The 138,111-nt window shown below is 42.4% G+C and overlaps 1 protein-coding gene and 1 long non-coding RNA gene across 26 annotated transcripts; one reads left to right on the top strand and one right to left on the bottom strand.

Moving 5' to 3' along the window:
• Nucleotides 1-1,809: 1,809 nt before the first annotated feature.
• ACSL6 (acyl-CoA synthetase long chain family member 6) lies at nucleotides 1,810-80,326 on the bottom strand. Of its 21 annotated transcripts, none has more exons than XM_083600118.1 (23): nucleotides 76,696-76,798; nucleotides 74,575-74,724; nucleotides 44,516-44,668; nucleotides 39,275-39,495; nucleotides 36,701-36,815; nucleotides 35,687-35,751; nucleotides 33,705-33,806; nucleotides 33,509-33,608; nucleotides 31,778-31,956; nucleotides 31,178-31,210; nucleotides 29,127-29,178; nucleotides 24,220-24,293; nucleotides 21,227-21,304; nucleotides 19,018-19,152; nucleotides 16,802-16,936; nucleotides 14,566-14,661; nucleotides 12,210-12,282; nucleotides 10,996-11,084; nucleotides 9,197-9,313; nucleotides 8,051-8,194; nucleotides 7,185-7,286; nucleotides 4,769-4,840; nucleotides 1,810-2,650 (listed from the first exon to the last, which is right to left on the bottom strand). In XM_083600118.1, exons 3-23 carry the CDS (start codon nucleotides 44,568-44,570, stop codon nucleotides 2,510-2,512), a joined length of 2,178 nt encoding a protein of 725 aa, XP_083456244.1. In that variant the 5' UTR covers nucleotides 44,571-44,668; nucleotides 74,575-74,724; nucleotides 76,696-76,798; the 3' UTR covers nucleotides 1,810-2,509. The 21 variants fall into 21 exon arrangements, with proteins under 21 accessions (XP_083456244.1, XP_083456236.1, XP_083456231.1 ...); XM_083600110.1 differs by having other exon boundaries at nucleotides 21,086-21,304; XM_083600105.1 differs by lacking the exon at nucleotides 44,516-44,668.
• Nucleotides 58,893-64,192, top strand: LOC310756348. 5 transcript variants are annotated; one of them, XR_014544817.1, is made up of 4 exons: nucleotides 58,893-58,946; nucleotides 60,267-60,368; nucleotides 60,932-61,190; nucleotides 63,565-64,192. It is a non-coding gene; the product is annotated as an uncharacterized lncRNA (long non-coding RNA). The 5 variants fall into 5 exon arrangements; XR_014544818.1 differs by having other exon boundaries at nucleotides 60,932-61,126; XR_014544819.1 differs by having other exon boundaries at nucleotides 61,076-61,190.
• Nucleotides 80,327-138,111: the final 57,785 nt, after the last annotated feature.

Consider the following 138,111-nt stretch of genomic DNA (forward strand, 5'->3'; position numbering starts at 1 on the left):
ATTTGGTTCTATGGCTGTGTTCATATAGCTATGGCATTTGAACTCAGACATTCACCTAACCCTGCCACTGCAACCACTGAGGAATAGTTGTGCAGGAAGGGCCAACCAAAACAATACACTCCCTTATAAGGAAAGATCCCAGTATTTAGGACTTTCTAGTTTGGGGAAAAGGCAAACATGCATCCATAACAGAGGTGTATGAAATTATGCATGATGTGCAGAAAGTATATATAGAAAAGCTTTTCTTCGATGAAATTGAATGTTGGAAGTTTCAGGAAATACTACTTTTGTGCATAGTTAAATTGTGGAATTCACTACCGCAAGATATTGATGGCCACCAGCTTGGATGGCTTTAAAAGAGAGACAAATTCATGGAGGGTAAAGCTATCAATGGCTACTAGTATTGATAGCTACGATCTACCACCAGTGTTAGGAATACAAGTAGGAATGGTGCTGCTACACTCATGTTGCAGGATTCCCATGAACACCTGGCAAGCCACTGTAGAAACAGAATGGTGGAGTAGACTGGGTTTAGGTTTGATCCAGCAGAGATCTTCTTGTGTCCTCCTGTATGCAGGTACTAGTACTAACTATGCCAGGGTAGAGAACCTGTTGCCCTCCAGATGGCGTTGAACTCCTGAGTCCCATCAGCCTCACCCAGCATGGTCAACTGTCTGGTGTGAATGGAGTTCTAGCCCAGCTGCAGGTTCCCCAACCCTTGAATCAAATGACTACTTCAGAGCAGAAAACTATATTTAAGGTAGTCAGATGCAGAAGGGGACATGGCCCCTGCACCTTTAGTAGTTGCATAAGAGAGAGGGAACTTCAGCAGGTCCTATCAGCTCTGACTACTGGATGTGCTGGCAGATGGGGCATTGGGTGTCCAGCACCACCTGTCTTGCCAACAGATTTCCCATCCCTGATCTACTTGCAATTCCTGGGCATCATAAGAAGCTTGTGCAGGTTCTCCAGAGCAAGCGTTAGTTTCTCCACTGAAACATGGAATATTTATTTAGGCAAATTTCTAAGGTGTTGGCCTAAAAAAATATGGGAACAGGCTCTTTTTCTACATTTATTTTTATTATTCAGTCAAGTGAATCCCTCTCAAGGCCATTGTCAAGGGAGTGAAGCCTTTACTGCTATTTGCTCAGAAGTGCCTGCTGTCGGAATGCATGAGAATAAGAGGTGGGGACTTGGAGTAGATGCAAGCCTGGTGGAAGAAGAAGCTGGGAGAAGCTGCTTTAAAGTCAGATGATGTGGCCAAACAGCTGTTTGTTAAGACTCTGCATCCTTAAAGCCAGCTCAGTTCTCCTGAAGTGCACCGTTATAAAGTGCTGCAAAGGGAAAGCTCTGACTCAAAATCCTATTCTATTTGGAATCCACTGGGGTGGTGGGGAGTGGAAGCTGCAAAATTATGCAGCATGTTTATACCAACTATCCTTCTGTTTTGCAAGTTGCTGTCAGGTAGCTGCCACAACACAAGGCAGTCAGTTCTTTAAAAGGAGCAGCCCACAGAGATCCCTTGCTAATTTCAGAAACATCCAAGACACAAGAAATACAAAGAATTCCAGGGCCTGTAACATTTCTGACATTTCTGGCAATTACAGGTTAGCATTCACCCAGCATGTGCCACTACACTGTATTAAGTAGGCATGAAATCCAAAGCTCTTCCTACTTCCATACATATGAAATCCAAACTCTTCCTCCCTTCTGTTCTTTTCGTGAATGGCTCGCACAAGGTGAATTCAATTTATGTCTTGCAGGGAAAGCATAAGTGCTACCACTTAAAGAACGATTAAACAATTCCAGTTTTAAGTTCTACATCAGGGTAACAGATTTATTTCTGGCTTTGAGCATCCAAGAACATTGAGGTAGACCACTAGTCTTTGTCAGATATCTCGCTGAGTGGGACCCTAGTACTTTTAAGAGCTCAGTTGCAGTGAGGAGTTCTTGGCCACATATGCACGCAGTAGCAGCCAAGGGTGAAGCTACACCACACGAAGGAAGGTGCCGTACCATGCTAAGGAAGGTGTGTGCATGATGTGCAACCTGGGAACTGCTTGCTTCTAAAGAGTTCTTAATGGTACCCATACAGAGAGACATCTGGAAACCCTATCACATTATCGAATCATCCAGGAGCTTAGCGGAGTGTCATACAAAATGGGCAGGTCCAGTCTGCTTTTCTTTCCTGTTTGCTAAGGGATCTTTGTTTATGTTTTTGCAGGTATTAATAACAAAGGTGTCTGTAAAATGCTTTCAGAAGGAGTGGGATTGAAAGTAGCTTAACGGTTGTCCAGTATGTTTTTAAGCAATCTTCAAGAGCATCCATTACAACAAGAGGAACTAGAACTAGATGGTAAAAGAATTACTCAGTGATGATGTCTTCCGACAACAGAAGGCTCGCGTGGAAGGTCAGATGCTTATTCGTTTCAACTGCGCCCTTTTCACGTTTCAGTATTATCCTAATGTTGCTACAGAGTCCATTATTCTGAAGAACTTTCCCCTGGTGTCAGATGGAGATGCTTGAATAAAGCTCTTCTATCTGTTTCTTGAAAAATTCTCTCAGCTCTGGTCTCTTAGCTTTTAACGTAGGTGTCAACAAACCATTTTGTACAGAGAACATTTCGGGGTAGATGTAAACAGCTTTAACCTATGAGGGGGGGAAACAAGTCAACATGTTTATAAAAATATACTGTAACGTTGAATAAAAGGAAACGGCTGATTTGATAGCTGTGTTCCAGACATATCACACTGGTCACTCTGCCAAGTATTATTCTGCACACCCACTCCTATGTAGGATGTAATAGCCCAGTGCTAACACCTGCCTACTTTTAAATTCAGTCTTTTAGTTGCAGGAATTCATCAATAATGTCCCTAGCTTTGCCCAATACACTGGCTTTTTGAACAAAAGGTTCCCCCCTCCCAATAGGGCAAAGCATCTGACTCCTTAATACAACCCAGACTATTTAGATATTTGGAAGTTTTGTCGCTTTTTATTTGCTTGGCTTGTTATTGAAAGGTGAACAAATTTAGTGTGCAATCCTGTGCATGCTTATTTGAGAATGAGGTAGCTTGCTGCATGGATGAGGTTCTGTGCCTATTGCTTTGGTATATATCTCCCAGAGACCTTGGAACAGAAATTCTAAATTTGGCTGTTGTTAACACTTGGCATTTAATGGCAGACACAAGGTATATTTTATCAACAGACTTTAAAAAATACATTTCTGCATCAAAAACAATCTTAAAAGGCTCGATTCTAGGATTGAGACACAATGAGGACATGCTGAGTTCTCTCCACCTTCTGCAGAAATAACTGGCACTAGGGGAAATTAAATTTTAACTATTAAAACACTTGACTACCTTTAGCACTGAAAATGAACTGCAGAGCACACTTCAAAGTTTCATGTTGGCAAAATCTTTGCTGCTGCTGTGAAAAATGTGTTGGTGCTAAGCATTAATTCTGGAAGCAACTTAAGGATCATTTATGTTTTATTTGCATTTTTACAATTAAAGAGTAACACATTAGCCATCTATCTTCTATGTTGCTGAAAGCAGTGTTAAATCATGTATTAATCCTGAATATAGACCTCATAGGAAACTATGATGTTTAAATGCGCATTTGTTCATTTAAGTGTCAGGAGCTCATTATAAGAGGTACTGGGTACAATGCACCTTGCATATTTTTGATTCTTTGTTGCCTCCCTGAGCTAAGAACACCCAAAATCATTACCCAAGCAACTGGCAGTGACTATAGAGGAAAAGGCTTTGCCCTTAATATCTTCTTTGTACCCATGTTTCCTGCTTGTGATTTTAAGAATTCATTTAGGAGGGCTCCCCCCGCCCACCTCACTACACAGTACTGAAATGCTGCAGAGAACAGAGGCATATGTGCCCCCATACCCCCAAGGATTATATTAGATGAATTGATAGATTAGTATATTTCATCACAGGGAGGTTTACAGCATGGGAGAAAAAGCAATTTTAAGAGACAGTCAGTTCTCAACATTTTTTTTATAGACCAGTTTTTGAAAAAGCAGGAAAGCTTTATGTGGAATTAGTTTCTACAGTCTCTATTCTTGTTTAATGCATGCATTATGACACTGCAAGTCCATTTATTATTCTGTTGCCAAATCTAGTGCACAAATGCAGGCACGCTTAGGAATTTATGTCATTATACGAATGTTACAGCTGTTACATTTGTGTTTTTAAAAATAATAGAATCACAACATGACCTTATTTTAGATCACTCTTCTTAAATGATGTGTGTGTGTGTGTGTGTGTGTGTGAGAGAGAGAGAGAGAGAGAGAGAGGGGGGGGGGCCGCGGAGGGGGGAGTACATTATGTCCATTTTTGAACTTCCCTTATTGGAGGTTTGTAGGTCTGCCGCAAAAATACCTACGTCAGGAGGAGATTAGTCCATGGATGGGGGACAAACAGAACAGCTGTATTTTCCAGGTCAGCTACAAGAATGGTAATTAAGCTGACTTTCCAGTACTGCTCTCAGCTTGAATGGAATGGTATTTCAAATATTTTATCATGTTATCTATCATAGAGAGACCTTCTTTAACATTACCTTTCATGCATTCATAAACAGACATGGATAGTTTTATTTCATAGAAAAATACACATTTGAGTACTGAACCACAAAGCATAAGCGAGGCATTGGGGCTTTTATATAATGCATGCTAAAATCCCTGCTATTCAATCACAAAGAAGAAGCTCATCTGCATCTAGTAATCAAAAGCTATCATCAGTATTTAGTATTTACCTGTTCAAATGAATGAAGTCCACTCTCTTTCCCTAACTGCACCATATCTTCCATTATTGCTTTTTTGAGCTCCTAAGTAAGAACATATGAGAACATTTACAGCCAGGAAGTCCTGTTCAAATACATGTTCCAATATTTAAATGATTATTTATTTGGCTCTCTGTTGACAATTAACTTTTCAAAGAAGCAGAGGGTGAAATGTGATTATACTGTGTAGGACAAGGATGGGAAATATCAGGCAGAGGGATGAATTGTGCCCCCCCCCCCGGCTTCTTTGTCTGGCCCTTGGAACTCTCCTCAGGTCACACCCTTCACATGCCAAGCTTTGCACTCCAAATACGCCCACCTGGAACGTGTCTTTGAACTCTGATATGGGGAGGATAGAGGCAGGGTGCTTGAGTGTTCGTACAAAATAGCCTATTGTACAAAAGGTAAAATTTACACTTGTTGCTCCACCCTTTTTGGCCACTACTAGCAAGTGGCCCTTGCAAGATTGTTCAGAAGGTTATGTGGCCCTCAGCTTGAAAAACACTGCCCATCCCTAAGGAATTCTGGTCCTGTAGTCTTCATGCAGAAGTGTCTGAAATACCTCCTTGATTTAAATTTCCCAAGCGTGAACACATTTTGCAGGACAAAGACTTAAATTCTTATTCTAGCATGTTGTCTTGGAACTTGTTCTTAGAGCTCTGAGCTCTCACTTTCCTCTTTGCATTTAAAATTAAAGTACAAAGGAGTTCAGTGACTGAAACTGTATCTTATAACGCCAGTTCCAAAATAGTAGATTCCATTCCATTCCACGGAAAACATTCCCTACACCTTACACTGATGCCCTTTTCAATGTTATTTATCTAATGCTGTCAATATGAATTGCATTTTGCACAGAGGCCAGGTCCCAGCCCTGATCAGCTGGCAATCTAAAGAGAAAGTGCTTACAGCCTACTTCCTTAGTGTTCTAATAACCAAGTCCCTGGATTATAGCGTAGGCATCTACTCAGAAGCAAATCCTACTGAGTTCAATGGAACTTACTGCCAGGTAAACAGGAATAGGATTACAGCCTTATTTCTTGAACATCCCAAGAATGTTGCCAGGCATTACTTTTGCTACTGCTGACTCCTAGCTGCTCTACATATTTCCATCCCCTTACTCAAGTGGTAGTAGCCCACCTGGCTTTGTCACACAGGAGTGGGGAATTAATTAATTATTCAAATACATAGGAGCGTAGGAACTGCTTTATAATGAGTTGGGCTATTTGTCTATCTAGTTCAGGATAGCCTACACCGACTCATAGCAGTTCTGCAGGGTTTCAGACATGGGCTCTTTCAATCCCTGGAACATCCAGGGAGTGTTGAGAATCTTGACCCCTTTTTGCAGGTAGTACATATGTCCACCACTGAACTATGGTCCTTTGCTTATGGCTTCCACCAAAGGTAAATGTGCTGGAACACCCATAGAAGAAATAAAACCTGCTCTTTAGTAGCTTTGCTGTCTTCTTTCTGGAACATTACTGCAATCTTTATCTAGTCTAGGCAACAGCAGAGAAATCACATGATTTGGCGCTGGCTCAGACATGCCAAGCCTCCAAAAAACAAAATGAAACAAAAGCATATCTCACTGTGCAAAAAAATAGATGTCATCTTGTAGCAATGGAACAGTACTGATAAAGAAAGTGGAAAAAACCCAAGATGTTATACTAGCTCCTGTTATAGGACAGAGCTTTGCTTATCTAATGGAATCTTTCTAACAGATGTCCCAATCTCTTAACACAGTAATCACCTAGCTACTTAGAGCCAGAATTACACATTATGTTAAAAGCAGTTTTAACTACTGTGCTTTGGACTTGGCTGTGCCTTTCTTTATGAAAAGAAGCTGTGGGGGATCCTGACCAGGATTAAAACCCCTTTTGCCTTTTTGCCTGAAAACTATCCAAAGCAGTAAATATGTCCTTTGGGGGCATTATTATTAGCAGGAAAACAGGGCATAGTTAAGCTCCCTCCTTCTGTGCTGTGGATCTGATCCAGTTCAGAGCCCCCTATAGCTGCTTTTTTCCTAAAGAAAAGGTCACAGTCAGATCCAAACACATTAGCTGAACTGTTTTAATTCAGCCATTCCCATCTTGGTGCTCTCCTGATATTCTGGATTACAGTTCCCATCATCCCTGACCATTGGCCATGCTGGCTAGAGCTTCTGGGAGTCCAAAACATCTTGGGGGCAACAGGATATGGAAGGCTGCTTTTAATGTAACATTGAAGTTGGCCTTTCAGCTTATCATATTTGCATCATTCGCCATAAGGCTCTTTCAGTGCACTGGCAAATTCTGATCTACCAATTAGAATTATAATCTATGTTTGTCTGTTCACACACACACAGCCCAAATTGGCACTGAACTGCACAGGAACATGTACATAAGCAATTTACCGCATTTTTACAGAGCTCTGCAAAAGTTCCATCAAAGCCTCTTTTCTTGGCCCAGGCTGGCATGATTTCAGCATCAGGTGCAACAATCCCCACCAGGAAGGCCTGCAACGATACAGATAAAATTGGGGACTGTATTTGTGATACAGCAAACCCATCTTGATCCCTTGAATTTTGCTGTGCTCTCTTATCTGCTTCCTAAATAAGAGTGCTTGTCAAGTTCTTTGCCCTTTGCCCCCATTCCTCAAACAATGATACAGCAGCTTCTGCTTATCACAAGAGTCAGGGGTGTGTGTGTGTGTGTGTGTGTGTGTGTGTTTTCTCAGCAGTGGAGGTTCAGAGCAGAGCTCTGTTCTCTTAACTTTTGATAATGGCTTCCATATACAGTAAATAGTTCTGCAGTAAGGTTAGTCCCGCTTCTCCTCCACAGTCCTTCAGCTCTTCCAGTTCCATCAGGAGGCTGGCCCCAAATGTTACAAAATCTGCATGTGGGTGTGTTGCTTGACTCTGCTTATGCACTTGTTTCCCTACTGATCTATACAGACTTTATAGAGTATGCAGGTCAATCAATGACCACTGCGCCAGAAAGTCTGCTACATGTCCCAGAATGCCTTGTGCCTGGGACATCAGTGAGTGAATGCTGTGCTCCTCTCATTTAAACTACTGTATGTATCTAGCTGCTGAACTTACCTGCTCAGCAGGTAACAGACATCAACATCTTGTATCCATTTTGAACATTATTAAATGGAATAAATATGACACCTTGCCTGCTCCTAAATGCAACCCCCCCCCAAGCCAAGAAACAATACAAAATGGTATAAAAGGCATGACCAAATTTCAAGGAATGTTTAGAAAATGGATAGCGTTACCTGTAAACTATCTCCATGCACATATATCTGGGCGACAGGCTCGCTGCGAATGTAGATATTCTCAATTTTCTCTGGTGCAATGTATTCTCCCTGAGCCAGTTTAAATATATGCTTTTTTCGATCAATTATTTTAAGTGTACCATTCTGTGAGTAAAAAATAACATAAGAATGTAAGAAGAGTCTGTCTGCTGGTTCAGGCCTAAGGCCAATTTAGTCCAGCATCCTATCTCCCATAGGGGCCAATCAGATGCCCAAGGGAAGCCTGCAAGTGGGGACTCGCTTATGCAGCAGCAAGTAATCATGTAGAGCTAGGGAAAAGTGAGATCGCCTTGCCTGCAACTCAGCTCCCGTTTACTGGGTCCCTTCTGAGCAGCAGAATTCAAACGGATTTCAAATTTCTCAGACTGGCCAAAGAAACTAAGGTCAAATATCTATGAAACCTAACAGAAAGTGGCAGGCCCAGGCATAGTAGAGCCATGGGCGGGGAGGGGGTTAGGTATAACATTAATCACAACAACACAAAGAACAGCAGTGTTGGGATTTTAACAGGCTACAACTATTGGTGTCAGCAGGTTTTGGGGTAGGCATTGGATAGGTATCCTGAACTCAGCCAGCCCAACTGCTGGTGGATGATTGGCAGGGTTGATCAAGGTTATGGGTCACCCCACAGGGACAGATACATATCACAATATGTATCATATCTGGGCAAACCCCAAAATCACCATTTGGGGTGCTATAGCCCATTAGCTCCCAAGCTAGGCATCAGAACAAGAAGTACCTCCCCCAGGCTCCCATTAAGGGGATACCCTGTGACCATGGAGCAGGGGAGGGGCTTCCAGCCCCACCCACATATACTGAGGATCCAACCCAATGCCTTATCCACCAGTAAATTGTGACAATTGCTGTGAGGTAGCCCATAAACCCATAAAATAAGGCCGGGGGAGGGTTGGAATCTGAAGGAAACCGATGTTGGAGCTGAACCCTGATGTAGGTCTGGCATATACTCGCATCACACAGTAGTAATTTTTATCCACACTATACTCATGATCTGACGTACACATCAATGTCTAATTCACTTATTCCTTTGGTCAGAGGGGCTTGTAAACCTGCAATCTTAGTGTGCAAAGTTAACATTTCAGTACATACGTGCAACCACTTCCCGACATCCCCAGTATGAAGCCATCCGTCCTTGTCTAAAGCTTCCGTGGTTTTCTCTCTATCTTTCAGGTAGCCCTTGAAAACGTTTGGACCTTTCACACAAATCTGCAAGAGATAGATCTGCTGGTACACTGCAAGGTAGACATCTTTTTTTAAAAAGAGAGACTTAGGCCAATTGTTATAACTTCACACAAATGATGAATATATAGGCAAAAAGTCTTCAAGAACCTCAGCCTATGGGTTAGACTGAGCCACACAAGGAACTCTTATTTTATAATCACATGCCACTGAATACTGGCATAACCCTTTTCTGGGGAGGGGAGGGACAACCACACAAATACACAGTTGGCACCAGTGATACAGGGTGGGAGACTTTCAGGAAGCTGGACCTGTGAGTTCTAGAAGCACAGCTGTTTGCCTATGAGGACTCTGTGCCAACAATGAGTAGATTGGAACATGTGTAATGCTTCCTAAGTGAAGGTTTTCTGTTCCATCTGAGCAAAGACCAGCCTGAGCCAACACAACATACTGTTAGATGCACAACAGGCAGGATAGAAGTGTCATTTGCTGTAGGATGTTTTGTAATATTTGGGTTTATTTACAAATTTATCCAACTACCTGGGCTGTATTTTGGAGAGGCTATATCAGATAGTTGTTTTAATTATTATTTTTTAATTCTTATCCCCTCCCAATTATATCCTGTAACAATGATACATGAGAAATCTGCAACTTTTTGCTTTGTTGTTGTTGTTTATTGTACTGCAGTTTGCAAAACAAAATTATGTATTAAATAAATATATGCAAGTCAAGCATAGGTGGAGGCAGACAGCTTAACATTCAACAAAGCCAGTCCATTGTTCCCACACCAGATTGCCAGAGAAAGACACCTTTCTTCCTCCTCAGCTGTTGTTAGCTTACAGCTCCAAGCTTTCTCTATCTCTAAAACTCCAGTTGCTCTTCTGTTTCTTTCTCAAATGCACATATTTTGCTTACACCATCCTCAGCTGGGTGTGAAATGTGTGTTGCCATATCAGACTGTTGCAGCAGAAAGAGTCTTGTAGAAGACTTAAGAAACGCCTCATGGCATAAGCTTTCATAGTCCACAATAACTTATGCCCTAAAACTATGAAAGTTTATGCTATAACTTATTTGTTGGACTTTCAGGTGCCACTCTTCTTTGTCCCCCCCCCCATTCAAATTATTCCATTGAGAACCAAGAAACCATATTTTAATGATGAACCGTTTTTTGTTCAAAACCAAACTGTGCTCCTGCATTCCTTCAAGGCAAATCCACAATAATAGTCCTATTCACAGTAATCAGAAAGCAGCCTCACCACAATATAATCCTGGCCAGCAGGACAAGATGAATGCCTAACTCCACTGCCACCTTCTTACTCCAAGGATGCTGTGTATATTTCATTGTGCCTGTTTTCCTTTAGTTGTTCATCCTAAACTAGGCTTCTAAGGAGTTATGTCATGAACCTTGTCCCTTCCCAGTTCCTGTCAGTTCCAGGAATTCTTGCCATTACCCTGCATGAAGTTTGGATCATCAGTACTGAAATGAAAGAATGAGAGCCAATGCCCAACTTGCTCGCTTGCCTTCCTGAGCACCAGAGCAAACTCCTCCTGCACCTGAGCTTGTTGGTCATGTTCTTGAGAAATATATGTATCTCTGCACCCTTCTATCTCCTGTAAAGGAGTGACAGATCTTGTCTCTGGAAAATGGTTCATTGGCTTTTTTAAACTACAAGTGAGACAGCAAAGAGTTCAGGAAGAGTGCATGTTACCTCTCCTTCTCCTTTAGAAGAAAAGTAATTTAGTTCTTCAACATCCACCAGCTTGATTAAATTACAGGGCAAAGGTGCTCCAACATGACCTGCAAATCACAGAGAGATGATAGTTTTTAAGTTGCAAGGTACCATAAAGGTCATCTAGGCCAACAACCTGCCCAGTGCTGGATCTAATCCCTCGACATAGATTTATGAAAGTGACAGTGCAGTTCACAGTGCTCCCTGGCGAAGGAGACTGCTCTGCAATCAAGTCACTGGCTTCTTGCCAAGGAGACATGTGTCTTTTTAAAAAAATTAAAGAAAAACAAAAGTAAAACGACTACAGCAGATTATTATCATAAAAATATCTGAACATTGCTGAAGATGCAGTTTTATTGCTAGTCTAGTGAAAAATAATAATTGTAATTAGGAGTGAGGGGAAAGAGCACATATAACCCAGAGCTCATCTCTTTCTAAAGACAATCCAAAGGAGGAAACAAAATCCAAACAGGGCCACAGATTATCGTAAGTCACAGAAGCTGGGATCTAAAGAAATGATACATGCATACTGGTAAGTAGCATTTGTTTAGGCTGAGCACAGCTGTTGTTTCAGTGAGAAAAGGGACAAACCACTGATTGGTTTTTAAAGCTGCTTGCCTTTTTGGCAGTGAAAAATGCTGAGCCCAAAGCTGCAAAGAATATCACGATTACACGTCATTCTCCTGCACGCACATACATGGCATCTTAGGATTCTGACCTAATTGTTTTCAAGCTTAAATAAGCTAATTAAACTTGCATTCTAAAACAGAATTTCTTGAGGGACTGCCTTATTCCTCATAAACCAAGTAGGCCACTGCATTCTACAGGAGTTTATCCTTAAAATCTCTGAAATATCAGAAGCCACAGTATTTCAAAGCAGAGTTTTCAGTGCGGCTGCTCCTATTTTGTGGAACATTTATCTCTGTTGGGATATGAAAGGTGCCCACTATCTGTAGTTTCTGGTGGGGAAATGGTAGACATATTTGTTTCGACAAGCTTTTCCAGCTTCCAGGATGAAAAGGTCCCTGTCTTTGATGTTCATTTTGTACTGTTTTCACACCTAACTTTATTTGGTTTTTGTATTGTTTTTACAATTATTCTTAGCTGTTTTTATTATTTATCTGTGAATTATTTCATGATGCATAAAAAGGCAATTGATTAATTATGATTCAGTACCCTGCCTAGTTTATTACCTGATGTCCAGTCCCCTGGAGTAGTGAAGGTACAGCCAGCTGTGCATTCTGTCTGACCATAGCCTTCATAGACCTGTCAAAAGTATGTAAGAAAATAAGAACAACTTTACTGGGTCAGACCAAAGGTCCATCTAGATAAATCAGATGCCTATTGGAAGCCTTCAAGCAGGACAAGTGGACAGTCAAATTCTCCCACTTGCGATCCTCAGTGACTGGTATTCTGAGGCAGAACAGGTATTCAGAGGCCTGCATCATTTAAACAAGATGATGCTAATTTCACCATTTTATTTGAAGGCCAAAAATAAATAAATGAGCAATAAATACTTTTCTCTCCAGTGTTGGGACTCAGGAAGAACACAATCTAAATTACAATTGTGTACAATAATAGCTTCTGATTGCTGAATTTAGAGATGGAGAAAGACAGTAAAGATGGAGGAGAAATCTCTCCTTTGTAGGAACTCTGGGAGCAGCTGAAGAGGATGCACTTTGGAACTTGTACTGCAAGCTAGGAAAGCCACTAGTACCTGGCTGAGAATGGCATGAGCCAATTATTGATCAAGTTTAGTGCTACAGGCCTCTGCCCACACCTGAAAAGGCCCGTCGGTGGTTGCTGCTAAAGAAAAAGGAAAGACACTGCAAGCTGGGTTTGTCTTACTCAGCATCCCTGCCACCTTGAACACCCATTTAAGAAGGGTGGGTGCATCCAACTTGTTTCTTAAAACGGGAGACCGTCAATGGTATCTAGGAAACACAGGGGCATCCAAGGAGGGGGATTCCCCTTAGACAGAACTGGAAGGCAGACAAATCTGGCCCCAATCCGTCTATAGTACCTCCCCCGCCTGATCTAAATTAAAATCTAGACACAAGTTCTGATCAGATCTTTACCATTAGCTTATTACTTTTGCAAGGGACTTGCTGTACGTAAACATGGCTCTTTATATGGTCCTAATACTTAACTCTCCCTATTTCCATTGTGGATGTGTTTAGTTCCCACAGTGTTATTAGTTAATACCACAGCTCATTTTTAACAATCTACCGTATTTTTCCCTCTATAACACGCAGATTTTTTTCTCCTAAAAAGGAAGGGGAAATGTCTGTGCGTGTTATTGAGCGAATGTGTGGTCCCTGGAGCCAAATGGCAAAAAAAATCAGGCAAAAATCAAATCGCGCGTCTCGGAGAAGGGAAACCTGAAAAGAGGAAGTGGCTGCTTTCCTGCATTCTGCCTCAGGGTCTTACTGCCCACCCTCCTCTGTTTCCTTGCTGTGTTTGTTCAAACGGAACAAAGAGCAGGGAAAGCCCCTCCCCTCCAGGCAAGCAGAGGGGAAAGCAGAGTGTCGTCTCTGTGCTCCGGTGCTGCTGAAAACATGCAGGAGGGAGGGAGGGAGGGAGGGAGGGAGGGAGAGAGAGAGAGAGAGAGAGAGAGAGAGAGAGAGAGAGAGAGAGAGAGAGAGAGCTGGCTGGCTTGGGTGGGTAGGTGAGGGAAAACTTTTGCCTTCCTTTCCTCCCTCCCGTTATACCCCTCTCCTGCATTCTTAGCCAGCTGCTTCTCTGCACACCCCTCTCGTGCTCCTTGTCCATTCTGTATTTTTCCTTCCTTCCCCACTTAAAATGTGGTTAAAAAGCATGGATCCACATGGATCCTCAGGATCTTTGCATTGGGTCACCCCAAATTCACCATCAGATCACATAGCATGTCCATGGCTACAGCCTGCCCCCCAAAAATCACACACGCACTGTTGCCTGGGGCTGCAATGGTGCAAAAATGTGGTTAAAAAGCATGGATCCACATGGATCCTCAGGATCTTTGCATTGGGTCACCCCAAATTCACCATCAGATCACATAGCATGTCCATGGCTACAGCCTGCCCCCCCCCAAATCACGCACCCACTGTTGCCTGGGGCTGCAATGGTGCAAAAACGTGGTTACAAAACATGGATCCTCAGGATCTTTGCATTGGGTCACCCCAAATTCACCATCAGAGCACATAGCATGTCCATGGCTACAGCCTGCCCCCCCCAAAATCACACACCCACTGTTGCCTGGGGCTGCAATGGTGCAAAAACGTGGTTACAAAGCATGGATCCACAGGGATTCTCAGGATTTTTGCATTGGGTCACCCCAAATTCACCATCAGATCACATGTCTGTGGCCACAGCATGAAGCACAAAAATGATACATCCACTGTTTCATTCAGAATGTTTTTTCCCTTGTTTTCCTCCTCTAAAAACGATGTGCGTGTTATGGTCAGGTGCGTGTTATCGAGCGAAAAATACGGTAGCTTTCCCCTAATGGTAGCAGAACTTCTAGCTAGGAAATAAAAAGTGCAACAGGATAAATGTACAGGTGCAACATACCTGACATCCCAGGGCTGCTCGAAGGAAGCCCAGAACAGTGGGAGAAGCAGGAGCGGCTCCTGTTACAATCATCCTAACACAGCCACCCAGGCTTGCCTGTTGAGCAAAGAGAACTTTGAAAAAACAGCATGTAGCATAAAGAAGTTATTGTACATATTTGCACAGTATACTTTGGGCTTTCAGGGACAACAAAGATCAGCCTACCCGTTAGATCTAGTTGAATAGTTTATGCCTATATTTCCAAACCTCTTTCCTCTCCCACATTTATGAAGATCACACTGCATGCTGGAAGTCCACTCCCCTTCCCGGGGGGGGGGGCAGGGGGGAGACAGTGTTGCAGGAGTGCATCCAGGACCTCCCAGTAACCCAGCTGTGGGTGGAGGGATGCCGCCCAAGTCATAGGGACTCCCAGCCGCATCACACCCCCCGGCTGGCCAATCAGGTTGGCCGGGGGCATGGCCACTAGCCATTTAAGTTGGCGGCGAGCCTTTAGGGCTTGAGTGGTGGTTAGGCATTGGGTAAGCCTTGTTTATGGGAGGGGAGGTTGTTGCCTCTGCCTGCCCCTCCACGTTAAGGGTATCCTGTTAAAGGGACCCGGGCGTGTGGATCCTGTCCAAAGCCATGCCATGACCCCATCAGGGACCCTGGGGGTGCTCTTAATCGATGTATATCATAGGGCTCCCCTACCAGTGGTTTACCCTTATGAGACTCCCTGCAGATGTGCAGGAGTCAGGATATAGTCCGGTTTCACCCAATGCCTAAGCCAAGCTGCTCACATCTGTAACCAATAAAGTTGTGGCCTGTTTTATCCCATTAACCTAAACATTTGTGTCTGTGTGTTTATTATCTAATGGAACTGCGGGGCCCAGGGCCTCGCCACGCAAACAGCTACATTCCTGACCTCGCCACACATAACACACACACCTCAACCTAGGTGAATGATGTTATATGTTAAATGGGGTGGGGAGGGAGCGTAGTTCTGAATGCATAATATGGGCTGTAGAGTATTCTGTTTTCATGTCAAATAAAACTGGATTGTCTGTATCCAGTGATGGTTTTGCACTAGCAGAAAGTGTATCCTCATGCAAGCCATGACATCCAATTTTCATGGATTCCTTCCCTACCCACTGCGGTCCCTACAAAGCTGTTCCAAATAGCATGGGATAAGGTACAGAAGTGCAGCAGGGAGGAACAATGAGTGAAAATTGGATGCCCCGCCATACACAATCATAAGCATTTTCTACTACTGCAAAACCATAGCTAGCTACAACCTTGTATTTTAGTGTCTTGCTTTTAATTTTTTATCATTACCAATTTTTTTGGAGGAGCACACAATTGGTTGAAGCAAGTACTGTTGAGTAAAACTCTAATGTATTTGAGACCTTCTGATAGACTCTGAATATGATCTTGCTTCTTACTGGTCCAAGCTTTCCTTTTGTGTTTCTAGTAATGGCTTCATTTCTTGCCTCATACCCTGCTCCCAGATGTGCTCTGGGGGGTTGAAAGTAACCCCAGAACAGCACACAGGGGAGCAGGAATGAGATTGCTCTATCAGGTAAGCATAAATCTTTGCACTGATGAACAATCTCCTTAAAGCTACATTAAATTTCACTTTTGGTCTGCGAATTTTCACAGTAAGAGGATCGGGATTCTATAAGAAGAATGGCGCCTATTTGGGGTCTCTTTGTTTACTCCAGCAATCCTGAATTAGTCACTTTGATAGCAACATTTCCTGTGATTTTCACAGTTTAGGTACTTGTGAACTTGCATAAAACTCTTATAGGCTAAACAGCCTATAAGAGAGTGAAAGATTAGTTGACTCTTAAACAAGTTGCTTCTGTCTGTTGCAAAGGCAGGGCAGTGCTGTGGCTCATGCCTGAAAATTAAGTCAGGGAGCATCCAGATTCTCCAGTTTTGATTAAAATCCAGACTGAAAGAGACTTCCTGGTTTACTGCTCCTTTGAAGGACAGTAAAACTGTTGCTAGGGTGCAAACACCCATTCAGTGACTGGGACCCACTCAGGCCAAGGTTTGTCTCCATTCATTTGAATAACAATGCCATTCAAAGGCCTCACCCAGAAAAATTGCTGCTGGGGCCAAAACCCAATCCTTTACAGGGCAAGAAGGCTCCCTGGGAAAGGTTGCCCCCCCCATTAGTAATTTTTCTAGTTTCATGTACAATTTCATTTTCGTAAAGTGTTCCTTGCACAAGTGCCCATTTTTTCCAGATCCTTACCTGTATTTTATTAAAGAATAGTCTATCCCACAGGCTGTCATTTCTGATTATTCCACTTTGAACTTCTGCCTTTTTACGCTTGGCAGCAAATTCCAGAAGCCAGCGTTTCAGTGGGGTGTCTGCTTGACTGAAGATCTAAGAGAATGCAGAATGGCAGGGCGTGGGGAGAGAGAAAAGATTGCACAGCTTAAAAGGGAAGCGGGACCAAATTTATCACTGGCATAAGCAGACAGGGCTCCACAGATGCCAGCAGTATAATTAATTGTTTGAATTAATCATAACTATACCACTGCTAAAAGTTAACAATAAAGCTCTTCCGCTGCAATTCACTCTGAATTATGCTTTCTGTTCTCTTCTAAGGGAAAACAAAATCACTGAAAAGTATGTATAGAGATTAAGGTATCCCAAGGGCTTCCATTGTGTAATTAGCTTGGCACAGCTATATAGAATTATTGGGGATATTGTAACAACAGAATAGAAACATCTGGCTGCTGCAGAGCAGTTCCCAGTCTGTTAATGAGCTAATTGTGGCTGGCTGTTATTTTTATTAATGTTTTATGAAGTGGCAATTATGGCAAATCTCCATGTCAAACCAACCTAAGATTCATCAGAAATCATTTTATAAACAGCCCCACATGCAAAAATGTTAGGGAGTGGAAGTCAGACTTCTTTCACGTTGCCGTTACAACTTCAAGTATGTTGATTCACAAGCTCCTTTTCCTGCTTGCAAATCCATTCTCAGGTATACAATGCTGGTAACACAGCAAAGATGTGAAAAAGCAAAGAAATGTACAGGCTTCGGCAGCCCACGGGACACAGTCCTTGCTGAGGGCCACATTCCAGGATTGGGTGGGGCCACAGGTGGAAGTGGGCAGAGCAATAAACATAAATGTTATCATTGGCTGGTTTCTACACATACACACCCTTCTCTATTGTCTATCCAGATAGACGAGATTTCACCAGAAGTCAGCCCCACCACCACAACCCCGAAATTTTTTACTGGCAAATCTTGCAATATGATGTACACATGCTTGCCTTCCATATCAGATTTCATTAAAGAAAAAGAAAGAACGTTGAATCAACTTCCAAACAAAACATATATAAATTGTATCTAGAAGTCTGTTTTGTATCTAGGGGGGTGGATACAGAAAACTTAGACAAGAACTGGGTACCAATAATAAACGTGTATCACATTCATAGTATCCGGATATGACGGGTAAATCAAGCATAGTGCAGTCATAACATCATTAGAAAAAAGAAAGTAGGTCAATTCTTAACAGACACTCTTGAAGCATCTCTGGAAAATTTGCTGTTGTGTATCTTTCACAGCTTAGCAGCACCCCATGCATGTAAAGCACCAATCAGTCCATGGTGACAGCTGGGAACGTATTGATGACATCACCTTGCCCTAGTACACATTCCCTGCCTACAAACAAGGCACAATCAGAGTGCTGGAAAGAGTCTACAGTGGCTCCCTGTCAGAAACTTCCCATGGCCCAGTAGTGAGGAGGCTTGCATTTAGAAACTTCAGGCTGCTCAGGAGAAAGGTTTTTAAGTATGACTGGGATGCTAATTCCCCACTCACAAACAGCCCTAATAACATTGCACATGACACCTTAACACTTGCTTTTTGCAAGTAGGTGGAAAGGGAGCTTCTCTGATAAAGCAGACTGGCTGCTGTATCGTTTGTATGAATATTTTTATAATGTAATTTTGTGCTTTGCTTTTCTTGAAATCACTTTAAGACTCCTTTCCATTGTGTGAACCCATACATTAATTTAGTAAGCAAAACAGCTTTGATTAACAGACCATGCCTTCACAAGTCAAAGCTCACCTTCTGGGCATCCTGCTAGCATAGAAAAGCATAGGTGGTGGAACTAGAGGCACAAGTTTCTTCTGTTCAGTATCCTATCTGCTAAGCTACAACATCAGACAGAAGGGAGACTCATACTGTGGATGTGCAAGTTATGCTGTCTACATGTAATAAACAGTAATGCACAAAACTAGGTATAACTTGGGAGTTCATTTCACTTTTCAAATGTGATAACTCTGAGTAAGTTTGTTACTGCTGGTTTACGGCAACGTGGAAAACAAAGCAGCCAAAGAATTCAAGATGCAAAAAAGTAGTATTCAGTAGGTCCACTTAACTTCATTGGGTAACAAGACTGTAGACCATCACTGATTGTTTTAATCCCTAAAACATATGTTAGGCTTACCTTGTCATACATCCTGTTCAGCAGTCTTGGCACAACAGGAAATATGGTGGGACGCAGTGCTTTCATATCATCAGACAGTAGGCGAATGTCCCCTTGGAAGAACCCAATTCGCCCGCCATGGCAATACACTACGGACTGTGATGGGAAAGGCAGGAAAAAATAAATTTTAGTTTAATCACATACATAGTGACTATTCTTCTTGCTCATTTAAAGAATGCTTTCTTAAGCATTATTTGGGTGTTTATGAATAGCGCTCCTTGATCTGGGTCATATAGTATGGGTCATTTGGTCATAATGTTAAGATCTCAGCTGTGTGATTGGGATCGGGTTTGGATTGGCAAGCCCCAACATCGGAGGAGGAAACTGAAAGGAGACCTGAATGGTGAGATCAGGCGTTGCTAGACAGGGAATCTGGAGCCTAGGGTGCAGTATTGTTGCCTAGAAGCAGCTGCCACCTTCGTAGAAGGGAGCAGACCCACCCACCCTGAAGGAGCACATGGCTGCAATTCTGACATTCCTACAAAGTGAGTGACTCTTGTGAGTGAGCATGACATGTCTTTAAAAGGTTAGTGGGTGGGGTACGAAACCTATTGGGACATCTTTGTTGCTTCCATCCAGTTCTGAAAGTATTCCCTGATTCCTGAACTCCTGAACTCTTTCTCTTCTGCTGACCTTGTACCATTACTTGCCTGAATAAACATCTCTTCTTACTCACACGTTAGGGTTTCTGTGTGTTGGGTGGGAGCCAGGACACCTTCATGCAAAGGGTCTTATACTTTTCCCAGTATATGTTAGCATAGACAATGTAATATGTGAACCAGATGATTTATGAACTGGCAGCAGCTACTGTCATTATGGTGCTTGTGAAAACTGCCTCTCCGGTTGTTAATTTCTGCAGGGGAGTACTCAATGCTGCCTGTCCATTGACAGAAGGAATATCTCAGCAGAACGGGATAGGGAGGCATTTTTTTCCTCCCCACCCCTAAATCTTTTATCAAGAGTTGTGCAATTTCTAGCCTCTCTCAGAAAATAGTATGTTGTTATTATTTAACCTCTGGGCCTTTCCATTCTTTTGCATCATAACTAGATTAATCTCAAATTTATATAAAAGTTTCTTTAAAAGAGACATTTGTTGATATTTGTTTCCTTGCTAAAAGGAAACCACACGATGCTGTGATTCAGGCTCTGTTGGGAACAGTTTTCTTCAGACCCAGCTTTAAGTCAGTGGAATAAAAGAATGCTCATTCAGTCATGTATAAGTCCACTAGAAATTTCAGCACTAGTTTTGGAGCAGTCAGAATCCCGTTATGCTGCAGCAGACAGGCTCTGCAGCAGCTTGAAGTTGGGAGACATAGTCTGGGGTGGGGAGGTGCCAAAGAACTGGGGCTTGAAAATTCCCCCTGTCAAATAGCCCATGGCATTTCTGGAGTGTGTTTTTACTTTTACAGTAGACAGGCTGTAGTTGCAAACCACATTGCAGCCACTGAATCCTCAGTAAAACCAAAACCATGGCTAAACCATGGATGTGCACAGGCAGCATTAAGCCTCAGGCCAGGCATAGGCAAATTCAGCCCTCCAGGTGTTTTGGGACTACAACTCCCATCATCCCTGACCATTGGTCCTTTTAGCTAGGGATGATGGGAGTTGAAGTCCCAAAACATCTGGAGGGCCAAGTTTGCCTATGCCTGCCTCAGGCTCTTCCCTCTCCTTCCCTCTCTTACTTCCATGCAGCCATGAGGAGGAGTTCAAAAGCCTTCACTTTTGGTTAAGCACTGTTTCCCATGTTGCCTAAACCTAGAGCTGTTCTTAATGTTAACTATGGTTAGTTTAAACAATACAGCTTCAAGAAACTATGCTTTGAACTGGGCTTGTGGAAACTGACCATGTTGAAATCACTCCTTTTCTCAGCCATGCAGAGGAGGAGGAGTGTGTAAGCCTGACACTGCAGCTCTGTGCAGCTTATGCGCATCATGCTAAACTACAGTTTAGTGTGGCATACAAATGTGACCATTAGCAGACTCATTGATCAAGGGGAATTAGTGGACTTCCACTGACACTAAGACCTTACCTGTACCATTCTCTCAAACATGTGTGCTAAAGGCAAATAGGAAATGTGTGCATCCTCATATGTAGGAGACCACTGACTCTGGAAAAAAAACAAAAACAAGGAGCCCCGCAAGGCCCGGGTCAGTCTAGACAGGTTTCTTACCTGGATCACTCTTTCAAACATGTGAGCCAAAGGCAGGAAGGAGATGAGCACATCGTCCTGTCTCGGAAAGATCACTTTCTGCAGATGAAGGGCATGGGAGACAGAAAGGAAAGAAACACTGACAGGAAGACACAACAAGAAAGTCATAAAACAATAAAAAAGAAAAATGGCACCAAGAGGAGCAAAAGGGGTAAAGATTATTAAGCGAGAAAAAAGAGAACAGTGTTTGAAGTAATGCGTTAGGCCACAACACCAATGGAACTATGTTAGCAGGAGTGGTGAAGAACACAGGGACGTATGCAGAGAGCGCTCTCCGCTGCGCAGAGCATGTGCAGAGAGCTGGGTGGCGAGCATGCCCTTCGACCAATGCGCTTGGGCTTCGTGTCCTCTGTCCTTGACACTTCTGTTGCCCTGTGATATTCCAAGGTAAGGCATAGCTCTTTTCTCCTAAGAGGTTTCCTGCAAAGATGTCTGGTTGCTAAACAACAAAGCCGAGTGCCAACATTCACCTGAATTGGGAGTATGGGAAGCCACAATCTATCGCTCTGCACTGACTGGATGCAGATTTCCAGACTGTCAGGCAGGAGTCCTCCACAGCCCTGCGGGCAGATGCTGGGAATTGAACCAAGGACCTTTTGCATGCAAAGCGTGTCCTGCACCACTCGGCTACAGCAGATCTTTTTTGCACACCTTGTATGCCAAATGATTTAAACTTTATTTCCAAATACCCATTTGAGCATTAGTACAGCTCAAGACCAGAAGATTGGATCATAAGGTTGACAGGATCCTCACCTCTCCCTGGCAGGATTCTTTTGCCACTAATAAGCTACCTGGTAAGAAGGACTGTGGCTAGAACCTATGTGCTTTGCTTGCAAAAAGTTCCAGGTCCAATCCCTGGTATTTCCAGGTAGGGCTGGAAAAGATTCCTGTTTGAAATTCTGGAGAGCTGCTGCCAGTCAGTGTTAGATACTGAGACAGACCAATGGTCGGACTCAGTTTATAAGACAGCTTCCTATGTTCTTCAATAGAAATGTAGCAGGTGACACTTTGCGGGGATACAAAGGCAATTTGATAACCAAAATTTAATAGATTAGATTTTTCCTACCAGGCAGCTTGGCATAGAAATCCTACTAGGGAGAGAAAAAGAAGGCAACCTTATGAACTAATCTTGCAGACTTAAAGTACTGGACGCCTGCTATGGCTTAAATCGGTACTTGGATATCAACTTTAAATGATAATGTAACATTAGTTAATACCCAGCAGATTTTTGCTACCATGATTGCAAAGTTTTCTCACTGGAAGAGGCCATCTTTTTATCTTCCTCTCTTTTGTTCATTTTTTTTTAAAGGAAAGTGAGTTTGATCCACATTATCCATAAGGACACTTGAAAGGTAATTAATGTGGAATTAAACTGCTATGGAATTGTAAGCCCAGCCCGTAACACTAAACATGCTCATGAATGGCAAAAAGAATTAAGCTACCAACCTTGAAGCTACTATTTATTTATATAGGCTATGGAAATCATGGCAAACTAACTGAAACGACAGTGATCATAAATCACACATCTAAAATGTGGAGTGGTGTTTCTAATCCTGTTTAGTGATTCTAAGAACAGGACTATATAAAGTAACTTTCTTCTGGATGCATTCATCCAGGAACAGAGAGACTGATGGCACATGTTCCTTGATTGTACTAAACTTTCATGAACAGTCCAACACATTCTTGCTAAGGCTGGACAAATCCTTTGATGTAACAATGCTTTGATGTAGGATAATTTGATCCTATTTTTACAACCCATCATTGATTCTAGGTTCTCATTTAACCTCCAAAGACATTACATTATTTCACATTCAAACTAAGAAGAGCAATGCACAGATGGAATCACCTGTGGCTACATTTTACAATTATATTTCCTTCTCATATTACGGTGATAACTCCTCACAGTCTTACAGGAGATTATATCCATGTAAGCCCCTATGAATTATGACTTACATAAATACAGAAGCTGACCGCGTGGTAGGCCTCTGCCACTCAGCTGAAGTTCCTCTGACTGAGTCGCTGCTGCATACCAGGATGGAGAGGGGAAAGAGCAAGATGCCACTAAGGTTAGCACAGTGCCAACGTGCCTGCAGAACTAATACAGTGCTCCTGCTGGTGCATTTGCACTGTACTGCCTTGCCACTGTCCCTCATCATCATGGTATGCAGTAGTGATTCAGTTGGAGGGAGGTCAGATGAGTGGCACAGCCCCACCATGCTTCCTGCTCCTGCATTAATTGTAGGACCCATGCTTTAAGAAAGCAAAAGTCAACCAGTTAGAAGAGTTGGTAAATACAATGGGAAGGACTATCAGTGCACCTAATAAGGCACTGCAGGAGACTGAGGTTTTTCAGCAATGTAGATGAAGCTTTACTGTAGGAAACACATTCATGGTATATACTCCAATCTGGAGTACAGAGAGAGAGACAGACAAGAGAATGATGGAAAATGACATTCCTATTGGCAATTCTTCCAGAGCACAAAGAGAAGAAGCGTTCAAAGTTCTGTGACCCATTTTAGGCAACACGGACTGCTATCTCATTTTGAAGCTGAGGACACACTGCTCAGCCCTGATTTGCTTCCCTCTTTCCAAAATATTTCTAACTTTATCCTCAAGTTGGGATGTTATCCTTATACAAAAGAGGATAAAGACTTGAACAAAATTCTGAAACCTTTTCTAGGAGGAAAAAGACTCACTGACCGTTGTAGGCTAGTATCTTAACTGATACTTGAATTATTTTGATGGATCTGGAGATTTCAGCATCCTGCAAAAAAACACTCAACCCAGCTCTGTTTGAAAGAGTATCACCAGATGCACCAAGGCAAGGAGGACCTCTCAAAAAGACAGTTTCACATCCGGTAGCTGTTTCCACATCAAAGTAACCGATTCACCGCATGTTACACATTCTGCTGATTTTTTTTTTGCAACATAAATAAATCAGATAGAATATTCACCTCTGTTACTTTCAAAAAACCTGAAAAATCAGCAACCACATTCCCATGAGTCAGCATAGCACCTTTAGGGTTACCTGGAGAATGGAAGAAGAAAAATACATCAAAGGAACACTTAAGAGTTTCCAAAGTTGAATTAAAGGGATTTCCCATTTCTTTTTCTGGACCAAAGCATAATACGGAGATGAGGAACCTGCAGCATGCCAGATGTTTCTGGACTCTCGCCTTCCATCAGCCCCAGCCAGCAGGACCAATGGTCAGGGATGAAGGGAGGAGTCCAGCAAAACCTGAAGCACCACAGGCTCTCCACCACTGATAAAACGGAACCACCTCAGTGACCCAAACTGAGCTCTGTGCATACATTTGAAATCCCAGCACAGCTGTAGTTAAATCAGGATTCCCTTCCGTTATGCCTATCATGCAGATGAAATTAGACTTCTGTGAACACTATTGTCATAAACAAGTCTGTCATGGAAAGACTGAAGGGAAGATTATAGTTGGTATATAGCAGAGACAACCAGCACCACTGGACTCTCTCAGGAAACTGCCTCTGGATTATCTAGTATACAGTGAGCCATAAAAGGATGCACATTCTCAGCTGATTTGTTGAGCACTTTAACAATTTAAGATGCTTTAACTGCACTAGTTTTAAAGAAAGAACACTCATGGAAGGGAGGTGTAAAAAGCCCCACATGTAACCACAAAACGAACCTCCAGAGACCACCAGCAATGGACCTTTTCCATTCCCTGAAGAATACTTTTCTATCTGGTGTTAAAAGAGGGAACAATAATCTTTTCCTCCAAGGGGCCTTATTTTGAAGTATTTAAAGTATCATTAAAATGAACATGCTTGCTCCTGGACTACCTTGAAAAGCAAGCAACTTTTAAATGCTTTCAAAGGTTTGTGTGTTATAGCTTTATATATCTCAAACCATGACTTCAGTATTGCTTAAGACGCCCACCGGGATTTCTCCAAAGCAATCCATTTGGTTTTTGTGTGAGGAATATGGGAGGCAGCACCATCTTGCCCCTTGCTTCAGACAGCAATATGTTTTTGGCCAGAATTTTGTCCATAAGTGACATCTAAATTAGCAGCAATGGATCTATCATTAATTGTGTTAATATAATAACTGTGTTAACTAAAACTGTGTAGCTTGGCCCAACACCTGTGGGGCAAGTCAGAAGTGTATGTGTGTATATGGGAAGAATGTACCCCAAGGTAAAGAACAGGGTTTGGTTCTGAGTCTCTGATTTGGACTGTGTCTCACACCCTAGATAGTCCCCGACTAATGTTTAGACTAGCAATGATAATTATTTATATTTAAAACATTTAGGGCTACTTTGTATGGCGTACTTCATTTACAGAAGGCTCTTTGATCCACTGAAGGCTTCAATGAACAGGAGCGATGTTCACAAATTTCCCTTTTCTCCCACAGCCATTGCACCCTCCCTCCTGCTGTCCTGGAGGGTCCCAAGCATATTTAGGCTGCAATTTCTAGTGTTGCCACCTCAACATAGCAGGAAGCAGGAAAAGAAGTCATGTTGAAGGCAAAAATGGTTTCCTGTTAGGAGAAGGAACCTAGCCCTCCCGCTGCCACAGGCTTGTTTATTCATTCATTCTCTCTCCTCTCACACAGCCACAACTAGATCGACAGATTCCACTTCCACTTTAGATTAATTGTGGTTTAGCATTTAATTTGTTGTTGTTTAGTCGTTTAGTCGTGTCCGACTCTTCGTGACCCCATGCACCAGAGCACGCCAGGCACTCCTGTCTTCCACTGCCTCCCGCAGTTTGGTCAAACTCATGCTGGTAGCTTCGAGAACGCTGTCCAACCATCTCATCCTCTGTCGTCCCCTTCTCCTTGTGCCCTCCATCTTTCCCAACATCAGGGTCTTTTCCAGGGAGTCTTCTCTTCTCATGAGGTGGCCAAAGTACTGGAGTCTCAGCTTCAGGATCTGTCCTTCCAGTGAGCACTCAGGGCTGATTTCCTTAAGAATGGATAGGTTTGATCTTCTTGCACTTTGTGGGACTCTCAAGAGTCTCCTCCAGCACCATAATTCAAAAGCATCAATTCTTTGGCGATCAGCCTTCTTTATGGTCCAGCTTTCACTTCCATACATCACTACTGGGAAAACCATAGCTTTAACTATACAGACCTTTGTTGGCAAGGTGATGTCTCTACTTTTTAAGATACTGTCTAGGTTTGTCATTGCTTTTCTCCCAAGAAGCAGGCGTCTTTTAATTTCGTGGCTGCTGTCACCATCTGCAGTGATCATGGAGCCCAAGAAAGTAAAATCTCTCACTGCCTCCATTTCTTCCCCTTCTATTTGGCAAGAGGTGATGGGACCAGTGGCCATGGTCTTCGTTTTTTTGATGTTGAGCTTCAGACCATATTTTGCGCTCTCCTCTTTCACCCTCAATAAAAGGTTCTTTAATTCCTCCTCACTTTCTGCCATCAAGGTTGTGTCATCTGCATATCTGAGGTTGTTGATATTTCTTCCGGCAATCTTAATTCCGGCTAGGGATTCATCCAGCCCAGCCTTTCGCATGATGAATTCTGCATATAAGTTAAATAAGCAGGGAGACAATATACAGCCTTGTCGTACTCCTTTCCCAATTTTGAACCCATCAGTTGTTCCATATCCAGTTCTAACTGTAGCTTCTTGTCCCACATAGAGATTTCTCAGGGGACAGATGAGGTGATCAGGTACTCCCATTTCTTTAAGAACTTGCCATAGTTTGCTGTGGTCGACACAGTCAAAGGCTTTTGCATAGTCAATGAAGCAGAAGTAGATGTCTTTCTGGAACTCTCTAGCTTTCTCCATAATCCAGCACATGTTTGCAATTTGGTCTCTGGTTCCTCTGCCTCTTCTAAATCCAGCTTGCACTTCTGGGAGTTCTCGGTCCACATACTGCTTTTAATACTGAATAGCATTTAATACTGAACCCTAAAACTGTGCTTTGTCTTAACCATGACCGGTAAAAACAAACCAGCTTCATAAACTATTCATTATGTTTGTTTATTTTTCTACATTTACAGCCTACCTTTCTTTCATCATGGAACCCAAGCCAGCGTACATGTGGTTCTGAAGTGATCACCCAGCCAGGCACTGACCAGAGCTGGACTTGCTTAGCTTCAGCAAGGTGGTTGCATGATTTGCCCTCAGACCAGGAAGCTAAACTATGCCCTGAAGCTGGCTTACTTTTGCTAACTACGTTTAAGATTAACCACAGAATGTCTGTGTTTGGACAATCTGGAAAGCTGTGCTCAATTGCTATGGTGTAGCATTATGTCTGAACTAGACCAGTGTATTGCACAACTCATACAAGAGCAAAAGCATGCTGCGGAAAACATCACACTGACATTGTTAAATGTAAATGTGTAATGCAAACAGCAGCACCCAGACACCTGGAGCCCTTCCATCAGATTCAGATCAAAACCAGCACACAATCCAAATGCCTAGGGAAAAATTCCATTGCTCAGTGGCCATTCAATTGGGTCAGGAAATGGCGCCAGAGTCTACACACCCTTAGCCTAACACACACTAGGAGCATTTTAAATTCCAAAAACTTAATATGCAAAACACAGAGTTCTTGTTAAAAGAGATTTTGTCCTACAGTTAATAACTAATAAAATAATTGAACTTCCTTGCCACTAGTGACTGTTTCAGCATCTTTGGCAGTAGCTAAAAAGACTCAATCAAGGTGCTTAAAAAAAATTAAAATTGTTAGGCTCACAGATTAATATTAAAAGTGAATTTCTGAGAAAGGGGAAAGTAGGGGAAAGGTAAAGATTATCTGTGTTATATTTTATGCCTTGCCTCAAACAATAAAAACTCAGCTTCTTCAGTCATGGCAATTCATAACTTTTTTTCTTTGGGGGTGGCCTTGTCCAACCTCAACTCTTAAGTATGTCTTGACACTATAGAATACAGTATCACTTTATCATTTGTCATCTTACTGGAATCAAGTTATTCCGACCCTGTCAAAATTAATGTCATAAAAATTAGTAGATAGTTTCCTGGATCACTTGGATGCAACCATTTGGTTATGGCAGGTTTTCAGAAGGGACATTTAGCACAGTTTTGAAAGAACTGTCACAATCATCTTACAATGTTCTTTGCCCTCTTTGTTTTCTATCAAAGTCAATTCCTAAGAGGGGCTAGTAAGGTTTTGGTGATGGACAATATGCCTGCTTCCTCTGGTTGGAAAGGCTTAAGGAGAAGGATACAAGCAGATTTTTTTTTCAGGGCAGCAGCATTTCATTGTTTCTGTTATCTTTAGTTTTCTATTGCTTTTTTTACTTTGCTGCTGGGTAACATTGGATTCTGACTAAGTTACTCAGGATAAAGCCCATGGATATTGGCAGTGATCTGTTTGTAGTTCTCATACTGCCCTGCTAGAAGATGTGGAGGGATTGGCTGCATGGTTAAAATAATCAGAATCCGCAAACAGGAGCTGTTATTATTATTATTTTTTACACCAGTGAACATTTCAAGTGATAAGAAACTTTGGCTCATTAGCTGTAATGGTTCGGCTAGGCTGACTTTTATTTATTTCTTAATAGCAAACTTATAAGCAATGTTAAACTAAAACTAGTGATATTCTCAGAGAATTCTGCATACACATTTCTATTATTTTTCAAAATGCAATGCATAAATTTAAGTAACTGACAAAGCAGCAGTCTGTCTGTTTATCATCTGCCAGTGTTCTACAATTTGTATAGTAGTATATTTTCATATCCTTTCTGGTATATATGAAAATATGTTTAAATATATATACATAACTTAAATTTACATACATCTGATATCTATTTACATATTATTTTAATGGAATCAAAATGCTTTTCTGTACAATGTCACCATTATTAAGGCCCAAGGAAAACTGTTGCAAAACTGGTAAAGTTTACCTGTAGTGCCACTAGTAAAACAGACTATTGATAGATCTTCTGGTCGAGGAGGCTAGAAAAGTCACGGAAGAAAAAGAAATGTCTTAGTTCATTTATTTTACTTATTTATATGATTTACACCCCAGCCTTCCGTCCCAAGGAGAGCAGGGAGCTCCTTGTACATTGCTTATCCATTTTTAACCTTACAGTGCAGGTTTGAGACAAATTATTATGCTTTCCCACTGTGTGAGTTCTTTGTCCCTCTGGCCAAAGTATTTTGTTCGAAGCAGATTACTTTCTTTGAATAACTTGTCATGCAGGAGTGCTGGGCGGCAATCATATGCACACTTAGCTGGGACTAAGTCCCACTGGATGCAATGGGACTTACCTCTGAGTAAGAGATTGTACTCAGGGCTGGCCCATGATATTTAGCCACTTGAGGAAATCATAAATTGGTGCCCTCGGCTCCCTCCTCCTCTGTCACCTGAGGCGACTGGAAGTGGTGCAGGGAAGCCCCAGCACATTGAAGGTGTCAAGGGAGGGAAAAATAGAGTCTGGAGAGCAGCAGGCAGTGGCAGAGGGACCTTCACCCTCAGGGGCAACTGGGATGGCAGTAACTCCTATCTGCAGCCGGAGCAGCAGCAGCAAAGGTATGCGAAGGATCTGCTGCCAGCCTGGGCCTCAGCGAGGCTACGTAATTAACAAGCCGGTCCTGTTTGTACTGTTAGTTTAAGTGATTCCCAGCCTTCTAGCAGCTCTGGTGCTGCTGTCTGAACTTAGGTAGTTGGGTAGTTGTGATGGCCTGGGATTCGGACTCGGAGGCTGAACCTGAGGAATCCCAGCCTGCACTGGAGTCCCCGCCTCCAGAACCAGCTGAGCCGGGGCTGGGGCTTGAGCCTGAAGGGTCCTCACCTGTGCTGGAACCTCAGGTGCAGGCACCAGCTGAGTCTGCTCTGGCTCCTGACGTGATGGAGGACCCATTGCCTGCAGGTGCTCCACTCTCAGCCCTGTCAGGGGAAGCTGAGGTTGCCTCTGGGTCCGGTAACCCTCCAGCCTCTCCTGAGCTGCAGAGGCTCAGGGCAGAAAGGCGGAGGGAACTAAGTTCCCGCAGGAGGAGTGCTCGCCTCCAGGCCAGGAGAGGCGAGTCACTTGTGGACCGGGGCTGCCCTATGCCTCGGGGCAGATAAAAGCCAGCCAGCCCCAGGTTGTGGGAGCAACATTGTTGGTAGCCTGTTCCTGCCTGCACCCTGTCCTGCTCTTCTGCCAGATTTCCTGACCCCACCCGACTCCCTGCCTTGGACCCAGCTACAGCTTCGATGGACAGCCTCCATACCGCACCATCGACCTCGGACTGGACCCGGACCTCGCTGCATGGTTAACCCTCGGGACCAGCACAGTAGTAGGTGCCCAGCACATTCATTTCCTCAGAGTTCACTGCTTTATTTTTTCTCAGCTGATACTTCATGTGAGAAAAATTCAGAATTTTTAATTTCTGCCTCACAGTGGATCACTTTGTAGTCTCTGATCATATTGAATGTTGAAGCACTCCATTTGTTTACCCAGGGTGCTTTGCAATGAAGAAGGGGCCTTTGTAATAACTGTTTCAGTGGCCACCGCTAGCATGTAGTTTGGCTAGGCACTTATCTGTACTAGACTATATTTACCAAGTATCTTACCTCCTCCTCCAAAGCAAATTTCCCTTCCCCCATCTTACTCCCATTTTACTTATCTCAGGCCTTGTCCATTAAGCTGAAATATTCCAAAAAAGAAAAAGAAAAAAAGAGACCCAGGAGCACAACTTCTAATACACAGCAAGAAATGTGGCCAATTGTGTTTTTCACAAGTAACTTGGATTCCATTTAAAACCACATGGTACTTAAATATGAGAATCATCTACAAAGACCCCTGCACCAGCTTTCATTAAAACAAATGGGCCATGCACAAGGACAGAGACAGGCTGTTCTGCAGCTTTCATTCATTTCAGTTATGCTTGCACCGGAGACGTTTGTGGTAAATTGTGCTCATTGTTTATGAGGAAATGTTCAGTGTGGAATAAAAGGGATTATACTCACTACAGGGGCACGCCAACTTTCTCGACCACAGTCCTGAAAGGATTTAATAAAAAGGAGAACAATTTAATATATGTGGATTGGCCAAAGGCCTTTCCCTGCAGCAGGAAGGTGGCTAACCTGGTGCCCTTTAGATGTTGCTGGAATATCATCCTTGACCATTGGCCATGCTGGCTGGGGGTCCCAACAACATCTGGAAGGCCAGAGGTTAGCCACCCATGCTATAGCCTGTGGATTGGCCCACTTTCTTAAGTCACCAGGGCTTAGCTTCTGCAGATGCCTTTCTGCAGTGTGCCTCTCATCTGCTTGTGTCATGTTGTAATATCAGATGGCGACAAATAAGAGGAAAAGCTGTTTGCACAATGAAAAGCCTAGACATAAAAAACAATCACCTCTTATTATTATTACTTTGGCCATCTTTGATTGTCCATCAGTGCATTTTATACTTGTGCTAGTCTTGACAAGTCTTCACACACACACACACACACACACACAATGATGGCATATCACATAACTTTAATCTGTTATAATTCTGTGGAACTGCTGCTTAACTGCATAAACAGTGTAACGTGAGATCAGTTAAACAGTGCATAAGAACCTTACCTCTACTTCCTGCATAGCCTGGATTTGAACTCCACACTTTTGCCCTCTTTCTTTAAGATCCTTCTCAAAAGGGTCCATCAAAATAATGAATTTCAAGCCCGGAGTTTGTTTTTTCTCTACATTTTCTAAGAGGACTCTGGCTTTTTCGGGCTTATCACAAACTACTATAGAAATATCAGCTAAACACACAAAGAAACAAACAGAAAATAAGTTTGAAAAAATTGCAGTGCAGTGTCAACACATTTCTCTTTTTAAAAAATCATAATCCGCCCTCCATTGAAATTTGTCACTGACCATTATACAAAGAGATATAGGAATGCAGAGGAGCCTTTTCTGTGGTGGCCTCCCATCTGTGAAATGCCCTCCCACCCTTTACAGGAAGAAGCAGCACCAACATTGTTATCATTTCAATGCACAGCTTAAGGTTTATTCATTTGCCAATGCATTTTAAGTGCTTTATGTTGATTCACCTACTCTGGTGTTTAACTGACTTTTTTGTTCATTGGTGCATTTTAGTATGTTGCTTATTTTATTATTTGGTTGGCTGGCTTTTATTTAATTGGTGATGTCCAACTGAGTCATATTCAGAATAGAGCGCTGAAATCAATGGTCTTAAGTGGATGGGTTTTTTTGGAGTATGACCAGCACCAGATATCAGCCTGTTTTGTACTTCACCCTGGTCGATACAGCGGAATAGCTCAAATAAACAAATACACCAATTCCTTAATTTAACAGCTCTTGCTTTTCCAGGCTCATCAACCACCCTTGCTTTCTTCTGTGTATCTTGATTTCAATATTTTAAAATTTTAGTTTTCAACTTGTTCTTCATCTTCTGGCCTGACTCTCCCCATGGCTGAAAGTGCCCTACTTTATAAATGTCATGAGCCACTTTGGGGTCTTTGGGCAAAAAGCAGGATACAAAATAACATACTCTCACACACATTTTATGACAGTTTTCCTTTGGAAATACTGGTATACACCTTCAATTGCTTTATAAAGAAAGGGAGCAGAGAGATTGATCTTTTCTGATGGGAAATGATTATTGCCAGAAAAAAAGCCAAAACGAAAAATGGAAGTGCAGGTGTTCTGGTACCATATTGCCAGTGGATGACTGCTGAAATGAACTAGTGTTACCCTGGAACTCCAAAAAGGAAACCATTACAAAGCCACAACTAGACTCTGTTGATACTAGTGTTTAATGTTCAAATTCCACCTTGGGTATCTTCTGAAGTGCATTCAAAGGTATGAATTTGACAGGTTAGGTCTGGTTGCCCTGCTGAAATTTTAATAGCTTTTTTTTTTTTTTTTGGTAAGGAATGAGGACTTGGTAAAGGATCTTAAAAAGATGCACTATTTGATTAACACTAAAAGTACCTATTAAATATCACAATGTTGATATTGGCTTGACAACCAACACAATAAAACACACAGTCAACCAAACTGCCCTAGGGTAGCTTGGTTGGCTATATCATCCTGTCAAGGAGTACCATTATATATCAGTTGTGTGATAAAACAACCACCTGTAACCACCCAGTCAGTCTTTTGTGTGTGCGCAAGGCCTTCTGTTTTCCTCTTCTAACATTTCACTAGAAAGTGAGGATTCAGAAGTGAAGCGATTCTTATTGGTGAAATAATGCTCCCTTTGAACAGCCAAAATGGTTGCTGTTTTACATAGCAAAAACAGCTTTCTATGAAGCTATTTACTCACAATGAATCTACATTTCTTTTTACCTGTGTTGATAATATAACGAATGGCTCCAGGGCCTAACGTATCATACAGGGGAACCACAACCATGGAATAGGTATAGCAAGCCAGCTCAGAAATGATCCACTGGAAGGAGATTATGAAAGGTATAAGTTACAGTTTGCAATAAATATGAATAAAATGTGAAGTTGGAGATAAGGCTCTGGTTTTCTTGAAGCTCACCTCTGGCCGGTTTTGTGCAAAAACCCCAATAAACTGACTTGCTGATGGTTTGCACCCCTTTTGGAGTAAACCTGATCCCAATGCTTCTGCTCTTTCGGCAACCTGAAAGTAAAAGAAAACACTTAAGGAGAATTAACAGAGGATCATCTTGCACATTGCATTAGGCAAATCCAATGATATTCTTAACAGGGATTTTGTGTTTGTCTGTTCACAAACAGCTCTTATAGTGTATGGGCACTTCCAAAGAGGAGTTTAGGTAAAGGTAACGGGACCCATGACCGTTAGGTCCAGTCGCAGACTGGGGTTGCGGCACTCATCTTGCTTTCTTGGCCGAGGGAGCCATAAGGAGACATAAAGGGTGCGTGCCACCACACTAAAGGCTCCATTCAAACATGGTGCGGAACAGATCTCCTGATAAGATGATGTCTGCAAGAGGGCCCTGCCCTGCAGAACACAGTGAGCTCAATGCAAACCTAAACTAAATGCATAAAGGTATAGGGACCCCTGACCATTAGGTCCAGTCGTGACCGACTCGGGTTGCGGTGCTCATCTCGCTTTATTGGCCGAGGGAGCTGGCGTACAGTTTCCGGGTCATGCGGCTAGCATGACTAAGCCGCTTATGGTGAACCAGAGCAGCGCACGGAAACGCCGTTCACCTTCCCGCCAAAGCGGTACCTATTTATCTACTTGCACTTTGTGCTTTCGAACTGCTAGGTTGGCAGGAGCAGGGACCGAGCAACGGGAGCTCACCCCGTCACAGGGATTCGAACCGCCGACCTTCTGATCAGCAAGCCCTAGGCTCTGTGGTTTAACCCACAGCGCCACCCGCGTCTCATAAAGAGCTGTTTACTGTGAACCAAAGAAGAATGGCAACTTAAGTTGACAGAATATGCACAACTTGCAGACTTAACATATAGAATAAGAGAACAAGAAGAACATACATTTAAAGAAGATTGGAAAACAGTTATTGAATATATGAGAAATAATTGTGTACAGCTGAAAACACTGGCAGCATTAAGATAAATTAAACAGTGTAAATAACTTTTGATGGATGCAATAATGGAATACTGATTGGTATAGTTTTTCTAAAATATACAGGGATTTATGATATCTAAAATGAACCTATATATATATATATATATATATATATATATATATATATATATATATATATGTTTACTGTGAATTTGGTGGTTCTCATGCATGGAAGTTTTGAGCAGCATCCACACAACATCATATTCATAAAAATGCTGTCCCATATTGTTTTCCCATTAAATAATGTGATTTTAACCTCCCTCCCTTCAGAAATAGTAAATCTAGATGTCAGGGAACTGCCATCAGCTCAGAGGCGAGAGGTGGAAGGGCAGTTGGGTTACAGGGAGCCTCCGAAGATCGTGCAAAGCAGCTGTTTCCTCTGGCGAGGAGGGAAGCCCCGCCTCCAGTGGGGAAGTGATGCAGGGCTCAGAAGATGCTAGAAAGAGCCGCAACACCGGGCCTGAGCAAAGCAGGGGGGAGGCAGATCCCCCTTTGCCCACGCCCTCTCTGCGCAGTCAGTTTACGTGCAGAGAGGGGAGGCGTAGGATGGGGGTCAAAAGACTGCTATGCTAGGGAAAGTTTAAGGACCGCCCACTCCCAGATTCTGCTAGCGACTGAGCAGACATGGACTTGAGACGCTCTGCACTGTAAATGTTCTGTACAGATAATAAAGCCTTGAAAAGACCAGTGGGAGTCTTGCCTGTTCGCTCTCGAGCAACCGCACTGGCAGACACACATAACACCAGATAAAATTGGAAAGGAGGTATGGGATGTCATCTTAATGAGGACAACATCATATGACACTACAGAAACCTTCCATATGTGAGCATTACTAAGTTCACAACAAACTGCTGTGTGGAAGGAACACATATTCCACAAGAGCAATAATTCAAAAACCCTCTTCTAATGTTGTTGTTCTATTAAGAAAAATATAACATGAACCTCACCTCTTTATAGGTCAACCACTGGTAAGGCTGTTTTGGTTTCCTGAATCCTAAGCAGGGGCCATTTTCTAAAGAAAAACAGATGAAATGAGCTATAAGAACCATAATTCTTTCCCAAAAAGATGGTTAATAATGCACTTCCTGGCAGCCTGAGTGCTCCTCAGCAGGACAGCGGGCCTAAAAATAAACCATTGTTATTATCAAGGTCAGGGTGTATGTCAGCAATCCAGGAGTTCATACAGAGAACCATCAAATGCAAACAGAAGCTATCTTGCTTAATGGAATATTGCATTCTGTAAGTTCCCTCAAGGACCATTCAGTGTTCTCATTTAGAAATGAGAAGGTGACTGTGACATTAAGCACCTCCCCTGCCTTATTAATATATCTAGACTCTAGAGGGCTGCATCATCATTATCTGATTGATACTTCCATTCTAAATGTCACCTCCCATTGGTTCAGTTTGCTTTGGCAGAAGGGAAAATAAGAAAAACCTCCACCTAACAAGAACAAAATACTGCATATTTTTCAGGAGGGATGGAAGGGAGGGCTATATGAGGTGTGATTATAACATCAGATTTATCCTAAAGGTAGAATTGTTATAGCATGTTATAGCATGATTTTAGCTCCTCCCGGAATTAGCTATATTATCTCTTTTGCTTTAGAACAGAGTAATTTATACTCTGATTACTGTTCACCCAAAGAGGGGCTGCCAGAAAGAGGGGCTGCCAGAAAGCACGCACATAGTTAATACTGCTAGATGCTGAAGCTGTTTGAACCAATGTGCAAGGGTTGCAATATCAATTACAGTGAACAATTTGGACCACCACCTCGTTTTCTAGATCCCAAACTGCTTCCAGCCCATTGCAGTTTCCAATCTTGGTCAACATCAAAGTTCAGTTCACAACTGGCCTCTTAAAGAAACTGAGCCAACAGCCCCCTGTGGGTCTAGTAGGAAGTTTAGGCGAGAAGATGAACATTATGATCTACAAGTCCACATTAACACTTCCAAATACTTACCAGATATATTAAAACCCCTTCTAAAAACCTCATACATGGTCCTTGCATCATCATAGTAGTGGGTTAGCAGTTGGGAGCTGTCACCTATTACAGATCTCCGTGCACCATCCCAGCCCTACAGTGAAACAACACAGACAATGGGAGATCAGGAGTTTGGCCCTTAGAGTCACACTCCAGTTACTCAGACAAAGTTCTTAAAGCCAGTACAGACTCTGAGACAGTTTAAAGAAAGCTATGCTAAACACTCCTTAATCCCCAATACAAACAGACATGCAGCCTACACCTACACATAGCTTCATTTGCTCACATTGATCCCTTCTTGTCCCTGGTTTCTCCACCACCGCCCTTTTCACGTCTTTCCGGCAAGACTGTCAAGATCCTAAAGAATGTGAGAGTTGACATGCCTGGCTACGTCCCTTTTGTCAATTTACAGTAGCACTATTTGGGCGTTTAGCTGTGCTCATGTGTAAGCAATCACACAGTGCGGAGTGGGGAGGGCACTGCTAAGCCCCTCCTCTCTAGCATGTCATCTCTGTTCTACGAACAACTCTTCCAAGAGTTGCAAAAGTCTGTAGCACAGAGCTTCCTCTTCTCACGCAGGCCACCTGCTTGATTTAAAACCCAGATTGTGCAACTGCTTACACATGCGGATGCTTGGATTGTGCTACAGAATAAATAGTGTCAGCATGATCGCTCAAAGGCCAAATAGCATACAAGCATGCGCTTTCAGGAGCCTCAGCTGTAGGAGAGCATGTGGATGGATATATCAATCTACGTTACCTTCAAAGCTACATGTTACGGTGCAGTGAAAACATAATTGCTTGCTAAAAGTTTCTATTTATGCTTCGTTTATGCATAACATTACAGAACATTCCAAACCTGCAATTTTGCTGTATTGATTTTTCTGAATTCTTGTTTTGTACAATGTGCTTTCAAAACACTCTTACCGCTGGCTGCAGAAATGCTCCCTGTGGACACTTGCATGGAATTAAATGTATATTTCATGAGTCTTGCTGCATCATTCATGTTACTCACAAAGAAGTCAATTGGAGCGGGGGGGATACTGTTCTATACACAGCTGTGTGCCTCAACCTTCAAAACAGTTGATTTTCCCCTACTCACCTTTGACAGCGTCTCTTTATGTAATTGAACACTGGCATGATGTGAATTTTGTGGCCTACTATCTCATTTCTAATGTAGTGGGAACATTTTAATTGTCTCCTTATTTTATACATCAATGAGTAGCCTAAAGTTTCAATCAAAATTTTCCTGAACTTTCCTTTTTCAAATAAAATGAATAAATCCACTGATCAGCCTGGATATTATTATTATTAGATGGTCGTCCTTCTCCAGATCGGTTGAAGAAAATACCAGGTTTAGGTATGGCTGATCCTTGTGATTAGTGGACTTGAAAAAAACTAGATCTCATCATTACAGCTCAGAGACAATGTATTCTTAATTATTCCTCTGTGTTGACTTCTGCCCCTTCAGTATTTTCATTCTGAATTCCTTTCTCCAATTGGCTTACTGCATGGTTGCTTGGTGATTTCTCAGAGTAGGGGAAAAAGCTTCATGTATCACTGGTTGAGCAGTCCATTTGCCTCAGCAATCCCTCATAAGCCCATGTGATAAAACCACTTCAACACCCACTGTGCCCAAGTAGTTTGTTTTCAGCTGTCTCAAAATTATATATTTGGATAACACTAAGTAACCCCAAAAGCATAAAGGATTAGAGTGCACAATTACTATAGGTAAGTTTTTGTATGGACTTTAAAAATAAAATAATAATGAGGGGTTTTTGAGTACCATAACATGAATCTCAATAGTATAATTACCTTGCTTTGTCTAGGCTTTTACAAATATGTCTCCAAGGATTAAAAGCATGTTACAAACAAGAACAATGGCAAGGGGACTGTATTGCATCATTAATTTTTCAGAAAACAAACATGTAAATATTTCATTAATATTTAGGCAGCTAGATATCCCATGTTTTATCATTTTCGGTGAAGGTCAGCACAAAAAAACACTTTGCTCCACAGAACTGGAATTCAGTCCAGCAAGTGCTTTCTTGAAAGTGCTTGTTCGTCACAAACAAACATACGTTTAAAAATAATACCAAGCTAATGAAATATTCAGTATCTGAAGAAGTATCTGAAGAAGTGTGCATGCACACGAAAGCTCATACCAAGAACTAACTTAGTTGGTCTTTAAGGTGCTACTGGAAGGAAAAAGAAAAAAAAATTTTTTTTTATTTGGATTAAGGTATTTTTGCTGCAAAAACAAATATGTGGTTGAGAGGCGCACGTGGCAGTAATCTGCAGACAAGCAGGCCATACTAAGTTTGTTCTGATATATTAGTATCCAGAGGAAAACTCAAAAACCACTTTGGACAAGCCATTCTGTTAAAATCAATTGTACTGTCACAATGTTTATGATTGCTGCCTATGAATATTGTAAAAAAATCAATGATGTAAGAGCCATGCTGCCTACTAATGAAAAAAGCGCAGCAAAAACACAGCAACAACTTTTCATAAAGTCCAACTCTTGTTTTTTGTAAAGAGCATAAAGACTCACCTCAACTTCTTCTGATTGCATCAGGAGGTCACATGGTGGTTTCACTGCTTTTGGCCGGCTGGCCAACCAGTAAGCAACAACAGCTGCAAAGGCACCAATGCCAACCAAGGTAGCAGCCGGCAAACTTCGGAAAAACTGACTGAAGTCTTCAAACTCTGGAAGCCGCAGGTTCCTGAGGATCTCTTGCGCTTGCATCTTTTCAAAGATTGAAATGGCAACTTCTGCAGAACCCAATGGAGAAACAATGAATTAGTTCACAGCAGGGTCAAAAGACAGAGGACCCCAAAGGTGGGGTTTTTTAGGACCATACAACACCGATCTTAAAGGATCTTCCCAGGCTCCCAGTACATTTCCAAGAACAATTCAAAGTGTTGGTGCTGACCTTTGAAGCCCTAAACGGCCTCGGCCCAGTAAACCTGAAGGAGCATCTCCACCTCTATCGTTTAGCCCAGACATGGAGGTCCAGCGCCGAGGGTCTTCTGCTGATTCCCTCACAGCGAGAAATGAAGTTACAGGGAACCAGGCAGAAGGCCTTATTGGTAGTGATGCCCTCCATGTGGAACGCCTTCCCTTCAGATGTCAAGGACCATCTTCTCCTTTACCTCAGCAGCCAAGGGTCTTGTGCCAGCCCTGGCCAGCACTGACTCAGATTGGGCGTTGACACCCACCCATAGTGCATCTTGCTTCATAATATTTCCGGGGTGCAGAGGATGAAATGGGACACTTGCAACTAGCATGCTACTTTCTGTGGCCCAAGTAATATATCAACCAACTCATGGTTGCCACACCTCTCCTATAACTATAGTCTTATTAAGAAAACAACAACTGAAAATGCCCACACAAAAACTGCTTCCAACAAGAGAAGGGCTCAGTGATTACTTACAGATTTCATTTCAAATATCATTAAGCCTCAATAACAACCTCATGATGACATGACATCACAGCATGTTGAAAACAAAAGCAAGTGTTGGTTCTGTGAGAAGCAGCAAATCCCTCAGTTACGAAAACCCTTAACAGGAAATTTAGACCAGAACTAAAGCCATAACACTTTTAGTGTACATCTTTGAGAATGCTTAAAACCTGCTTGTTTACTTGTCTCCACTTTGAACACCCTTGAAGAATTATAAGAAACCATTTTTTAAACATAAAGCTGTAGCTTAATTCCCCGCCAACAGACATCAGAACATAGGGTGCTTATTGTTTTGTTTGGTGCAGTGAGTGATATGCTGGTACAGTGGTACCTCGGGTTACATACACTTCAGGTTACAGACTCCGCTAACCCAGAAATAGTGCTTCAGGTTAAGAACTTTGCTTCAGGGTGAGAACAGAAATCGTGCTCCGGTGGCGCGGTGGCAGCAGGAGGCTCCATTAGCTAAAGTGGTGCTTCAGGTTAAGAACGGACCTCCGGAACGAATCAAGTACTTAACCCAAGGTACCACTGTATATAGCAAAACTCAGGTAGCATTAGGCAAACTACAGCCATCACTTCAGGTCCAATAGACTACAATAGCTTTCCAGAGAGCTACAGGACACAGGGCTGCTACTGCCGCAGCAAATCTATTTCACAGTAGTACTTTGCTGAGAGGACATACAATTAAAATGCACCTAGTTCATCCTGCAACAACCACAAGCTCACCTACGCTTGTCCCTTCAGCAAAGGCAAGGCCAGCTCCCAGAAAGACAGTTTCAGAAATGACAAATCGCTCCAGTGGGTCATTGGTTTCATGTTCAGTGATGGAACAGAGATAATTATCCAACGGCATTGCCAGCCACAAGGAGAGTTCTGAATATCTTTGAAGAGAGGGTGTAGCTATGTCTCTGTCTCTGTCTGTCTGTCTGTCTGTCGCTCTCTCTCTCTCTCTCTCTCTCTCTCTCTCTCTCTCTCATTAAGCTCACAATGTTCCGTTTTGTTTGTTTGGAAATTTTCCAAGCTCTTTGGCTTTATCCCTCTGTGTAATGGTTTGTAAATAATCAAGCGTAGAAGTCAGGAATTCATTCTAGCTTTGTGCATAGCATTCTGAAGTACAAGATAGGAAGCTATTAGAGGAGTTGGGGAAGTATGAGCACTGCAGATTATGTTCTCACAACATGTGTGGCAGCAACCCAGTTTCTGGGTTGCATACTTTCAGGCTGCCTGTGGGAACTCTCATGCCTGAATGCTATTTCATGGGAGGGGGCAGGAATATCTGCACACAGAAAAAACAACCATTGTCTTTTTTCTGATGTACTAATTTTCCATGTTCATGTGTTATCTTTTCCTATTCAGGAAATATTCAGGCACCCACTAGCTATCTATTATTATTAATAATAATAAATAATTAAATTTAGTAGATGCCTTCTCTCACTAAAGGCAATTCAAGGCATCTTTACAAAAACAAAACAAAATGACAAACAGCAAAATAGCTTGTATCTAAAGTGGTACAAGCCAGAAGCAGGGTTTTATCACATCTGCTTTTTGTAAAACTAGGCTCAGGTTCCTTTAAGGAACCTGTTTTTATTTTGATTATGTATTTTTTTGTTTTTATATTGTGATTTTATCCAGTGAACTGCTCTGAGACCTGCGAGTATAGGGCAGTATACAAATTTAATAGAAGAAGAAGAAGAAGAAGAAGAAGAAGAAGAAGAAGAAGAAGAAGAAGAAGAAGAAGGAGAAGAAGACTGGAACATGGTTGCAATTTAAACTTGCATGCCCAGGCCCAGTAAGTCCACTGCTGATGTAAACAGTTTGTGGGCAGGCTCAATTAAAACTCAATGGCTTGCAGAGGCGGCCATGATGATCCCTGTCAGCCATTGGACCCAGAGCAGAGCACCCTGGCATGATGGCAGACTGTGCTGATACACAATAGTCATACCATGTTTATTAAAAGGTGAGAGGGCTTTGTAAACAATAACCTTCATAATCCAGGTTGTTAATATAAGTGCTAATAGTTTCTCCATAGGTTTGGGCTGGCAATAGTGGCAGGGTTGGAATTTACAGGATTTGCAAAAATAGTAGAAATGGAAGGATCAGATTGGCAGATCATATAACAGTGATAAAACACCATGCAGCTCACCTAGCTTACAGCTGACATGAAAGACCCAGAAGCTGAATGAAACAAGGAAAGGAGAATAGACAGTCAACATGAGTTGTGGGTGTAACCACTGCAAGGGGTAGGAAGAAACTGGAAACTTTCCTTCCTTTAATTTCATTATGTCCACATATTTTAGGATCCAAGCCAATATTTGTGCAATTTGCCTGCTTTGAAGCAGTGACTCAGTACCATTTGGCAGCACAGATTCAGACAATTATGATTCCTATTTTCTCTAAGTAGATTTGGGTTAAAGTAAATTCTATGCATTGTGATTATCGCTCTGGTAAAGCATTTAATTTTCATTGCCGCAGATTTATCACCATATAGAATCATAGAATTGTAGAGTTGGAATGGACCACAAGGTCCTACCCCATGAAATGCAGGAATCTCTCGCTCACCAGAGGACACGAACACACAACCTTGAGATTAAGAATCTCATGCTCTATTGACTGAGCTATCACACCGTAAACCATACAATTAGTTATTGGTTGCTTCAGGATGTGCATTTATTCTGTGACCCACCCTGAGACCTGTGGGTATAGAGCGGTATATAAATTCAATAAATAAATAAAATAAAATAAAGCCCTAAGAGTGTGTGATAATTAATCCTTTCCTGAACTTTTCTTGTCACCTATAGGCTTATTTTGTTCTACATCCAGGCCTTTCATTAACATCACTACTGGATCTCTAGAGCCAACAGCTCCCACTGAATAAGCACTGCAGCATCTATACAAAACAGAAAATATTACATTCAGCAAGCAAGAGAGGGTGCTATAAACCGACCTACATTGATGTAATGATGGCTCAGTTGTGGTCTGACCTTACAGCTCCTATGCTTTAGCCCTGTGTAGGTGTTTACGCTACATGGAAAACAGTGTGTGAACTTGGTATATATGAACCTGCCTGCCACAGAGTCAGATCCTTCGTAATCTAACCCAATATAATCTGATGCAGCAGCTCTCAAGGGCCTTTTCCCATCAAAAGGCTACTTCATCCTTTTTAAACTGTATATGTCCTGAATTGAACCTGGGGCATTCTGTACACACAGCATGCGTTCTACTATTAAACTATGCCTACTCCTGATTCAATGGCACTCCTTGGCATACAACTCATGTGGATGAAACCAAATGCCTGTAGGCTCCCTATGCACAACTTACCCTGCCAATATTGTTCAGGTGCAGGCCTGTGCACAAACAACCAAGGGTGAGACCAGCTACTGGCTCCTCCCCACAATGCATTCATTTTCATACTTCAACAGGACCTCTGAGTGAAGTGTGGAGATGAGTGATCTCAGATGTGTAGCAGGAGAAACTATTTCACTATCTAAGGAGTCTCCTCAACAATCAATGAGTGTGATATCTGTTCAAGAAGTGCTACAAATTTCTCAAGCCCTTAATAATAATCTGACTGGGTTACCCCAGCCACTCTGGGTGGCTTCCAACAAATTAAAACACAATAAGACATCAAACACTAAAAACTTCCCTGAATTTTAAGGAGACTGTGGAAGTCTTCCAGGATTCACATTAGGGTGTGAAACAAGATATCCAGTTCCATTTACTTCACAGAGTTCTTTAAAAGAATAAGGACGCAATCTTATTCAAGTCCCTCCCTACCATGGACTCAGCAACTCCTAGACCTGAAGTCTTCTTTGGTTGCACTGGTAACTTCTGGTAGACTGGGACCAGTCCTTGGACAAAGAGAGGAAATAGCCTACTGGTGATCAGACCAAACTACCTGATAAATGGCGTGCCATGACTGGCATTTTGGATGCTGTATTTCCCCAAAAAGCAGATGTGTCAGGGAGGCAATTAGAATCAGGGCCATGGCTCACAGAGGAATGGCATTGGCCAGAGTCAGTGGGTCACAAGATAAAACTACCACAAATTACTCCAGAGAGGTCACTACATTTTGTAAGGCCTTTGTTTAACAAGAATAGTGAATCTGAGTGGCTTATACTGTCAGTCCCTCATGCTTTTCTGCAGCATCCAAAACAGAACTTTCAGTCTCCCCCTACTACATGCACTATGATCATGGGTAGGAGAAACAAGCATTTTGTTTTGGCCATTAAAGAGAAGGATGAGAACAAGGAGGGTGAGGCACTTCTCTAAATATTTCCAGCTACTCTGCACGTACAAGATTTATCCAGTGTGAGTAACAATTTCCCTCCTACCTACTGTGATGGCTCTCTTTCCCCATTTCTGCTTTAGTAGGTGTGGAAATTGCATCCAGTGGGAAGAGAATGACTACACAGGGCAGAAGAGTGTTGGTGGAAAGTCTGTTTGCTCTTTTACCGAAAGGAGATGTTTCTCGTGCTGGAAACACTCTACAATGAAAACCAAAAGGTTGCACAGCATGAATATGACCTTATCTTGGAAACGGACAAATTCTGTGGCTTGTTGATGTTGATGGTGACAGTGGCAGTGTTTTTAAAGAATCCCCCAGCCATGGCAGCTTTAAAGTAACATTTTGTTTTGCACTATAAAAGGTCTTTCCTAGCTGTTTGCTCTAATAAGCCTGGCATATATGAGGAGCCTAGTGTGTGAGGAAAGGTTTGGTGAAGTTGCACCTTTTGCAGATTCAGCATGGCCTTTAACCTAGTGTGTCATACAAATGTCAACACCTTAATGAGCCCAAATAAGCCCCCTAGTCTTCCAGCCAAGGATGGAAGGATCTGCCAATTTCAGTTCTTATATTTCCACATTCAAATTCAGTTCTCCACCTTTTGAAGCAATTAGCAATTGAAAATTCATCAGGATTTTACTGCAAATTTCTCACGATTTCACTCGATAAACACGTTTTGACCAATGTACATATTTTTTCAAGCAATTTCCCCTGATATAATCTATGTTTTGCATTCATTTTTATGCACTTCCCCCTAAGACATACAAACATTGTTGGATTGGAGAACTGTATTGCAAAATTCAGATAAATGCACATTTCAAAGGAGTCCTGTGTTGCAGTTCATGTATTATTTTAGAATGTGTGAACTTGATAGATTCAGCTTTCAATGCCTACTGAATCAAGTATCTCCCCCAACCCTGCTTCCCGCCATATCTTCTTACATTCTTCGACTTCTACTGCTTCCCCTTGTATCAACTTCACACAACGATCTCTGCATCCACTTCATTGCTTTTCATGTATCTGTGCTGCCCTCAGTCTCTTTGTCTCTTACCTTCTGTCCCCCTGCAAGGTTTTCCCCTCATAGTTTCCTCTCATCACTGCTGCCTAATGCAAGGTTCCTTTCATATCCCCTTCTCTAACAGATTCCAAAATCAGATCCCTTTCGATGCCTCCCCATTTGCAGCCATGTACTCTCTGGCAGCTTCGACAGTGTGAGTGTGTGTAACTCTCTTCTAAATTCAAAACCCTTCCCCTGTTGCCTGAACAAAGTGGAATGCTTGCTAAGTAACACCCTGTTGCCATGACAGCATCGCCTTGTATTCAGAGACACCCGCAGCGATGCTTTTGAGATGCACTGTTTAGGATACATCCTGTAATCACACTTGAAGATATCTGTTACAACTGTGACAATAAGAAGTTTGCTTCAAAACAACAGCAAAGCATTCTGATATGTGAATTGGCCGGGTTCCTCAGGTAACATGGGTTTTGATAGTTCAAGCATGCACCCCATATCCAGTGGCAATTGGGCTGTGCATCCATCTCTTTCCCCCTCATTTTGTGGCTTTCAAATCTGTTTCAAATGCACAACTGTGATATTTATTTCATGCTGAATATGCAGCAGAATAATGAGCAGGTCACTAAATCCAGTGCTGGCGGAATCCTAAGCTAGGAACTAATGGCCGAAATCTGAATCAACTTGTTCAGGATTGCCAAGCACAGTCTGTGGATGAGTATTTCCTTGAGTATGGAGTATGGATGAGTATGGTGATGAACTAAAGGGTTTAAAGCCACATTTAGAAGAGGAAGCATGAGAAATCTATGAGTATAAAATAATTCAGAAGGATGATACATGTTGGCTACAAGGTTACACACACACACACACCAGCTTCTTCCCAAATACATGAAGATGAAGCAATCCTTTTCCAGTTGCTACTTCCAAGTGTTTTAAAGGGGAAACACATAGGCACATAGGGAAACACATAGGCATCCTATTTTGTACCTTGAGATCAGAAACCAAGTTCACAATGTATAGTAAGGAGTAGGTTACCAACCATCCCATTCACACCTGAATTGATAAGAGTATATCAAAATATTAATATTGTATTTCACCACCCTCCTGTGCCTGGCGTGCTCTGGTCCATGGGGTCACGAAGAGTTGGACACAACTAAACGACTAAACAACAACAACAACAACAACAACAACACCCTCCTGTTTTCTAAAAAGACTCTGCCCTTTCTCACCTGCTGATTGTTACGCCTCTCAGAATGGCTTCTGAGACACCTTCCTCCTCACCTCCATCAAATCACTCCTCAGTTCCTCCTCTGTTTCATGAAGCATTTAGAAACAACATCCTTGCCCCAATTATCTCCTATAAGTATGTGAGGCTAAAATAAGCCCATTATTCTTATTCTGTTTACCTCCGCCTCTATCTGTCCCCACTTCCAGAGTTTTTTCTTCTTGTTGTGGCTTTCTCTTTTGCAGATTGTTGGGTAAAGGACCTATCAGACCTGTTCTTTGTAAATTGCCATGTGTTCAATCAATAGGACTATATCAGTATATTCAGTGATCAACAATTACTTAGCCATGAACATCATCACACTGCCTAAATTACAGTTTAAGCAATTGCTTTCTGTTTCCTATTCAATTTGGTGCCAGGAGACACACAGGTGCTACTGTTAGTAGGTACCTTAAAGAGATTAGCTTCAAAAATAGAACTGATGGGCAGGCCCACAAACCATCATCTCTTCATGACTGATATTATTGCAGTATTATTATGCGTGTGCTGCTAAGCACATCCTCTCCCTCTCCCAAGCAGAAGCAAGTTTAACTCTTCCTTTCTTTTGCAACAAAAGTGACTATTACGCTGCTCAATATTACATTTCTAATTTGCTGTGCAAGTTGTTTACTGTAGACTCTGCTTAATTAATTCAGCAAAGCTTACATTTTACAGTTTAGTATCCAACATCCCCCTGAGGTGGTAACTTCTTGGTAACTATCTCTTGCTGGCATGTCCCTGGAAGAAAAGGGTGGCTACTAAGTCACTACCTCCAGGTGCAGAGGCAATGTGCCTCTGAATAACAGTTGCTAGGATACAAGAGGAGAGGGCTATTATGTTGCTGTCCTGGCTTCCCATAGGCATCCTGTTGGCCTCTGTGGGAAACAGGATGCTGAACTAGATTAGCCTTTGGTCCAATTCAGCAGGGCTCTCCTTACGTGCTTAACCTCGAGAACAGTTAGTTTACCACACACCCCTTAAAATTGTTGGGGAGGGAGGAAATATTCTAGTGTGGTGCCAGTTGGGAGGGGAGAAAAGCAAACATCCTAGGCATATCTGCCACTGAATTAAATAAGAATTCAGATTCTTTTTTTCCAATTTGAAGCTTTGAATAGTTCAGCACCTATGACTATCTCCCATCTTTTTCATTCTGATGAGTCAGTAATGAACTTGGGCAAATGAAGTCAAGGTCGATCAATTGCATGGGCTAATAGATTCATACATGGAGCCATATAAAGACATATTTTGACCTGAATTTAATAAATAAAGGGAGCTGTGCACATAATTAAGTAAGAGGAGCAAACTCTGTAGTGGAATGCTGTCAATGAACCAAGGAGATTAGGTATAGAATAAAAACAAATGTTTATATTAAAAGCAAACAATTCTCTCTTTCCACCTCTGGAATATATTTTTAAAATAAATACTTCTAAACTACTTGTACTGCTATTCTCTCCAATTCAAATCTGATTTCTTCACTTCTGTGGCTCACAGATATTCTGACTAGGACAACACATTGAAAGGTTAATCTTGATTTTTCTATCTAAGAGCAGCTTGACAATGACCCTGTCCTGAGTCGGCCTGGAGTCTGTAGCCCCATTTTGGGACATGGCCCAATACTTACAGCACAAAAATAACTCCCTCTGAGTCAATCTAGCAGAGAGCAGCAGCATCCAACAGGTGAGATAGGAGAAATTAGGTTTTGTAAAGAAAGAAATGGGGAAAATAAATACTCAAACCTGCTAATGCCCCCACCCCCAAGGAATGTTCTACCCAAACCCTGGATGCCAGTCTCCTGTGTTGTAATGGGATACTGAATAACCAGGGTGAAAACCAACCCTGCCAGGAAGTACAGCCATTATCCCTGTTCGTGTCCCCAGGCTGTTTCTGGACATCCTTGGGATTCACAGAGACAAGCGCCAAACCGTCTACTCACTCTCTATCTCTTGAGCCCCAAACAAACAAATTATTCAGGAGCACCAGGCAGCCAGGTACCAGATTTAGAGCCAGGCTTACTTCAAGAAACCACACCAGGATAAATGCAATACTTTATTAAGGATTTTAGAAGCATAAGCATAAGAACCTATTACCAGGAAAAAGATAATTAAAGGACTGACAGTGTAAGGAAGGATACATTTGGGAATTCAAGTACAGAACAGAAAATAACAAAGCCAGCATGCCTCACCCTAACCTTGCAAACTAGCAAACCCTAACACTAACCACCAAACTAGCAAGCTGCATCCAGGCACACATAGGTGTTGTAGTCCACAATCTTCATCAAAATGGGGGCCACCAGAGACTTGGATAAAGGAACACAGGTATTGTTTGGCCTCTCAGGGCCCAGAGGCTTACTTCACAGCACAAGAGACTGTGCATGCCTGCTGACCATGCAGCTACTCACTTTCTGCACAGTCACAGTGACTGTGATACCGTCTTGCACCAGACATCCATAGCTGGCAAGGTGAAACTAATTAATGGAACTTCTTTCCCCAATGAATACTGTACCCAGGACACTGTGAGTAAAATGCCCTTTTAAAATAGGCAAGAAAGTGGGGGGGGGGCATTTCATTACAGGTTTGCTTTAGTGAATGGGGTAGGTGCAGCCAATTCTGACAGATAGAACTGGAACAGAATTGCCATTGGAAAGTTTCAGCCTCTTTTCTACCCTCAAAAATTAGATGATATGCTGCTATTATATAATCCAGGGGTCAGCAACCTTTTTCAGCTGTGGGCCGGTCCACCGTCCCTCAGACCATGTGGGGGGGGCAGACTATATTTTCGGGGGGGGGGGGGAATGAACGAATCCCTATGCCCCACAAATAACCCAGAGATGCATTTTAAATAAAAGCACACATTCTACTCATGTAAAAACACCAGGCAGGCCCCACAAATAACCCAGAGATGCATTTTAAATAAAGGACACATTCTACTTATGTAAAAACACGCTGATTCTCGGACCGTTCGTGGGCCGGATTGAGAAGGTGATTGGCCCACATCTGGCCCATGGGCCTTAGGTTGCCTACCCTGGATGTAATCTTCTACTCTTAGTAGAGGTAAGGCAACTTTGCAAGACTCACAGGTCCCATTTTCCACATACAAACGCAAATAGCACACTCAGCCAGAATCTGGTGTGTATTCTATATGCTACTGCATACAACGGGGTTGGGAAGTACTTTCAGACTGCTGAGCCAAGATCCTATCTCCCTAAGGTCCAAATTGGGCAGGTGGATGAGGCAGCCTACCTGTCAATCACCTAGTCATAATTGTAATGACACCAGGTGACAACAATGCCTTGAACAGAGTTCTCCCATCCCTTCCCTACTTTAATGCAGATGCAACTGACAGATGGCTGTCTGGCCTCTGAACATAAGAACAAATGGTGAGCAAGATGGACCAGGCCAATGGCCCTCCTAGTCCAGCATCATGTTCTTGCAACCAGATGCCTGTGGGAAGCCTTCAAGCTGGACAGCAGCACAGCAGCAAGCTCCAGCTAAGAAGAGCTCATCACTTTTCAAAGCAGTCTGTTCCACTGTCAAATACTGTTATGATGTTTCTCTCAACACATAGGCAAATTTGCTTCCCTGCTGTTTCCACCCATTGGTTCTAATCCAGTCCTCCAGAACAACAGAGAAAAAGTCTGCTCTGTCTTCTGCATGACAGACCTTCAGATATCTGAAGACCAATGTAATGTCTCCACTCTACTCCAGGCTGAATGCACCCAGACCGTTCAACTGTTCTTCACAGAACTTGGTTTTTAGCCCATTAGCACCCTTGTTTCTCTCCCCTGGACATGCTCCAAATGGTCTGTGACCATTCTTAAAATGTGGCACCCCTGAACGCAGTTCTGAAGATATGGATTAACCAAGGCAGAAGAGTGCAAAGTTATTACTTCTCCTGATGTGAATACTGTGCTCCTGCCATAGAGGCCTAAGACTGCAGTATCATCAACATCATCATTTTTTATTTGTATGCTGCCTTTCCACAGTTAAAAGCAACGCTCAAGGCGGCTTACAACATGACAAGATTTACATAATTACAAATGTCATAAACAATAAATAAACCACATCAAAAAGATACACAACCAAATGGAAAACAATTTCCACATAAATTAAAATCTAAAACTAAGAATACAGCATTAATATCACAGTTTAAAATGGCATAGGTAAAAAATAACAGCAATTTAAACAAAAAACAAACAAAATGGAGCCCTCTCTGCCCAGCAGCAGCAGCAGTGGCAGCAGCAGTCCTTTATAGAGCCCATCAGGCCCCTAGGCCAGGTGGTGAGTGGCAGGACTGGGGCCCTCAGGCGTTGAGCAGGGGAGTCCTCCTGGGTGGTGGTAGCAGCAGCAGCAGCTGTATGCTTCTTAGCAGCTATATCTCACTGCCAGCTCATGCTCAGCTACATCCACTAAGGGCCCATCCACACATTCTTTGTCCTGTGATTTCAAGCCAAGGGTCCAAAAGGTGGGGTTGTTGTTGTTTTGTCCCACCACTTTCCTTGGGAAAACCCACTGTTTGCTGCTGAATCAGAACAAGCATCAATCTGCAGAAAACCCAACTGACATTTGTTCCGATTCAGCAGAAAACAGCAGGTAGTAAAAGAAAGTAAGGGGGGGCACCCTCTGAGCCAACCAGTAACTTGAAATCATGAGAACACAAGTGTGGATGGGCCCTAAAATGTCCAGATCTCTTTCACAATTCTGTTTTCAAGCCAAGTCTCCCCATTCTACATTTGTGACATTGCTTTTTTGTTTAATTTTTACCCAAATGCAGGGCCTTATATTTTTTTATCCTGAATGTAAACATTTTTGCTTTAGCTACCTGCTCCAGCACACCTGTGTAATTTTGAATCTTGATTTTTGTCTTCTATAGTGTTAGACATCCCTCCCAGCTTTGTGTCACCTGCAAATCTGATAAACTTCCCGTCTATATTCTCATCCAAATAAAAATATATTGAATTGGACAACTGCTCGTGTGTTTTTTTTACATTTATCTTCTAGAAATGGGAATCACACTTTCCCACACAACACCGCAAATGCAGAGTGTGCAGCAGTACATCTGAGGACTTCCCGCACTCGAACTGAATACAAAGTGAGATCAGGCCATTACAATTCTTCACAGTGCCATCTATTGGCTTGTCATAGTGCATACAAGTTCAAAAGATGGCTCCCTTAACTTGTGGAATTTGTGTTCCTGTGGGTAAAACCTCAGCGCCTAGGACTTGCCGATTGCATGGTCGGCGGTTCGAATCCCCACAGCGGGGTGAGCTCCCGTCGTTCGGTCCCAGCTCCTGCCCACCTAGCAGTTCGAAAGCACCCTTAACTGCAAGTAGATAAATAGGCACCGCTTTATAGCGGGAAGGTAAACGGCGTTCCGTGTGCTGCTCTGGTGCCGGTTCGCCAGAGCAGCTTCGTCACGCTGGCCACGTGACCTGGAAGTGTCTGCGGACAGCGCTGGCTCCCGGCCTCTAGAGTGAGATGAGTGCACAACCCTAGAGTCTGTCAAGACTGGCCCGTATGGGCAGGGGTACCTTTACCCTTTACCTTTTAAACATTAATGCATAATTAAATTCCCTGTATCAGGGTGGGGAACCTCAGCTCTGGAGGCTGAATGCAACCCTCCAGGACTCTCTATCCAGTTGTCAGGACTCTCCTAGTCTAAAACACTTTTCACTGGCCTGGTTTCATCTCTTTCTTGAGTGCTTTTGCCTGGCTGGAATGTAATAATGGAGAGGTGGGTGTGGATGAGAGAGAGAGAAAGAAGGTGTGAACATAGAAGCCTGCTAGATCATCTAGGTCCATCTAGTCTAGTATCCAGTTCTCATAGTAGCCAGCTTCCAACTCGTGTGCGACTGGAATGCAGCCTACTGTAAGAGCCACACCCATTGCTCCACTCACTTTTGCCTCTGACTCCAGCCACCCCTGGCATCCAGCCTTCAGAAGGCTTCCCACAAGGCAATGTGGTCCTCTGGCTGAAGAAGGTTCATCACCTGTGGCTTATATGCTGATGATGCTATGTAGCATATTGCCATGTGGGTCTTCCTATGGCTCCTCTGCAATCCTACATTTCCTACTGCAATCCAAAATACCTTTATGATTATAATGAAGAATGCAAGCCTAAACATAATTATCCAAAGCAATTTCCAATTGAAATCCATGCACGTTACCTTCAAGCAAATGTTGCGCTGGGCTACGCAAGAGAACACTGCACCCAGGACACAAAGTCCAGGTATTGAAAACCTCACATGGAGTGTCACCATTAACTTGCATCCCAATTCTAAACATATTCCAAGTGTTTCATTGACTTGGTGGACATTCCATCCAAGTAAATGTTACTTCCAATCTCAAGCACATTCTTAAATCTCATTTATTTCAATGGGAGCACCTTTAAATCTCATTTATTTTAATGGGAGAAGTAAGCATGTGTTCAGGCCTCTACCACTAAAATAAATGGGACCTAAAATTAGGTTATAGTTCACATTCAATAAGACTATAGAATTGTGATATGCAACAACCTACTAACACCACCAGATGGTTCCCACACCTATTAAAAGCAGGCAGGATATATGAAGTTAAATGAAATCTACTTTTGGGGGGAATGGGGGGGGGGTTCCAGTCCATTGTTGGCTCCCAGAGCAAGCTATAATTCAAAGTCAAGTGAAGGAGGCAATGATTGGAAAGCAGTTTATCTAACAGTGCAGCCTGCCATCCTGTCTCATAATATGCTCTTGGGAACCCTGGGAACGGCAGTTTGACATATAAATGCACCCATCTTCTCACTGCATTGAGCAGAAGCCAAAAGAGATGGGAAACAACTGCAAAAAGAATCAGCAAGTCTCATGATCTTTCCTTTACACCCTGCTAAATTACGATGAAATAAAAACCATCAGTAGGAAGGTATCCTTTCAAAAAATGCCTTCCTCTGACTGGCAGTATCCACTGCCACTCTAAAGGGGTAATGAAACTGAAGTTGGATTTTTACACCACATGAACTTCCAACTTTGCATCTCAGCCTCAATTTCCCTTTGCAGCTATCTAAAGAAAAAAATGCACTGACTCCAACCTTTACCATTGCAAACTGGTGCTTTTCAGGGCAACGTGGAACTGGCAAATTTAACTGGCATCTTATTTAGAAAGAATTGCCCCCTAAGGTCAAATAATTTTATTTTTTTTAAATACTGCCACATATTTCCAACTCAAGCTTCAATGCTTTTTTGTGGTGCACAATCAGTCAAAGTCCACATAGCTGCAGAAGCATGAAAAAGCTGCCCCAGTCTGCAGCTTCGTTTGTTCATTCATGTTTCAGTTGATTAGAGCTTAGGAAACAAAGTGTTTATTGCCTCCAAAATATCTAAGACTAAGGGTCAGGGCCAAAAGCCCTCTGTTTGCTGAAATGTTCATCTGCAACATAAGCTTTTCAAATACTTAGAAGCTGCAGTCTGATGCCACTTTGCTGAGTAAAGAGTAGATATCCAATTAGCAAAATCTTGGGTTACTGGTAACACCAATGCCGCTATCTTAACATAATCTCTTCATCGTTGGAAAGATGACAAATACATAGGAGCACAAACATTGATACACAAACACACGTAGACAGTTATGCTAATTTGATTTTTTTAAAATCTGAAAAGCTATTATAGTAAAAGTATTCTGCTGCTGCTAGGATTGCTCATTCAGTTATTTGCTCTACTCTATTGTTATAATTTGGGTTTGCTCTCAGCGTCTCCTTTATGTTATGTACAGCTCTCCTGGCATGTTGCCGGGAAACAGAGATGTCGTTAACATGACATTCAGAGTTCTTTTTCATTCGATCAACCCCAAAATTTCCAAAACAGGGTCAAATGCACCAGGCAATCTATTTGCATCCTGTTAAATTAGTAAAACGTATATAAACACCACTTACTTTTCATACTTGCAGATCTTAGGATCTTCATGTATAGACTACATCCTCTTCCTTACAAAGAAATACTGAGCAGCCAATGTGTAACATATCATAGCACTTCAATAGGCTTTCAGGGTTTTCTGCACTAAATATCACCCAATAGAAAGATTCCCATCCTCCCAAGTGTTTGTTTCAAAGTGTGTCCTTGGCACACAGTGCTAAATACTAACACAGAGCGCTTTTTGAGGTAAGATTTTTGTACCAGCAACTCCAAGAAGGGATTAACAATGTTTCAGAGATCAAAAGTTTTATCCTCCAAGGGGAAAACTAAAAGGACTTTGCCCTCTTCCCCGTTTTTATGTTATTCCCCTCCTTCTTTAGCAACTGAGATTCGATTTTTTAAAAAAATTCTTGCAGTGCAGAGGGTTTGGCATTCATGTGCAGCAAGTTCCTCTTCACAACCAGCACATCTCCACAACACCATGAACGATATAAAATGCAGCTACTTACTTGGTCCAAACAGGGCTTTCAAGGTTCCCACACACCAACATATCCTTTGACTCAGAGCTACCTCTTCCTCATTCCCTAACAAAGCACCAATAGCAACAGCATGGGAGATGCCGTTCTGAGGAGCCAGCCAACATCACTCCACTCTTACTAAGATTCAAAAGAACAATGGAAGCTCCACCCTCTGCAAGTCCCTGAAAGGCTGGGCATGAGTGCCTCTTTCCTACGCCCAGTTCTCCCTCGGGACAGATGTCCTGAAATCACTGCTCCCGTCTGGAAAATGCACCATACTGTGAATCCCTGCATGCCAACCAAGGGCAAATCCTGCAACACAGAACTAAAAAGGCTTCCCTTGGCTCCATAGGATTGGAACATGAATTATCTGCCTACTTAAGGAAAGTGGGGTACGGCCCTAAAATTGCTTGCTTGGAGACAAATTCCACTAAAATGAATTTGTTTAGAACTAGGATGCCAATAGGAAAACACCTCTTCAACTAATAAGAGGGGAAATGATAAAGTTGTGGAAACAACAACAACAATAATAATTGCTTGCATGCCAAGCTCCCCTATCCCTGCCTTAGGCTGCATAGCAATGTAAGCAAAAAACCCTGTCAGCATATCATAGGAACCAACAAAGATGCCTTATACAGAGTCAGGCCATTGGCCATCTCACAGATTGTTTACAATGACTGGCCACAGCTCTCCAAGATTTCAGACCAGGTTTTCTTCCATGAGAAGGCACTGTATTAGGGCAAGTCTGACACAACAAGCTGAATGAACTTAAGAAGCTGCCACCAAATCAAACAGTTGCCCCATATGACTGTCTCCCCTGGCTGTGATCCGGCAAGGCCTTAAGGCAGCACAGAGGAGACTTGCGGACCTTCAGGAATTGTTGGACTACAACTCCCATCATCCCTGATCATTGGCCTTGGTGGCTGGGACTAATGGGAGTTGGAGTCGAAAAGCCATAGGTTCCACACTAGAGGTCTTTCCTAGTCCTGCTCCCAATCCTTTTAACCGAATATGCTAGGAATTGAAACTGGGAGCTTCAGCATGCAAAGTATAAGCCCTTCCTAGATGCAAGTGCCGAGTGTCAGGCACTTGACAAATACAAATGCAAACATACACAATGTAGAAACTCCAAAGTGCCACAGGCCTAGAGATTGGGTCAGAAAGAGGTTTCAACAGTATAATGCAAGCCTGATTTTCTTTTGTATCTGCTGTACTTGCTGCCAGTTGAACAAATCTTCAACTGAATGTTTGGAACTCAGGAAGTAAAACTCTTGTAAAACATCCAAAAGTTTCATCCACCAATCATTGTCTGGAATCTCCCTTTATTGCATTGTAAGCAAGCATTCTTTTTCTCTTTTCTTTTCTTCTTTTCTTTTCTTTTCTTTTCTTTTCTTCAGATACACTTAGTTAAAGCAGGAGGGGAAATGTGGTGTAAATTAATGTTCAGTGTAGCCACAGAAACAGCAGCATCACTCATATTGTATAACTATATTAAAACTATATTAAAAAGTAACTATGGAAACTAGTTATTAACAGGTCAAAATGACTAAACAAGAGCTGTTGTAATTTGAAAAGGAGATTAAAACAGAAAACAACTTTGTTACATATGAGATCTTTGGGAATTTTAAACTATTCTGTCCTCATCACTGACTGCAATCCAGATAATTCCTGCATTGCAGGGGGCTGGACTAGATGGCCCTTGGGCTCCCTTATAACTCTACAATTCTATGATAAGCCTCTTGAGGAGAAAGAAAACTTGTTTATCTTTACCCTTTACATGCCTGGTGCAAAAATAGTATTATGTGCCAGAAGCTCTCAATAATCATGAGATGTAATATTGGGTGCCATGCTCTCTCCTCCTCTCCTCTCATCTCCAATCAGAATCCTTAGCTTCCCAAGAAGCCTGATTCACATGTAAAACTATGGTTTAGCACAAACTAGCAAACGATGGTTTGGCACAAACAAGCAAACATGTGAGCTCCCAGAGAAGAGGTGGTGGCTGCTTTGCTCCTCCTCTGCTGCTGAACTTGGCCCTCTCTCCAGACAAACCAAGAACTGTAACCAAGGCTTGCCCCCTGGTTTACAACAAAATAGCACAGTAAAGTTACAAAACACTAAAACAACCAACAACAACATTAAGTCTCATTAAAATAACAGGGAATTATTAAAGCCCTCTTCATCAATCCACAGTGCCATGAAATCAGTTAACCTAAATCAGATTAGAATAAAAACGTTCTTAGGGCTCTTCTAAAAACTCTCAGGAGGGGGCTTCATGCAAACCCCTGGAGAGGGTATTCCATAAGAGGGGAGCCACCCAGTCCCTGGAATCGCTCTTATTAGTCGTTGAGACCTTAAGGCTAGTGAAGGTTGCCCTTCAGATGAGCATATTCCTATCATTCAGATCCCTGGGGAAAACTCTGCTGTGTGCCCCTCCACTATCAGTTAAGAACATAAGAGAAGCCTGCTGGATCAGGTCAATGGCCCTTCGAGACCAATACTCTGTTCTCACAGTGGCCAGCCAGATGCCTGTGGGAAACCAGATGTAAAGGAAGCAGGGAGACACAAAAGGGCCCCCATCCCCTTCCACACAGAAACCAGGACGATGACTGTACAGTGGTACCTCGGGTTACATACGCTTCAGTTTACATATGCTCCGCTAACCCAGAAATAGTACCTTGGGTTAAGAACTTTGCTTCAGGATGAGAACAGAAATCGTGCTCCAGTGGTGCAGCGGCAGCAGGAGGCCCCATTAGCTAAAGTGGTGCTTCAGGTTAAGAACAGTTTCAGGTTAAGAACGGACCTCCGGAATGAATTAAGTTTTTAACCCGAGGTACCACTGTACACACGCTACACAAATGAAAAACTTGAGGATCCATTCTGCATCCTTCACATAAGTCAAATTTTTGTGGTAGAAGAAAAAGTGGGCTTTTTTGAGTACATTATTTTGGAATACTAGCTGAATAATAACTTAGTTGTGTGGCAGCATGCCAAAAAATCTGAAAAAAACAGCAACTGCCTTACTATAAGTGGTAAGTGTGGAAAGGTCCAACAGCTCTGTATCCATAATCCAACAGAACAAATGGAGGATTCAGTAATAATACATGCATAATGATCCAGTACGACTAATTGTATCTTTTTCATTGCAGCCAGTGTGACAGCAAGTATAATTAGCAAACAAGTGACCTATTTGTCACAGTACATTTCAGGTGCCTTTCCTACTATGCTGCTATCAAGATATAGTATAGCACAGGCTTTGAAACATGCTTTGCTACAAAAATAGTGATCTTCCTTCATTCTAAGCCAATAGTGACTACTCTGACTGGCAGCAGCTATCCAGAGTCTCACGCAGAATTTCCCCCCATTACCTACTACCTGATCCTTTTAACTGAAGATGCGATAGATTGAGCCTGTGAGCTCCTGCATGCAAACAACTGGGCATAGTTTGTCCCTTATGGGTCATAACACAACTTAAGAAGAGTCTCATACAACCTTGCATTTAACAATTCACCTGGCCACAGAAGGCAACAAGGAATCCCACGCAGGTGTTGATTTGCACGTTCCTAGCAGCAAAGAACAGCTCTGTAGTAGCCCTCACCACTTGAGCAACGTTAAAACAGGCTGTAAAAGTGGGCAATTTTAGGGTGACAGAAATATGCTCTCATTAGCATGTTTTACTGACACTGATCAGCTCAACTGTTCCATTATTACATCACAATCAGATGACTTAAGTTATAGTTCTTTCACAGTGTAATCCATTCTATGTAGGCACAAGGAAGTCCTGCTGAATTCAGTGGGACTTGCTCCCAGGTAAGCATCTATAGCCGGTATGTATGGGGCACCTTTGGATCGTCAGATGTTGTTGAACTACAACCCCCACCAGCCCTAGCTAGAAAGAGGACAGGGAAACCACTGGCTGAGAGATCCCACCATCCAAAGCATTCCACAGTTCCACTGTAGATAGGGTACCACAAGCTGTAGATACATTTCAGGTCTCAAAAGCTGGCATTAAGAGGTAGAGCTTGTTTGTACCCCTGTTTTTCTGGTTTTGTTTACATCGAGTAAGGCCAATGCTACCTTAATAGGCCCGAGAGCAATTATTCTTCTATTCATACCCAATTCAGTCCAAAGGTTTAAATTTATTGCTAAGGATATAGGTGGGGGAAAGAACTGGAAGATGCGCTTGAGGAGGCAAATGTATTTTGGGTCAACTGCTGAAAACTTTGCATTGCTAAGTCTGAGATACGCACACGACACTGTTCCATCGCTGGAAAGTGCCTCATACTTCCAAGTTTATTAATTAGCACTGTAAAACAGATGCTCCAAGTGTCCCTATTTTCCAGCAACAGTCCCAGATTTACAGAAGACGTCCCAATTTCTGATTTGATCCCAGAATGCCCCGCTTTTCCTTAGGACGTCCCTATTTTAATCGGAGAAATGTTGCAGGGCATGGTAGGAGATCCCTACTGTCATCAGAGGGTATAGAGTTATGCGACCCCTGAGCCAAGGAGATAAGTAACTATACAACCTTTAGAAGACATCTGATAGAGACACCTGCATATGGAAGGTTTTTAATGTTTAATGTTTTGTTGTGTTTTTATATATGTTGGAAACTGCCTAGAGTGGCTGGGGCAACCCAGTCAGATGGGTGGGTTATAAATAATAAACTTATTATTATTGATAGGATGTCCCTATTTTCATCAGAGAAATGTTAGAGGGTATGCAATGAGAATTATTAATAATCAATTGTCCTGGGGGAAACCACATGCAGGATGCTTCTAATACTACTTCTGGCTACCATCCTATGTAGATTTGCTTGGTTGTAAGCCCTGTTGGACTTTCTGCCCCCATGAAATTCAATGGTTGTTGTTTTTTATTACAGTGTTTTGCTAGATGGGGTGTGTGTGAATTGGCAGGCTTCTTTAGGAGAAATCAAACATTCAAGGGCTAACTAGCTTCCTGTTGTGTTATTCAGATCCCTCACTGAGATAAAAAAGACTGTTGTGAGTGTGTGCAATCCCGACTGTCAAGTGTTGTTTAATGCAGCAGGATATTAAAATTACAACTAGCCAAAGTCACCACTGAAGAGCAAATGCTTTGGGTTTGATGAAGTATTCATTGTTTCTGCAGGTGAGCACATTGCCTTTTGTGCTCATCTATTCACACACAACTAGCCACCTGGGGAATTGCTACCTAAAGAAATTCAACCTTTCTATAGCAACAGGTGGTGAGGTATTGTTGCTTTTAAGTCTACTGAGTTCATATGATAAGGCTTGTTTGGTGCTAATTTCCAACACAAGAGTTCCTGGAGTTAAGCTGCCTGACTTATGCCTGTATCCATAAACACAGAGAAGGACTGCTGGTGGGCATTAGGTGACAAAAGAAAAGGACTCTGCATATTCTCAAAGGCACTTTCTACTGCACATTTCAGGGCTAAACCCTAGCCGTGTAAATAGGTTCTGGAGAAGAGGCTGCTGAACCCTAGCTCAAACAAAGTCTGGAATTATTCATATGATAAGAGAAAATATATATAGCTGCTTCTCTGTTATTGTTCTCCGTAGGAAATACTTTAAAATGATATTGTAGTGCTTCTGTGGCTCTGTTCGAGTTCCAGCTTCTTATTTACTGTCTCTAACCTAAAAAAATGGTTAAATTCATGTCCTTACCTTTGTGCAGTGGCTTAGGAACCCTGCTGCTTCTGAGACTGCATTGTCAGCCATGTGCTGAAATATTATTCTCTTTGCAAAATAACTAAAGTCCCTTCTTCAAACATCCTTGGAATATTCTCAACACAGGAGCACAAATGGGAACAGGAGCCAGCAGATAAGTCCTCCTCCCTACACCAAATGCATGTCGAAGATAAATGGGTGCAACTGGCTTACACTTCTGAAATGAACAAGTTTTCTGCCTCTCTTCTTTTTTTTATGGGTCTTTTGCAGCTGGCCTAATCAGTTTGGAGCTGAGAACCTATGTTCCAAGAATATGGCCAGGTATTTACTAAGAATGCTTACTCATTGCTAACGTGATTAGGGAATATTTTAACACCAGCATTTGGTAGGTAGCCCTTGCTATCCCATTTGGTTTACTTTACATAAATTTAAAGAGCAAGTGTTTCAAGGACAGTTTAGTAGTTTGTATTTAGGAAATGCTGTTGTCACATATGTACAGTTGCTCTTTTTTTTTATTGGTTCCTGCTTGCATGACTTTAACAATTGCTTCATCTGAACACATAGTAAGTCATAATCTACATGCTTGGAGAAGCTGTACCTGGTGAATGTCTTCTGATTACAGTACATTACTTTTTAAGAATCAGAAGCCTTAAGGTGGGGATTCTTTTATGCATACATTCTACTGGTAAAGGAATATACAGACTTCCACATTACACAAAAGTCTCCATCAACTTCAGCATAAAAGCAGCAACAGTTATGCCCTATAGTTTTTAAACATACTAAAAAGGTTTACAGTGCCATTACTATCTATCTGAACAAACAAGAAAGGAGAATGACTGTGCTTTTTTAAAACATACTTTTCTGCCTACCTGACAAGTCCCAGTTAATTAAAAAGACTGCAACATTCTTTAATAACAGAATTGGCCCACATTCCTAGTGTTTCAGTTAATGAAGAAATGGCATCTTATGTCTTAGTTTTACACTAGTCAGTTTATAAACACCTCTCACATGAAAAAAGGCAGCTCTCTTCCCCACCCCCATCCCACTCCCCAAAACCCCCCAAAGGGTAGTGTTTCCAATTGGAACAGCCACCTCAACTATCTACATGCATCTCCAATACTTCTGGGACTCCAGGACCACTGCTACTTTATCTAGAGTGTATTTTACTCCAAATAAACTAATAACTTCACCTCCAGACAGTTAAAATAGAATTAGCTTCAAATAACCCTCAAAGATGTTAAATTACCTCCATTGCATTTTGAAAGAAGCCACACGCTACAAGTCTGCAAGCCTAACGCTAGAGAGAGGGTAATGGCTGCTCCATATGTATTAAAAAACAAAGAGCAGGAGGGGGGTTGCTGAACTAATGCAGTAGTTTCCTGTTATCTCTATTTTGTAAAGGAGAACGCATCTGAAACATTTTCACAGAATGGAAAGAAATATTACCACCTCTTAATGTCCACACATCATAAAGCAGGCCTAAAGTGGCTGCTTGCAAAGTTGGCAATTGCTGCTGGGTTTGCTACTTTATACAGTGGTACCTCGGGTTAAGTACTTAATTCGTTCCGGAGGTCTGTTCTTAACCTGAAACTGTTCTTAACCTGAAGCATCACTTTAGCTAATGGGGCCGCCGCGCCGCTGGAGCACGATTTCTGTTCTCATCCTGAAGCAAAGTTCTTAACCCGAGGTACTATTTCTGGGTTAGCGGAGTATGTAACCTGAAGCGTATGTGACCTGAAGCATATGTAACCCGAGGTACCACTGTATATATATAAACTATCCAGCCAGAAATTTAGGGTTTTCTTCTGAGTAACAGACTGTTGTTAAAGACAGGAATGCAGTACAGTGGTACCTCGGGTTACATACGCTTTAGGTTACATACGCTGAAGCAGGAGGCCCCATTAGCTAAAGTGGTTCTTCAGTTAAGAACAGTTTCAGGTTAAGTACAGACCTCCAGAATGAATTAAGTACTTAACCCGAGATACCACTGTACAAAGAAAGCAACCCATAGATTCACACTGACTGTGATACAAACATACAATAACAGTTTCAGATAGAACAAATGGGGGGACTTCCAGTCCATGGGCCTAGTTATGCCCACTAGCTCTCCCTACCTGACCTGTTCTCTATGCCAGGTATGGGGCAGGTAAAGATGCAGCTGGGCTAAAAAGGGACTTTCGGCTACCAATGATCAGCTGATTGTCAGAGCTTGCAGAGTGCTGTGATTTTCCTTATGTGGTTCGATTTCAAACTGTGGTCAACCAATCCCATTGTGATGTCAGGTGATTGACAGGTAGGCAGCCTCCTGCCTTTCAAACTTGGCCTACATGAGGCTGGGGTTATAAGGATCTGGTACAACAGCTAGATCCCCATCCCCGATGTAAGAAATAGCTCTCTTTCTGCATACTCACAAGCAGTTTAAACTCCACTAGTGTAAATGTAATAGAATGGTCTTTTCTCTTCCTTTTGCCATAGTTTTGCAATTCCTTATGTTTAATTGCACATACTTTTGTCTTGCTCATTCACGCATTGGGCCAGTTAATGCCATACAACAGCAGACTGCCATTGCACTCAGGTCTTGCTTGCCAACTTCCCATGAGCATCTGGTTGACCACTGTGAGAACAGGATGTTGGACCTGTTTGGCCTGATCCAGCCAGGTTCTTCTTTGGCTCCCATGCTCCTGCTCAGAGTGGCCATGCATCACACTTTACAATCCTCTGTTTGGAGGGGCTCTCAGAAAACTATTGTCTCTTCGAAGGTGTCCCCTGTTAGAGCGCTGTCCAGTCCAAGACTAGGAACTGTACAGAGAAGTCTTGAAGTTGCCCATCAACAGTCAGCAGCACCTGGTCAACAAACTGCTGAAACAAACCACAACTGGAAAGCCAAAGCCAAACCTTGGGTTCTCTACAATCCCCCGTTCCCACTTAACACCAAGCACTAAGGATTGTGGCTTGTTTTGACTGCTGGGGAGAAGCAAAGAGGGAATCATCTGCATGTTCACGACTTACTGTGACATGTAAGCAAGGACAGTATTGTGAGATCCTTCTGGAGCTCTTCATATTGATGTAACCTTAAACTTAGCTAATTTGGTTCTCATCCCTGACTCCAGGTTATTCGTGAATGTTAAAAGACCACCAGTCCTAGTCCAGCGCTTTGGGGGACTCCACTGCCTTCTTTACTCCATTATGGAAACCATCTGCTACCAGTTATTTAACCAGTTCCAAATCCATAAAAGCACCTGGCTGCTAAGTTTACTCAGCAGCTGGGAAGGAACTTTGCTGAAAGCCATTTGGAAGTCCAACTATATACTGTAATGGCAGCAGATCACCCCTATCTACATATGTATGTAGCACTCAAAGAATTCTAAAGGTTGGTGAGGCTTGAAAGGCTTGTTCTGATTTAAGCATTTCTCATACTTCCTTACTCACTGCATGAAATAACCGGATGAGATAACAGGACAGCTATTACCAGCAAAACAAAACAAAAACAAAAACAAAAAAAATGCAAATAGAAGGTAATTGCAGCAGGCAGAGAACACAGATGCAAAGCAGCTAAGACGTGAGAGAAATAAAATGCATTCATTAGGCTATTAATGGTAACCAGTGGAGCTGAATAAGGAAGGGAGAATTTATATTTTATTTGATGGGTTAGCTTCAGCACTTTAAATTTAGTCCTAGCTTTCAGTAGCTGCTTTCAGAAACTGTTTGACAAAGGTAGGAGCATGGCAAGGGCTACTTGAGCAGCATGCCCTACCAGGCTGCTCATCCACAGTAAGTCACTGTCTGTCACTGTCACAGTAAGTAAGCCATCGTTCAGATCAGGTGTTCCCAGCCCTCCACCCCAGGGGCCAAATGAAAATTGCTAGTTGTTTTGCTGGACAAACCCTGGAAGGTCAGTAGCCCAAGGTCACCCAGTGAGCTTTATGGCTACCGGTGGGGGGGTGGGATTTGAACGCTTGGTCTCTCCATTCCTAGTCTGACATTGTAGCCACTACACCAGAATGGCTCTCTAGGGTAGCCAATAAGACCTGCTTCTGGACCTTTAACAGTAACTTCACAGGCAAAGGCGGTGAAGCTTTTCTTTGCATGGAGTAGCAAAGGTGAGAAATTTTTCTTCTCTTTTAAAAAATATACTTAGTAAATATTTGTAATCTATAAACAAAGTAGTCATTACAACCATTTTTTCTTACCTCCTTATTACAAAAGGTTTGGGTCAATTTACCTTTATGCATTTAGCTTAGTTTTGCATTGAGCTCACTGTGTTCTGCAGGGCAGGGCCCTCTTGCAGACACCATCTTATCAGGAGATCTGTTCTGCACCATGTCTGAATGGAGCCTTTAGTGTGGTGGCACCCACCCTTTATGCTTCCCTCTATTGTCTTGTCAGCGCCTGCTGAAGACTTCCTCTATCACATTTTTTAAATGGATATCCTTATCCCAGTCTGCAAAAGTAAGTACTGGAACTATTTTTAACTATTTATATATATATAGAATTGGTTGTTATTCTTTTCCATTGATTTTTTTTTGGGGGGGGGTACCAGCTGCACTGAAAGCATTCCCACTCATGGTATGGGACATAAATAATAAAGAAAGGCAATGTAAAAGTCACAGGAAAAAGGCGGCAACACTAACAGCAGAGGTGCTTGGATATGATAACACTAGTGTTAGGAACAATATGAAAATGTGATATCAAGAGGGTAACAACTTCTATCAAAAACAGTGTTTTAAAAATAGATTACTGGCTGAATGTGAATTGGAGTTTAGTGCTCATACTCTAATATGTCTTCCCAGTGTAAAAAACACATAAATTAGAACATAGAGTTACAACTGCCTCTGCTGATAGCCCCTTGTAGTACTGTTAAGTACTGTAAAATCTGTTGGCAAAGCAATTGCAATTGCTGAGTATACATCTCTGAACAATACTTCATTTTTCATGTTGTAAAATTATATTACAAAAGGAATCTGTTTACCGGAAGCCTGGTCCATCTGAATTGGTACACCTGAACTGACATCATATACTTGACTTGCAAAAGGACGCAGCTGGTCCTTTGGTCTAAATCACTGAACCTAGGGCTTGCCGATCGGATCCCCGCGACGGGGTGAGTTCCTGTTGCTCGGTCCCAGCTCCTGCCAACCTAGCAGTTCAAAAGCACATCAAAGTGCAAGTAGATAAATAGGTACCGCTCTGGTGGGAAGGTAAACGGAGTTTCTGTGCGCTGCTCTGGTTTCACCAGAAGCAGCTTAGTCATGCTGGCCACATGACCCAGAAAAACTGTCTGCGGACAAACGTCAGCTCCCTCAGCCAGTAAAGCGAGATGAGAGCCGCACCCCCCGAGTCGTTCGTGACTGGACTTAATTGTCAGGGGTCCTTTACCTTTACCATACTTGGCTTGCAAGGCAACAAGTATTGTGCACCGCTGTTTATATTCTGACCCCTTACTGTTTACTTGCACCACCTGACAGACACACAGGGTGCTTCCAGATTCAGGGCCTTACATAGCAAATGAGCCATCCATTGCTATTCTGCTGCTTTCCAGAACGTACCTGGGCCATGTGTTTTTGTCCCACCCATGACTCTTTTGCCATTTGGGGCATGCACACCAGTATTTCTGTACGTGTGCAGCTGAGATCACTCAATGAAGAAGAAAAGAGGTGCATAATCCTTTGAATGAAACAAGCGGGAGGGGAAACACAGCTCAAATGGAAGCAAATCAAGGGAGAAATAGTATCAAAAAGGCATGGCTAAAGGTGAACAATCACAACAGTATTCCACCCCACCATGAAATATGTCAGGGTTCCTAAAGAACTACATTGACCCTACAGACAGCACAAACAGGCTTGGAATCAGATAATAATAGCCTCATATGCAAATTAAATGTTTTGAAGGGGAAGAAGCTTATTCCATGCGTCTTCAAACATCTCAGTTCTATCATCAGCTGCCCCGGCATATAACCACGCAGCACCAGATTCAGGGGCTTCTTTCTGTGGCTCTGCTGAGTGTTGCAAGATGTTGAGATAGAGCAGTCATGTGGGCCAGTATTATTAGGCTGACCTGGACTAGATGATCCTTTGGTTCCCTTCCAGCAATAAAATTCTATGATTTGTCTGATCAGGCATACAAAAACCACACAAAAAAATGATACACGGCACAAAAAGAGGTAGAGGAGAATCTTGATGGAGACCGGGCTCACCTAAAAAAAAACCCCAACACAGAGCCAGTAAAACCTATCTCCCCTCTATGTTAATAACAAGTAGTTATATTCATACGGCAACTGACCAAGAAAACAACTGGATGGTGCAGTCCATCATTGAAATGAATATTCACAAGATTCACCTGAAATCTGCTCAAGATTCAGAAACATTCCCAATTTTGCATTCAAATTCCTGAATAGGAAACAAGACACATTCAGGAAGTACTGCTCTCACTCTGAATTGGCTTTGTTTGCCCTCAGTGATGTCATCACACAGTCAAATCTGATTGGTTGCATGAAAACTTTGGAGGGTATTTCAGGAAATGAATTGGACTCCTGCCTACCACCTTTTTGTGCCTAAAATGTTCACAGGAAAACATTGGGTGCACCTCTATGTCAGTGGAATATTACGCTAAGCATGGAGATTCTACTTAAATTTGTGGATAAAGCTCTGACCATGAACAGTTGTCTAAAACCACCACATGCTATGGTAGGGAATTCCATATGTTTATTCTGCATTGTGTGAAAAAGCATTTCCTTTTGTTGATCCATCCTGACCCTAGAACCAACAATCATTTTCACTTTGCAGACTAATTCTAATATGTTACAAACAGTATTATTTTTTATACAAATTTTTAGTTTGTGCAAATGGATTGCCAATCAGCTGGCCTTTAGACTTGACAGAGGTACATCCCTCTCTTTTCCCATCTGTTGAATGCTGCTTTTCTTTCTCCTTTTGGAAAATAATTTCTTGAGAGTTGTTATGAATTTAACCGATACCTCAGAACTCCCCTCTATGGTAAAACAAGTAACAAGTATGGGAAGTATTAAAGCTCAGCTAAGTTACCAGACGGCTCATTCTTCAACCTCAATGGCTGAGAACTTTGCTTTTTCAGACGTGTTTGAGCAAACAGGGGGAACAGAGGATATGCAAATAGCTTCTCTGAATGAAACACAAGCCTGAATTGGTGTTGGCAGATCACAGTATCACACCACCCTCAGCAGCCTGTGAACTGAAAGGATTTTTTTAAACATTATTATTATTCAGATAGTTGGCTGAAAAAATCCTGCCAGAATAAAGCTGCTGTCAATGGACAACAAAAAATCCTTTCAGAAGAAAATAAAATTAGGGCTTAAGCATTACACTCAAGTGCAGCGAAGAGGTTATTTTCGTTCACTCAATCCGGAGGTTCATAGTTTTAAGTCTGTCTGTGTGTGTGTGTGTGTGTGTGAGTGTGTGAGTGAGTGAGTGAGTGAGTGAGTGAGAGAGAATGTGTGTGTGTTTGTTTCAAGGTTGTAACAAGATCTTCTTTCGCCTCTGTTTTGTCAACAAGTATACTAGGAAGGCCAATTATGAAACTAAATGCCTTCACAAATGCAGCAAATTATGTTTCCTACCTAGACATACATTAAAACAAACACCTAGATAACCTGAAATCTGCAAAATAATTTTGGAAAGACAGAGTCTACTAAAAAAATCTGTTTTACTAGTTTACTACTAATCTAGTAAACTAGTTTTGTAAACTGCCCTGAAACCAGATTTGTGTTCAGGGTGCTATCTTCTTCTTCTTCTTTGGTGATAACTTGTAGCTGAGTAAGATTGTCTTCCATAAACATGGTTTTAACAAGTGGCCAATTCTGGACCCACATGTCATTCCACTGTGGGGACATTGGTTCCTGGGCGGGAGTTGATCACAGTGTGGATTTGCCAAGCGTGCCTTCCTCTTAGCACATTTCTCCCTTGCATTCTGAGTCTGAGTGTCTTCAAAGTCCATGACACGGACTTTGATTATCGTCTTCCAAAGCAACTTCTCTATTCCAAACTTAAAAATGGAAAGCGTAATGCTGGTGGTCAACAAAAGAGGTTTAAAGTCTGTCTCAAGGCAAATCTAAAAAAATCTATATATTCCATATACCATGGAAAGCTTGGGAGGCCCTGGTCTAGAGAATATATAATAAAGATCAGCTCTCAGAAAAGCAAACTGAGTTGGACTGTATTTGCCTGCCTTACTCTGTGTTCTTTGTGAAGGAACATAGTGCATCAAGCAGTGTCAAGCAGAACCTACTGGCCCACACAAGAGAAGAGAAAGGAGGGAGGGAACGAACATGACTTATTGGGTTTCAGCAATGGAAGGAATTACTCAAAAATGTTGCAAATCCATACAGGAGGCTAAACAAGGTCTTTTAAATACTTGGGCCTAAATCCAGTGTGGCAAAAATACTTGATCATCTGAACATGCCTCTTTAGCAAGCATATTTGTTTTCAAGGTGCTTTGTGGCAAGGGTGCATTTTGTGGAAGTTTTGTCTCTTATTACATAGGGCTAGACAACCCAGTGGTAGCCTCACACTAAGACAATATGTTGCCTACTGAGCATAGGAAAAACAATATTACACATTTTCATACTGTCCCCCAAATCATCAAAGTTAGTGTGTACAATGGTACCGCAGGTTAAGAATTTAATTCATTCTGGAGGTCTGTTCTTAACTTGAAACTGTTCTTAAACTGAAGCACCACTTTAGCTAATGGGGCCTCCTGCTGCTGCTGCTGTGCTGCCGGGGCACGATTTCTGTTCTCATCCTGAAGCAAAGTTCTTAACCCGAGGTAATATTTCTGGGTTAGCGGACTCTGTAACCTGAAGCGTATGTAACCTGAGGTACCACTGTACAGTCCCGCATGTGTAAAAGACATCTACAATGAGGAAAACCATAGCAGTGTGCATATCTGGAGGTCAACAGACCAGTGAACTGGAGACCTGTGTAACAAGAAATTTCCACAAAGCCTCCTCTTTTAAATAAGTGGAGGAACAAAACATCCCAAATGCTACGAAGAGAAGTGTGAGCCCCTAACCTCAAGCGACCCTGCCATCCCTTATACTGACAGTAATAGAAGGTGCTTTTTAAGTTTTTCCTGGGTTTTGGCATGATCAGCACAAATTCAGCAGTGCTGTTGAAACAAGAGCAGGTGCAGATTGCAAGCAATGGTTGGCTCTTGTAGCCTCAGTCTCACAACAGCAACAACTATTATTGTTAGATCTCTCAAGGTGCTGGTGGAGATGCCGTCATCATGGAACCAGACGCCAGCCAGGAACTTAAAAGTAATCAGCTTTATTCTAAACTTCTGCTGTAGAAATAGATTAATGGCTGGCTTACTACTTGCTTTTTTGTGGGTGTATGTGTTTGCATACAAGATAGAGAATGCTAATATGTACCACCCTACATTTCATCTTAAAAGATGCAAACTTTGTCACTACATAAAACCACTCTCCAACATCATGCTTTACGTAACAAGAGCAAGTCAGACTAGCACCTGGGAGACCAGGGTTCAAATCCTCACTTGGCCGTGAAGCTCACTGGGTGACTCCTGGGCCATTCACTGTGTCTCAGCCTAACCCACCTCATTCTGGACTCAAATTAATTTAAACCAACTCAAACAGTAAAAATGTGAACGCATTGAAAGTCAGCAACATTCACTTCTGTTCTGCATTATATTACTGTTGAAATTCAATTAAATTTAATCACAAACTTTGCATAGCCACTCAGGAATGTGCATACAAGGGAACTTGCAGCAGCAAATTCCACCTGTTTTGTGGCTGAAGCAACAACACAGTGATATAATGTATGTTGTTCCCATTCCACTGCAACATAGTTGAATTCCTTGCCTTTGGCATGAGTTCAAATCAGTTACTCTTTCCGTGGATATTCAGTTAATTCAGTTTTGCCATCTGTCTCCTAAGCTGGGCCTCTATTTTCATTATTCAAGCCTAGCTTGGGGTGGGGGGGAGGGCGCAGAGAGAGAAGGGCAAGCATGTGGTTTAGAAAATGTATTTCCATGAGTCCCAGACACATGAAGCTGTCTATGAAAACCAAGCAGACAGGAGAGTAAATGCCTCTTGCAAGGTTTAAGAAAAGAAAAAAGAGGAAGATACAAAGGATAGGAGAGTAATGATGCAAATTAGCCGGCTTATTTCTGTGTTCTAGGAAACCTTGGGGTTTTCTAGAAGCTTTTCAAGGGTTCCCAGTGATAAAAATCAGTAACGACAAATTAGTTGAAAAGCAGCCTGCCCTGCTACTAATCTTCTTCTGCAATTTGCTGCTGCAGTGGAGCAGCGATGCCCAAAACTTATCTAGGGAACCACCATAGCTCAGTGATGGAGTATCTGCTTTGTTTGCAGAACGTCCCATGTTCAGTCTCCAGCATCTCCAGGTAGGGCTAGGAAAGACCCCTGGAGAAGGGGTCTGAAACCCTGGACAGCTGCTTCCAAGTCAGTGCAGGCAACACTGAACCGGATGAATTAAAGGGAGCTTCCTATGTTCCTGTTGCCCGAGGCAGAGCACCAAATGGTGTTGCCTCCAATCATATCAAGGTATACAGTACCCCTGAACATGCACAGATCTGGTTTTAAAGGAATGTTTTATTTCAGGTGAGGAGGGAAGTGGCCACAATCCAAACTACTAAACCACCTGCCTTCTTTTGCTGTAGAGCCAAAGACACATGCCCCCCAAATCCCACAGAACTGAGGTGGGACTTTACCAACACTTAATTCTGATGACTGCATCACTGAGTACTATATTAAGATACCCTTTATAAGGAATCCCTGGCATTATGAATATAAATTCATGTTAGGGATGGTGTGTGTGTGTGTGTGTGTGTGTGTGTGTGTGTGTGTGTTAAGCAGAAACACACTTTGCATTTGGTCTTCCAAATAACCTTCTTAATAGGGAAATTTTGGTATCTGGAAAAATATGAATTTGGGCTTGTTGCTTGTCTGTTAGCTGGAAACCTTGGGAGATATTTCCTTCACAACTTCAATATTATCTCCTCAGGATGTTAGCACTACTAAGCACCACCACAATGAGCACAAAATCCTATTAAATCCTGCCCTCTATCTACAGCTCCCAAACCAGCCATCCCTTGACATCTCATTGTTTCTGGCAGTAACACCACTAATAGAAAATATAATGTGCCATTTTGACACAATCCTCAGGCCTCATGTTGCCAGAACCACTAATTGATGCCCATGTATTTTCAGAGCAGTCATCCACCCACCCCCGCCAGCACTGGCTTAAAATGAATTTTCAATGGGTTCTCGTTCTGATGTTTTCTAGGTGGGTGTGGGTGTGTAGCAGAGGCTAACAATGTTTTGCTCCCTTTGCACAACCATCAGAATTTTTTTCTGTTGTGCTTTCAAAAACTGAATCTGCTAACACTTCTTTTTCCACTCCTCTACTGTTGATTTTTTTTTACTTTGCATTTATCATTTTTATTTCTTTTATTATATATTTTAATGGTAGTAGTTTTATATCATATATGCTGCTTCAGAAATGTATTTTGAAAGATGGTATAAAAACTATTAAATAAATAAAATCCACAACAGTACCAGGTGTGGAGGCTCCAGTAACATCCTGTCATTGTAGACCAAGTAGTAAACCATTAACAGTGCTGTCCTATACATCCTTCAGAAGAAGTAAGTCCCACAGAGTTCACTGAGACTTACTCTCAAGTAAGAAGTAGTAACAAGCTTATTGTTTAGCTGTAAGCCATAACAAAAACAAAAGGAGCATTCAGACTTGAAGTAACAAATCGGGCTCTTAATTTCCTGGCCAGCACAAAAGGAAACACACAAAGTAACATAGTTTTCATTCTCAACATCAAAAACCATATAAATGCTTTAAGAAAGAATGTTGTAGGACTAAACTCAAACAAATACTTTTCACAAAGATCCTTATGAAGAGGACACTGAGTCATGTAAGGAACAATATTCTCTGTAAACCTTTTACCAAAACACACAAAAACACTGTTCCAATAGTAATTTCTTCTAAAGGGCATCTAAAAACACGAATGTTTACTAATTCAGCAAAAACAGTTTTAGGCTTTAGCAGCTCAACTTATGCAAATAATTTTTGTGTGCGTCCCTGTTCATATGTGTTTGGAGAGAGGAGAGAGACAAGAATAAAAGTTCTCCTGCCCATAACAAGAGTTTGAAGGCGTTACTATGATTATTACTAATACTGTTGTTGTTGTTATACTTTAATCCCAATCTTCCTTGAGAATCTCAATGTACATCACAAGTTAATAATGAGAACAATAAGAAACAGGGGGCAAATAATAATTATGGCAATAGCTTAAGACTCCAACTAAGGGACTGTGGTGCTACGAAAACTTTTTTGGCGATTAATCCCTGTAGCTGCTTTTTAATTAAAACTCAGTATTAGGAACCTGCTCAGCTAGGCTGGGTCCGTAAACCAGTGTCTAGGGAAACTGATGGGGCAGTTGGGTAAAGTCTGCAAAAGATTACTGTGGAAAACTCAAGAGAGCTTTCACTAATCCAAGTTGCAGAACGCACTTCCCCCTAGTGGAAAGAAAGCATAATCAAAGTCCAACTTTAAGCTATTATCAGAAATACAGAAGATTCCTGTTATTCATATGTGAATGAGAAACTATTGGGATCATCAATGATTACCACACAGTGGACATTATTACTTTTTATTCTATCCATATATTAGCATATAAATCTTTCTTTGAATAAAGAGACAGAAAGGCTGATTTCAAATTTAGAAATGGTTGTAGCTTTTAGAATTGCAGTGAGAAAGTTCCCCTGGAGTTTCTTATTTATTTAAGAAATTTCTGAGCCACCTTTCAAAATGCTATATTTTCCCCAAGGCAGCTTACCATTTCTGATGTAATCAGTTAAAACATATACAGCATTAAACTAATAAGCGACCCAATTAGAAGTGGCTTGCCAGGTGGGGTGGAGCAGCTACACTAGCTTCCCAGCAAATGGGTCACAGTTGCTTAATTGGAGGGAGTGGAGGAGGCAGCAGGGAGGTTGGTGCAGTGCAAAGGCATCAGCAGAGCTCCTTCTCGTGTGTTTGCACCACCACCTTGTTCCTCTCCCTTCTGGCAAGTAATAGTAATAATAATAATAATAATATATATATATTATTTAGACCCCGCCCATCTGGCTGGATTTCCCCAGCCACTCTGGGCAGCTCCCAACAGAATATTAAAAACACAATAAAACATCAAACATTAAAAACTTCCCTAAACAGGGTTGCCTTCAGAAGCATTCATTTTCATTTGTTTGAAGAGGGTTAAATGATGTTGCATCAAGTCAATTGTTATCCCATACTTACCAGTGCATTTCCCCATCACTTTCCTTACTGCAAACATTCAAATATCTCCTTTTTGCTTCCAAAGTGGATTTGTGGCAAAAGAGGAAAACAGCCTCAAATCCACTTTCGTGAGTGGCAGTCAATCACATGCCATAAGGATATCACATGACTGACAGGTACGCAGACCTGGCCACCTGTCAGAGTTCAAAAGGGTCTTACTATAATTGTGGTCACAGTGAGGACATTTGAAGTCCATTTGCACACATGGTTTGCATCCAAACCATACCTGCTGCAAGCAGAGAGAGCATGGCTATATGAAGGCAGATTGCCAATGCTTGTGGACAATGAGCCCCCTCAACTCTACTAGGGAGTTACCAGTGGGGAACCTCTTAGTTTTGCCAATCCCTGTGGGGATCACTGTCTAATCAGCAAACTCCCAATTGTCCTCACCTTACATGTCCTTACCTGCCCCACACCTTTATCTCACTCTTCTAGCAACTCCCACAAAGACCGTGGTGCCCTGAATTAGCATCTAGGATCAGTGATGGACTGGATGAAAGTGAACACAGTCAATCCAGATTAGACAGAGTTGGTAACATTTGGGGAGTGAGACACCTGTGGGCAGGTTAAATTGCTTTGGTTAGAATCGTACAGTTCCTAAAGATTCACTTTGAAGTTTAGGCAAACTTCAGTACTTGACATTACACTGAGAATCCCTGTGACCTATAATGCCTTTGATTAGTTTTGGTTGAGACACCCACTGCGGACACTGCTGGAAGACAGAGACTGGCTTCTGTCATTCATGCTTCAGTTACTTCTAGATCAGATTACTGTGATGTGTTTTATGCAGAGATGTCCACGTAGAAACGTCAGCTAGTGCAGACGGCTGCTGCCCAACTGTTAACAGAGATGGGTTAGCATGGTCATATTACACCAGCTGAAACATCTGAACTGCTTCACATCTCTTTCACAGCTAATTCAAGAATTGAGCTATAAAGCTCTGTATTGCCTGTATCTTGATTATTCAGGGAAGAAAACTTTATTAAATAACAAAAAAACACCAGCAGGAGTGCCAATGGGCAAAGGCAGTGTTCTCAGGTAAGCTATAGGACTGCAGTCTAAGCATGGATCAGTGCGTAACCTTTGCCAATGTTTTTAATTAGTTCACCCATGTTAACAAATATGTGTGACATGAATACTACAAATCTCCAGTTTAAGCTTCCCTTTCATTATAGCAGCTGTAGAGGGACACTGAAACTGTATCATCCTTTTCAAGGACATTTAGTTCTTCAGCCTTGGAGCATTTAACAGAACTAAAGCTATATGATAAAAGGAGAAGGGAGGGAGAAGAAACCAATAAAACTTAGGCTGTGTTCACATTCCCATTTACTATGCACTGGCTTTGCTTCCAGTGCTGGATTTACATGACCTTGTCCAAAATGCTTAAGTATCCTTTCTTATGAGCTACTACTGTTCTATGTCAAACAAGCATCATACTGCCAGGTGTCCTTAAACTCCAGCCAAGGTGTGAGCACCTCTGCTTAGGGTAACAACATCTGTGTCCTCAGCACTCCCTGGTGCATACACAGACAACTGAATTGAAACCATGTTTATGTGAACAGATGGGGGGGGAGCTGTGAAATGCATAGAAAACAGCTTCACTGTGCTATAAGGTGGGAATGCAAACATGCTCCAAGTCTTAAAGCAGGGTTGGGGAATTTGTGTCCCATCAGATGTTGTTGGACTACAGCTCTCATCACTGCCTGTGCTGGTCTGGGCTGATGGCAACTGTAGTCTAATAACATCTGGAAATCCAAAGGTTCCCTGCCCCTGTGATAAAGGATTGCATCAATTAATCCTGCATCATCTCCACCCCTGGTTTCACATACCATAAAAGTCCAACCAAGTTAGTACTACTGGCTAAACTCTTGGGCTTCATTTAAACCAGGTTCTTTCAAACAATCTGTTTTCTGGGGCTGGAATTTATAAAATAATAGGAAAGAGGAGAGAAACGCTCACCATCTGCAGTGCTTCCCCTTCACCACTGAGGAATTATAAGCAGCTTTGCCACATTTGTGAGGAGAATGATGGTTTACAATAAACAACGAGTTGCTCATTCAAAACATCTAGTACAGTTCCCTAAGCTTTGGACTCTGTAATGGCCAGCATGATGATGCAGGTGGGGCTGTACTGCTGGCCTGGCTTCCCAACACTGCTTAATACTGCCGGTTGTCAAGAGGGCGGACAGTGAGGAGTGCAGTACAGTGCAGCAGGAGAGCCAATCCAATGCTCCCAACACAGAACCTGAACTGCCTGCTGCCTTGCCTCTCCACCCTCTTGGTAACCAGCAGCAGCAATGCAGCCCCACCTACTGCTACTGGTTGGACTTCATCTCCCATCAGCCCCAGCCAGCATGGCTAATGGTTAAGGTTGGTGCGAGCTGTAGTCCAACAACATATAGAGGACACTACACGGGCTATTTTGGTACATTGGTATTAGCTGTTTTCCAAAACTTGGGCTGTTCCTGGGGTGGGTGTTGAAAACATGGCTATGACATGGTTTGTACAACCTCAAACTTTGGCTTACCAGCACCATTTGTGGGCTTCTGGAGAGAGGCTCACAGCTGCTTTGCTCTTCCCCACACTTTTTACTCCTGTGCTACCCTGAGCTAAAGCAAGGCTTGGCTTAGTGCATCATCTATGGCTCATTGTTACACTCTCTCTCCTTGGCTACAGCTCTTTGTGACTGAGGATGTCACCACTAGCAATTCCCAGCAAGGTAGAGGCAGATCATAGCCATCACAGCTAGTAGCTTTTACATTAATTTGTCTAATCTTCTTTTAAAGCCATCCAAACTAGTGGCTAGAAAATTTCACAGTTTAACTAAGCCTTTCAACATTCCTTTTGAATGTTTCAACATGCAGCCTTGTTGGACATACCTGAGCCTTGTAACTTTTCATCAGAGTTGCTCCAATAAAAAGCAATTTTGTCCTGCCTTTCCATTTTAAAACAAATAGCACAGCTATGGGAGTAATATATATGATGCTGTATGTCATTTTAAGTTGGTGGGTTTGATAATATCATCATTTTAATTGTGTGTTGGGGTTTCTGTAAACCTTCCTAGATCTTCAGGACAGAGGGCAGTATAGAAGTTTAATAAATACAGAAATTATTAAAACACTTAGGTTTGTATTCAAAGCAGAGTTCTGTTGGCACAGCTGCACTTCTGTTTCCTCTCCTGCCCCCATGAGCTCTCCCCCCCAAAAAAAATTTATTCAGGGGAGTCCCCAAACCCATCCCCTCAAAACAAGACACAATAAAATCTAACTACCTAGGACTAACCACCTAAAACTAGAAGAAATACTGTAATATTAAAGGACAGGTCATTGGCAGATGCAGCACACATTTTTAAAAACAACAATTCCATTACATTTCAGGGCCTCAGCATGTACTAAAAGAAAAAGTTTATGTAAAAGGGGGGGCCCCTAAGGGCAGCTCTATACTTAACTACAAATGATCAATTATTGATTCCATGCCTGCATGACTCAGAGGCCTGGCTAGGCTTTTCCGAAAGAGAATATGGCATAGTATGACTGGGCAAACATTTAGCTTCCAAGTATCCAAGTACCAGTTTTAGATCTTTGAGTGTTTGCTTGCAATGAATAGAACCAGAATTCTTTGGGGTACCAGCATTAACTTATCACAGAAACAGCCCCCAGGCCTTGCAGTAATTAGCTGATCTGGAGGTTGTAATTTATCTCCTTGCTGTGCTGTCGCCTCATCACATGAGCACGAAGCAGAGATCACATTCCCAGCCATATATCTCAAGTGTCACCCATTGTGCAGGATCAGATGTAATGTAAGCAGTAAAGCAACAGCAAGGAAATATGCCTCTGAGCACATGCAAAGTGCTTCAACCGCTAAGGGTATCACTATTAGCCCCACCCATGTAAGATTACAGAATAAGACTTCCTGGAGCATTATGAGATGTTATGAGAGTTAAGACGGAACAAATGCTTTATTCCCTGAGAAATGCTACATAAAACAGCAAGAACATTCATTTGAAATACTCTTCTCCTTCCTGCCTTACCTCATTGGCGTTAGGCCCCACGCTCAAGCCTTTGCTTCTGCAGCCAGCTGACATGACCAATACAAGCAGACAAAGTGAAAGAGCTCTGGGGTCCAGGTGGTGCATAGGCTGGGGCAGGGTCTCTCTTGGCTGGAGCTGCTAAGTGAGCTAATTTTGCTTTCTGTTGCCTCAACCTCAACAGTTCATACATATTGGTCCTTTCCTATGCCTCTGCAAGAGGACTCTGTTGTGATGGCTTCAAGCCATAGATTTCACCAGCAAGGCTGGGGGGACATGGCAATGTGTAGAGTAACAGCAAAGAAATAAGCCTCTGAGTACATGCAAAGTGTTTCATACATATTGAGAATAAAAAAGCAAGTCTTCAAACAATTGCTGGCATGAGTTCCTAAATTTATCTTTTTTAAGACATGAGACGTGGCAACAAAATCTTTTTTCCTCCTTCCCCCCATCCCACAATATTATTATAGCGCCACTAGATTTCCACCATGCTGAAAAGAATTTGCTAGCCATTTAGATGATGCCTCCCCCACCCCAACGCAGGCCAACAAGAGGAAATATTGGCACATCTAAGTGCCTTTCTGTGGCTTTGCATGCCCTGGAGAGAAACAGAGTTGCCTCCTACACGGATGGAGGGGAGGCAGGAGCCTAGCATTAATTCCCATGCATTTATTTTAGCACCAGAAAATAAATTCAGCTCATGTGAACTATGGTTCTCCCTTCATAGCAGCAACACCCACTCAACACAGCAAAGATCTTTGCACCAAAAAGAAGTTGATCTCAACCCATCACCTACAAATGACAAGGAGTTACAGATTCCTAAAGGCTGCCCTTCTCCCTCACCTCCAGAGTGTTCTATTTCAAATCATTGCAGCAGATTACACCATTTAAAACTGAATCTGTCAGGCGCTGAAGAGGATCGCAGCTATTCCGGGGTCCCGCTAATCCTCTTTGTCTGATCCCATCATCTTTAAAACATTGACCCATCATTAATACTGCATGCAGCAGCCACACACAACTGCAGATTCCTTTTTGCACCCATACACACACCCATATGCATTATCCTATACACTCAAAAGAGAGCATCTTGACCCCGGTGCAGGCAGCGAAATCACAGCAGATAACTTATGTAATCTTTTCCCTTTTTTTCAGGCTCGCCCAGCATTGCTGAGCTTTCCAAATTCCTCCACACAATAGGGCCCAATACCGCAGAAGGATGACATCAAAGGCAGCAGCATCCCTCGCAGCCTTCCTCTTCTCCTGCCCTGGTCCTTCCGGAGGGTCTGGGGGAAAACACATCCCAACGACGGCGCTCATGTCCAGGAGATCCGAGAGAAGCAGCTCAAAGCAGCAGCAGCGGGACACGCCGACGAGCCGCTTCCATGGAGGCCGGGAGAGGTGTGCGGGGTTGGATTGAGGTCATTTCCAAAAAGGAGCCTCCCCGCGCACACCCTCCGTCTCTTTCCGCTTTTGTTCCGTTTTCCCTCGCAGCGAGGGGCATGGGAAGCGGCGCCCGAGATAGGTGGGGAGGGGGGGGGGAGAGAGAGAAACCGTAGGAAAGCGAAGGAGCGGGATGGCGGGGAGGGGAGCGAGCGAGCGAGCGCCGAGGCTGACTTACCCACGAAGAGCCAGATGGAGCCACCAGACACTAGGAAGAAGGTGAGCATGCCTGCTGGAGCCGGCTGCAGCATGGGCGGCCTGAAGCGAGAGCGCAGCTTGAGGGGGGGACTGCAGCAAACTCACTGCAGTGACTGAGGGAGCAGCAGCAGTCGAGGCAGCGGCGACGGGGACTGGCTGGCTCTCGCTGCTCCCAGGCGCAAGCCTGCCCGCCCGCAGCAGCAGCAGCAGCAGAGGAGGTTATTTTTAGCCGCGCGCCCGCCGCCCTTCTTTGCACCGGCTCCTCTTGGAGAAGGCGAGGCCGCGTCCCGGCTTGGCGGCGCTAAGAGGATGCCAGGCTCGCGCGTGCTGCCGCGGTGCATGCGTACAAGGCGGCAGACATCAACGCTCAGCTCTCGGCCCTCCTTTCTCTCCCCTGTCCTCGCCTTTGCCCGCCGCCCCCTTTGGGGAGTCCGGCTGAGGCGCAGGAGGCAGGCAGCGGGAGGCCCAAGAAGGCGCCGGTAGTCCGCCTTGCAGGAGGGCAAAGGTCAAAAGAAGCCAGGCGCTTTACAGACAAAGAGGCTGGGAGTCGCCTCAGAGCAGGCCCCAGGCATGAGGCGAAGCAGCAAATGCTCTGTCCTCCCCTGCAAGTTAAGTTACCAAATAGCTGCTCTCCTGACACCTCAGACATTAAAAAAATAAAAGACCCCACAAAGCATTTCTCCCTGAGAAGAAAAATACTGTAATGATGCATTAGGGAGCCAGTTTGTTGCACTTTCCTGACGCCCACAATTAGCTGCCAGAGGCTACTGCCTCCCAATGCCTAAGGGTTGGGCCAGCAGGCGGCAAACGCCCAAGACTGCAGTGGTCAAATATATGCTTTGGGGTCTCTACAACTGGTTTCGGGCATTACAAAGCCAGGCCAGCTGCTGCGGAGTGAGCCAGTACAGTGGTACCTCGGGTTAAGTACTTAATTCATTCCGGAGGTCCGTTCTTAACCTGAAACTGTTCTTAACCTGAAGCACCACTTTAGCTAATGGGGCCTCCTGCTGCTGCTGCGCCACCGGAGCATGATTTCTGTTCTCATCCTGAAGCAAAGTTCTTAACCCAAGGTACTATTTCTGGGTTAGCAGAGTCTGTAACGTGAAGCATATGTAACCCAAGGTACCACTGTACTGTATTGGCAAATGCACCCAAATGATACTTGGATTTTTTTTATTATTATGTGCAACATTTTGTTACATTTTTTGTTGCATATTTTTCATGTTTATATGTACTGTGTTGCTGTTGTTTTAAACTAAGCAATAAACCAGCAAACAATAAAAAAGCAATACATAAAGCAAGTTGGACTTCACTTCAAATGGTTCAGTAGAAAGCACCTAAGGTGAGTCATGGTAACAGCACTTTCATCATACAAATATATGGTAAAAATAAATAAAAATCAAGAAATGGATCCCTAAATGCATATTTGGGCAAAGGTGGGTTCTGAGTCAGGAAAGGTTGAAGATAAAGAGCTCAAGGAGGCTGTCACATGGGAGCTGAATTCCTGTCATCAGCCCTGAACCTGTAAGTATGTCTGATCACTGAGAATTTGATAAGAATCCTGCATATTGTTCATGGTCTTCTTTGGGCAGCATCTGGAGAAAACAGATTTGAGTTATTCATTATTAAATTTCAGCAACCCCAATAGTCTCTCTGGAGATTAATCTCTCAGGGTTTGATTGCATTCAGCAAAAGCTACCCAGAAAGGGGACAATGAAACATACTAGGAATAGCTATTCAGTGTAACATATGAAAAACCTTTGTGTGCCATTAAAAGATTGCAATAGCAACCAAAGGCCAGTGAACCGGGGTGGTGTAGTGGTTAGAGTCTGGACCAGGACTTGGGAGACCAGGGTTCAAATTTCTACTCAGCCATGAAGCTCACTGGGTGACTTTGGACCAGTCTGTTTCTCAGCCTAACCTACCTCACAGGGTTGTTGTGAGAATAAAATAAGAAGGAAGAAAACCAAATACTCCACCTTGAGCTCATTGCAGGAAAGGTAGGATATAAGTTCAATCAAACAAACTGCAGTGTAGAAGTTCCTCGGTCTCTTTATCTCTCAAACCAGGGTCAGAGCACTGGTTTCTCTGCAATCCACAGTGGCAAAATCCTTATTGTATCATTTTCCAAGACAAAGGCAATGATCAAGAATGCGCCCCCCCCACATCTTTTATGTGAATGTAAAATCTATACTGTACATTTATTTTTTTCTTTCCTGTTTTCTAATGCCGCTTTTCAAAAAACATTCTCACGTGTCCACAAATAGCAAAACAGAGGCTCAAAGGTGTTGTTAGTGTTAGTGAATGGAAAAATGCTCTTAGTCTCTAGAGACGGAGAGCAACATTATTATTTAAACCAGAGTACCACAGATGTCTGTGTAGTATGAAGGTCAAACAGATGGTAGGCACTTGAGGAGTTAGAGCCGCACTCTACCTTCAAAGATGTCGTAGCGGCATAGCCTTTAAAGTCAGTAGTACTTCAAAACGCAGGTGAGAGGCTGCATATTTTAAATGCTTCTGCCCCAATTAAAAGAACATCAACAAGCCCTGCATTTAGAAAACTAGAATGGCATGTTTTCTCTTGTTAGGGACAGGAATTAGATACAGTTGTACCATGGAAGTCAAACAGAATCCATTCCAGAAGTCTGTTTGACTTCCAAAATGTTCAGAAAAGTGCGGTTTCTGATGGGCTGCAGGAAGCTCCTGCAGTCCATTGGATGCCGCAGAAGCCCAGTCGGACATCCGGGTTCCAAATAACATTCTCAAACACTCACTTCTGGGTTTGCGGCGTTTGGGAACCTAAACGTCCAAGTACCAAGGCGTTTGGGATCCAAGATACAACTGTACTAAACTTCTGAAAACAGAAGGGATGGATATTACCTGCTCTTGTCTCTGTCTGAGACAGGACTACATATATTCCTTCATGGAGCAAAATGCCTGCACCCACTCCCATAGATACCTTTTTACACAACACAAATCAACCCAGGATTCTCATTTGTGTGTTCATTGAGTATCTTTATATTCATGTGTTTCCACTCTGGCATTTGTTTCCTTGGGTATCGGGGCGGGGGGGGGGAACCAATATTGAACAATGTGCTTTGAGTCAGATGATAACAGAACTAATAAAAATGCAGTACTCGGAGAGGAATGTGCTGAATAAAATCTTTGCCATCAGCTGTGTCATGGAAAACTCGACTCAGATTGCCCTTGCACCTTCTTAGAAGGAACTGAAGAAGTGTGAGTAGTGCTTCACCTGCAACACAATCATTATTGAGCTTTTCCTATACTTTTTGTAGATATGACCTACCTGATAGAGATGGGGCAGATAGACTTCAGGACTGCAGTATCTGATTGTTTGTTTGATTGATTGGTTAGTTTTTATTGGACCCTGAGATCCATCAAGCAGAGCCAGATGCAAAATCATGGTTTGGTGAGGGAAGCAACACACTTTTAGAAACAGGGTGCTTACAAACACACACACTCAACCCTCAATTTCCCCCCAGTAACAGAACTGAGCTCACAGCCCATTCAGGTTCCCATCCCCATACCAAGCTTTCTTCATCTCAGCTGCCTAATTTGGGGAAAAGTTTTCTTGTTATTGTTTAGCAGGAATTATTACTCCAAATTTCCTCTCTATTGGAAATCACTCAGTGAACTCCCAGTATACCATACATCTACATGGTAAAAATAAATAAAGAAGTGGATCCCCAAACACATATTTGAGCTAAAGGTGGAGCATGGGTTGAAAAAGATTTGGGGCTGCCACTACAGAGGGATGACCAAGGTGACAGATACCAAGGTCAGTGAAGAAACCTGCAGAACTTAGAGCAGCTCCATAGCTAACATAGATATTTCTTCAACAAAGACTTGTTTGCTTTGCTTTATGATCTCCCAAATTTCATTCCTCAGATGAATCCAGCCAAGAGATTTAAATATGTAACACTCTGGCTTAGGAAATTTTACTGTGTCACTGTTGATGTTATACCCTCTGCTACCAGGAAGCAGAGCCATTTCAAGAGGTATGTCATCTTCAGTGCTTGGTATACAACTGCAGAAAGATCTCAATGTCTGTTCTTGGGGATGATAGCCTACCAACAGAATCAACCTGTCAGCCACCTTTGGAATATTGTTACATGCCACCCTCAATGGAACATAGCAGACATGTAAAGAATCACACAATAAAATGCATTACCTTTGGTTCAAGAAGTATTGTATGACACCTATCTGAAACATATTATGGAAAGCAGTGTATCCTCCCCATAAGTTATTGCTTAAAAGCAGCCTGAAGCTTGAGAAACTTTTGGCAATTGATTTAAAATTGGGGATAGATTGATATTTCTTCCTATTACTACAGGTGAAAATCCTATAAGTGTTTACTCAGAAGTAAGCCTGACTTTTGGAACAGGGCTTACTACTTAATAAGTTAGGACTGTTGCCTAAATGTCAGTAACCAAATAAATGCAATGAATCATGTGTTATAAATAAAATCACTTAAGTCAAAGAAAACATGAAAGCATCCAAAATGCATTTGCTATAAATCATTTTGGGAAGGCTCATGAATGTTGGCAGAAGTGTAATTTAGTTGCCAATGAGGCACCAATACATTTTGAAATACAGACATTTTGCACATGGTGGGGTCATCCTTTGCCGGGAACATGCAGGCTTCTAAAAGGTTCTCCCCATTGCTCTTTTATTTCAAGAACCACACAACAAAAAATAAGTGACTGCACAGCTGGATACAATTATTGTTTTCTACCTACTAAGCTTGTATTCTGAGACACATGCTGAAAGACTCCCTAAGAAAAGTTATTAGTGGAACAAGTCACTTTGGGAGAGTTATTAATGTGAGATTTGCAGAACTGTGGTTGATGAAAATTAATGGGTTCTCAGTAGGACTCTGAAACAAAAAAGAAATACATTTGGGAAAGCAATTTGTTCCCATTGGGTGGTGTCAGCTTGCATATTACCTGATATTCAAAATTCCTACCTTGTCGACAGACTGCATTACTGATGGTGTTTTCTTTGTCTCAAACCTTCCATGCGACAACCTTTTCGCAAAGCAGAGAATAGTGTTGTGCAGGCTTATAGTGGAGCAGGCAGATAGCAGCCCAATTCTACCTACCTACCTGCAGGGTGGGATTATGCCTCCGTGGCAGAGCACAAAGTTCGTATGCTAAAGGTCCCAGGCTGAATCCCCAGTGCTGCCACAATAGAGTGGCGAGGAAGACTTCTGTTTGAGACCCTGGAGAGCACTGCCCAGCAAATCAAAGGAAGCATAAATAGTTGCTATGTCCCTAAGATGAAAGACTGAGATAAAATATATAAAACCTTTTGAAACACTCTAAAAGCCAATATAAAAATGCTAAGTGGTGATATCATTTAACATAACTAAACATAGCATCTCTTCCAGCACCTAGGACAGGGATTCAAGAAGTGGGAGATCCCAGTTATTCAGCATACATTTGGAGTGTATTTCTTTCTCTGACAGAAAGAAAGGATGTGTCAAACATATGGCCCAGAGATTTTTTTCAGGTCCTTCAGCTGTCCTGAGTATGGCCCAGAGGACCCTCACCACAGTCTTCTATTCAAAAAATAGAGAAAGATTAAGGTGTTTCTCCCAAATTATTGAAACCATCTTCACAACTCACAAGGCAATCTTAACCATGCCTACTCAGAAGTCAGTCCTGCTGAATTCAATGAGACTGACTCCCAAGTAATTGGAGTTGGGATTACAGCCTAAGACGACTTGTTATACTAGTTGGCTCATTTGACCATCATGTCAAATTCTTGATCTTCCTGATGACTTTACTGGAACATAGAGCAGTTCATATATGTTCCCACATGCATACATTATGCTCTGTCTATGTGTCTTCCCTCCCACTGTCAGATGCTCAGGACCAAAAAAGGATAGACTCACTTATTTGCACTGTAGCATTCAAACCATGCACATGTATCAGATATTCTCATGGAATACTGCCTTCCCCATTTGTACCTTCTCCATGTTCCCCCTGCATCTGAAGCTCAGAAGGTGGCCATGAGAGAGAGACAGAGTGTAGAATGCTCTTCCTAGGGGAGCTTGCCTGACGCCCACACACAGCTATCTTTTGGCACCAGGTTAAAACCTTTTTGTTCTGTCTGTCCTCTTAAGATCTGGTTCTAAGTACCTGTGGTACAACTGTATGTAGGGCAAGGCAGGACATTCCATGGGGACTTTTAACTTTCTGATACCACAGAGAGAAAATCAGAATCTCTCCATTCCACTCTCAATTAATTTAAGTGTGGGTGTGTGTAAAGTAAGTAGCCCTCTATATCAAGCCCTAAATAAATTAAGATTGGAGATCAAAGCAGGACATAACAGCTGTCAAAGCCAGTAACATTTCATGCACATTCTAACTCGAGTCATTTAAGGCAAAGGAATAAACGCATAATCTTCCGCAGTTTAGAGGACGAACTTAGATTTCTATTCTAAATAAGCTCCCATCCTGGGTAGGATCTTATTTACACCCATGGCAGAAATACAGTTTTAAAAAAGTGTGTGTGTGAAATCATGCTGATTAACATATTTCGGCGCAAATAAACATTTAAAATAGCCTGCATATTATCTTTTCACATCAAACTTGCTTTTTGGCACAGCTAAATGAACCGCTCTCTCTTTCAGAAAGCTGGTAGCTAATCAGGTCCAATGAAATATGATGTTTGAATAGGAAATCTCCAGTGAGATTGCTCACATACTTTCACTAGTATGAGAAAGATTTCTCAATTTTCAGGGCTGATTCAAGGAATTTGCTTCTCCTGAAGCAGGCCATTGATCCACCTCATCCAATACTTTTTACTCTGACTCACAGCAGAACTCCAAATCCTCACCAGAGGCCTTTGAATCTCCGGTGCCAGAAATTATTTTAACTGGAGACATCAGGCCCTGAACCTTGACCTTATTCATACACAGTGCTAGGACCCTTCTCCACTCAATATCTCAGAGGATTTAGCATCACTCAGTATCACCAAAATGAACTTCCAAGCTTGAAAAGCTTTATACCACAGGCTGCTAAATTTTCAGCCAAATTTCTGTGAGATCAAATGTTTTTCCATTACCTAGGCCAAGTGCAAGTTGATAAAGTTCATCACTAAGGGAAGCAATGGCAAAGCAACAACAACATCAAGGAGAATGGGTGCATATTGTAGAATCCAAAACACCACCAGTCACATACATGTTTTCCATTTAAAATGATAATCGTAATAAAACACAGCAACAATTGAAAAACACACCATGCAGTCAGCACTTGATTGAGCACCACTGCTTTCCCATAAGGCAGTAACCAGGTAAAAGGTAGCAATTTACTGAGGTCTAAAAGACACATTATATTTATGGGCCCGACAGTTGGCAGCCTGCCAAGAAACAGCAGCATTTACAGTAGCAACTATTTTTATTTGGAGGTCTACAGTTAGGCCCATTTGCTTTAGCACTGGCCAACAGAATCAAAAAGCAGTGCAAAAGTCAGGCAGTAATAGGTCCTTGAGGGAGCATTGTATCTGTGCTTAATTGGCTCATAGGTATAGGCCAATGGAATTGTCAAGTTGCCAGATAGTAAATTGTGATTGGTTTAGAGGGTTTTGGCCAGATGGAATAAAAGGGCACGCATAGGACTGCTGGAGTCAGGAAGGGGGAAACTGAGGGAGTCCAAGGGAACTGCTTAAGACAGAGTGGCAGCAAACCCTGCTCGGCCTTAGAAGGCATTAAACAGACATTAAACAGACATTAGACTACATTGTGTATGCATGGACCTTAATTATTTGCTGTAGTTTTATAGTGCATTGTTTTAAGGTTTTGTTTTAGAATAGGTATTTAGAATGTGTGTTTGTGTGTTTAATTTTTAAGTTGTGAAAATTTTTCTAGGAAGCTCTTTAAATGAACAGCCAACCAGTTCTGTAATAGGATTCACTGCTGATCCACATTCTGAAAACCAAAAAGTGAAGGACAAACAGTTGGGGTTTTTTTTTACCTCCATGAGAAACGTCCCCCCTGTTGTTGAAATTTAAGGTGTTCAGACTGTTTCCCTGTTGAGAAATACTGAAAAGCCGTGGATATAACTTCATATTGGTCCATGCCTCTTTATCTGCTCAAGTGGTACGGAAGTTCCAGGGAAAGTGGTTTGTAGCTTTACTGTAATTCCCTTGTGAGAAGAGCCCAATATTGTTTTGTCATTATCTATCCACAAATATACAAGCTGAATATAATATTATGGACAGGCACCCAGATAGATGGTGCCAATCTTAAAAGCAACATTATTTTGCCCCAAAGCAAAGGACATACCGTACTCTTCCCCCTTCTAGGGTTTCTTCTTACCATGCAGCTGAGAAACAAAGGACTTCTGTTGCCTTAGTTGGTTGCACTGGTGACTAAATAGCTACCAGCCCATCTCCAAGAACTTGTTATTAGTATATAAAGCCCTAAACAACTTGAAGGACCCTCTATCTCTCTATTGACCTGCAAGAACACTTAGATCATTGGGGAAATATTTACTCATGCACAGCATCTTACATGATTTCATATGGTGCTGATCCAAAAAGAGGCATTTCCTGCTATTACCTCTACATGGATGCACTTTGTTTGGTCAAACATCATCATTTGCTTCAGATGTTTTGAAAACACACACACACACACACACACACACACAGGCTTTCCTTGATCCCTGTGCCACTGAATTTTTGTATTGCTCACATGATATTGCTTTGGCGTTTTGATGTTGATTTGTACAGTTCGAACTCCACTTAGAATTTTGCTTATATCTGTTTAATATACACTGCTGTTGTTCAATAAATGAACATGATGCCCTTAGTAGAATGGCAGGTATTTGCTTTGGGAACATGATATCTGTGGTACAGCATTAGAACTCTGTGCAACAGTGAACTATCAGCACTATAGCAAATTTAAGTGCTGCAGGCTAGATTCAGATAAACCTCTTCCTTTTATGAATGCCAGTAAGAAAATGGATGACTTGGGAATGTTCTCTTTTCAGGGATATTTATAGCAATGTTATGACAAGATGGATTCTCAACTCTTTCTGCTGAAGCAATACAGATTCAGGAAGAAATGCAGTCTATGAAGATTTGGAACCAGGGAGCACTTAATGATAAACTGGAGGTTTGCCATTGAGGTTTTAGAAAAACCAAGACCATGGATAGTGATGTTTCCTTCAAATGTAATTCTGTTCCTAGCTCAGGACCCACCAGAGCACAGCTGCCTACAGTGGGAGCTGAGGGGAAAGTCCACGCTGAAGGTGGTGGAGAGAACTTGCCTACCAAGCTGCAAACCTCATTAAACTCAATGGAGCTTATTTCTGAGTAAACATGCACAGGGTTGCACATAGTGTTTCCTTATTTGAAACCTGCCAACCCCCACCCCCCAGTGAGGCCTGGGTATGGAAAGTAATAATTCCCTGCAGATATATCTGGTCACACTTTCAAGCTCCACAGGGCAAAACATCAAAGGGTCAAATTGGAAATTGACCAAAGAATTACATTTTGCTTCATTTGCAGGAAGTTGATTTTCCTTGTTCCACGCATTTGAGGAAAGCGACACCTTCTGTTTGAAACCTGTAATGCATTTTCATCTGAAGTCTATGGGAGTCTCTGCTATTTGGACTGAGAGCTAAAATAGGCATATCAGGCATAGGCAAACTCAGCCCTCCAGCTGTTTTGGGACTACAGTTCCCACCATCCCTGACTGCTGGTCCTGCTAGCTAGGGATCATGGGAGTTGTAGCCCCAAAACATCTGGAGGGCCGAATTTGCCTATGCCTGCCATATATTGATGGTTCTGTTGAATCTAAGCCTGGAAATGTCCAAATAATTTATAACAAGTAGGACGGGATTTTCCCCTGAAGAGAACAGCTGAATCAGCCAACCTGATTATTTCATTGACAACCAGGATAAAAATCTTAGTGATAAAGATATATAATTTCTTTACTTTCACTCATTTTTAAAGCTGCTTAATCATTTTAACCATAGGTTACACACACTTATGCAAAAGACAAGTGTTAAAACCTTACTGGCAGAGCAATCAACTAGAGCCTCAACTAGAGCCTCAACTAGAGCCAGGGCTTTTTTGGCTGTGGCTCCGATCTGGTGGAACGCTCTGTCACAAGAGACTAGAGCCCTGTGGGACTTGACATCTTTCCACAGGGCCTGCAAGACAGAGCTGTTCCACCAGGCCTTTGGTCAGGGCACAGCCTGACTCCCTCCTTCAGCAATCTTCGCGGAGCTCTGGCCCAATGGTTGCCATTGGTTTGATTTGAATTAATTTTATAATGAATTGTTTTAGAGTGTTGTGTTGTGTTGTGTTGTGTTGTACTGTTGTACTGTTTTATTGTTGTTAGCCGCCCTGAGCCCGGCTTCGGCTGGGGAGGGCGGGATATAAATATTATTATTATTATTATTATTATTATTATTATTATTATCCTATACACATCTATTCAAGAGGTAATCCTTAAAGAGTTAAATGAGGCTTATTCCCAGGTAAGCATGCTGTAGGATTGCAGTCTGAAGCAGCTTTTCATAGGCTAATAATTATTCATTAACCCATTTATTTATTCCTAGCATTTATATCATGTTTCTCATCATACATGATCTCATCAGGTCACAACAATGTAAAACACAAGAAATAATAAAACAACAACAAGATATACTATAAAATGCAATCATCTCCCCAAACAGTACAATGCACACCTTTGAGTGAGGCCCGGTAATTGGACAGCCACTGAGCCACCGAGAAAAGAATTACGAAATGTTTTTAATAGACCACACATTCTTTTGCTTTTTGAGAAAATAATGTCTCCTTGTCTGTCTCAGATTCCTTTTCCTGGTAGACACGTTACCTCTAGAGGTCACCCTTTGGCTGCATGAGTGTGTTCAAAGATGATTTTTCAGGGATCTGAAGGTGACATAATAAAACTATGATTGCTTTTGGGTACATGCTATTTTATTTATTTCTCCTACTATGGCCTGTGGTGGGACACATTTTGCAGGGTTTTTGTAGTATTTCAAAAAGCTGCAACCCCTTTAAAAAAGGTTATATTTTGTTTTATTAACTTCATAGATAAAAGAAGTAATAATAATAAATTTTATTTATATCATGTTTCTCATGTTTTCTCCCCAGCCAAGACTGGGTTCAGGGTGGCTGAGTAACCAATGCCTAATACATGACTAAGTATTAAGAACATGTTGATACATATAAGCCATATCTATAGTTTCAGTACATTACTGTGTAATCAATAAGAAATGCAGCTTAATCATCACCCACCCTAATCTCTGAGCAGGCCTTATATGACTATTTTTCCCATTATCTTGGCGTGCCCCAGCTTCCCTGACCTTCATCAAATACTTCATTCTGGTACCAAACTTTACTTCCATGTGAAGATACCATCGTTCCAATTTGGCACGATGGTTTCCAAGACCAAGGAACATGTTTTGGTCTACCTTTGGAAACAGCTGGAAACCATTTTGAATCAAGATGGCAGGCTGAACCATTCCAAACTGCACAAATTTGGATGCCTCTGAAGATGTTGTCACCCAATTTGGGGAGATGTTGACAGTTTTCACATGGTGATTTCATGCTGCACCAATATGGATTTCTCTGAAGATATATTGTTGCCCAATTTGGCATGAGGGTTATTGAGATAGAGAAGCAGGTTTTGGTCCCTGTTCAGAAATGTTTGGTGGTGGTGGAAGAGACAGCAGGGCCCCGAACCACACCAAGCTGGGACACACACTGGGTGTAAAGAAGTGAGAGGAAGGCCCAGCAGGCCTGACACAACAGCTGAGAATTGCGCACCAAGACTGCAGTCCTGCTGGCTACAGGGATCTATTTTGCCAACATGTTTCCCGCAGGGACTGAATCCTCTTGCTCTCTGCAGTATGGATAGGAGGAGAAGGAAAGGGGCTGCAGTGTCACCTCCCCCCACCCACCTCTGGATCATAAAGGGCTTTTTTAAAACCCTCGTTAAATATTTGCCCCGCCATTTAATTGATTTGGGGTCTCTAGTTCAGGTCAGGGCCCTGGATTGAGGGGGGTGCTGTGCACAGCCATAAAACTAATAAATCACACTGTGCATTGATAAATCTCTCTTTTTGTCCTTCTTAGTACTTTCAGCTCATTTCCCAAGGGGGTGTGTCTAAAAATTTAAAATCACAGCCCACCAGCTATTACAAAATAAGTTTTCTGCTACATCTTGTTGGAGTGAATTCGTTTGCTTAACTATGGGCAGCAGTAGATGACAGGCTGGGGCTTACCTGACCTCCTGGCAGGTGTGTTTGCTGCTGCCTACCGGGAGGAATTAATATCTATATGGACTGTTAAGCTGGTTTATTTTTGGCTTGTCATCTGAATTTATCTATAGATAATTAAACCAAAGCAAACCAAGTATAGTAACAAGCTTTTGAATTCACTAGAACCCTTCTTTGGGCTAGATTTAGTACAGGTTTCGGATGACCTGCAGAGGAAATGAGCTGCAAATACACTGTTGAGCCACTGGGCTATATATCTAGTCCACTAATGCTTTCCTCTCAGAATGACCTGCCTATACGTCAGATATGACCACTGGGGCTGTCAACCTTCAGCCTGGCTCTGTGTGGTTTTCCTATGCCTTTACCTATAGAATAAATCATAGATGAAGAGGATTAGGGTGTGTCTTCCGCTTTGAATAGGATACAGAACTTTTTCATTCCGGGACTACTGAGTGTGGGTGAGAGTGTTAGATGTTGTTGTTGTTGTTGTTGTTGTTGTTGTTAATTTATTATTTAAATGATGCTTACTCTGTATTCTCATCACCAAATGAGAAGCTGTTTATTTCTCCCAGACTTTTAGTGGAAATTTTTCTTCCCGCTATAGTTTTTGTCCTGTCATTTTTATGGCACTGCTTCCTTTTATTCTTACTGTTGCATGTCAGATGCCCTAGGAATAAATGCTTTATCCTACTTTTCCAATATTTTTGTTTGCTGCAAAGTTGTCAAGCATTTGGGTGGGGGTTTTTTTATTGGAGGGGGGCAGCGGCACAGCATTTCACAAATGCACTGACTCACTCGTGAGTGGCTTCATGACAAGATGAATTTGTTTATTTAATTGATATACTGCTTCATACTTTTACAGATTTCAACAAAAATAATTCCATTTAAGAAAACACAGTACAAATTTCACATTCAAAACCAAAAATAATGCTCCTCATATATCCACATTTTAAGTAACATAATTACAAATCATATACAAAACACTAAAGCTTATCAAGATACATCAAAATGCAACATAATTACAATATAGCATAAAACCATAAATATTACAAAAAAACCACATAACACAACCACCAAAATCATTCACATACATATTCACACTACACAAAACTGAATTAAATCTTGTATTAGGTTCTGTTCTCAAATGCTGGTACTGTCAGGAGCTCAGACTTCTGGGTAAAGAGGTGAGCTTGTGAGAAAGCAGTTTTTCTCTCTGCTAGTCGATAGCATGCTCATTAATTGCATCTGTGTTATCTTGTCTGCATCAGGGCTTCAAGACCAAAGATGGCAAGTTCTCTAATTGGGAAGCATTCAAGAGCTGCAGAGTTACATGTACACTCTGGACTCTCTGTTCTGGAAAGTTACAGCCCAGATATCTACTCATTGACTGGGAAGATTCAGCAAAAGAGTATAAGTTACCTATATGTTCTGGGTGTGATGTTTAACCTTGGTCTTTATCTTCCAGACTGGCACCTGTGTTGCATCTTTGTGGGGACATAAATTCATTGGTTAGATTAGCTTTGCTTGGTTGTTTTTGTAATGTTTTGTGATTCCCCAAATGGTCCTATATTCCTTAACAGAAAAGTATTTCCCTTTCCTATTTCTCCTATGTGGTAAACAGGTTTCATGGTTTGCTGTTATTTTAACCATTATTAATAAAACATCTACCTCTTCATTTTGGTGTGTCTCTTTGGGTTAAGCCTTGGTTATAAACTAGTGTCTAGACTTCTTTGATCACATCTGTTACTTAGTTTGCTTTGGTAACTTGGTTTCTTTTGCCTGAGGCCCCTGAAGTAGAGAGTGGTACTTTAGCTCTTGCTCTCTGGCCCAAGTTAGGTGGAGTGGTGGCAGGGTTGAGCTCTACAGGAGCACATGGCGCTGTGGCTAAACCACTTAGCCTCTTGGGCTTGCCTATTGGAAGGTTGGAAGTTTGAATCCATGTGATGGGGTGAGCTCCCACTGCTCTGACCCAGCTTCTGCCAACCTAGCAGTTTGAAAGCACACCAGTGCAAGTAGATAAATAGGTACTGCTGCGGTGGGAAGGTAAACAGCATTTCCATGCACTCAGGCATGGTGTCCTGTTGTGCCAGAAGTGGTTTAGTCATGCTGGCCACATGACCTGGAAAGCTATCTGTGGACAAACGCCGGCTCCCTCGGCCTGAAAAGCAAGATGAGCGCAACAACCCCATAGTCGCCTTTGACTGGATTTAACCATCCAAGGTTCCTTTACCTTTACCTTTTACCTGTAGCTAACATACATCGGTCACTCCATTAACAAGAGTCACACCATTAACAGTGGCATATTTCAGACAGGGACTGGAAGTGAACGTCTGATTTGCAACATATCTCGAACACATACAGTGTCTGTGGCACAGGAACAGGACCCGCAGTTCTCGAGGTGCAGTATGAGGTCCATGCATGTGCCAACACAGCCAGTCAGGAAACAGATCTTGTGAGGAACATTGCAAGCTCAGAAGAAAAGGAGACAGTAATGAACCATACCAAACAAACACTGTCATTGGTCCTATACAACAGCTTATAATGTTGTAGTAAACCAGCCAGCGGTTTCTGTGACGTATGCCAAAGTAAACAGAATACTTCATTAGACTTATTCCTGAGGACTCTTTTAGAGGTCATGCCATTCTTAACAATCATGTAACTCTAGCATGAAAGAGTACTATTGACTTCCTTAACGACAGAGTGAATTCCAAATGCCAGTCAATTATGCCATCTATTTTGCAGGTCAGTCACTCATCTTACAGGTACTTTCCATGATATGTTGACAGGATGTTTTTCTTGTTAGTTGCCAGAATCTGTGCATTAGAGAAGCTGTTTGCACATATATGGAGATGAACCAATTGCATAGGTGATTATGGGAGCAGCTTCTTGAGAGGATGACATGATGAAGCAGTCAACTGTATTAGTGTTTTATTTCTAGCAAAAGAGCAATAAGAGTTGTGGAGCTACTCAGCAATGATGGAAAAGGTACTTAAGCATCTGTCAGGGACACTTTCCCATATATTCTGGCATCGAGCCCTGGTGGGGATTGGCACAAATCAAACCTGGACCTTGTTTGGTACCTCTGCTAAGACCACTCTTTGTGTTCACATTGTTCTATCCAGACCCAGAGTCATGAAAGTGCTATCTCCCAACAGGTGATTGGATGCTTAATCTGTGATTAAATAGATATAAGGTAGGTATAGGTATCTACAAGATAAGCTTTCCCTCCTTTTCCAGTTCAATAAAACACTGGTCTCTCAAGCGGATTCTGAAAGCTGAACTGGACCGTGATGTTAAACACCTAGTTAATGTGGGGTGTTCACACACACACACACACACACACACAGAGAGAGAGAGAGAGAGAGAGAGAGAGAGAGAGAGAGAGAGAGAGATTTAACCATTTCCTCTCCTGCTGCAACCCTCAGGAAAATCCCCTCTGAAGCTGGTATTTGCATCAAGAGGAAATTCCCCATTGTTGCTCATGGGGATTTCCTCCCAGTGTAAGGGAGGAATGGCTTGGGATGAAGAATTTTCCTTTGGGAAGCTGATGAGGAAAAAAGAATTAAATCACACACAGAGAGAGAGACAGTCTCCTGCCATAGTTTGGATAATTATTGCCTTCAGTAGCTGATGTTATTTGCATTTTCTTTGAAATGTAATATTCTTTGAAAAGGCTGCATGTTAAATACAAATATACATATAATGGGGTCCAGTTTGACCCTGAGTAAAGTTTGTCCAAAGCGAGAGAAGCCAAACTGAATCCCTTGTCCCTCTAACAGATTGTCATCAGATTGCACAGTTTCATTTGCCATCATTTTACAGTGGAAGAAGAGACAGAAGTGCATGAGAGATTATTGCTTTGCCCTCTCTTTTTAAAATTAACCTAGGTAAATGAATGTTCCATGGCGGGAGGTAGGAAGCAAACAGCACATAAATTAAAAACAAAAACAAAAACAAAACCAATTTATTTATCTATTATGTTGCATGGCAATGCTGTGGAAGAGAGCTGATATTTCCCATCATATTCCACACACACCAGTGGCTACACAGCATTATTTTGCACCTTTTCTCACAGACTTGACTTATTTATGGTAATGCAAGCAACACATTTCTGCTGTAACTTTACTATACATGCCTTCCAGTCATGTCTTCCTCCATGCAGATGAATCCTTCCCGTTGGATGGTACAAACACTCAGCCTGTTAAAACAATGGCAGAAACAGGTTTTAAGACATGACATTGTTTCTTAAACATTTCCCAAATGCCAGGCCTTAGTGGTGGAAAGAATCATATTCTGGTCACTCACTATGTCATGGAAACTAGCCACTGAACGGCTGTGATACTCACAAAACCACAGCTAGATATGGTAGTTTTCATGCAGCATTTGGGTAACAGAATTGCTTTTCTTTTTCCAGTGAGAAGATATTGACTGATACTTCTGGGGAAATGCTGATTTTACGCACAACATTTAAGTTACAACTGACAGTTTTTCATGCAGCAGAACAACCACCTGGAAAGCCCCTGAAAGGAAGATACCATATGTTGGAGAGCCAGAGTAGTGCAGTGGAAATGGAGAGCAGGTTAGACCTGGACCATGCAAATCTGTGATTGCCTCCACTGATGCAATTGTGCAGTCCCAACCTCTACACAGTCCTGCCCTGATCCATCCCAGTATTGACCCAGTGTGTGGCTATTATGGCATGCAGTACAGTAGGTATTTGGGTCACACCCTTTGGCTATTATGGCATGCAGTACAGTAGGTTATTTGGGTCACACCCTTACCTACTATTTTCTCTCTCTTATACCTGGATCCAGTTGGTAGCCTTCAGGGGTTTATTAAAACAAAACATAGATCATGGGAGCCAGAAGACTGCCCATCCATAGCTACCTTACAGGATGGTGTTGAAGTTATAATTGAAAAGGGAGAGCTATGTGCACTAGTTTGAGCTCCTCAGAGGAAGGCAGAGAGGAAAAGGCAATAAAGATAATTTTAGAAGATTTTGAGTTAGTTACCCGCTGGTTGGCTTCAGCCAGAATGTATTTAGCTGCACCTTGGAAACCAATAGAAGCTCCATCTGGTGGAAAAGGGGGTGGACTAGTGCTCTGTTTACTAAAGTGACTTATTATAAAAGAGGCGGAAATGTTAGATTGCCAAATAAGTTTGTAGAAGACTTTTGTTTGTAAACCATTGGAATACTGTACTAATTTCCAGGATAAAGTTCAGCTTATGGATTTGTTAGAAATGAAAGCTTTGGTATTCCCCCCCCCCCTTATTTCTAATAAGTCGCTAATGCTCACAAGCAAATAATGGAAAACTTAAAGCCAGTAACTTGACAAGGTTTGTGTCATCACTACTGAAAGAGGGCTAGCAGGCATGTACAATTTTTTGCTTCTTCTGTTGGGCCTCATTTCCCCTGAATATAAAGCATGGATCATGTCATGTCAAAACATGCTGCATGTCAAAACATGTTGCATTATATTAGAAACCTTAAAAGAACTTAATATATCCATGTAATCACAACAGAGAGAAATTCTGAACCTCAAAAACAATGTTGTGTTAGGTAGTATTGTGTTTTGTGATAAATAACCCTTCCTTCATTAAGGCAGATTACAGATCCACCCTCCTGAATAATTTATAGCCAAACTATTTAAATACAGATGATATAGTTAAAAGCAGAAAGTAGCTGCATATTGAGAATATCAGACCCCTAAGAAAGCTAAATTGCATAGGTGGGTGTTGAAAAATAAAGACAGCATTAGCTGCAGCTCAGCAGGAAAGGAGTTCCATTGCCCACAATTAAGATGCAAAAAGAAGGTAAGGAAAGAAAACAGAAAACAGAAGCAATGTATTGTCAGTGCATAGCCAACCGTAAATTGGGTAAATGAGAATTCAGGTCATGACTCATCTGAAAGCGGGCATTTTCCTGATACTACTATATGTGACGCCATGTAGGAAGAGGGCCCAGTGAACTGTGGTTGTCACTTTTTAAATTCCTTGAATGAAAAAGACATGCCCTATTTCTAGAAATTCAGCTATATGAACCATATGAAGGCAGGTGGGTGAATCAGAGTTTAGGCTTTAGATTAAAAAAACATTCTTCCTGGGAAGAATATCTGGCACCGGTGGCAGCTTATTACTGGTTCAAAACATTAGAGGGCAAAGTTACAAGGATAGAACCGTTGAGAGAACGGAAGAATTTAGTCAGATGCAGAACCTGACTAAATCCTTCCATTCCTCATACGCAACATCTCCCATGTTGAAGGCAGCACCAGGACACATGGGGAGAGAATGCACGAGTGACTCGGTAAATTGTCGGCTTTAAACAATTTCATGGCAGGCACAGCTAGGTACTGAGAGGCACCCTCAGCGCCCAATTTAAGACAGAGGCTGCACACACACCATACATCTAAAACACATGGTTCTTCCCCCAAAGAATCCTGAAAACAGTTGTTTGTTAAGGGTGCTGGGAACTGTAGTCCTGGGCGTGGGTAAACTGCAGTTCCCAGGATTCTTTGGGCTTTGAATGTATGGTGTGTCTGCAGCCTTATTCTGAGGATGACTGCTGCTGTATGGAGTCTCTCTCCTCAGCTGTGAACTGAGTGGCCCAAGGTGTCATGGAAGGCTCAATTGACCTCTGTGCTGTGTGCACCGTGCATTTTTTCCTAGAAAAATAGGTGCCGGTACTCACCATGAAGTTGTGCCACACTTTTTAACAACAACAATCCCCCCCAAAGAAACCCGTGCTGGTTCTGCGTACCTGTGAGTACACCCTGAAAAAAAAAAGACACTGGCTGTGCAAAACAGAACACTAGCTTCAGGCCAAGAAGCTTCCAATTCAATCCCAAGATTGAGGAAGACACTACCTCAGTGGTAGAGCCCATGCTTTCGATGCAGAAGGTCCCAAGCTCAATTCCTGACAGCTCCAGTTAAAAAGGATCAGGTGTCAAGTGATGTGAAAGACCCCTGCCTGAGATCCTGTCAAAGTAGATCCACCAGTCAAAGTAGATAATACTGGACTAGATGGACCAATCATCTGACCTGGTATAAGAGAGTTTCCCGTTTTCCCATGACTTACTGGTAAGGCTTGCTTTGAATCTCCAGGATTTCAGGTGGTTGGGGGGCAGGTCTATCTCAGCCATATATGGAAATGCCAGGGATTGAACCAGAGACCTTCTGCATGCAAAGCAGATGTTCTACCGCTGAGCTATAACCCTTCAAGGGTAGCAGTTCATTTCCAATCACCAAACATTGTTGAGTCGTTTAGTCGTGTCCGACTCTTTGTGACCCCATGGACCAGAGCACGCCAGGCACTCCTGTCTTCCACTGCCTCCCGCAGTTTGGTCAGACTCATGTTTGTAGCTTCGAGAACACTGTCCAACCATCTCATTCTCTGTCGTTCCCTTCTCCTTGTGCCCTCTATCTTTCGTAGGAAATGATCTTCATGGGGAATATTCTGATGTACACCTGCCATTTTCTTTATCTCTCATAGGGAATTCTTGTTTCTAATTTTATAGAATCCACAGTGTATGTTCCCTATGATAATTCAGCTCTTGCATTGCTCTGTATGTTCTCTGTGAATGCCCATGGTCTTGATTTCATCAACCACATCCTGCAGCACATATGATAAGGCATTTGGAGGAAAAACCCCATCCATGCAAACCTTTCAGCTTATTTTTTTTCTTTGTTGCCAAAGAACCAAGACCTCTGTCTAAAATGACAGCTTCTGGCTTCTGAATTATGCTCCAGAATAATTCTTTCCCCATGGCTTTGACGTTTTGGGTTCCTTTCCCCAAGCACTGATACATTTCAGCATTTCCTCATTCCAGAGACAAGGTGGCTGATTTCTTTAACCTCTTTTAATATTATCTTATTTCCCTTTTAAAAACACCCTCTAACATCACACTTGCCTTTTGATCACTTATTTAACTGGTAAGTAACATCTGTCGATGTGTGCACACTCTACCTTTTAAAGCACATTCGAAGCACAGTCTTTCCCTCAAAGAATTCTGGGCATTGTAGTTTGTTAAGGGTTGTTTTGGTGAACTACAATGCCCAGAGTTCCTTGAGGGAAAGAATGTGCTTTAAAGGGATAGCATGTTCCTAGCCTGAGTTTCTAGACAAAAGCTCTAAATCCACTTAACCTCTTGCCATGACCAAAGCACCATTTAAAAACCAATGGGAAATCCATAAACCAAGTCATATGCAGTACCACAATGTGCAAGTGTTTTCTGAAATAAATCCCTCTGTATTTATTTGGACTTACTTCACAAGAATGTGCCTAGGACTGAAGTCTTCTTCTCACAAGAATTGCTCATTGGCATTGGAATCTGAATTATTTAGATTTTCATCTCTGGCTTAGCCCTCAGATGCTGGTTCCTATACTGGCAAACATTTGAGGGGTAGGAACAAGGGCTTAATTCACCCTTGGCCAACCACAACTTGTGGAGACTGAATGTTAGTGGTGGGTGCACATACACGACACATGCACACACATGATATCAGGACAAAGAAACAAACCTCCACCTAACCTAGTGCCATGCCAACTTTAATTTCCCCACCTTTTTGCTGCTTCTTTTTTCTGGGACAGGCAGAAACAACAACAACCCACCTTGCTTGGGGGCTGGATCACAGGCTGAGAGTTAGCCACCCCTGTCCTATAGCATCACTGTTTTGAGACAGTAGCGAAGCCAATGACAGTAACATTTGTTTGCCCAAGCCAAATGGTCATCCAATGGCATCAAGAGAAGGGACGAGACAGTCCAGCATTAAGCAGCATTGGCTAGAGTCGTGGTTTCCAATGTGGGGCAATTTGATTTTTAAGGGGGTGCAATTCAATAATGAGTTATTAACAGTTAATGGCCTTTTAGGCTTCCTCCATGTAAATAGGAGTTCACTTTTTGAATAATAAGAATTATATGTCACGAGGGGGGCATCATGATTTTAGAGATGCTTAGGTGGGGCATGACCAAAAAAATGGTTGGGAACCACTGGGCTAAAGAGATGGTAGAGTTCCAAGCAAAGGAACTGTTCCTTTAAGGTTCTACCCCAGAAATGTAGGCAAGGTTAAGGAATGAAAATAGGCTGGGTTCAGAAGCTCTTGTAGTCATCTCCCTGGGCTCTGTCCGGGGTCCTGAAAGACCTGCTGCCACCCTCCCTTGTCTTCCTGCATCCAAACCCTGAAGAAATGCTACCTGCCCTCTCCTTCCACTCCAGACTGTTGGATTTGTACCCTCCTGATTCATCTGTGGGCTCTGCTTTGCCAGGACAGGACACTTATATTCACATTACACAGGGACCAGAGGGATGCTGCTGCTACACTGGCTGAATGGCGCCCATACTCAAGGGATGCTCAGTCTAGAGGTGAGGAGAAAAAACACACAGAAAATGATTTTTATCAAACACTTTGCTCCCTCTCCCTCCCTTAAGGATTGTAATCTAAGATTCTTGTCAGCAGCAGCAAAAGGAAATTTGTCTGCCAATGAAAGATTGTGAAATCCACACTTAATCAGTATCTTCTGCCAGAATGCAGCAGCTAGACTGGTGACTTGGAACAGCTGCCAAGACCATACTGTATAATACTGGTCCTAAAGGATCTTCACTGGCTCCCAGTACGTTTCCAAGCACATTTCAAAGTGTTGGTGCTGACTAAAGCCCTAAACGGCCTTGGCCTAGTATACCTGAAGGAGCATCTCCACCCCCATCAATCACTGAGGTCCACCTCTGAGGGTCTTCTAGTGGTTCCCTCATTGCGAGATATGAAGTTACAGGGAACCAGGCACAGGGCCTTCTCAGCAGTAGTGCCCTCCCTGTGGAACACCCTCCCATCAAATGTTAAGGAGATTAAGAACTACACAACTTTTAGAAAACATCTGAAGGCAGCCCTGTATCAGGAAGTTTTTAATGTTTGATGTTTTATTATGTTTTTATATTCTGCTGAAAGTTGCACAGTGTGGCTGGGGAAACCTAGCCAGATGGGTGGGGTATAAATAATAACATTGTTGTTGTTGTTGTTGTTGTTGTTGTTGTTGTTGTTGTTGTTGTTGTTGTTGTTGTAAATTGAGAATGTGGCTTTTGAAAATGGCAGATCTCATAAACGCTGACTTACTGGAATTGCTCCCCTCATGACACCAGAGCAGTCTCAAACTGCACCCACACCTAAGTTTTGTCCTGAGTGATGTGTGGTATTACATGGTCAAAAGAGAGCTTAATGTTGAGGCTCCCCCAGTCTCCAGTTGAAGCAGATCTGTATAAATAGTTTATTTTTATTCTGGATTTCTTGGAGCCAAAATTAAATTTCTTGTATATTCATTGCCAGGAAGATAAGATGCTATCAGAAATAAGAATAGATAGCATTTGAAATAAAAATAGCACTTTAAAGAGATGGGATATCTTGACTGACGCAATGCTCCAAAATATGGACTAATTAATCTTGCTCCATTTCCTCAAGTCTGCCTTCATCCTGTTAATCAGAAGGACAAAATTAGTCCAAGTCAACTTGTTTCAGTTCTTCATTGTCAAGTAGCAGAATCCTACCCATCCCAGCTAAGTAGGGCAGGCAGCTCTTTTGATATCAGAGTGTATATTCTAGGTAGAATACTGAACACCATCAGGTTTGATTTGCACAACTTTTTCAAAAACAGCCATCTTTTTATTTTTCTGGTTTATCACCACAGCAGTTATTAACACTGAGCTTCAGCAAAGCAAGGAATTTAATTAGACAGTGCGTATATGATATTGAGTGACAGAATAATTTGACCGCCATAAGGACATTGTGTTCATGGTATGATTATTTTCCACCTAGTCATTTTGACGCATTGGCATCCTATTTGCAAAATTTAACAGTTCCAAAATACAGACATGCTTTTACTTACGCAAAATTAAATATAATGCCTTCAGCTGTACTTGAGGGTTGATTTTTTTATAAAAAAAAATCCACTGGAACAATGCTTATGTCCATGTGGAGATAGCAGTGTTGAATCAGTAGCTCATGTGCTTGCACTGTTTATAAAGATTTGAGGAGTGAGGTTATTACCCCTCTATCTATATCCTCCTGCCAACCTAGCAGTTCAAAAGCCCATCAAAGTGCAAGTAGATAAATAGGTACCGCTCTGGCGGGAAGGTAAACGGCGTTTCCGTGAGCTGCTCTGGTTTGCCAGAAGCGGCTTACTCATGCTAGCCACATGACCCGGAAGCTGTACGCCGGCTCCCTCGGCCAATAAAGCGAGACGAGCGCCGCAACCTCAGAGTCGGCCATGACTGGACCTAATGGTCAGGGTCCCTTTACCTTTACTTTACTATCTATATCAAGTCACTCAACCATTGCTACTATGTCTTTTCTTCTAGCAGATCAAGATAACCAGGTGACAGCAAAAACTGCAAAAAAATTGTGTCAGCAGTCCATATATCTCACATGTCCACAGCAACAATATTGCTCTAGAAATTATTATATTTATGGTTCATATACCACCACTACTCTTGTTAGAGAAATATTTTGGTTACAAATATTGGAAAGTCATTGTGGTTCCAGTCTCAAGCAACCCACATTGAAGTAGCCATCTTTAGGTAAACTATGGAATAAGCAGATTTTGTTGGTTTCTGCAGAGACAGGTTTCTTAGTTATTGCTGTAAAACAGAGAAGTAGGCAACCTATGGCTCCAGAGCTACAATGCATGAAGCAAGCTGGTGGTGGGGAACAGGGTAGGGGAGTGGCAGGAGAGAGACAAAGGGGGTCCACCCTCTTTTGCTTCTGCTCTCACCTACCATCATTTCAGTCCCTCCTACTGCTGGCCTGTGGCTGTGACAACAACAACAACAACAACAACAACAATTTATTTATACCCTGCCCATTTGGTTGGGCTTCCCCAAGCACTCTGGGCAGCTTCCAACAAAATATTAAAATACAGTAATGCATCAAACATTAAAAGCTTCCCTAAACACGGCTGCCTTCAGATGTCTTCTAAAAGTCTGGTAGTTGTTGTTCTCTTTGACATCTGGTGGGAGGGCGTTCCACAGGGTGGGCACCACTACCGAGAAGGCCCTCTGCCTGGTTCGCTGTAACTTGGCTTCTCGCAGCGAGGGAACCGCCAGAAGACCCTCAGTAGTGGACCTCAGTGTCCGGGTGGAGACGCTCCTTCAGGTAAACTGGACCGAGGCCATTTAGGGCTTTAAAGGTCCTTTGAATTGTGCTCGGAAACGTACTGGGAGCCAATGTAGGTCTTTCAAGATTATGTCTGAGAGAATGCTCCCCTCAATGAGGAAAAAACCCCAAAGTTTCCTAGTCCTACTACAGTGTAATAGATTTTCAAAGTTTGATCCATACTAAAAAATTATTTATCTAGATGGCAAGAAGAGAAAGTGTCCCAAAGATTTCAGTCATTGGGCATTTAACTGAAGTTGAGCACTCCCCCTCTCACACACATCTTTCCAAGCTGTTTTGGTCACATGAATTATTGTCAGGACATTGTGGTTAAGGGTCTACATAACTGGCAGCATGTGTGCAGTAGAAAAGAGCTCAGGTCCCATTGAATGGAAATGCTTTGGTTTGTGTGACCAAACCCTGAACCAACAAGGAAGTTGGCTTCTTAATGCTGTATATACAGACTGAGAAACAGTCCTTGATTAGTCCCAGGATGCTCCTTAGCTTTCAGAAATCTGCAGGATATCCTGTAGAATATCCTCCTCACACAAATAGGAACTACAGTTAGTACTTCCTGAACCAGATGCAACTCTTTCTTTTTTTAAAAAAAAAGAAAAGGTAAAGAAAAGTGAACACCAGGAAGACAAGGTATGCCATAGAGTATGGCAGGCTAGGCCCATAGCTAGCCTAAAAGTTTGGAGGAGGCACTAAAAATGTAGGGGGCAGTTCATCCCCATGTACACATTAATGTGGTTAATGATGACGCTGATAAAGGTGGTATTTCTTACTGTAACCTGTAGCAGTGGTAAGCCAGGTTGGAGGAGAGCTATTTATGGGGTTGCATAACCTCAGCCTCCCACTGCCTTCTCCTCTGTTCATCTCCTTTTTGTTCTCATCTTTTCAGCCATCCATCCACTGGTTGTCTTCCCTCTCCCCTCTCTTTTCTCTTCCACCTCTTCCCTCACCTCCATTCACTTCCTGGTTTCCTCCATTCTCCTCCAACACACCCTTTTCATATTTTTAATATTCTTTCTCCCTCTCAACACTTGTTGCCCACACACAAGTATTCTGGCATAAGTTGGGGGGTGGGGGAGTAATTCAATGCTAGCCTATTCAGAGGAGGCCCGTTGAAGTTAAGAGACATGACTCGTTTACTCTGAGTAGGACGTAGTTGAATAGAATCCAGAATGTATTGGTTTGCTAGTCATCCTATTTTGCTGGAAGCCACCCAGAGTGGCTGGGGCACCCTAGTCCGATGGGCGGCATATAAATAAAACCAGTGCTTTTTTTCCTAAAAAAAAAAATGTTTAGTGGTACTCTCATTTTGACTCAAGAAAATCACCATTTTATAGTTCAAATCAGGAAAAAATACAGTAAATGGACAAAAGTACAAAGATTCACAAAATGTTTAGGGGTAAGCGTCCCCCTGTGTCCCCCCAGAAAAAAGGACTGAATAAAATTATCACCAACAACAACCTAGATGCATTTCAACAGAAACTTCCAGAATTCTCTCTTCTCCGCCCTTCCACTCCCACCCCCAAGTGTTCTTAGGAGGCCCTTTTTCTTACAACCCTCCTTAACAAAGGGGGAAAGTTGAGGAACCGCTCAAATGAGAACTCTGCCCCCAGTCCTTACAGTCAAAAAATGAAATAAAGATGAATCCTTTGTCTCGCCCTCCCCACACATTGCTGCAAACTAGCTAGAGGTGTGCAGGATGCCTGATGTATGAAGACATTAAGAATATATGGCTCTGATTGGCTTATGTGTGGTGCTTGAGAGTACTATTAAAACAAAGGCTTTCCTGTTGAGTTAATTACTTGCTTATAACAAAAAAATAAGGGGGAAGAAAGCCCCACTAGACCCCCATCTACAAGCCTGTGGTCAGGGTCACTGATCTAGTGCCCATGCTTGCCCATGTGCCTGAAGAGATAGAACCATGCTCTCATGTCACATCCCCATGGTGATGAAGCAATAGTCCAAACTCCTTCCTTAGAAAGAGGTCCACCATTGCATCACCAGGGCTCTAATATACATGGACAATTGAAGGTGGCTTCATAATTCCAAATCGTGTAAGGACATAATTCTATATGAAATTAATTACTTTAAATTCTGTTAACTTTTGGCAGCTCCTTTTGCAACGCCAACGATGAAATGGAGCACAGATCTGAATAAAATCTGCATATGCACACACACACACACACAGACTCCCGTCAGATGTCAAAGAGATAAACAACTACACAACTTTTAGAAGACATCTGAAGGCAGCCCTGTAGAGGGAAGTTTTTAATGGCTGATGTTTTTCTGTGGTCTTGTGTCTTGTAAGATGCCCAGAGTTGCTGGGAAAACCCAGCCAGATGGACAGGCTATTATTATTAATAATTGACCTTTTGCTGGGCAGCCATTCAGAGGAGCCCTTCAAAGAGAGGACTATCCATTGTAAAAGTAGGACACAGGGCACACCATCCAGAAAAGGGCAACCAAAATGATCAATGGGATGGAGCAACTTCCCTTGAGGAAAGGTTGAAGCCTTTCAGCTTTTTTGTAAAAATGCTGCAACCTTTTCCTCATGGTTGAGTTCTTCCATGCCCTTGATCATTTTTGGTGAGTTAGAGGTGACAAGATAAAAGTTTATAAAAAGGATGCAGGGCACAGAGAAAGTGGATAGAGAAATGTTTTTCTCCTCTTTTAATAACACCGTTTTTCTCCTCTTTTAATAACTTATGAAAATACAAGGAAGCTTAAAAGCTTGAAGATTCAGGGCAGATAGTAAGTTGAAGTATGGAACTTGCTCCCACAGGAAGCAGTGACGGCAAGCAACTCAGATAGTTTTAAAAGAGAGTTAGACCATTCCATGGAAGATAAGGATATCAATGGCTAAACTATGTTCTGCCTCCATGATTAGATGCTTCTGAATACAGTGGTACCTCAGGTTACAGACGCTTCAGGTTACAGACTCCACTAACCCAGGAATAGTACCTCAGGTTAAGAACTTTACCTCAGGATGAGAACAGAAATCGCGCGGCAGCAGCGGGAGGCCCCATTAGCTAAAGTGGTACCTCAGGTTAAGAACAGTTTCAGGTTAAGAATGGACCTCCAGAACAAATTAAGTTCTTAACCTGAGGTACCACTGTATCTGTTGCTAGAAACTGTAGGAAGGGAGAACACTCTTGTGCTCGGGTCCGGCTTATGAGTTTCTTGCAAGCATTTGGTTGGCATTGTAAGACCAGGATGCTGGACAAGATGGGCCATTGGGCAGATCCAACAGGCTCTTCTTGTGTTCTTATGTACTATTGCATGCTTAACTCCTCCAGTGCTTATCTCTGTGCCCATATACGTATACATTTCCCTTTAAAATTCAAGCATTCTTCACAACAAATCATCTGCACCCGAGCATCAGATAAGCAGCTAGGAGATTCCATTATTCAAGGTAATTTCCCACCCCTCCACCTCCGTTGGGTATGCTTGACTTTTGTGGTGAGATATTAATCATTTCCTTTAGCTTCATGTGTATATATAAGAGCATCAAAGTCTTACCAGGTTCAGAACAAGGAAACTGAAGCACACTGCTATCACCACAATGCTGCCCCACTGTTTGATCATCCTTTGCCTTGGAGCATACATCAATTGCAGACCAGCACACAATCCGACTGCGAGAAAAGAACTTACCGGTATAGAGGGGCTTATAGAAACACAGAATCGTCTGAAAGATTTGACACAGGTATGCTATAACTGTAAAGCAAAGTTAACTAATGTTTGACTGAACTTTAAAACATTTGATCATGAAAGAATGCATTTCTACCAGCTAACCTTGTTTTGTATTTTCCTAGTTGCAGACCAGAGTGATACCCAAGGATCCAGCCATGGTAAGAAACTAAACCTGCCATCCTTTGCATGCTTATTTAGGAAAGACCTCCTCAGCTCCACTAAATTCAGTGAACCTTGATTCTGAGTAAAAATGCATATAAAACCAAGCCTTTCTGAATGAATTGGACTTGCAGTGGCGGGCACATGAGAAAGTAAAGGAAATTATAGAAGATTTACATGTGGAAATGTGTCTTTGGAACCCTGCACTTTTCCCCGGCACAGGCTCAATGGAATTTAGGGCCTACCTGATTAAAAGTTAATAGGTACATAGGAAACTCCTCTTGTTATGTTATGTTATAGGAAGCTGTCATAATGTGATTCAGACCATTGGTCCATCTAGCTCAGTATTCTGAGTCATTGCACTGACTGGCAATGGCTTTCCAGGTTTCAGACAGGGTTAGGGATGCTGGGAGTTGAATATGGGACCTTCTGCATACAAAGCAGATCATAGAATCATAGAATTGTAGACTTGGAAGAGATCCTGAGGATCATCTAGTCCAACGTATGCAGCTGTCCCATACACGGATTGAACCTTGCCATTATCAGCACCAAACTCTAACTAACTGAGCTACCCAGGCTGTGCTACTGGGCCTTTCCATATGTACATTCAGAGATAGTGTCTTCAGAGGTACAGTATTCAGAGATCCCTTGTTCCTTCCTTGTTTCCTCCATACTCAGCCAACACACCCTTTTCATATTTTCAATATTCTTTCTCCCTTTAGAAAGCTGCATCCTTTCTAAAATGCCACAGGGATAGGTTAGGTCCAGGGGTCAGCAAACTTTTTCAGCAGGGGGCTGGTCCACTGTCCCTCACACCTTGTGGGCGGCCGGACTATATTTTTTTGGGGGGGGGGTATGAATGAATTCCTATGGCCCACAAATAACTCAGAGATGCATTTTAAATAAAAGGACACATTCTACTCATGTAAAAACAAGCTGATTCCCAGTCCATTTGCGGGCCGGATTGAGAAGGCAATTGGGCCGGCTCCGGCTCCCGGGCCTTAGTTTGCCTACCCATGGGTTAGGATAATAAGACATGAAAAGTTACATAGAATTCTCCTCTTCCAGTCAATAATGGGCCCTTGCCATTTGCTGAGCCTCTTGTAATCCTCTGCCTTGATGTGTTCCTAAGGTTGAGGCAACCCTTGAACATGGGGGGCAGGCAAAGGGGACTATCAAGGCATATCTAATTTTTAACCTTGTCTAATTGAACATGTACTTTGACTTTCACACGGCCACTACTTAACTATATTTTGTCATTTAATATTTATAGACATCACTACTTGTCCCAGAAAATTTCCAGGTAAGAAATTAAAACATTATTATTATTTATTTAAAATGTTGAATCATTTCAAATATTGGGTATGGGTTGCTAGAAGAAGTACTTTTGGTGTGTAAAGCAATTGGCATATTGAAAAGGAGGGAACATGGGTACGACATTAGGATGTCCTGGTTTAAAAGACATCCTTGGAAGTGGTTTGTTTTCAAATGGGAACCTATCTTTCAAAATAACGGATTTCCCTTAAAATGGTAAAGCATGATCCTGCCAAAGTTAGTTCCCACTTATTGTGAGTGGTCTTAAAAGGGCTTGTGAGGTACAGAACATTCACCTAATGAAATGTCTATCATTTATGGATATCAACATGGCATTCTAAGCCTGGGTCAGGAAAAGATATCTATTCAGAACAAATACTACTCCTTAAAAGATTAGGCATGACTTTCCTGAAAGTTCTTCTGTGGAAGGCTCTTAGAAATATGTAAATGGGAATTGTGCAAGAATACTGAATTGTGTCTGGTCTTAAATAACTTTGGCATATAGTATGTTATTCTACAGAAGGCTACATAATTCCTCACATACTCTCATTTCAGGAATTTTGTGTAAAGGATAATTTGGATGTATTTATCAACTCATTGGAATTAGTGAGGCCTGAAACTGATGACAACAGGAGCATTGTCAACTTGCGCAGAAACCTTAAGCACTTAAAAGAATATTTGCCAAAAAATGATGTAAGTAAAGCTATTTTAGTTAACTTTTCAGCAAAGGTATATTGGAACATATTTACCCTTACAGAAACCTTACAAAGTTGCTTGAGTTTAGCTCCAGTTTGTCCCTATTTGCACATTCTGATGGATCCATATTGGTATAAGGCCTATAATAATCCAAAGCCACAAAATCCAGAGCCTTAGCTATGATGGTGAAGCACTGTTGTATCAAAGGCAGCCAAATCATGAGGTGCTATCTTATTTGCAGTGGTTATAAACATGTGTTTGTGCAGCAGTAGCAAATTCAACATTCTAAGTATGTGTAGTGTATCAGAGCTGACCAACTCTGATCTACTTAACGCTGCTCTGCCCAGAGTGGAGAGGGCAACCCAGTCAGGTGGGCAGGGTACAAATATATTATTTTTATTAACACATAACCTCTCCCAAATCCCACTGTAATTCTCTAAATTCCCATTAGGATTGCCCTGACCACATCTTAACAGTAATGTTAAAATATTGGTTGCAGTTGTGGGCTAGAGCTGGGGATCTGGAACCATTCTGATAGTCCTCAGGCACTCCCGAGAATGGCTACAAATCCATCTAATGCACGTGCTGCTCTGGGGGTGGAGGGAACCCTCATGTGAACATCTGAGCTATGCAGAGATTTGGAGCAGGAGGTGTGTGGAGTGTTGATGCAGCCCTGGTCATGAGTGGGACAGATCCCATTAAATATCAGCTCTCATACAAACTGGATAGGTTGTCTTCTCATGCCACCTTGGGATCTGGGTCCTCAATCCTATGAACCACTCTGTCAGTGAAACTGCTGGTAGGACTGTTCCATAAGAATAAGGTTCAGCTCTCTACCGTTAGGAGTTAGTAATGCGGCTGGAGGGCCAGGAAAATTATCACAAAGTGGGAAATTGTGGTATATATGCTTAAAATACAGACCTGGTTCAACCCTAGTCATATGCAAGAACTAGCAACTCCAGAATATTACCGCTTGCATCAAAAGGATTTAGTAATGCAGCTGGAGGGCCAGGAAAATTATCACAAAGTGGGAAATTGTGGTATATATGCTTAAAATACAGACCTGGTTCAACCCTAGTCATATGCAAGAACTAGCAACTCCAGAATATTACCGCTTGCATCAAAAGGATGCTTCCTTTAATAGGCCTGGATGATCCATGTGGTGTGGACATAGATGTGCTTTCTGACCTCCGGTGCCCTGTCTTCAGTCACCACAGTTAAATTCTGCATGCAAACCTCTTGTTGAGAGAGGGGCACATATCATTTGGTGGAGCACAGCTTCCTCCTTAGGTTGTTGGTAAGGATCCAATGTTGATACAGCAATCACGTTAGGAAAGAGCATTGAGGGAGAAGCAGCTGACTTTGTACATCAAGTGCATATTCTCAGAGTAATAATTTCAATTCCCATCTTTGGAAATAAACCATGATGGAGCTGCAACAGATAAGTTCCTCTGGTTGCAATTGCATTTTGCTGGTTATTAAGATACTTGATGGTCATGAAGATGACTAATTAGAGGGAGGGTCTGTAGCTTAGTGGTAGAGCATTTGCTCTGCATGCAGATGGTCCTACGTTAAATCCCTGGCATCCTTAAGATGCCTTTTGAATTTGCAATTTCATTGTCACTGGTCATCTGCTACCATGCCTAACAAAGTAATCATTTGCGTGTACAGAACTAAATTTAGGACTGCAGCCTAAAGGAACTTCTGGTGGTGAAGGTTATCTTCATTAGAAATATTGTTATGTTGGCTTAATGCAATCAATTGACGAAAACAACATATTTTTAAATGCTTCAGGAGTGGCCAACATGGTCCAGATGTTGTTGGACTACAACTCCCACCATTCCTGACCACTGGCCATGATGGTTGGGACTGATGAGAATTGAATTCAATAGTGTTAGCAGGGCACCAATTTGACTGTCCCTGGATTAGTCACATGTGTGTGGTCAGTAATAAATAGCCTGATAAGTCAGTGATACAAGAGATGCCAACTTCCACCTAAATCAGGAATCATGGGACACCATACTCAACATATCTGCCCTGTGGAAGATAATATTTCCGCACACTGCACTCTGGGTGGTTCCAGTCAAGTGTTTATTGTGAGATTGGCACCCCTCATATGTGAAGGTTTTCCACAGTTTTCCATCCATCATCGGCATAAAAATGCCAACCCTAATTTGATATGTTAATTGGATGTTTTTTATTGGAAAATTAATAAAAATGATTTAACAGAAAAATGCCAACCCAGTATTTTTACCCCATTCAATCCTAGTTTTTCCTTTCCGGAAATAATCTGACATTTTTTATTTGTAATAATTGCCCATGACTTGTTTGTGATTTCTCAATGACCCATTGGCAACCTGAAGCCCCTGACTAAAAGCAAGCCACAAACAATATACCGTATTTTTCGCTCTATAACACGCACCTGACCATAACACGCACGTAGTTTTTAGAGGAGGAAAACAAGAAAAAATATATATGCTGCTAATAATGCAGAAGAGGGGTTTAAGGGGAGAAGGAACACACGTGAGGTGTGTGGAGAAGGATGCTGCTAATAATGCAGGAGAGGGGTATAAGGGAAGAAGGCTCCTCTCCTCTCCCGCTTTGCTCCTTTAAAACAAGCAGGCTCTGCTTCTCTCCCTCCTCCCTGGCTCGGCTCGCTGAAAAGCTTTGCTGCTATTTAGCGAGCTGAGTGGGGAGGGGAGAGGGACAGAGAGCACGGTTGATTTAAATCAGCCAACCAGACAGGAGCCGCTTACACCTGTGTAAGCGGCTCCTCTCCCACTTTGCTGTTTCAAAGCAAGCCACGGAGGAGGGAAGGAAGGGGAAGCATGGATCCTCTGCTCACGACTGCAGCAGATCCCCCCGCCATCCGTAGGCATTCGCTCCATAACATGCACAGACATTTCCCCTTACTTTCTAGGAGAAAAAAAGTGAGTGTTATGGAGAGAAAAATACAGTAATTTTTCAATGCAAACTTTTTGCCCACAGGAGAAGAATGAGAATTGTACAGCACCACGCAAAAGTGTTGACAAACTCTTAGAATACCTTGATCGCTTTCTGAAAACCTTGCACAGTCATTTGCGACCCAAAAAAGCAATGCTGTGAACTTGGACCGTGCAAAGGATCATTTGCTCTGCTGTTCAAGAGGATCTCTTTGACTAATCAAGTGTGTTGAACAAACCAGGACTCTCATCAGTATGTATCATGGAAGAAGAAGAAGAAGAAGAAAAGGAATGCAATTTGCTTGTTAACTTATAACAGTGTGTCAAAGATGAAACTATTTATTTATTTATTTAATATATTATTTAATGTTATCAGATCGTAATACATATTTATTTCAGTACGTGAAATCATTCTAGAAATACTACTACTTATGACCTCATTTTGCATAGGGCCTTCTCGGTAGTGGCGTCTGCCCTGTGGAATGCCCTCCCAGCAGATGTCAAGGCAATAAACAACTATCTTACTTTTAAAAGACAACTGAAGACAACTGTTTAGGGAAGTTTTTAATGTCTGATGCTGTATTGCTTTTAATATTCGGTTGGAAGCCGCCCAGAGTGGCTGGGGAAACCCAGCCAGATGGGCGGGGTATAAATAATAAATTATTATATTATTATTATTATGTTATTCAATATTTAATTGATATTTCCACAAATTTCAGCACACAACAAATCTCCCAGACATTTTCCTGCTTTATACTCCCTGCCCTCCTCCCTTCACCACCTAAAAATACACCCACCCTCCCCAAATTATAAATGATTAAGCAATACCAATATAATAAACAAAAACAAAAACAGGAGAAACGGGGATAAAGAAAGAAAGTGTGTTCCAAATTTTGTCTTTGTCTGATGTGTCTCCCAACTGTTGGGTTTGGGACTCATGGATTATGGGCAAATGGCACCAGAAATCCATCCAGTGAAGACTGGTGCCCTTTGGGATTGTTAGGAGAGAAGGCAGGGGACATCAGATTGAATGAAACCAGAGCCAATCAGATGCAGAACCAGCTAATTCTATCTCCTCCCTGCTGAGTTCTACAAGGACATCAGAGTCTAAAGAGGAGGAAGCTGGAGGGTGCTACTCAGGGCTGGTTGTAAGTAGGAAGCTGGCAGCTATTGGGTGGGGGCTTGCTGAGGGCAGGCTGAGCTTTGTGGGGCAGTGCCCCATTTGCCCTAAAAGACTAGCTTCCACCGAACACATCTCAAATCTTGTGAGATTGCCTTTTGATGTTTATTCCACAGGAACTGGGCTGTCAGCTAAGACATAGATCCTCTGTTTCTTTTAATGACCACAGCTCCTCTGGAAGTGAACACTCAACATAGGCTAGGCACTTCTTTCAAATGGGATTGTGAGAAATATTTTGGGCCCTGGTGAAGCCATAAGTTATAGACCATCTTATGTAACATGCTGCTTTTAACTGAGTTATAAGCACTTTTAAAGATGATTGTCCCTGGTTGTCTAGCCATTTATACTTCAATTCTAGCTGAAAGTTGAGGATTGCAAAACTAAAAAATACCTGCACAGGAATGCAGGTTATTTATATATAGTATTATTGTTCTTTGCAAAATTATTTATAATTTTATTTATAAAGTATTGCATAGTATTTGCAAACCAGGCCAACAAAAATGTATTTATGAAAGTTTTGTAGGTATATAACATATTTAAATAAATTTATTTTGTGCAATTCTTGGTTTTTATTATTATTGTGAAATGGAATGTTCAACTATGGTCCCATGGTGAATATATTTGTACACTGGGGTTTTCTCTATTCCATCTCCTTGAATCATTTTTCCTAACTGTCATTGCTGAGGTTTGCATGTAAGTGATACAAAGGTCAAGAACAATTTCAGCTCATATTATCTGGTAATGATGGCCAAAGAAATTTTAGAGCCTATATGAAAGTGATTGCTGAAACTTTAGTTCACACAAAGCTCTCTGACCTGCAAAGCCTGCCACGTTCATTTTTCTGGATAATATCCCTTTGCACACCCGGATCAGTACCCTCCATTTATAATCATGGAGCAGTTTCATATCTGTAGCTAGCATACAAAGAATCCAGCAGCCTCCCACCGGTATAACAGACAGAATTAATTCATGTTACAGGGATTGAAGGGAAGAATGATATATTATGGGGACATTTGCCTACCTTAAAAAGAGTCTTAAAAACCGTCAGCTTCATGGAGATGGGGATGGCACTGTGCTACAGTGCAGGACAAAATGGCAAGTTCTTTGGAGTAAACCCACTAAACCCTGTATAACTTACCGTATTTCATATATGAAGAATATGTGTATGTGGAAAAACTGGCACGTAATACATTCATACATTATTCTGTGTATACTTTTTCCTAGTCAAGTGATATTGCTGTTGGCGGGTGGGGAAATGGCTCGTCTGACAAAATGAAACCACATATGTGGGCAGTGAAACCACACAGAGATTTCTCCCCATGATAAACCATTTGTGAAGCTCCAGAGTCACTTCACACACACACCATTTGCACATGGAATAACATCCTCTTGTGTCATAGGGTCCAAAACGCAACCAGATACTTGATCAGGAATAGGAGAGATTATCTGATGGAGGGAGCTCTAATATGCAAATGCACCTGCCTGACTTAAAAGTAGTCTCATTCCAATGTGAACACAGTTCCCCACCACAACAAACTCATCCTCAAATTGGGGCCTGCACCCCACCATTGCCCATCCCCCCTTTCCCCTCCTAAAATGGGGAGGGAGGAGATGGTAGCAGGCAAGAAGGAAACCTGCAAGATCTCTCCTCAGCAAGAGTAAAGCCTGTGGCACGGACCTCTACTCAAACACTCTGTAAATGTGTCAGTTGTTAGAGACACTCAAGTTTTGAAATGGGAGGCACACATTTCCTCATCCCTTTTGTAGGCTATCTAGTCCAACCCTCTGACCAATGGAGGGAATCAAGAGCTAGAACCTCCCAAAATGATGCCTTGTCCGCCTCTACTTGAAGGCTCCTGACGAGGCAGATTACCAGTCCCACAAGTAATTGGCTCCATAGCTGAAATGCTCTTACAGTAAAGAAGGTTCTCCTAATTTTCAACTGAAATCTACCCTCCTGTAGCTTAAGCCCACTAAGCAGAGGACAAGTCTTTGCTTTCATTGGGAACATTGCAATGACCACTGGTGAGCAACATGAAACCTTCCAGTCATAAAAAAGTGGGGGAATAGGAGGAGGTTGGGCCGTTACTCATTCCCTTAACATACCACATCAGTTAATGATGAACACTGGAAACAAAAAGTGCTTTCTTCCACTGTGGTGGTAATGTGCTTTAAAATGAGATTATTTTTTAAAAAAATTAACTGTGCTGCTGGAATAAAGGAAATGAGGAGAGTGAAAAGGAAACAAGAAGGCGTGTGTGTGTGTGTGTGTGTGTGTGTGTGTGTGTGTGTGTGTAAACAGAGGTCCTCAACCTTTGTAATGAAAACGCTGAGCTAAGTATATTGTCAGAGGCAACTTGCTTTTTGAGTGCTTTTGAGTGGACTTGTTCAGTGGTGAGAAATGTATGTGTTCTCTGGGTCTAGTTGCTTGGCAGCAGAGGTGAGGTCAGTACTTAATTTCTAAAGGAAAGGGTGCTTGGGCTTATGCCATCACTCTGTAAACTCTGCTAATTACTCATAAATGTGGGTGGGAGATGCCATGTTTGCTCAGAGGTTTTGGGGAAAGCACTCTTAGGTCATTTAATTTTTAACATGTCTACTTTTTTTGCATGGATTCATTGACTGATCTGTGACTATTACCTACTGCTGTGCATCAATGTTCCTCAGCTGTAAAATGGAACCATATTCTAAACTGTATGCATGGAATGTTGTCCACATATGCAGATTAGGAGCATATCTCTTAATGGTGAGCCAAAACTTTGAAATGTTGTCATAATTTCCTCTTTCATCATTTCCACTCCATTGGTTGCCTTTCCCCCTCAATAGTGGAGGCAGACTGAAGAAAAGAGGCTTTACTGCCCTCAGCTGTATTGATAATGAATGTATTGCTTGTATGTCTTCTTGCCGTCTGTGATGGGGTTATAGGGATGGCTTGGAGTCCCAGTAAGCACCTCAAGATTCTAAACATCAAGACAAAGACAAACATCATTGCTGATGCACAGGACTTCACATCCCTCATCTGAGGGTGAGGGGTTTAAAAGAACCATACAAACATGCAACCTGAGGCAGGGATCTGTGATTAACCCAGGGGGCGGGTTCCTATATCCAGAAGTGGAGCAAGCCGATTGGGTGCCTGGGGTGGAGTGAGCTGGGGCAGGATGCTCTGTGGGGCCTCCAAGGAGTCTGCCTGCCTTCTCCCACTCATCTGCCCTACAGCTGAGGGGAGGCAACGGGCAGACTGTTTGGGGCAGAGCGGAGCCTGTGGGTGCCCAAGCCACTGCGTCACTCCCAGGAGAGACGCATGGCTCAGGTGCACTGCAGACCCCGCGGTGAGTGCCGCCTGGCATTTTGTCACCTCCCTCAGTGGTGACACCTGGGGCTACCCGCCTCCACCACATCACATTTTCTATTCTGGAAATTCTTTAGTTCAAATGGATCTCAGCATGATAACAAAAGTTACTAATCAGCCTCAGTCCAGTATATCTGAAGGAGAGTCTCCACCCCCATCGTTCTGCCCGGACACTGAGGTCCAGCGCCAAGGCCCTTCTGGTGGTTCCCTCACTGCGGGAAGCCAAGTTACAGGGAACCAGGCAGAGGGCCTTCTTGGTAGTGGCACCCACTCTGTGGAACGCCCTCACACCAGATGTCAAAGAGAACAACAACTTCCAGAGTTTTAGAAGACATCTGAAGGCAGCCCTGTTTTGGGAAGCTTTTAATGTTTGATGCATTACTGTATTTTAATATTTTGTTGGAAGCCGCCCAGAGTGGCTGGCCAGATGGACAGGGTATAAATAATAAATTATTATTATTATTATTACTCATGAGTAGGAATACTAGTGAGAGTCTGTTGAGTTTAAAGGTCTGTGTAGGCCAGGAACAAAAGATGGATTTTCTCCAATTTTGGCTTGTTTTTGCTCCAAAGGGAATATTTTTGGGATTCTGAAATTTTTGGATATTTCATGTGTGTGCGCATGTGGCTGTAAGCTGTTTGGAAACCTTTGAATGACAAGCAGCTAATAAGTTCAATTAATTAATTAATTAAATCTTTTTTGGGGGGAAGGACAGTTGCCTGTCTTATATTTTTCCATCTTAGTAAACTAACTTCTTGTTTCATAAACCTGTGTGGCCTCAGCTTATACTAAACACTCTTCTGCCCACCCTACCTAAGGAAGCTATGGGAGATCCCAGGGAACTTATGGAGGCTGTTTGCTAAGCCTAGCAAATGATTAGGCTCTTATCTAGGAGCAACAAAACCTCAAACAAAGGAAGGGTAGGTGCAAGCAGACTAGTACACTCTTCTGTGACCATGTCTCAGTTCCCCAGGAGGTATGAGAGCCAGATGGCTGGGATGTGATATCCTCAAATCAATCTGCCCCCATTTCCAGAATGTTGTGAGATATGAAAAAGAAAAGGAGTTGCTAAAAAAAATTCATTTCAGAATACTGCTCCATAGGCATTCATGTGTTGAAGGCAGGTAATAGCCATGCTCTTTTGCCATTATGTAAGAAATAAAGTCAGTCCAAATGATAATTCTGGCAATCTCTGACATAGCAAAACAGGAGATTTGAAATTCTAAATGCATGAGCTTGGATATTAATGTTTTTCCCATAGAAAGAAACATCTGCATCTATTTGCATTTTATTGCTTTCTCTTTTTTAGTTGCAAAAATGCTGCCACCTTCACCACCTCCACCACTAAGAATCCAGTCACATCTGGCTTTATTTTAAAAATGTTGATCCTTGAAATTGCTCATTTCATATGGTAACATCCAGGAAAATGGGCAAAGCATACATCTTCCTCCTAAATATTGCTCTGTTCTTATAGGGCCACCATTCTAAATAACACCAAGGAATTATCTTCATAAGCAAAAGGGGATAAATGTTGGACTGTGTGTATATTCCCCCCCCCTCTATTAATAGCAAAGTAAATTCTCTCACAATAATTTGTGATGTGTTTCATGATAGAGCTGAAAGATAGTCACAGTAAGCAGATGAACAGATAATTTTGAGAGATGAAAATAAAAGGCTCCCTTCTTATGCCCTTTTAAACATTTTTTCTTCCCTCTTCTTCTCTACTGCCTTTTCCTTGCTTTGAGACACACACACACACACACACACACACACACACACACACACACACAAATCTTTTCAAACAACTGCCAGAAGTATTCATAAAATGCAATGTATTCTGAATGTGTTTTGAACAAGGCTTTCTAGATATACTACAGTAGTACCTCGGGTTACAGACACTTCAGGTTACAGACACTTCAGGTTACATACTCCACTCCGCTAACCCAGAAATAGTACCTCGGGTTAAGAACTTTGCTTCAGGATGAGAACAGAAATCGCGCGGTGGCGGTGTGATGGCAGCGGGAGGCCCCATTAGCTAAAGTGCTACCTCAGGTTAAGAACAGTTTCAGGTTAAGAACGGATCTCCAGAATGAATTAAGTTCTTAACCTGAGGTACCACTGTATTTAGTTAGCTGGCTAACCCATATTTCCAATTTCTTCCTTGAGGATACTGATTTAACAGATTTCCAAACCAGGTGGAAAGGTTGCTTATATTGAAACGCTTGCTCTTATTTTAAGTTATTCTGATCATTTAATCCTTGAAAGCTGTATTCAGAAGCCTTAAAACATTTGTACTGGGTGCCTAGTACAAATGCTCTCTCCAGACACTATACAAGCGCACCTGATCTCTGGAGCGTAACCAACTGCAAATACAAGTTAAGTTTCTTCAAGGGCACTGTAAACACATTTATTCATGTATAAAACTGCCATCCACAGGGTCAAACTATTGTTTCATCTAACTCTGTGCTGTTTTCATCAAGGTGGGGATTTGTGGCCCTCCCTTGGTTAGGGATGATGGGAGGCTCAGTTCAACATCTGGAGAACCACAGGTTCCTCATCCTGGGTCTACATTGATTGGCATCTGCTCAGGGTCACAGCTGCCAAAGTTGTTTCCAGCCCACACCTTACATAGAGATTGGATGTGGATTGGATATTAAGACTTTGTGCATGCGGACTAAGAGCTCTACCACTAACCATGCATGGATACCATTATGCTCTGCCACTGACCTATTCCCCACCCAAAGAATGTCAGGTAGTGCATTAGTAGTGAATTGGTTCACATTCAGTGGCCTTTCACTCCTTTCTACTTCTACATGCTGGCAAAAACAGCTTCCAGGAAACAAACCACTTTTAGAGCAGATATTTTTCATTGTGGTTTCTAGGCAGATGCTCTCTGTTTCACGAGAGTTGTTTTTAATTTTATCTTAGTTTGAACTTAGGCTCTTAGAAAAGAAAAACACTTTGGGAGGAAATTGCTCAATTTCAAGATAAGCCAGTTAAGAATGTTGATGGCTACAATCCATTGCACATTTACCTGGGAGTTACTCCCATGGAATTCAAGGGACCTACTTCAGAATAGGATTGTACAGTGTTTTGCTTTGTTTCACTGCCAATGGTGATAAATACCTTTAAACTCACCCAGTGTTTGCTGTAGCCTATTTTCTATGACCAAAGCTCTTGTGACTACTCCTCATGAGTAGTCTGCTGAACCCAGAAATGATGGATGCCATAGTATTGTGTGATCTCTAGCACCATGAATACAAGTGGCATTTTATTGGGTAGCTGTGAGTGTCAGATAGTTGCAACCTTCCAATGTGCTTTTGGAACCTAAAACACTGCTAATATGGGCCTGGCCTTGAAGTTTGTTTGGTGCAAAATGTGGCAGCCCAAGTACTAACAAACACCCCTGGTAAAAACATATTCAGCCAATCTTTCAGTATCTGTTAATTTAAAGATGCTATTCAAGGTATAGGTGGTGACCTATTAAAATGGTGCATTTTAATGGAAATTGCATACCTGAGAAAACTCTTTTCTACATACAACCATCACTTGTTAAGAGCCTGCTTCAGAAAGGAATTGATGATGAGATGGTTTGTGGGGTTTGCTCCAACACTTTGGAGCTCCTTACCAAAGGAAGTTCATCTGAACTTCGTGGCTTTTCAAAAGCATCTGGACCCACACTGCAATATATAAATTATGGGTTGGTATCCAGCTATCATTCTGACATTTATTAACTGTAAACATCAGTGTATACCAATCAATTACTTCCAGGTTAATTTGAGGAAGCTAAGTGATCTAAGTTTTTAATATAGCTTTCTCACCTGATATAAAGCTAACTAAGGTTGTCAAATGTGCTGCTTGCCTTCTGCCACTTTGTCCAGTTCACACAAATACATCCAAAGACAGCACAGATAATAGCTGTAGGTTTGTTTGGTGTGTGTGTGTGTGTTTTTACAACTATTCCTTTCTCACAAACTTTTTTAAAAAAGTTTTTAAATCAGTGAAGGTCTTGGGTTGGATCCAGACTGAGTTAGTGACACTTGAGTTCCAATGAAATCAATGGGATTGAGGTCATGATGACTAACTTGCCCTACTGGTTTCAATGGCACTAAAGTGAGACTAACAATCTGGATCTAATATGCTATATTTAGTTATAAATAGGAGAGGAGTAGGAGAGAATGGAATTATTGATCATTAGAAATGAGTAAAGAAAGTTGCCTTTCCATTATTTCTGGTGGTGAGTTCAACGATGATGTGTTTCTTAGAACACTGACTTTACGAAAGCAAAATTTCCAACTATCAAAAAGTTCCCAAATGCAGCCTGGACTTCAAACTGCCTTTCTTATACTTACAAAGTAAAGCTTTCTGTGGTTAGCATCTCAGTTTCTCTAAACCCACAAAGGTTTTCATTTTTTAAAAATGTCGCTTAACTACTTTCAACCTTCAGTTTATTTGAGTTCGCCCAATGCAGTAGCAGCAGAAGCTGCAGCACCAGGAGATCAATTCACAGTGGCCCTGAGCTTTGACCACTAATCACTTCTGCTAGCTCAGCCCTTAATGGTCTATGTTAGGGTCCTCACTGCAACTCAAGATCACAACTGCAGAGCCACGCACCAGAATTCAGTTCCAGCACTGCTATAGAGTAGCAGCAGCCATCACCAATCCACTGGTAGCAATGGTGGGTCACTGTCATCATTTATGCTGCTGGTGGGTCTGTTTAAGGGCACTTGGGCTGTCTTGCAGGAAACAAAACTGGGACAGGCAGAGAAAGATTGCCTTGGGTGGCTATGGGACACATGCTCTTTAGGAATCATCAGGACCAAGTCAGGAGTAGGATGGAAAGAACCTAGGAATGTAGGGAGAGCCATTTCCATGCTGCGCTGACACATTTCTTGTATATTTGCAAATATCTGACCTGGGATAATTTTCACACCTCTTCTCTTCCCTAAAGACAAATTTATGGTTGTGAGTCTTGCTGCTGGGCTATGAGCTCCAGGCATCTGACACATGGAAGCTAAAGTTGGTGCAGAATGCAGAGGCTAGACTGTTTGCTGGGGCAGCTGGTGACACTATTGCTAAAACATCTACATGGACTGCCCATATTTTACTGGGCTGTGTTCAAGGCCCTTTTGTTAAATATACAAAACCCTGAATAACTTGGGTCCAGGGCAGGCTACCTTAACAATAGCCTGAGCCCTGATGTCCAAGCTTGATCACTGAGATCATCCAGAGGAGTCTGTGAGTTGTCTTAGCTGGCATTCTGGCTTTTGACTTTCAAGCAACTCTTGAGAACTCCCTCCACCCCCATCAACCAGCCTATTCAGTTGTTTAAACCTGTTTAAGTTGAGCCAGTCATTTTAATGCTTGTTCTATACGGCTTTTGATGTTTTTGTTTTAAATGTTTTTATACTGCTGTACACTCCCCTGGTATTTTATGAAGGGGCAGTATAGAAATACTTTTATAAATAAAGAACTAATCACATTGCTTTGAGAGGCTTTGCCTGAGAGGGAAGTTACACAGGGAATTGTTCATGCATACATGCGTATCTGCTTGCGTGTATGCAAAAAAAAAAAGCGGGGGGGGGGGAGGGAAAAAAAAGAGCTGAATAGCAGCCATTTTAAAGTGAGCAACCTGAACTTTGGTATTTCTAGCCATGCAGCTTCTTCCACTCTTTGTTCAGAGTTACTCAGAAACTGCCTGTGCAATTCCCAGCATTGTCCAATTTATGACTCGACTCTGCATGGATTCCCTTTCACCAAACAGCTTTTAAGTCATCACTGCTTCACTAACGGCTCTCCGCTCACAATGGGACCTCCCCCCCACCCCCAGTTTCACTTTTTTGAGGTGGACAACTATGCATTTGGCATTCTCTGTTTCGAGTTCAACTTTGAAATCTCCTGTATCCATCGTTGCTAATTTTCTCCACTGTCATGACGCATATTTTAAACTCTGGAACTGAGGGCAACAGGCTGGAACACAGGTTTTTCCCTCAGTGTGTGGGCCTGTCTTCTAAGACATGGTTCCCACCCTCAGTGAAACAGTACAATAAGCACATATCGAACTGCACAAGGGGAAAGGGGAAACACACACACATCTATAACTGCCTAGTATATTTAGAATGGCCACTCTGACATTTTTAAATTACTGTCACGGAAAAACCCTTCTTAATTTTAAAAAGGTCACCTTTGTATATATTATTAGCGATAAGAAGCAAACCTACCTGGTGCTCATATTCAAGGAGTCAAGGCAAATACAACCTCATTAATTGCACTCAGGCAAAGTGTGGAGTCTGAAAAGCATTCAGCCTTTAACAAAAGTGAATTGTCCCTTTGAGTAAAGCAGAAGAAAACACCAGAAAGGTGTGTGATGTGTTGATAGATAGCAGCAGCCTCCCTCAGGCACCAATTTTAAACAGCGCTGTGGCTGAGAGGGGAAGTGGCAACCCAAAAGAGAAGGTTGTTGTCAGTGGTGGTCACTGATGCTTCTCGCAGCTTCCTGCCTGCCGTTGTTGATAAATGCTAGCTATAAAAGTTTTGTTTTCCGATTTCTGAGGGTAAACGTTGTTTTCAAAAAAGATGCCTGTAGGCCAGGGGTCAGTAGGCAGTGGTTAGAGTGTCGGACTAGGAGCTGGGTTCAAATCCCCACTCAGCCGTGAAACTCAGTGGGTGACCTTGGGCAAGTCATTGCCTCTCAGCCTAACCTTCCTCATAATGTTATTCTGGAGATTAAATGAGATGAGGGGAGTACCGTGTACACCACCTTGTGCTCCTTGCAGTGTGGGGGTGGGTGGGGGGGAGGGGAGGTAGGATATAAGTGCAATCAATCAATCAATCAATCAATCAATATATATATAAATGTAAATTATAATGTTGCTGGACTAGTGTTGCCATATTTCAAAAAGTGAAAATCTGGACAGAAAAGTTGTGGAACTTTTTTTAGTTTTGCCCAAAGTCATTGGCCTTTTGTGTGTGTGTGTGTGTGTGTGTGTGTGTGTGTGCAAAATTGCAAAGAAATTGGACGTTTTTGAGCTATTTTTGAGGGAAATATGCAAAAATAACACTGCCAACATCAGCTGCCATGTGTGCGGATATTCCTGGACATTTAGCTGATTTCTGCCCAGACACTGTTTGAGGCTGCAGGGAATCCAGGGAATTCCGGATGCATCATCCCTGACCATTGGTCCTGTAGGTGAGGACTGATGGGAGTTGGAGTCCCAACAGCATCTGAATGGCTGAAGATTCCCAATCCCCATTGTAGACCATTCCTCCCTCCTGCCCCACCGCATTCCTGCCAAGACCAAGGAGAGTTTCCCTGGATTCCTTTATTGCTGTTAAGTTGGATTGAGGTTAATTCGCACAGGTTGTGCACAATTCACTCCCCACAAGAAGGGCAAGATGTTCCAAGGGCTTCGTTTCCACCTAGGTTTTGTTTCCTTTGGAGGAAAGAATGCTGGAGGCTTATGGTGCTTTTTGTAATATCTGTTTTATGATACGAAAGATGCAAGCGGAGCGTGAGAAGCGTCAAGCACCCACCCCCAGGATGCAAATGTGCTATCTCTCTTTTGATCTCTACACAGAGGCACCTCCAGATGCTTCCAGATTTAGGCTAATTCTCAGTTCTGTTTCTCTGTCCCTCCATCTCTCTTAAACAGTTCCTTTCCACGTACAGTGGTAGCTTGGTTATCAAACTTAATCCGTTCCGGAAGTCCGTTCCAAAACCAAAGCGTTACAAAATCAAGGCGCGCTTTCCCATAGAAAGTAAAGCAAAACGGATGAATCCGTTCCAGACTTTTAAAAACAACCCCTAAAACAGCAATTTACCATGAATTTTATTATGAATTAAAAAAAAAAAATCTTACCTGCATTGTTTGGATGTGGGGCTTATATCCATTTCCATAGTCAACCAACCAATCAATCAATCAATCAATCAATTAGTAGCTGAACTGGGTTCCACACAGTTACAACAAATTAACCGAAAAGGCCTTAAAAACAAAAACGCAAAATAAATAGCAAAAACAAAAGTGCCAAACTTAATCCATTCTGGAAGTGTATTTGACTTCCAAAATGTTTGAAAACCAAGGTGCAGCTTCTGATTGGTGCAGGTGCCCTGGAAATAATAGCCGTCAGCTGCATCGGATGTTCAGCTTCGGAAAAATGTTCGAAAACCGGAACACTTCCAGGTTTTTGGCGTTTGAGTACCAAGGCGTTTGAGAACCAAGGTACCACTGTATATGCATTTGCACACATACAGGGTGAGTCCGTTAAAAGAGGCCCCGTGGATACAGAGTACACAAAGACTTACCCTGTATATACTTGCCAATCTCTCTGTAGCTGTACATGGTGGGGTGTGTTACCCTTCCCCAACTGTTGATGTCTGTCTAAATCTCTGTATCAAGAAACCGTCTTTTAATTACGGTTGCTTTTATCAACTGGCCATTAAAGGTAATTACCATTTTTGTGTCAAATCCCAGACTCCAACCAGGCATTGTTTTAAACAGGGGTAGGCAACCTGTGACCCTCCAGATGGCCTGCAGCTCCTATCATCCCTTATATTTTAATAGTGGCAGGAAGCAGTGATACAGGTTGGGTGACTGACGTGGTTATTGTACACACAAGCATTGTCCTTCTCTTGTCATGGACTGGCTAGATGCATAGAGGTGGTGGGAGGCACCAGTTGAGGAACCCCCAAGGGAAGAAGGCTCAGTGCCAGGGGGGTGGGTGGGATGATGATGGTGGTCAGAGGGAGAAGAGGGAGTAGACTGGGAGTAGGAAGTGTTGGAAGTTGGAGAGGTGACAGGGTTTAGTGAGCAGGAATAGTCAGTGGCAGAGGGCAGTCCAGAATCAGAGGTAGAAGTGGAAGCTGGAGAGGAGGGGGGGGCAAAGAAGCAGAGATGAATTAGGCTGGGGGGAAATTCAGGGTGTGTCCCCCTCCTGCTGCGACCAGCTTCCCTCCCCCCAGTCTTCCAGAACCAGAAGAGATATGAAGAGGGAGGAGTAAAGGTAGACACAAAGCCATACTGTGACATCTCAGATTTCTTGGGAAAGACCCAGGTGAGGAGAAGACTTAGGCAACTGTGGGAAGGTGGGGAATTTCAGTCCACACAACTGCCTCATAGGGGCAAGATCCACTGGGATGAGTTGCTGTGCTCACTAGGCCTGGCCTCTTGAGCAGACCTTGTTTCCTTGAATAAAGAGTTGACTTACAATGTGTGATTTATTGCTGACCCGCTCCTGACATCTGCTTCTGACAGCCAGTGAGGTGATTCCTTCCTGCAGGTGCACAGTTCTAGAGTAGCATGAGATCCAACAACACATATCCAGTGCTCAAACCGTTCTGCTTCTCACAACCACTTGTATTATGTTACTACACCAACATAACTGTGACTGGATCCGGGTAACCAGCTTGGCATGGTACCAAATGCTACAACTGAGTGATATTTGCACACCAGCAACCAAGGGACAAGATGTCAAAGCCTTTATAGTACAATATCCAGGAAGGCTGGAGGGAGGGGTCCAGAAGAAGAAGGATGGGGGGGGCTGCTGTTTTTTGTGCTAGTCCAGTCTCAAGTTGCACAGAGGGCTCAGTACAACCTGATAACCCGTCAGCATCTAAAAAACCCTCATCTGAATGCCAGATGCCGTCAGAAGAAGCCTCGAATAAAATTTAAGATATTAACTGATGCTAAAGAAAGAGGTGGATTTGCCCTGCCAGACTTTAAACTTTATTATGAATCAGCCGCTTTTTGCTGGCTGAGAGAATGGCTGCTTCTTGAAAGCACTGACGTGCTGGACCTAGAAGGTTTTAACAATGTAATTGGGTGGCATGCATATTTTTGGTATGATAAGGTCAAAGCACATAAAGCGTTTAAAAACCATATTGTCAGAAAAGCACTGTTTAATGTTTGGATAAGATATAAGGACTTGCTTGAAAATAAAACCCCAAGGTGATTGTCACCAATGGAAGCGAAGGCTCAGAAAAAGCTCAATATGGAGGCCAAATAAACGAAGGCTCAGAAAAAGCTCAATATGGAGGCCAAATAGCCGAAATATTGGGAAATTTTGGAACAAGAGGGAGATAGATTAAAACTACAGAGTTTTGAAAAACTAAAAAATAGAGTGCGAGACTGGCTCCATTATTACCAAATAATGGAGGCATATAATTTGGACAAAAAAATTGGCTTCCAGGTGGAAAAATCAAAATTGGAAACAGAACTGTTAGATCCCAAAATTAAGAATTTGTCAAGAATGTATAACTTGCTGTTGAAATGGAACACTCAGGATGAAACGGTGAAATCAGCTATGATTAAATGGGCACAAGATGTTGGACATAATATTATGATGGCTGACTGGGAACAGTTATGGTCCACAGGTATGAAGTTCACGGCATGTAATGCCTTAAGAGAGAATATAATGAAAATGATCTACAGGTGGTACATGACACCAGTCAAGCTTGCAAAAATTTATCATTTGCCCGATAATAAATTTTGGAAATGTAAAGAGACTGAAGGCACATTCTTTCACCTTTGGTGGACATGCCCAAGGATTAAGACTTTCTGGGAGATGATCTATAATGAAATGAAAAAGGTATTTAAATATACCTTTCTGAAGAAACCAGAGGCCTTTCTCCTGGGCATGGTCAGCCAATTGGTGCCAAAGAAGGATAGAACTTTCTTTATGTATGCTACAACAGCAGCAAGAATACTTATTGCAAAGTACTGGAAGACACAAGATCTACCCACCCGGGAAGAATGGCAGATGAAGGTGATGGACTACATGGAACTGGCGGAAATGACTGGCAGAATCCGAGACCAGGGAGAAGAGTCGGTGGAAGAAGATTGGAAGAAATTTAAAGTTTATTTACAGAAACATTGTAAAATTAAGGAATGTTAGAAGGATGTTGGAATGAAGTTATGTGGCTTTAGCAGAAATGTTATAAAGGATTAAGTAAAAATAGACTGTTAACTGGTGAAAAGAGGGAAAGTAAAGTTACATTATATTAAGATAAATTATAGGACAAAAACTGGGAAAGATGGAAAGGATTTGCTGAAATAGCTAACTGAACTAGAATACAAAAAAGGGAGGTGTGAGGAGGTCAAGGAAACAAGCAAATGAAAGATAAGTTATGGGAAGGTTTGTTGTGTTTTTTAATTGTTTCTATTTTTCTGTTTTTTCTTTCTGTTTCTTTTTTTTCTTTTTTTCTTTTTCCTTATTGTGATGTGTTGTCTTGTTTTTGCTTAATTTGGTGTTTTCTCTTTTTTCTTTTTGTAACCTTTAAAACTTTAATAAATATTACTTTTTTTAAAAAATGAATGCTAGATGCCCTCTTTCCTTACTCTGTCTTACAAGATGCAGACAGAGATAACTTCACCACCCACCAAAGTTGCATATTTCCTCTCCCTCTCTGCACCCAATTTTATTTTTTGCTTTGTTTACCATCTAGCCAGATGTAGAGTTATGCCTGCAGATATCTATCTATCTATCTATCTATCTATCTATCTATCTATCATCTATCTATATCTATCTATCTGGGGGGGGCAGGTAAGACAGAGTTCCACGCATGGCCACTTACCAGGAGGGAGAGGAGCAAGATGGCAGCAAGATTGTGTCTGCCTGGGAGCACTGGATTGGCTCTGTCTGTGTTCAATCAGAGCATCCATTTCACCACCACCTAGCCCCTACTGGTAAGTGGCAATGATGCCCTACCAAGAGCTGCTGCTGTTGGCTGGCCAACTCAAGGTATCGCCCTAATGTGAGTTTTTGAATTTTTCTTGTGAGTCAACATGGCTGACTTTGATTTGTGGATTTACATGATGACAGATTCTGTTGTGAGTCTCATCTCACCCCACCACCCTACTCTCCTCGCCACAATATTTTTGGCTGCTGCCTAGATTTGAGGTATAGCTTTTGATAACACCCATGTGATAATGTATACAGCTTGGTTTGCTTCTCGTATCATGAGGATGGGGACTGCCTGCAAAGGGAGAGGGGTCATCAGCTGTGCTTTTTGTGAAGGCCCCTCAGCTACTGTTCATAGAAGGCTCTGGGGAAGGCATGATTTAACTAAAACTCAGGGCAACATGGCCAGTTTGAGATACTTTGCTGCTGAATGCAAAGGACAAAATGGTGTCCCCTTCTGTTCTACCTGTCAAAGCAGACTGGAATAGCTTGCTTCTCTGGTGGCCGGGCAACACCCTCTACTGTACCTGAGGGCTAGGGGCAGGGCGGGCCATGTGGCTCACACAGAGACCTTATTCACCAATGCCTTGCCACTAGTCCCTGCCTATCAGCATCTACCACATGAGGCAGTTGCCTCCTTCTGGCTAATGGTAGGGCCAGTTCTGAGGGAAGAATCAGGAGTTTGGAACATGTACATTTTACTTAGGTCATTCCTATATTCACCCCTCTTCTTAAGGCAGTGAAATGGACATCAATCTATTGCTTTCAGCACACCAATAACTGATCAAATTGTGGTTCATTCTTAGCAGGGTCAACTAATGGTACTGAATGCTTGTCACTCAGATACTTTTCATAACCAGGTCATGCAAGAATTTGCTTGCTGTACAGTCATTTCGTGTTCTACTCTTTACGGAGAAAAGCCACAGGGTATATGGGTTTTTCAAAAAAACGATTTTTATCTCAAAACTGACTGTGACCACACTAGCAACCTTGCTACGCAGCATGTATATATTTAGTTTCCCCTGTTTGTCCTGGACCTGGCCTTAGTATTTCCCCTGTAAATACATGGGGTTGTTTCCCCCTTCTGGAACTGTATGCTTGGTTTTTTTTCTCTTTCCAACCCTGCCCCTCCATTAAGCACTGCATTTTGATCATTTTATAGTCATGCAGCAATACCTAGTAAAGCTGATACAGTATAAACCCCACATCCCACCCAAATAGAATGATATCTGGGAGAATTAGCATGGTTGCAGAATTACACATGCACAACGAACAATGAAAATGGCAAGGAATGAGAAGGAAAGGAATCATCACAGGCCCACCGGTCACCCAATATCTTGTGGTACAACTTCTTGCACAAGAAACACGGAGAAGCCCAATGCTCTCAGCACTTGGTGTGGACTTTCCCCTCCGCAGGGTTAAAAATGCTTGATTGCAAGGGCAAGAACACATGTGGAGAAGGAAACAGCAGGTTAGGGGAGGGTTTAAGCTTCTTTTTGTGTTCCTGGAGCTAATATAGGGTGGCTGCGCAGCCCACTTTCCACAGGACAGTCCTCTTTTTGCAAGATAGTCAGAGGACAGAGGCAATGTGCCTCTGAATGACATTTGCTGAGAATTTGCGATGGGGAAGAGAGCGCTGTTGCATTCAGGTCCTGCTTTGAGGTTTCCCGTAGGTATCTGGTTGGCCATGGTGAGAATTGGGTGCTGCAGTAGGGTGGGTCTTCTTGTGTTCAGAAATCCAATTTAAAGATAATGAGATCCAAGAAGGGCAAGCAGAGATTTTGAAGTTGTCCACAAACATCTAACAGCTGGACAGCAGCATGAGCAGGTATGAGGTCTTCTGGCCTCCGCCTTCCCTGCTATGGAGAGGTGCGTTGTCTTTCTGTTTGATTTTTTTTGTGATTTCTAAACTTGCATCTTTCACCTTTTATTCATTTTATTTCATTAAAATTATTTATAACCCCCCTCTTCATTGTCCACACAGTCCTGGTGTAGGAGGGGGTGGGAATTGTATACGTTGTACATAACCTTGGGGATTTCGTTTTTATTTTGTTTCGGTCTTGTTCACTGTCAAGATAGGTTCCACAACTGAGAACACCCTCACCCAAATCACCACATAAGTGTATTGCAGAGGACTGTGGCAACCTGAAAAGGGCACCCCCGGAAGATTTCAGAGTTCAGTTGTGTGCATGGTGTTGAGGACAGTGTGTTGGACTGGGACCTGGGAGATCAGGGTTCAAATCCCCACTCAGTCATGAAGCTCACTGGGTGACCTTGGGCCAGTCATTGCCTCTCAGCCCAAGCTCCCCCACAAGCTGGTTGTGGGGTTCACACGAGGGTGGGAGAACCATTTATACCACCTTGAGCTCCTTGGGCGGCAGGGAAAAGTGTGATAAATAAATAAACCGCTCTGGGAGTTTTTTTACCATCAAGCGGTATATAAATTTAGGAGATAAATAAATAAACATAAGGGAGTAGGCAATCTTTCACAATATCTGTGTCCTGAGTCATCTAGGGCTTTATATGTCAAAATAAATATTGCATATTGGCAACCAGAGCACAGCTTTCCTCACCAATATTGTATGATGATGGTCAGCAGTTCCCCACAGGCAACCTCACCAGGGCATTCTGCACTTGCTGCTGCTTCTGAGACAGGTCCAAAGGCAGCCCACACAGAACAAATTGCAATTATCCAACAGTGTACTGGGCCCAGGAAATCCTGTTGGCATCCCCGTATGTTTGTGTTTTCACCAGCAACTATTTAATGAACGGCCACTGTTAATAATGTACTTCCTGCATTTCATTTCCCTCTGACCTCACAGTTCACAATCCATTTTATGCTCACTGTGTATGCTCCTCTTCCTTTAACTCAAGATTTCCAGTGCTGAGCCTGTGGTGAAGCTTATTCCATAATAAATTGGTTAGTCTCTCAGGTGTCACAAAATTCTCTGCTGGTTTTTTCCAACCACTTCTCTGGAAATTGTACTGAGGCACTGAGGCAGGCAAGGGAGCCTACACCAGGTGCAAAAATGTCATTCTTGGTATAGAGCAAGTGCAGGGAAATTCAGAGCTTGCTCATCTCAGCAATTTTCAGATTGTTTGTGAATGTGTGGCTAAGCCCTGAGGAGGGAGCCCTGAGAAGGGAATCTAGAATTCTGTTTCCAACCCCCCCTTTTTTTACTAACCCTAAACATTTTATCCCCAAAATTCTTGGTGTAAAATACTGCATTTGGGGCTAATGCAGCCCACGGGAGTAGCAGCAGCCCCTTCCTTTAACACTTTGTAATTTTGCCTCTGTTTCCATTCGTGCAAAAGGAATGTACAGCAAATCGAAAGGGTGGTAGCTCTATGCCTCCACCTTGTTTCAATGTCTGAAAAAGTTATAACCCTTGGTTTGCTTTTTCACTTTATTTGAACAGCTCCTTGGGGCGGGGCAAAGACCGGCCTCGATTGCCAATTTGTAAAGCACAGCAATGGCGTTCGATGTTCTCCCCACTGCCCTGAGCAGGGAGACGGTCCAGGGACAGCAGCACCTGGATTGCTTTTTCTTTGGACGAGAGTCCTGAGCATGTACGGCATTGTTAATAATGTGCTTGGTTTATGAACATACAAGGATACGTGGATGCAAAAAGCAGGCTCTCCTACAAGGCAGCTGAACGGCTGCATCTCACCAGATTCCAGAAAGAGGCTCTGTATGGCCCCAGGGTGCCTTCAGCTGGCTCATAGCTCCCTCCCTCCCTCTAACTCTTCGTAACTGCTGTTTTAGCTCTTTCTCCTCCCTCCCCCCACTCTCTCTCACACTCATGCATCCACCTCCTCATCTGAATGGCTGTCCTGGCGCTGTGGGTTAAACCACAGAGCCTAGGACTTGCTGATCAGAAGATCGGTGGTTCGAATCCCCACGACGGGGTGAGCTCCTGTTCCTCGGTCCCTGCTCCTGCCAACCTAGCAGTTTGAAAGTACGTCAGAGTGCAAGTAGATAAATAGGTACCGCTCCAGCGGGAAGGTAAACGGCGTTTCCGTGTGCTGCTCTGGTTCGCCAGAAGTGGCTTAGTCATGGTGGCCACATGACCTGGAAGCTGTACACCGGCTCCCTCGGCCAATAAAGTGAGATGAGCGCCGCAACCCCAGAGTCGGCCACAACTGGACCTAGTGGTCAGGGGTCCCTTTACCTTTACCTAAACTTCAATAGACATCTCAATCAAAAACATGGAGATGCTCAGCTCTTTCCTTACTACCAGCTACCATTGAGGAAACAGTGTAAAAAAAACCAAAATCACACCAGTACCATTGTCTTGATACTGGCACTATGTAGATTTAATTCAGGTAAGGAAGATCAGAGCCAAGTCAAAGATGACTGACCAATGAGTAAAAGGAATTTTTTCTAACTTCTGGTATTGTTTACACTCATTTGCATCGCAGCAGTTACCATAAAGTTAACCCTTCTTAAAGCAACAACCATCTTATTTATTTATTTTTAAGTTTATCAGCCAAAGAAATATTTCTGGGGTGATAAATTTAGCATGCGGCATTGGCAACAACTTGTTTTGGCAGTGACACACACACACAGCATTTCTGAATCATCTGACATCATACTATTCACTCAGTAATTAAAAGCAGCACATTGTTCTTTAATCCAGAAACTGAGATGCACAAACAGGCTGGCAAAGGGGAGAAGGAGAATGCTGCCTCTTGACCTAGCCCACATCTTTGTGTCAGATGAAGTTAGTCACACGTCAGAGTGAACTTTTTCTTCTTCCTTTCATTTAAAAAGCTTTGTTAAGCACCCGTGATGTCAATCAAGGAAGACTTTTTTGAATGCTGTAATGGGAACCAGACTTTTGAGTGATGTGGCTGTTTAAATAAAGTATGATTTAATGTGTACAGCTTGTCATCATACTATATTCATGGTTAGGATCCTGCCACAGATTGTTCAAGAGAGCAGTATAAGTCCAGGCACATCTTGTTTGATGTAGACCTCAAGGCTGACATCAGATTCTTGGTTGTTCAGAGCATCACTCTTCGTTTCCTGACTCTGCTCTGGACAAGAATGGGAGCTTGATCAGGAGAACATGCAGGGGAACTGCTATGTGCTAAATAAGACTATGGTTCCATCTACAACTTACTCCTAGTAGCAGCCAGTATGGAGTATTTTGCTCATTGCATTATGCAATGCCCCTTTAAAAAATGAGCAAACGTGTGGCAATTCCATTATAAAATGCCCAGTCTGGAAGAAGCCTCATCATTTCCTAAGAAACAAACCTCATTTGTTTGTTTCATTTCATGGGCTAAAAGATCTGGATATATGTTGACTTCTGAAAGTTTTAGCATTTGGTGGAAGTGGGACAGACCACAAGATTCAAAATGCACAATTGTATGGCCTCTGAATGTAAAAATGTCGTTCCTTGGCAGTAGAAAAAAGTCTATTTGATGTCTATATTTTCCTTTTAAACTTTTGCTGGTGTGCTACCAGACTCCATGGAACAGCCTCAGCTATTTTCCAGTCCTCCCACCTATGCTGTAAGTAGGTTTTAACATTTCCAAAAACGTTGTGAGCTAAACCCAGGTGCAAATGCCAATGCATGAAGCAGATTCCACCATGGTGCAACAAACCTATTACTTCTACCAGTTTAGAAAATCACCTAAAATATACATATAAGTAAGATAAATGCACTTTAAAAAAAAAATGCAAAATCTTTCTACCTAGTGATAGATGCAGTGATAGACCCAGTTACGAGGGAAGAGGATGTGAAAAACCACTTGAACTATTTATAGTTGTGGAAATTAATAGACTGCGCCTTCAGCGATGGGAAGAGAAGAGTTGGCAGGTCTACCTACACTGTTAGAATAGCAGCTGCTGGGAACTGCAGGTGGGCAGAGTGCTGTTGTGCCAATGTCCAGCTTGCAGGCTTCCCACAGGCATCTGGTTGGCCACTGTGAAAACAGGATGCTGAACTAGATGGTCCACTGGCCTGATCCAACAGGCTGTGACGTGGCAGCTAAAAAAGCCAATGCAATTCTGGGCTGCATCAATAGGAGTATAGTATCTAGATCAAGGGAAGTAATAGTGCCACTGTATTCTGCTGTGGTCAGACCTCACCTGGAGTACTGTGTCCAGTTCTGGGCACCACAGTTCAAGAAGGACACTGACAAACTGGAACGTGTCCAGAGGAGGGCAACCAAAATGGTCAAAGGCCTGGAAACGATGCCTTATGAGGAACGGCTAAGGGAGCTGGGCATGTTTAGCCTGGAGAAGAGGAGGTTAAGGGGTGATATGATAGCCATGTTCAAATATATAAAAGGATGTCACATAGAGGAGGGAGAAAGGTTGTTTTCTGCTGCTCCAGAGAAGCGGACACGGAGCAATGGATCCAAACTACAAGAAAGAAGATTCCACCTAAACATTAGGAAGAACTTCCTGACAGTAAGAGCTGTTCGACAGTGGAATTTGCTGCCAAGGAGTGTGGTGGAGTCTCCTTCTTTGGAGGTCTTTAAGCAGAGGCTTGACAACCATATGTCAGGAGTGCTCTGATTGGACTCGATGGCCCTTGTGGTCTCTTCCAACTCTATGATTCTATGATTCTATGATTCTATGGTTCTTATGTTCTTATTGTTGAAAGCTTGGGTGCAACTCGATTTTCAGAAGAGGGGTTTAGTGTAACATAAGGATGCACCTGCCGTCTGTCCAAATTGCCAACAGGGAGAAAATCTGTAGCTAGCTTTACTCTTATGCGAAGAACATAAGCAATGTGATAACAGGGTCAATTACCTATGGCAGGGGTCAGCAAACATTTTCAGCAGGGGGCCAGTCCACTGTACCTCAGACCTTGTGGGGGGCCGGACTATATTTTGAAGGGAAAAAAATGATGCAAGAGCATGGTGGCTGTTTACCTGTGTCTTGCAAGTGGTAGGGGCTTGCGGTGGCAGCAGCGGTGGAGGGACGATGAGCGGCGAGCGAAAGGGCTCTGGAGAAGGGCTGCTTAAAATGGCGGCCGCTCGAGCACTGCTGCCGCTGGCACCAACAAAGCCCAGCCCCCTTCCTCTAGGCAGGGCGGGGAGAAGCCAGGAGGAGGGAGGGAGGGAGGAGGCACTGCCGCCGCCATGTGAGGGAAAGGGAGGGAGAGGGAAAGAACCTGCATGCTGGCGATCCACGCGGCGATTCCTGGACCGTCCGTGGGCCGGATCCAGAAGGCAATTGGGCCTGATCCAGCCCACAGACCTTAGTTTGCCAGCCCATGACTTATGGAAACCCTTCTGGCATGCAAAGCAAGCAGCATTTAAGCTAGTGGATCTTGGTTAGAGAGTAGATGGTACTTGTTGCATGAACACAGAAAGAGAGAGAGAAGCTTGCAGGTAAGAAAACAATGTTGGAAATATATGACCTGGATAGAAAAGTTTCTAGTTCTAGTCCAAGTAACAAGGCAGCCATGCTTGCTCCTTTGTTCTCCCGGAGGATAGCTAAAGATGACTTCTCTGGTTCCAGGTTGAATGAAATGTAAGCTGTCAGGCATACTATAAGGCACGAAATAATCAAGAATCCTTTGCTTTGGCGCAGACTGGTCTAAGTTGCTTTCTACCTTTAGCTCTGTATTTGATTTATTATTTGCAGCACGCTACAAGTACTTTCTAGGTGTTAAGCTGCACCGAATGCTGCAATCAGTTGATGGCAATTTATTACTCTTGATCATTAGCCCGTAAGTCTTTATCATTCGTTGTAGATGCTGGGGCAATCAAAAAAGAGGGTGGAGGGGTCTTTTGATTTCCTCACCAAGGCATTCCAAGAACTTTCAGCCTGCAACTGTGGTTTTCGACAGCTTCATCTCAGTGTTTACGTGTCTGCCATATGTTGCACATATTGCTGTAAAGCACGCACACATTGTTGCATGTGTTATTGTGAGCCTAGAGGTTTTGGCAAATGTAGCTAAAGCACAACAAATGGAGTTTTGTGGATAGCCAAATGTCACAAAAAATACATAGTGCCTCATGGCAGCCTTCTAACCTTTGCCAGAGAACCAAAGTTCAGATCTGCTCAGATTGCTATTAAAATGCCCATGCTACTAAAGAGAAGTATGGTTGCATTTCTCATCCTGTACACATCTGTTAGGCTTTTGTGAAAGCAGCCACTCTCTTCAAAGCCCCTCACTGCACAAGGCTGGGGGCAGCGGAAATGAATATCCCATTGTTGGGGGGGGGGGAGGCTTAAGTCCTTGAAGTGAGTGCATCTTGCATCAGCACTGGCAACTTCGATTAACCAAAGAGGGAGAAGCATTCAAATATACATATCACAACGAGCAACTGTACTTGTGCTTGAATGATTATCCTGCCCCCTCCACTGGCTTGATAGACTCTTGGCAGCAAAAGTTTCCCACAATATCCAATTTAAAAACTGCTAGGCATGTTCTGTTGCAGGGGCCACCAACCTTTTTAGGCCAATGGGCCTATTGGGATTTTTCAATCAAGTGCTGTTGTCAGCCCCCCACCCCGTTTCTGGACAATGCTCTCCCACCTCCTCTGGACCAACTCCTGCTCCCCCAGAAAGAGAAAGAAAGAGATAAAATGAAGCATTTCTCCTTTGGCTCTATGTAGTTTTCCAGGGGGAAGCAGTGCTCCGAGGCTTCAAGATCTCCGAGATCTCAGACTATATGGAATTGGCGGAAATGACTGGCAGAATCCGAGACCTGGGAGAAGAGCTGGTGGAAGAAGACTGGAAGAAATTTAAAGACTATCTTCAGAAACACTGTAAAATTAATGAATGTTAAAATGATGTTGGATTGAAAATAAGTGGCATTAGCAACAAAGTTAATAAGAATATGCAAAAAGGAATTGATAAATGGATGAA

Source organism: Podarcis filfolensis (genome assembly GCF_964270895.1).
Source record: "Podarcis filfolensis genome assembly, chromosome: 2".
Taxonomy (NCBI): domain Eukaryota; kingdom Metazoa; phylum Chordata; class Lepidosauria; order Squamata; family Lacertidae; genus Podarcis; species Podarcis filfolensis.

Coding starts and splice junctions, on each gene's coding strand:
- ACSL6 (XM_083600099.1), bottom strand. CDS start 79,886: ATGCTGCAGCCGGCTCCAGCAGGCATGCTCACCTTCTTCCTAGTGTCT. Junction 31,957..33,508: donor TCGTTATATTATCAACACAG/GTAAAAAGAAAT, acceptor TTGTGTGTTTAG/CTGATATTTCTATAGTAGTT. Junction 24,294..29,126: donor TTTTACTAGTGGCACTACAG/GTAAACTTTACC, acceptor TCCATTCTCCAG/GTAACCCTAAAGGTGCTATG.